Source organism: Manis pentadactyla, chromosome 1 (genome assembly GCF_030020395.1).
Source record: "Manis pentadactyla isolate mManPen7 chromosome 1, mManPen7.hap1, whole genome shotgun sequence".
NCBI lineage: Eukaryota > Metazoa > Chordata > Mammalia > Pholidota > Manidae > Manis > Manis pentadactyla.
Genome location: NC_080019.1, coordinates 89,635,426 through 89,779,604, shown reverse-complemented (window position 1 = coordinate 89,779,604; position 144,179 = coordinate 89,635,426). Strand labels below are relative to the sequence as shown.

General features: G+C 40.5%; 2 protein-coding genes, 1 long non-coding RNA gene and 1 pseudogene across 6 annotated transcripts; 2 read left to right on the top strand and 2 right to left on the bottom strand.

Moving 5' to 3' along the window:
- Window positions 1–14,879: 14,879 nt before the first annotated feature.
- Window positions 14,880–15,413, bottom strand: LOC118921958 (60S ribosomal protein L21-like; annotated as a pseudogene).
- A 51,459-nt stretch (window positions 15,414–66,872) lies between these two features.
- Window positions 66,873–95,300, bottom strand: TIPARP (TCDD inducible poly(ADP-ribose) polymerase). Of its 2 annotated transcripts, none has more exons than XM_036904130.2 (6): window positions 95,108–95,300; window positions 91,219–92,171; window positions 75,035–75,203; window positions 73,566–73,726; window positions 69,632–69,910; window positions 66,873–68,957 (listed from the first exon to the last, which is right to left on the bottom strand). In XM_036904130.2, the coding sequence occupies exons 2-6, from the start codon at window positions 92,130–92,132 to the stop codon at window positions 68,510–68,512; spliced, it is 1,971 nt and encodes a 656-aa protein (XP_036760025.2). In that variant the 5' UTR covers window positions 92,133–92,171; window positions 95,108–95,300; the 3' UTR covers window positions 66,873–68,509. The 2 variants fall into 2 exon arrangements, with proteins under 2 accessions (XP_036760025.2, XP_036760024.2); XM_036904129.2 differs by having other exon boundaries at window positions 95,081–95,299.
- Window positions 95,301–95,413: 113 nt separating this feature from the next.
- On the top strand, window positions 95,414–142,563 carry LOC118921962 (uncharacterized). Of its 3 annotated transcripts, XR_008996832.1 has the most exons (6): window positions 95,414–95,638; window positions 98,333–98,440; window positions 136,618–136,726; window positions 139,160–139,281; window positions 139,973–140,294; window positions 140,833–141,232. It is a non-coding gene; the product is annotated as an uncharacterized LOC118921962 (long non-coding RNA). The 3 variants fall into 3 exon arrangements; XR_008996831.1 differs by lacking the exons at window positions 136,618–136,726; window positions 140,833–141,232 and adding an exon at window positions 142,235–142,563 and having other exon boundaries at window positions 95,460–95,638; XR_005028576.2 differs by lacking the exon at window positions 136,618–136,726 and having other exon boundaries at window positions 95,460–95,638.
- LOC130683210 (uncharacterized) lies at window positions 105,419–108,684 on the top strand. The gene has a single exon (XM_057499444.1). It carries the CDS (start codon window positions 106,289–106,291, stop codon window positions 108,086–108,088), a length of 1,800 nt encoding a protein of 599 aa, XP_057355427.1. The 5' UTR covers window positions 105,419–106,288; the 3' UTR covers window positions 108,089–108,684.
- Window positions 142,564–144,179: the final 1,616 nt, after the last annotated feature.

The following is a 144,179-nucleotide window of genomic DNA, read 5'->3' as shown; positions in this document are numbered from 1 at the left end:
GGCTTGATGCTGGTGACAAACACTTGGCAACTCCACTCAGACTAATGCTCGGATTCAGCTGCTCTGCAATATTTAAATAGTGACCTGTCCCTGCTTATTGCCCACTCTTTTTCTTAGCATCTGCTATTTCTGATCTTGGGTTTTTATTGGAGTTCTGCTGAAAAATTCCCCTTTAGAAAAAGTCTTCTTTCCATCTCCCTGAGCTTTCAGTTCCCTCTGTTTTGGGGGTTATCTGCCAATTTCTCACTGTTCTGAGCCTGCTAAAGTTACCCTTTCTGGTTTCTTAGCTCTGCTGTCAATTATTCTTACTTTTTATGTTTCTGTGTCATTTCAGTGAGATTTGGAGTATTTAGTCATCTTGAAAGTTTTTCCATCCTTTCTCTATGCTCTCAAACAGATCAAATAATATAGGAATTTTCTCTATCTTGAAAGCTTGCTAGAACTTGCCAGTAAACCGCTTGGGCTGAGCCACCTCTTCATCTGTGATTTTTAACTATTTCATATGCTGCTTCCTGAACTCATAAAAGTCAATCTATCTGCTGGCCTTGGGATTCAACTTAGGGTATTGCCTTTGAAGTGAACCCACCTTGGTTTCACACATGTTACTCCTGGGTAAGTTTTATCTTATTCTCCATTTTAGCAAATCCAGCCATGGCTTCCTATGTGTCTGGAATGGGGAAATCAGTCAACTGATTTTCCAACCTTATGTTCCTTCTTGGTTCCATAGGGCACTTTTTTAAAATTATTATTATTTTGTTATCATTAATCTACAATTACATGAAGAACATTATGTTTACTCGGGTCCCCCCTTCACCAAGTCCCCCCCCACAAACCCCATTACAGTCACTGTCCATCAGCATAGTAAGATATTGTAGAATCACTACTTGTCTTCTCTGTGTTGCACAGGGCACTTTTAACCAGTACAAACAAAATACAAAGGTCCTATGTCTTCAGCGACTATATTTTCCAAACCAAAATTTGGTACTTGAAAACTGACAACTGAATGTAATTTGAAAGAAAAATATGTCAAATATTTTAAATGAATATTACCCTGGTAAATTAGATTACAGACATATAAGCTACACATTTAGTCAATGTGACTTTAAAATGAAAGTTGGTTAGCCCATCTATAACTTTTTTATATTCTCATTAGCCTGTTTAAATATCTCATCACTGAGTGTCTCATTGCCTCAGTTGGAACAGCCTGGAGATTTCCTTCAGTGACAGAGTGGATTAACTCAGCTCAAAGATGAGCAATCTTGTAAGGGCATGAAGGGTTGAAAAAAAGAAATACAGAATATTTCTTTATTTAATGTTCACACTGGACCAGTTTGCGTAATTTTTACAATGGCCACCAGGCCTTCATGCAAATCTTCTGACTTCCCTAGATGACAATTTCCATCAGTAGCTTGTCAGCCACGTGCTGCTGCATGACTTTCCTAGCCTGTGTCACATACCGTATCTAGCCAGCACTGTACTCAGAAAGGACCGTGAGCCCTTTAGCATCTCTCCTCAGGTCCAGAGTTTCAGGAATCTTTGAGGCAGACAGAGCAATGGAGCAAAGCTTTCTGTTCAAAGAGCAGCATCTTCCAAACCAAACTGATTAAGCCTCATTCCAAACATACCCTTTCCTTGTTGCTAAATTGAGATCCACTCCTTCTTTCCACCATATTTGGGAAGATGCCACTCAGGGGGATCTTCCCAAATAACAACCAATAGAGTTACATCTCCTACAGCAATTTTAATGACTGAGCATTAAGAGCCAGAGCCTGAACTGTGCCCAGCAGCTCATGAAATCTGCTCTATGTGCCTGCTTAGGGGACACAGCAGGGGATTTTCTGTCTTATGTAGTAGGCACGCCATGCATCTGGAATGAAAAGCAGGCCCGAAAATGCTCCCAGCGTGTTGCAGCTCAATGTTTTCTCTCTTCTTCAGAAGATAAACTGGAGTCGTTTTGATTTATTCTCTCTGAATTTCAAAACTCCATACAGCAGAACATGATGGTAAGGGGAGACAAGGCCAACAAGCAATTCCACAGTGTTTCTTATGCAGGAGCCATTTTCCAGCAGGCCACTGCGTTTGCCAAGTTTTACTCTGTGACATCACAAAACAAGGAGATGAGTCTGTGAATCCCCTGAAATGAATGATGAGGATGGGATATGCAGGGAATACACCTTACAGCAATTCTTAGGCCCAGAGACTGCCTGCACCAGTGCAGAAAAGCAGAGAACGCCTGCCCTCTCTCTGTTTCTCTCTCTTTTTTTTAAATCGCTGAAGTTCTGTTTTTTTAACAAACCATGAAGAACCACAACCTATCCACAATGAATCATAGGAAATCCACAGTTCTCAGCATTTATTTTTAAATAACACATGTAGTCATGTTATGAGGAGTCATAAACAGCATATGTAAATCTAAAATTGAAGACATTTAAAAAATATGTATAGCTTTCTATGCTTAATTTCAAGGAAATGTTGAGAGCTCTTTATCTTTGAAGATCAGCATTATTTGGGGGGCAACATTTGAAGGCTTTCCTCTACTGATGAAAGAGTGATTCATCTTGCTGTTACTAAGGCTAACCCAGGACAGCTCGCTGATTCTCTAAAAGGTAGAGTCAGGGACACTTGTTAGCAAGTGCTTTGCCTTGTCAGAGAGAATTAATTTTGATACAGGGTTTTTATCAAGTGCCTTGTAAAAAAACTGCAATGTCTTTCCTGAAAAGTTCCTTTGCAAGAATCTATTTCTAAGAGCACATCTGATCCTAGGTTTCATTTCTCATTTACGTAAAGGTTGCTGTCCTTCCGTATTTGCTTTGCTATTGATTTCCACGGCCATGCCTGCCCTTCTGGGAGAACAGGAGCTGGGTTCTGATGTGACCCCGTTAATGAGAGCAGGTCCACACGGAAGTGGTGCAGAGTTTCCTGGCTCTGAAGCACATGTGAGCCCACAGGACTCTCTTTACTTTTCAATCTCAGAATCAGTGGATTTATTGGGATGGTGCTGACATAAAAAATGAAATGAAACATCTGAGCCTAACAGCTGCACAAAATTTGGACTCATGTAAACTGGTCTGACATCACACATTCTGCTTGTGAGTTCCCTGAGTATTCACCATATGGTGCTAATACAATAACATGCCTGCAAAGTCCCTGTGGTTTACGGTGTGATGAGCTCCAGAGCTGAGGAAACGAAGCCAGGAAGCCCACGCCACTTGCTGAATGGAACTGGCTTTGGGTAAGGTCTCATTCCCGCTGAGCCACTCAGGTTCACTAGGGACAAGAAGCCACGCTGGGCATGGAGCCAGCTTTAAGCTTTCTGCTGGGGATTGTGGTGCCCTCTCCTCTGAAGGGGTAGGAGAGCTCTTATAATGGTTTTTGCCTCACACTGTAGAAAGATAGATGTGGGGGCGTAAAGGAGTTGCTGAAGCCAGCTTATTCCTCCTCCCTGGCAGTCAGGAAAAGCCAGGTAGAAAGAGAGAAAGAGTACATAATCGCTCAACGTAAAATCCTGGTAATATACAGCGATCCTTTGCTGGGAGGCCGGCGTCCTGCCTAAGGAACACGGTGGCGTTGATCAGATCAGGGACGTTCTACACTGACCCTCAGCTATAAACAAATGATGCACGTATTCTTTCTCCTGCGGAAGACAGGGGCTACCAGTATTTGCAAGTAGTTCTGACAGGCTAGAAAAAAATTCTGTTCTTATTTCATTTTTAAAAAAGACTCAGAGTCTCTTGTTTATCTGTTTGCTTATGAACCACAAGGAGAAAGACTTTTGGAAAATATTTATCAGCCACTTGGCTTTCCTTGTTTGCTCAGCGTAATGCTGTATTGCTTCCCTTGCCATCAATTGCAAGGATCAGAGGATACACACTACAAGTGTAGCATTATAAACAAATTCATGTGATAGAACTTCAAGGTCAGTGACTTTAATGAGCACAGTACCTATTTGTATGAGGAAATTAGTAAATGGATATAATAGCTTGGGGCCCCTCCTGTTTTAGAGTTGCACCTATTGGCTGTGTGAGAATGTGCATCCCAGCTCTGCTTGCCACTATAAACACATAGGCAGTAAGACATCTCCCAGAGCTCAGTTTCAAGAGCAGCAAATGTAGAGACAGGATATTTGGGCACAAGTGAGGGTTTCCATGGTCTGAGGAAAGGAAGGGAGAAAAATTAAGCAGGGATGGGAGAAATCTCAAATCAGGAGAGTTCAACATTAAGTACTGTAAACGTATTTCAAGATACACAAAAATCAATGCTACCTAACTATATTTTTCCACCAATGAAAATGTATCTTTAATTTTCTTCAAAAAAATCGTCAGCAGAACAGGATTCCATTCATATAAAAACACTTCATAAAAAATTTTGCTTAAATGTATTCACTTCGTAAAATTGGAAATACCTGTGACTTTGGTTGACACTTAAGCAAGATATAAGTCAAAAGGTAAGCGTAGTAATGAAATCATTGTACAGTGCTTTGTAAAGCCAGTTTCAAAATTCTCTTTCATTTTGATCATCTATGTCGTTACTCTCCTCCATCACAATGAGCAATTTAGAGATGAGTGTCAAAAAAAAAGATTCTGAGGAATTCTAGTCTAAGCTCCTGGGGTACAAGCTGGTGGCTTACATCCGCCACTGCTGCTGAGATCAGAGAGTCTTCTTTGGAGTTCTACCCAGGTTCTAGAGCCTTCTCTAATTGCCCCAATTGGAATTAAACAAACTATACAGCGTTAATGAGCTGTGTGGCTAGGACTGCCTGTGCCAGGCACACTACAGCCCTGCCACATGCTGTCAGGTTACCACACACTAATTATCTTCCAGGTTTCCTGCGCGTTCTTTTCCAAATGAGGCATGCCTGCCAACTTGTCAAAAGGGCATATTCTCTGGAAATGAAGTTACTTTCATTTTGCCTGAGAATGGCCACAGTGAATTTCTCAGAGACCTAAGAATAGAAGCAAGATTGTACCTTTTGCTGCCTCTTTAATTTAAAGGGAAAAACAAAATCTCAGTAAGCTAATATGTAGATTATTGTGATTCAACTATGCAGGCTTCTCTGATTTAAACCAGAGAACAAGAAATGTTACCATTCTCAATTGGTAGAGAAGAAAAAAACAGGTGGATGGTGTGAAATTTAAGCAGACTCAGGGAAGAACTAATCCACGTTTGGAATTCTCCACGGGAGATGTGTTTTGACCATTCTCTGGTAATTTCCTGTTTGGGTTTGCCCGCTTCAGGTTAATGCATGAGGCCTCATGTGATAGCTGAAAAAGCATGGGTATTGAGGTCAAATGTCCAGGCCCTGTCACTTTCAGATAGGCTAGTCACTTATTTCAGTTTCAGGTTCCCCATCTGATAATTGGGGTGATAATACCTAACTAACGCAATGAGCTGCCATGAGAAGTTTTAGAATGATCACGAACATGGAAGTGCTTTAGATCGCTGCCTGCCACTTGCTAGCTGTATGCTTTTGTGTCCACTTTTCATCTCTATGCCTCCTTTTCCTCATCTGTAAAATGGGGATAATAGGACTCTACCACTCTGTGGTGGTGAGGATTACATCAGTTAGTTCATGCAAAGTGCTTAGAACAGTGCCCGGCATGCAGCGTGCTCCCACATACTTAACTCTAAATGTTCTCCTATTTCTATTTATCAGGTGATATACATACATCATTTATTTCTTCAAGTATACTTCACTCTATACCAATTTAAATAAGGCAGAACCTATATTTATAATTCAACTATTCCTGAGTATTTTGTGCAAGGCACTAAGGTGCTGTATACAAATATAAATTGGAGAGACACTTACACAAAGAAAACAGCAAGGCAGTGCTTTAATTCAGGAACTCGCTTTGACGGTACCCACTATGGTTTGTAATGCAAGGGAAAATACAGGAGAAGTGTAATACATCCTTCAAGGAATGCTTTACATATATTTTTATTATTCTAATATTAATGCACGGTAATTGTAAAAAATTTTAGAAAATACTCTAAGGAGTAATAATAAAAATAACAACATAAAACTGAAATCACCTAGATTGCCACCACCAAGAGATATATATATCCCACATTTGGTTTAAATTATTTTGTTTTTGTGTGTGTGTGTATGTGTGTCTGTGTATGTAGGTACACACAAAATTGGAATCATAATGTTTTTTTAATTTAATAGAACATAAACATCTTTACATGTTACTAAATATTCTTTTCTCCTTTATCATTATTTTTTTTTCAATGTTTATTTTATAATAGTTTTGGACTTAAAGGAGAGTTGCAAAAAATAGTACAGAGATATTTGGAAACTATGCAAATACCCTGTTTCCTCTTAAACATCTGCCCACTCTTTTTAGCATACATTGGTGAATCTTGCCTGCAGCAATAATAATTACTGCGGTGTTTCAGTGGTGATTTTCTATTTCCCTCATGCCTTCTACATTTATTAATTGGTATTCTACTCTAAGGAAGAGCCTCCCTTCTCTAGCATCTATTTATTTAATAATTTATTTATATCCAAGTGAACTCACGGCCATCTATTTTATTCTTTTCCTTGCAATCAATTTTGTATTATTGCTTTTTATTTTGTGGCTTAAATTGCCACAGCTTTGATTATTGGGAGCTCTTTCAGATTCTTGTGCATTTTTTTTTATTGCTTTTCTTAAAAAGCTTTTTTAAAAAGTGTTTCCTTACATCAAACACCACACAATGCTTTAGGCTCATGTTTATTTCCACTGCTTTGCCCCTGGAATAAAACAGTCTTTCAAGGATCCCTGATTCCTTTTATTGGAAGATGGTATTTAGAAACCAATATGACTGGGAGTTAGGGCTTCTTGTCACTGTTTCTAACTCCTCTCTATGGATAGAGTTGGGATGTGTGTATTTGTGGGTGTGTAGTAGGTTGCATAACTAACTCATGCATATGCACATGTCTATATTTCTCAACCAATTTATCTGTACGCATTAAAATTTTTTATTTTAACATTTAAAACATGGGCCCATAATCCTATGTCTAAATCCAGTTGAGCACCATAGGAGTCATTCTAGCCTTCCCTGTTTTCTTAGGAGGAACTTCTTTTTCCAACAGTGAGAAACCTGGCTCTCATTATCTCCATATATTTAGTTTTTTGTGTAATCCAAGTATGCAAAATAAATAACATCAGAATTCCTAACCCACCCTCCTATGTGAAACAACTGAAATACAGTCTTTGCATTCAGTACTTTAGTCTCATATCAAATCAAAACATTGTTTCCAAAGTTACTTGGGTCAGCTCCTTTCTTCCCCAGCCCCTTCATTTTGCTTATGCAATTAACTTGTAATAAGTTAAATGCATTTGTCACAATCTGCATTCCATCTTTTCTCCCACATCCTGGTAGGCTGCTTGCTTGCTTGCTTTACATGTAGTAAAATTCACTTTTCATGGTGTACAGCTCTATCAGTTTTGGAAAATGCATGAAGTCATGCTATAAACCATAGTTCTATACACAATTCCATTACCAAATTTCCCCCTACTGCTCCTTTATAGACAACCCACCCCAAACCCAGATCCATCAAACTACTCATCTGTTTTTCCTCCCTATGATTTTTGTCCTTTCCAGAGTGTCATGTGAAGAGAATCAAATGAGTCTGGCTTCTTTCAGTAAGCAAAATATAGGTAATATTCATGCATGTTGTTTTGTGCATCAATAGTTCATTCTATTTTATAGCTGGCAGCATTCTATTATATGGATGTACTACAGTTTGTGGTACTTTTAGGTGGTTTCCAATTTTTAAAGCAAGTATGAATATTTAGTTATAGGTTTTTGTGCAAACAAGCTTTCTTTTCTTGAATTTGTACCTCAGAGTGGAATTGCTGGGTCATATGGTAGTTGTATGATTAATTTTATAAGAAACAGTTTCCCAAAGTAGCTGTACCATATTGTATTTTCACCATTTGTCATTCCCATCAGCAATGTGTGAGAGTTCTAGGAGCTCCACATCCTCACCAGCACTTGGTGTTGTCAGGTTTTTACATTTTAAACATTCAAATAGGCATATTGTGGTATCTTATTTCATTTTTAATTTATATTTCCTTAATGAATGATGATGTTGAACATTTTTCCTTATGCTTATTCTGCATCTGAATATGTTCTTTGGTTAAGTATCTCTTCAGATCTTTTGCTTATTTTTAAATATTGGGTTGTCTTCTATTGAGTTTTGTGAGTTCTTTATATATTCTGTATACAAGTCACATGACAGATGTGATTTTAAAATATTTCCATATTGTGGCTTGTCTTTTCATTCTCTAGTCAAAAACTTATTTTACTGAGCCTGAAAGGAAGGGAGTGACACACAGCAGCAATTCACCGGAGAATTCTGCTCTATTAGGGAAAGGTGCTGGGTTATATAGGAAGGGGCATGAGCTGATTGAGGTGTCACTTCTATGGGGCTGGTGGCTACTGGCTAGGTGCTGGGATTAGGGGGGTGAGGGGTGATTGGGCTTCAGGTGGCGCCGGCGGGAACCAAGGACCCGGAAGAGAAGCAGGAAGTTCGCCATCTTATGGGTGGGGGTCCTTCATTCCCCCCTTTCTCCTCTATGGGGTTGTGGACGTTGCTTTCTCTCTGACTGCTTCCTGCTGAACGGGGGCAGAGAAGGGAGTGAGGGCTTGAGGACTGGGAGGAAAGGGTTGATAGGACTCCCCACAGTAAGGACGAGTAGATGTGGACTTCTTCAGGTTGGAAATCAATGAAGGTTCCCTGTAACTATAGGTCGAGGACTTGTTGATTCTAATGGTGCCAAGAGGATATGGGTGCCAGAAGCCAGGCGTCTGCGGCCATTGTTTCCAGGAACAGTTTCCAGCGGAGAGAGGGGTCCATCTCAGCGTGTGGTGAGGAGGTTACGTGAGGGTGAGGGATCTTCTGTGGCTAAAAGCTGGTAGTTCCTGAGTAAAAGCTGGTTGAAAGTTTGATTAGAGATTTTACTGACTTGGGATTTGATAAACTTTACTATACAAGGTAAGAAGAGACAGGCGAGGAGAATGATTATTATAGGGCCTGCAATTGGCCAAAGCCAGGTAAGGAAGGGGTTTGTTAGTATTGAAGAGAATGGGTTGGAGGAGTAATACTGTGGGTACCGGGAGTTACCCAGGTAGTGAATGGCGCAAGACCAGTAGGGACATCCCCCGTAGGTGTCTGGCCATTCCCCTGAAACAGGCTTGTTTTTGGTCATAGAGGAAGCAGAGGTAGGGAGAATAAAGGTAGCTGCTAGGGAACACTTCGGTGGAGGGAGGAAAGTGGAGGTATAAAGGCTCGGAGCAGCCTTTCAGGGGGCAGTCTGATGTGGCAATGAGGGCAGTAATTTTTGTTTGATGCTGTGTGTAAGTCTGTCTGACTTTGAATCGCCATACAAAGGAGGCTGGGGTGGCAGGGAAGACAACAGGAATGAGGAAAAAAAGCAAGAGAGAGCAAGGGAGCAGTAAAGGAGGAAAAAGTCATGATTCAGGTATGGATGGCAAAGGGGGTGAACGGGATTTTGGAGGAAAGAGGACAGTAAGGTCAGGAGTCTGGAGGGAGGGAGAGTCTGTAAACTTTTTTAGGTTAAGAGATCCTTTAGGTGATGTGGGGACAGAATGGTAAGGGGCGCCCTGAATGTCAGTTTATGAGCTTCCTTCTGCAAGAGCTGTCCAACGGCTAATGCCCGTAGGCAGGGGGCCCATCCCCAAACTGTGGGGTCTAATTGCTTGGAAAGATAAGCTACTGGGGCAAAGGATGGGCCATAACTTTGGCCTAGGACTCCTAGAGCTTGACTGGACTTCTCATGAATGTACAATGAGAAGGGCTTCGACAAATCAGGAAGATGGAGAGCTGGGGCTTCCACAAGGGCTTGACGGAGCTTAATGAAGGAGTGTTGGGGTGAGGAGGATAATGGTTCTTCAGGGGGGCCCTTGCTGAGGTCGTATAGGGGTCTTGCCAACAGGGAGAAGTTAGGGATCCACGCTCTAAAATACCCAGCCAGGCTTAGAAAGGAAAGGATTTCTGTCTTGGTTTTGGGAACGGGCAGGTCAGAGAGGAGCCATTTTCTGTAAAAAATCTTGGGAGGAGGGGTCCAGAGGGATAGAAAAAAAAAAATGCGTCCTTGAGATCTAGGACTGAGAAGTGGGAGGCCGAGGCAGGGATCTGCAATAAAAGGGTGTATGGATTTGGAACTAAGGGATGGATAGAGACGACGGCCATGTTGACGAGGCGAAGGTCTTGGACAAGGCGGAAAGATCTGTTGGTTTTTTTAACAGCTAATATGGGGGTATTAAAAGGGGAGTGAGTGGGTCTGAGGTAATTTTTGTTTAAAAGATCTTGAATGATGGGTTGGAGGCCTATGAGGTCTGAAGTGGTTAGGGGGTATTGGGCCTGACAGATATACTGAGAGGGGTCACGTAATTTCATAGAGGCAGGAGGACATAGAGCCATGGAGGGGCTTGTAATGTCCCAAACTTTGGTATTTACAGGGAGTATGAGGGCAGAACTGGAGCTTTCATTGGGTAGAGGGGGTTCGTCGGCTATGAGGGCCATTAGAAAGGGAGTACTGGGGGCTGTGGGAGTGGATATAGTTATGGAAACATGGAGGAGAGAAAGGATGTCCCGTCCTAGTAAAGGGATAGGACACTGGGGCATAACCAGGAAGGAGTGGGAGAAAGGTATGGGATTGTCTTGGATTGTGCATAAAAGGAGGGGGGGTTTAATGGGAAAATCTGTTTACCTCCTACCCCGACTATAGGAGTAATGGCAGGTGTGGTAGGGCCCCGGTATTCTCACGAGACTGAGAAGGTGACTCCTGTATCTAGGAGGAAGGAGATGGGGCGACCATCTACTATTGAAGTAACCCTGGGCTCCTGTTTGGTGATGGAAATGGTCGGGTGAGAAGCCCCCGGGCCCCGTCAATCTTCTTCTGCCAGCCCCGCTACGGCGGGCTTAGGATGGGGGTTGTTCGTCCAGCCTCCCCTTTGGGTGGCTGGGCAATCAGACCTCCAGTGGCCCTTTTTGTGGCATCTGGGGCATGGGGTGGTAGGAGATCTGGGGGAGGGGCACACCCTTGACCAATGTCCTTCTTTTCCGCACTTGAAACAAGCTCCTGGGGGGGCTTGTTTGTAGAGGAGCGCCCAGGTTGTGGTTTTATCAGCTGGGCCAACATTTGGAAATTGGCCTGATCAGCCTTTTGTTTACCGCGTTCTTTCTCCTCCTCCCGGTTATGGAAGACTTTAAAGGCCACTGTTAGGATCTCAGTCTGTGGGGTAGCGGGGCCCTGTTCTAACTTTTTGAGTTTAGCTTTAATGTCGGGGTAGCTTTGAGCTAGGAAGTATGTCATAAGGACATGTCTCCCGTCAGGCGTTTCTGGGTCCAGGCTGGTATACTGTAATAGGGCTTGGGTGAGTCTGTCTGAGAACTCAGAGGGAGTCTCCTCCCTCCTTTGAATTATGTCTTGGAGCTTTTGAAAATTGCCTACTTTACGAGCTGCCTTTTTCAGACCTGCTATTAAGCAGCAGGCGAAGATATCTCGAGAGCGGAGACCCACGGCGGTGGGGGACTGAAGGTTTCTGGCTCAGTCTGTGGGGGAGAAACAGGTGATGGGGGAAAGATGGAGGAGGCTCCTGGGACTTAGAGGGGGGCTGAAAGGCTCAGGCTTGATCTGCAGGGGGGTGAGGTGGGGGAGGAGATGGTGGTGGAGGAAGGGGGAGGGGCTGTTATAGGAGAGGAGGGGGAAGGGAGTGAACAGGAGGCTTCTGTGGGGGAGAGACGGCTTGCAGGCTAGGAGAACTTGGGGGGATGTGGGGGGAGGAGGAGGTGGCGGTGGCGAGGGAGGCGGGGGGAGGAGGCGGAAAGCTTCGGTATAGGGAATCTCCTTCCATTTTTTCAGGTGCTGACAGTAGTTAAAGGATCGCGAGTGATGTTAGGATCAAGAGTTCCCCCTGCGGGCCATTGGTTGTTATTGTCTAGGGGGCATGTCGGCCAATCTTGGGAGCAGTATTTGCGGAGAAGTTTTGGTTTTATATCAGGCGTCAGGGAGAGGGTGGCTAGATGCTTGAGCAGGCATTCAAGAGGTGAACTTTCAGGGAGGGATGAGGAGGCTCCCATGGCTAAAGGACAGAGAAGGAGACAAACAGGGGAAGACGAACGGAGACCCTCGGACTGGGAGCAAACGGCAAGGAGACAACGGGCGTCCCCGATGATCCTTGGTGGTCTGCGGAAACTCGTATACGAGTCGGAATTTCTTAGGAAGTGTGGGTCGTCACCCAGACTCCTCTAAGAAGGCAGAGTGCCGGAGTCCGAGGTACCTAGTACTAGGAGTTTTCGGCCGAAGGAACGGAAGGAGGAGGGGGGGAAAGGGAGCGTTCTCACCCGCAAAGGAGTCACCTCGTTCATGGCTGTTGGAGGAGGGGCCTGAGGGTCCGCCGCAGCCATGAAGGCCTGAGGCGGGGAGAGTTCCCTCCTTGTCCCTGAGCGTCAGGGCCTTGCCGGACGATCATGGTCAATGGCGCTGCGATAGCTCGGGGAAGAGCGGCCCGCTCCGGGGGAAAACTTACCCAAAGGCCAAAGAGGAGTGGTGAGTGTGAAGAGCCAGGGCCGGAAAAAGAGGACGAGGGCAAGCTGCTGCTGGTGTCGGGGGAAGACGGGGCCCAGTTGGGGTGTCCCGTCTCCCGGGTTTTGGCACCAATGAAAGGAAGGGAGCGACACACAGCAGCAATTCACCGGATAATTCCACTTTATTAGGGAAAGGTGCTGGGTTATATAAGAAGGGGCAATAGCTGATTGAGGTGTCACTTCTACGGGGCTGGTGGCTATTGGCTAGGTGCTGGGATTAGGGGGGCGAGGGGTGATTGGGCTTCAGGTGGCGCCGGCGGGAACCGAGGACCCGGAAGAGAAGCAGGAAGTTTGCCATCTTATGGGTTGGGGCCCTTCAGAGCAAATTTTTTTATTTGAATACAGTCCAATTTATCAAGTTTTCTTCCATGATTCATTATTTTGTTGTCATATCTAAAAACTCTTTGCCTGACTTAGGGTTTCTCAATGGTGGGACTATTGATATCTTGGACTGAAGAATTCTTTGTTGTGGGGGCCTGTCCTGAGTATTTTAGAATGTCAGCAGCATCCCAGGCTTATACTAGCTGCCTATATAGCATTCTCTCCTGCCCCCACCCTCATCCCCTTCCATTCATGACAATCAGAAACATCCCAGACATTTCCAAAAGTTCCCTGGAGTATAAAAAAATCACTGGCCTAATAAAACCCACAGGGCATAAATCTGCAAAGAAGTAAAAAGCTAACCTTTTCAAACAATATGGCTTCTCTCTCACTTACCAACTTTACATTTCCCTGTATGGCCCCAGAAGATGACTGGTTAGCCAGAGACGGGTAAGATTCCTCAAGGGAGGAACAACCTAAGACAGGCACAGTCGCAGGGGGGTCATCAGGTGAGAAATTGGGGATCAACAGAGGTGAGGCTTAGAACCTCACCCCCCCTGTTTTGAGAGAAATCTTCTGCATCCGTGGATGTTTTGTTGCCCTTGTCTAGCTTGGATTAATACTTAGCCTATAGGCACACACCTGATCATCTACATTTGCTTTCTTACAGCACTAAACTATGTTTTCTACCTTTATCTTGCATCTACCTACCACTTCAGCATTTTATTAAAAATAATAATAATAATAATAATAATAAGGGAGAAATGTGGGATTCACATATAAATCAAGTATAAAAATCAAACGAATATTCATATCTGACCTGATTGTTTGTAGTTCATAATGTGTGATTAAAACTGAAAGTTTCTGTGATGACTGCCCTTGTACTGTTCACTATGTAAGAACTTATTCACTATGTAAGAATTTGTTCACCATGTAAGAACTTGTCCGTTGTGCTTCAGAAGATCAGAGACTGATGAGAATTAGGCTTGGGGTGGATTAATGATTGTGCATTGAGTCCCCTGTACAGAATTTTATTGTTAACTGTTAACAACCATTTGATCAATAAATATGAGAGATGCCCTCTCAAAAAAAAATAAAAATAAAAATAAAAATAAAAATAAACAAAAATTAAAATAAAAAATTAAAATAAAAATAAAAAAATCACTGGCCTAACCTAAGGTTATGCACATAATTTTCTCTGGTGTTTTCTTTGAGAAGTTTTATGGTTTTATGTTTTACATTTTAGGTCTGTGATCCATTTTGTGTTACTTTTTGTGTGAGGTATGAGATACAGGTCAAGGTTTTATTTTTTTTTAACAGATGGACACTCAGGTGTTCCAGCAGCATTTGTTTGATGAGACTTATCTTCTCTCTATTGAATTGTATTTCTATTTGTATCACTGTGAAAAAATACTTGACTGTATTTATTTGGGTTTATTTCTGGTCTCTCTCTTCTGTTCCACTGATGTATATGTGTGTCTTTTCTCCATTACCACACTATCTTGAGTTGGGAAGTGTTTCCTCCTTTTCTATTTTCTGAAAAAAAGTTGTGTTGGATTGATATTAATCTTTCTTAAATGATTGGTAGAATTCAACAGTGAAAACTTGGACATGGAGATTACTTTATGGAAACTTTTTAAAGTACAAACTAAATTTCTTTGATATAGCACTATCGGCTTTTTTTCCTCTTGAGTAAGTTTTAATATTTTGTCTGTCAAGGAGTCCATTTCACATAAATTGTCAGATTTATGGGCATACAGTCATTCATGATGTGCACTTATGATCTTACTGATGTTCGTGGGTTCTGTAATGATATTCCCTCTTTTGTCCCTAATGTTGGCAATTTATATCTTTTATCTTTTTTTCTTCATCAGTCTGGCTAGAGGTTTATTAATTTTATCAATCTTCTCAAAGAGTCAGCTTTTAATTTTATTTAACTTTTCTATTGTTTTCTGGGTTTTTTTTCTTTTCTTTATTTATTTATTACACCCATCAAGCCATGAATTCATAGGGAATGGGTTCCAGCAGCTCAGGCTCCTTTCCATTTGTTCTCACAAAGTGTGCTTCTCTGAGTGGAGCAGGCTGGTGCTTCAGTTGAACCCAAGTTCATTTCTCTTTGGCTTCCTTCTTTTTCTGATCATTTTCCTTCACAAGCTTCAGAAAGCTATCTCGGCTCTTAGAGTGCTTAATGTGCTCGATACATACATTAATTCTCTTTGCAAGGATCTTGCCCTTTACTTGTTTGTTCACAACAATGCCAACAGCATGCTGGGTAACATTAAAGACTCGTCCAGTTTTGCCATGGTAACATTTGTGGGGCATTCCTTTTTGAACAGTGCCCATTCCCTTGATGTCTACTATATCACCTTTTTTGTAGATTCGCATGTATGTGGCCAAAGGAACAACTCCATGTTTTCTAAAAGGTCTAGAAAACATAGCGGGTGCCTCTCCTCTTTCCCTTTGTGTTGGTCATTTTGGTGATTTATTGGAAGATGGCGGTTCCGGCCGAAGAGCTGTTTTCTGTTTTTAATGTCATTTGATTTGTGTTTTAATTTTTATTATTTTTTCTCCTTAGCTTATGTGTAACTTGAGTGTGATTTGCTCTTCTTTTTCTGGTTTCTGAAGGTGGAGGCTTAGATTATTAATTTGAGACCTTTTTTCTTTTCTACTCATTAAATGCCTAAATTTCTAAGTACTACTTTAGCTTCATGACACTAATTTTGATATGCTGCATTTTTACTTTATTTTAGTCAAAAATCTTTTAATGTTTCCCTTGAGATTTTCTTTCTGATTCATAGATTATTAGAAAGGAGTTGATTAATTTCCAGTATTTAGGAATTTTCCAGGTATCTTTCTGTTATTGATTTCTAGTTTAATTTCATTATGGTCTAAGAATATATGTTGAATTCTCTTAAGTTTGTTTTACTTCACAGAATATGGTATATATTGGTGAATATTCCATGTGCATTTGAAAAGAAAGTATTTTCTGCCATTGTTGGGTAGAGTGTTTTTTGAAGGTCAATTCCTTCTAGCTATTGATATGAAAGTGTTGTTCACGGCTTCTATTTCCATAATGGTGATCTGTCTGCTTCTTCTGTTAATTACTGAGCCATAATTGTGTATTTTTCCTTTAAGTTTCATCTCCTTTTGCCTGGTGTCTACTGAAGCTCTACATTCACAGTTTGGTTCATTATGTTTTCTTGGAAACGAAACCCATTATCATTATGTATTATACATAATCCCTGATAATACCCCTTGTTCTGAAGTTTCTTTATGTCTGCATGTCATATTTTCTCCATCCTTTTGCTTTTAACCAATCTGTCTTTATAATTAAGGTGAGTTCACTTATTCCATTTGTCCTTTATTTCTTTTTTTTCCCTACCTTTTCTTGTGTTAAGAGAATTTTCTATTATCTTATTTATATTCCAATAATACTCCCATATCAACTTATTATTTACTCCTCTTTTAAAAATATTTTTAGTGGTTTCTCTAGGGTTTACAATATACATCTTTAATTAATTTGAGTCTGCCTTCAAATATACTTCTTCAGGTGTTCTATAAGGACCCAGCAGCAGTATAGTCCCAATTCCTTCCTCTTATCCTTTGTGCTATTGTTTTCATACCTTTCATTTTAATGTGTGCTATAAACACAAAGTACATCACCACTATCACTGTTTCCAACAGTGAAAAGCTATCTTTTAGAGCAATCAAAACAAAGAAAAGAGATGAATTTTATTTTACCTTCATTTACTTATTTATTCCATTTCTAAGGTCTTTATTTCTCCATATAAATCCAAGTTTCAGTCTGATATCACATTCTTTCTGCCTTAAGAACTACCTTTAACATTTCTTTAGAGTAGGTCTTCTGGTAACAAATTCCCTCTGTTTTTAATAGTCTGAAAAAGTCTATTTCTTTTTCTTTTTGAAAAATACTTTTGCTGATTAGAGAATTTGGGGTTGGCAGGGTTTTTCCTTTTTTTTTTCTTTTAGCGCTTTATTTAAAGCTGTCACTTCACTGTCTTCTGGCTTGCATTATTTCAGAAAGTTCTGTTGCAACCCTTCTCTTTGCTCCTCAGTATGTAATGTTTCTTCCTTCTCTGGCTGCCTTTAAAGTTTTTCTTTGTCATTGGTCTTTAGCAATTTGAATATTATGATATGCCTAGAAGCATGTTTGTGTGTGTGTGCATATGTGTGTGTGGTATCATCTTACTTTGTACACCTTGACCTTCTTGGATCCAAAAATTAAATAATTGTTGGTCATTATTTCTTCAGATATTTCTTGTGTCCCTCTCTCTTCTACTTGTAGGATTCCAATTATGCATCTGTTAGAATGTTTAATAATATCCTGCAAATCTTAGGTGTTATGTTCTGTTTATCCTCCCACTCTTTTAACTCTTTGTATTCCAGTTTTGGTAATTTATGTTGATCTGCCTTCAAGTTTACTGATTCTTGCCTCATCTGTCTGAGTCTTTTGATGAAATAGTCTAAGGCATTCTTTATCTCCATTATTATATTTTTCATTTCCAGCATTTCAGTTTGATTTTTTTCTTATAGTTTTTGTCTCTCTGCTGAAATAAACCATCTGATCTTGTATGCTATCTACCTTTTTCATTAAGACCATTAATATATTAATTATATTTATTTTAATTCCCTGTCACATAGTTCCAACATCTGTATCATATCTGTAGGTGGTTCTGATGCTTTGTCTCTTTGTAGCATATTTTTTCTTGCCTTTTCACATGCCTTCTAAGTCTCTGTTGAAAGCCGGTAATTGGAGTAAATAGTTTTTAGCCTTAAAATGGAGGCATCTTTCCTCTGGTAGGACTTTAATGCAGTGCCTTGAATCAATCAAGGTTTGGTTGCTATGCTTATCCTCAATGTGTCATAGGCTTCACATTTCTACAAAAAGACCTTATGTTCAGGGTGGAACTGAATTCACCAGAGGAACGTCTTTGATTCTGAACTTTACATCTTCTGTTTGCACTGTGCCGCTGCAAAAGTTTCTTGGTCTCTCCCAACCCTGTCTCAGTAGTACTCTACTCTGATTTGTTATTCATCGCTGTTAGCTTGACAGGGTGGGAAGTGTTGTGGGGGTTCATTCTCTGCATTCTGAATAAGCCTCAGTCTGAGACCTGTACTGCATCTCAGGGTTAGGGAAGGGCTGTGGCCTTCCATCCTCTTGTCCCTACCTCTGCTAAATCTGTGGGCCTAGTGTGCAATCCAGTCCCTGCCTGATTTTTTCCTTTTGATTCCTTTCACCCTGTTGGAATGAATTTTCACCAGTGCCCCAAGAGCAGCAGTGTTTGGTGTGCTTTCCCTCTACAGCGGCGGCGTTTTCCCCCTATCAGGATGGGATGGATGATCCAGCTGGAGTTCCTGGCCCCTTCTGCAAAACTGCTCTCCAAGGTCTGCAACATGATGGGCCCTACTTAGACACCTTTCCAGTCTTTTCTTATGAGTACTGTTGGGATTGTGGAAAAAATGCCTGAAAGAAGTGCAGACTCTCCAAATTTTGTGGTCCCCCTAGGGGTTCCCACTTGCCTGTCAGCCCCATAGTTGGTCTTCAACAATTTAGCAACTATTTTTGTTGAACTCTTACTGATGTCCAGTGGCATCTTCCCGAAGTGAGTACTTTGAATCCCCTTCCTCTCCAGACATTATTGCTTCTTAGGTTTTAGGCCTGTTCTCTGCTTTGAAAGGTTAAAACAAACAAACATGGGTTTGAAGTTAATCCAGTTACTTTCATTGTAAAGGGGAGCCTGATGCTTCTTCTAGCTGCTCTCTACATCACAGAGCAAAAGCCCTTCCCTTTCATTTTAATGACCAAAGTGCATTCTGTCAAATGAATGTTTAATACACTTTGTTTAAGCAACCCCAATCCCTCCTTTTTTTGCTATTGTAAACAAATATTATAAACAATACTGAATGATTCTCTTTGATTATTTACCTTCTCGGAGTTTGAAACAGGCAGGCGTATCAGGAACAGTTAAGTAATGATGTTCGAATATAATGAATGCCCGAATGGTTTGCTAGGATGCAGTCATGACAAGGAGTCATAATGGAATTATAATGGTACCTCACATCTGTGTAGAGGTTAATATATTCTTCACACTTATAAACCCTTTTGATCTTAAGAATAATTCCCCATTTTCTGTATTAGGGAAATGAAAATTAGAAGACTTCAGCAGGTTAACCCAGTGCTGCATTAGCTATTCAGTGGGGGAGCTAGGACTTGAGTCATATCTGAGAAAGTCTTCATAGAGGAGGAGATGGGTCTGAGCTGAACCTTGGAGGATTGGCAGCTTTACCATAGGCAAAGACAGAAGACATTTCCCAGCAGGGAGGCGACGTAAATTGAGACACACACACATAGAATGTGTAAACATCCATGCAATCTGCAGAAGCACATGTTGAGACTGAAAAAGGCTTGGACTAATGAATTGTGTCACAGATGTGTTTTTTATTCTCGTTTTAGAACAAAAGATTCACGTATCAGATTTTCTAGGTGATTGGCACAATAGGCTTGATTTACAAGTAGGAAGCCTACAGCTCTGCTGCTGCCTGAAGCCAATGGCTTCAGCCCCTGAGCTCCTCCCAGCCCAGCATGGGAGCCAGCCTCTTCTTCACCCAGCCCAGCAGTGTTCAGTGTTTGGGTAGAAAGGAAGATGCATTCCAGCTGGCCCAAAAAACAAAGAAAAACTGAAGATGGGTTTTTTTTTTCCCTTCCTTAGTGAAATAAACCTGACCGTCTGGTAGGAGAGTCTGTCTTGAATCAGAAATGGTTTCACCAAATCGCAACAGGAAACAGCTCCAGTTACTGCCCGGCTTGCTCCAGGTCCAGACAAGCGAAGAGAGCACCCCATCCCTGCTTCCTGCCACTCTGGCCCTAACAGGCAGTTGTCCTACGGGGCCTTCGGCTGAGGGTGCTGGACTTTTATCTTTGGGATTTCTGCTGTCACAGCAGCCTAAGGAAGAATGGATATTGGCCAAAGGAAGAAGCAATAATCCAATTATCGAGGACCTTGTCTCCAAATGTAGTTAATTTCTATTTAATTGGCCAGTAACTACATTTCAAATAAACACCAGTTGGTAATCAAAAACAGAAGGATAAAGGACGAGCAATTGTGTAAGCAGGATAGAATTACTAGGCCAAAACAAAATTGGGGGAAAGTGAGAGACATGCTGCTTCAGAGAAAACATGGTTAGGAGAGGAGGGATCCCTGACAAGCAGCTGTGGGCCTTGAGGAGCTCAAAAAAGATTTTTTATCAGCTTTTACTTGTGTTTGTTAGCCATCAGTAAACTGATTTTAACCACCAACTGGCTTTTAATCATAGAGCATTTATCCTTTATTAAATAAAAATTAAAAGCGCATGTAAAGAATTTTAAAACTGTCAGACAGAATGGTAGTTTGGCACATCCTGGTACATCCTCGGCGACAGAGGCACAGCTTCGACAGGTTTCCAGAAAACCCTTCAGCTCCCAGGGCACTTGCTGACCTCTGGCTGCCGGCGGCATGGGATTGCAGGCACCCGGGGCTGCTCCCCTGGGAGGAGAATGAGGAATCCACGGAGGCGGGGCGAGGCATGTCCTGCTGCCAACCCGTCCCCTGCGTTTGTAATCCCTGCTCTTCTGCACCACCCAAGATGTACTAACGTGTCTTGTAAAGACTCATTCCTTGGCCTGTGCCTAGTCCTCACGGAGAGAGAGAAACGGGGGCGGGGTAGGGGAGCCGGGGGGGTGCGGGGGGAAGAGAATGAGGAAGACGAAGGAGAGAGAAGAGAGGGGAACGGCCTGAAAATTAAGTGCTCCAGGCTGCGAGCAAATTTGAAATTGGGTTCTCATTTTAGACATTTTCTAATTAAACTTTAAACCCAAACCCTTGTCCGTCTCTCTCTAAAACACAGGCTATGTGTCTCCCTCCTAGTTAGGATGGAATTATTTCTTATTTCTCCTTCACTAGAAACTGGAATTAATCTTTAAAGATAAAATTCACATCCTGCCTTATTTTTATCTGACTCATTTGGAGCCAGTGCATTTTCATCAGCAGGACTGAAAAGCCCTGAGAAGCAGTGAAGAGGGACCGTGCATGAGCGTCATGATAAGTGGCACTTCTCATCAGACCTGCTGCCCCAGGATGTTAAACTGCTTTTTAAAATGGGGTCTAACAAGGCCACTTGGCGTTTACTGTTTTTTTAAGAGCTTCAGTTAAATTAATCATGGGACACCATAACCCTGTAAGGTAAAAAAATAATAATGATTCCTAGTATTTTGAAACCAATTGCTGATCCACAAAGAGGGAGGTAACGTCCCCCAGAACAAAGATTTAAACTCCACTCCCTTCCTGTCATCAAAGGCCAGCTTGTTTGTATCCAAGGGGGGACGGGGGCGAGCCAGTAGCCCGGTGGGAGCAGCCTCAGCCACAAGGCTGGGGAGGCCACGGCTCAACCGAGGCTGTGGGAAGGCAGGCTGGTAGTGGGGGTCTACTGGGGTTTTGTTTACTAATTACATATTCTCCCGGTAAGTGGTCAGGCATCAGCGGGCCTCCTGCTCAGGGATTCAAACGCAGCCAAGGCCTACCCAGGAGGGGCTGGCTTCGCCCAGGGCCACCCACACACTGGCACGTCTGTGCACAGAGGCCAGTTCCCTCTCTGCATTAGCTGTGGCAGGGATTCCTAGTCACATCTGCACAGCCAGAATGAAAGCCTATAATTTCCATAGAAGCCAGTTCTTTGAGTCAGAGCTACAGATAAGTGTTTGTTTTAATTTTCTTTTCAAGGTGATTACACATCCTTCGGTTGTGGGGAAAGCCTGGGCTATCACAGGGAGAAGAGGCTGGGTGAATTATATGAAAAATACGCAGCGAGGCGTGTGGTTGGCTATGGAGGGGCAATGGAATGCCACCCTCATCCGGGGGCCTCTCCAAGGTAAAGCAAAGGGGACCCCTGACAGGTTCATGGAAGACAGTTTAGTTCTGAAAATAAAGCAACACTTCACCTCCTGTGTGTTGGGTGGGGAATTGTAAAAGAGGACGCAGTCAAAATAGTCATTAAGGCCAAACTGAAGTCAGCCCACAGCAAGGCCTGCTTTCCCAGGAACCTTGTCTACCTGTCTCCAGTCCCCATTGTCTCCCACAGGACAAGCCTGTTCCCTTCCATTAAAGACAGCTGACTATTTTATTGACTAAAAACTAGGGGATTGAGCCCGATGGTAAACAAGTTGGGAGTGCTGTTTTTCACTTGTGTTTATGTTTTGCACATGGAAGAGTTTTAAATATTTTAAAATATTTTTTTAAAACTCAACACATGCCAGAAATTCCACAACTTGAGGAGACAACTATGAAAGTTTTGTAGCAATACTTGGACCCTTTAAAGATTATTTCAGGGACTTTAATGGTGATAAATGAGAGAAGGGGCAACTTTTATTAACTGTAACATTTTAGCCAGCTGAGCACAGAGATCCAAACCAAGGATAGGCATTCCCAGCTCATATTGTGAAGTGTCTACAAAAAACGTTCTTCTCTCAGCATTCGCAATGTGGAGAGTTCATCTGTTCACTCTATCATGTAAAAATGTGCCCCAGTCCTGTGTAGCTATTCAGTTAGTAAAAAGGGTGGCGGGGTGGTGGTAGGGGGAATGTGCTCTTGCAGCATACACTCTGCACACTTATCTAGTCAAAGATCCTCGTGGTCTAGGCTAGTGAGAGAAAAGGGTGTCCTCTGCCTGGCTGCGGCTTCTCAGGGATCAGCTTTCACAGATGCAGGCCAGAGAACAAAGGGCAGGCTTCATCTGCCCGCACCCCACTGGCCCCCATGCAGGGGAGCTCTATTCCAATGCCCATCACACGGTCTTTGCAGCATAAAAGCCTTTTAATGATTCTAATTTTGAATATCAAATTGAAATGAAAAGTACATTTAGGAAAGATGGGCTCTGTCCACACCGAGGAGCAATAGCTATGCAAACAGGTTGGGCCGGCACTGGCTCTGCAGAGCTGTGCTTCTCAGCTTGGCTCCACATTGCATCACTAGCTTTAAAAAGTACTGATACCTGCTTTCCTGCCCCACCCCCACCAAAAGTATATGATTGAATTGACCCAGGGTGTGCCCTGGGCATCAGGACTTCTTAAACCTCTCCAAGTTATTCTAATGTGCAGACTTGAGACTAGCTAGAGAATGATTTAATACAACGTGCAAAACCTCTCATAATCTAGCTCCAGCCGAACTTTTTGACCTTTTCTTCCTCCACCCCCATCTCAGCCTGTACAGAAGACACAGAGGCTTTCTCACTGTGACCGGAATGTACTTTGCTCATTGTATTTCCACGCTTTCATGTGCACATGTTGTCTCACTCTGGGAACCAAAGAAAGCCCAGCTCAAAGGTCCTCCTTTATGCAACCTTACCTAGCTGTCACCCCATCTTCACCAGTGAGTCACTCCTTGCCCCTCGATCCCAGAACACTTTGTGCTTAGCTTTGTGAGAGCATTTCTCACATTACCTTAGAGGCATCTGCTCATAGGTCTGACTGCTTTCCCTCCCCAAGAGTGTAGACTGCAGTTTCAGCAGTAAGTACAGGGCTTGGCAGGGAATAGGTTTCTATGAATGCTTATGGAATGAATGAGTGACTGAATGAATGTCAATCTTGTACACTGTTGATGTTCTACCACATTGAACCCAGTTCTCAAACCAGGGTCACCTGGGAGGCTCTGAGTCAGTAATTTAGGGGTGGAAGATCTATGTCTTTGCTAATCAAAGCGGGGTTCATAAACCAGTAGTGGCTATGTTATCTGAGAGCTTGTTACAAATATAGAATTTGCATATTAACAAGACCCCAGGGTAATTCATATCCACAGTACAGTTTGAGCTATTTTTTTAACCAGCTTCCAGGTCATTCCTATGTAGCCCGTCTGCTGATCAGCATTTGGGTTCCACTGTTCTAGATTTCCATTTACTGATTGTAGTGGAACCCTTGTGATTGCCTACTGGTTCCTTCTATTCTCCCTTTTCCCTTCCGTACAAAACCACCATTATGTTACGGGAACAACCCTTCATCCCCTAAGTCTGTGCCTCAGGGAAGCTGGACCCCCACCTCCAGCCCCAGAAGTTGGTCTGATTGATTAAAGTGATATCTCACCCCAGGGGTTGGGTCAAGAATGGACGTAAGACCAAATTCAGGTCAATGTAATAGGAGGGTAAGTATGCTGGGGGCAATCTAGAAAAATGCTTCCCCTTTCCTCAGAGAAAGCCCTGGGGAGAAAAACCCTCCGTCCTCTTCAGGATGTTGTCCTGGCTGGATGGGACGCCTTGGAACTACTGCTGCTGATGCTGGGGTTCTTGTTTGCGGAGCCGTAGAATAGAATAAGCTTCACAAACAGTCAAGGTAGGAGAGCAAGGTACAGGCTTTTATTTAGAGAAAGTGAAAGGACAGAGCAAGAGAGTCCGTAGTGGTGCGTTGTCTAGGGGGTTTTATAGGAAGTTGGAGGATTTTTCGAGAACATGAAAAAACTTAGGGGTGGGGACTTGTTAAGTGGTCCTTGAATATAAAAAATTAACGTAACTGCAAGGAATTTCTTGCCTTGATTTCTCTCTGGGACACCGGCACCTGGGTCCAGGAGCATATCAAAAGGCTGCTTGTCCAGCTTCCAAGGTGGGCGGAGGTATTGTCTTTTTGCTAGAGAATCTTGCCTCTTGAACTTCCTGGGTGTTAAAATGCAATTTTATCTTCAAGATGGAATTCTTCCTGCCCTTTACTATGCCATCTACAGCTGGGTCGGCTTGCTAAGTTAATTGCTCAGTTTGTAGAATTACCTTGTCAGATCTGAAGAAGGAAAGACAGCACATAGGCCTGGGCCTTTTAGTACGCTAAAGTGAATCTTACACATGTTTACAAATGATTAGCATAATAAAACATGTGCTACTCTTCTTTATCTGGGGAACATTAACTGATTTCACTGAAGAATGATTCTAGAGCTCAATGTTTAACATAGAGTTTTAGTAGGGGGGGTTTCCTTGCATGTAGTTATATTGCTCTGACCGCAAATATCTCGCCCTGCCCCCTCCGGAGGCCCTCACCCTACTCTGACTACATCTATGGTCCCTGTCTCACTGCCAGCTTGCTGCCTGCCTCCAGATGAAAGCCAGCACTGAGGGATCAGAGCAGAGACATGGAAGGACCTGGATATGAGGACACTGTCCAGCTCTTCTGTCTTGTTAGCAACGGAACGTTTTTTTTACCGTTTAAGCCATTTCTGTTCCTTGCAACCAAAAGTACTCATTGAAATACTGAACATCTTACCATATTCATTTAATCAATAAATATTTGAGTGCCCACTGTGGGGCACTATGCTAAATACATTATAAGTATTATCCTAAACCACAAGCAATCTGTAAATCAAGTGTTGTTATTCCCATGTTACAGATGAGAAAACTGAAACTTGGAGCAATTGAATCATTAAGCCAAATAGCAAGTAAGTGGTAAAGTCAGAATTTGAACCCAAGTCTGTCGGATTCCAAAGTACATATTCTTTCCACTGGGCCATGCTTTCTAGTTTGAATAGTTTTATTATGTGAGGTTTCAGTAGATCAACAGTTCTCAACTTTTTAGAGCCCTTTCATTCTAAAAAAATTATTGAGGATCATAAGGAAAGCACTTTTATTTATTTAGTTTGTATCAATATTTAACATCTTAAAATTTTAAACAGAGATTTAAGATGTTTAATTCACTTAAAAAAAGCATTGATTAACCCATTTAATGCTAACATAAGTAATATATTTTCATGAATAATAACTATAGTTCCCAAAACAAAATCGTGAGAAGACTGACCTTATTTTATATTTTTGCAAATCTCTTTACTATCTGGCTTAATGGAAGACAGCTGGATTCTGTTTGCTTCTGCATTCAATCTGTTGTGCTGTGTTGTTTTAGTTGAAGTCTACAAAAAAAATCTGACTTCACACAGATATGCCACTGGAAATGAGAGGCGTACAGCTGACCCTTGAACAATGCAGGGGTTAGGGGCACTGACACCCCACACAGTCAAAAATCCATGTATAAGTTTTTAACTCTCCCAAAACTTAACTCCTAGTAGTCTACTGTTGGCCAGAAGCCTTACTGATAACATCAACAGTCAATGAGCACATATTTTTTATGTTACATGTACTAAGTATTGCATTCTTACAATAAAGTAAGCTAGAGAAAAGAAAATGTCAGGAAAATCATAAGAGAAAATACACTTACAATACTGTACTGTATTTATTGATACCATAAGTTTATGTCATCTGTTGACAAGATGAACTGTCTCAGGACAAGCTTGCTGCACAGCAGCAAGAGGCAGCTATGCGATCATTGCAGTACAGTCTGTACCACAGTTAGTTGTAAGCAGCTGTGATTTCACACTCTATGTTTGTTCACATTTCTCCAGACTGCAAATGGTACCATGTACCCTCTTTGGGTAAGTTTTGATAAATTTTAACTTTTTAGAATAGATTTGTGTACATTTAATAGTAGTGATAAAATTGTTTAGTGTCAACATATATCTTATGCATTCATGACACACCTAACTTTTTCTTAATCGTTTCCCAATATTTCTAGGCTACACAGGTCATCTGCAAGTTTTCTTAAATTGTTGCAAATCTCCCCAAAATTCCCAATACATTTATTGAAAAAAATCCATGGATAAAGTGGACCTGCACAGTTCGATCTCATGTTATTCAAGGGTCAACTGTATTTCACGAGTGTTTTCAGATAACTGTGTATGTTCTTTGACATCACACCAGAACTGCACAATTGGCAATTTCTTCCAGATCAGTTGCAATGGGGAACATCATCAGTGCAAAGGTCAACACAGGTAAAGAGCATTTTCATATTATCATGATAACAGTTTTGACCTCATGGGCCACCTGTCATGGTTTTGGGCTCCCAAGGGCCCATAGACCTCACATGGAGAATTGCTACAATAGGCGACCATTCAGGAAATGAAACCTCTCTTGGATACAAAATGATTTTGCACAGGCCTGGAAGGGACTGAGTGCTGTGTCACAGCATGGTCTGGGCCTTGCATTTGGATCAGTGCCACTGCTGCCTGCGTGGCTGCCATCATGGGGGACCTTTACAGAGGAGTCTTCAGGGTGTCCCAGTGTTGAGGAGCTGGTAGAACTTGGGCCAGAGGGTTCAGGAAATTGGCTCACCCTGTCCACATGCCACCCGTCAGACACCCTCCCAGCACTGCAAATCCACAAGTAACTTCTTTGTTTCCCTCTTCAGCCTGTTAGGCAATCTAGCCTGTACTCAGCTTAGAAATGCAGTGTTTAATGTGATCTGATTTCTGTTTATCATTCTGAAAATACTATTAGTGAAGTCAAGCTAAGCCTTGTCTTAGGATAAAATTTCTGTGATGCTGAATAGCTATTAAATAATGAAGATTTTGTGTCATTCCGAAGGACATCAGACTCTCTCCAGCAACCTCTTTTCCCAAAGCTTGCCAAAAAGTAGGCATCTTGGCAACAAAAAGCACAACTCTGGGGGCGTCTCACTGAGCCAGCCCCTGTTTCCAGGAAGGAAAACCTGTATCCTTGAGCCAGAACTAGTGTTCTGAGGGCTGGGATTTTCCTTTCTCCTGCTAGAGAGGGGAAAACGACAATGGTTTTCTTGAATCTCTACAATAGCACAAGCCAGCCAGTAATTCCAGCCTCCAGAAATCTCCACGCCAGAGACACTGTCCCTTGGCTCATGAATACACTGAGGAATTTGCTCTGGCAACATCTGAAGGGTTAAAAAGGGATCCATTTCCTTATTTCTGTGAAGCCTGGGGCAGACTCAAAGTGGGGAAAAGGCCAGTCAAGTTGCTGGTCTGCTATATTTACAGAACAAATGTCTTAAAGTGCAGAAGCAAGACAGACAACCCCAAAAGAGTGACCTGAGTTTGTTCTGCATGGTATTTTCTGCTTGGCTGCTGCACCACTGTGGGAAAAAAAAAAAAATCACAGTTAGAATATGGCAGGGAAGGAAGCTCCCAGGTCATCAGAGGAATGCTATAAGTTTTAGCAAGTTTTTCCTAATATTTGAACTAAAATGTTCTTTCCCTCAGGGCTTCCCAGGCCTTTTAAAAAATCTTAAATACAAAAATCAACTGCATCATACATTCCCCCCCTCACTTCTGTGTTGGGAACATAATCACTGTAATGTTCTCCTTGGCTCTGGGTCTCTAAAGCTTTGCAGGGAATCCACCTAGCCTCTTTGCATCAAGACCAGCCCAAGCCTTGGAAGAGAGGGAGGAGGAAGCAAGGGTATAACTGCCCTTGACCAATTCCTGTGTCCAAGAATGCCAAGCTCCCACCTAATCTGCCAGCCAGAATGTTCGAGAACTTGCAGGGGTGGGGAGCACAGGCATTTACTCTCTGGAGGTGTTACATGGGTGCCACTGTGACCAAGGACAAAAATGTGATTTCCCCAATCCCCTGAACCTAGTATAGTGCACACACACTACAGATTAAAGGAAAAGAAAAGATGTTAAAATATATATATATATAAATATGTAAAAAGAGGGCACCAGTTGGCTGTGCATCTGTAGAAAAAAGAGGAAAAATCTGGGTGGCTTTAGGGGAAACAAAAGCAAATAGGAAAAGAATTCAAGAACACACAGATGAAGTGTTGATAATACACAAGAAAACAGAATAGAAAAGATGATCCATTCATACAGAAGGTAAATGCTGAGAAGGGAATTCTCTGTGGCGAGGAACTCACAGTCATTGCCCTTTCGGATGTTTGCTCCAGGGGGCTAGGAAGGTCTCTCATCAAAACAAAAGCATTAGAAATAGGATTTGCTGGTAAGATAAATGCTGAATCAATATATTAAAATTGAAGTCAAAGTTCTGACCATATTTGACTTACATATTTCCTTGAGCCACTATCAAAAATATCAAGACAGTTAATGTACTTTCTGATCTAAACCTACCACAAGGAAACTTAAAATAAAATAACATTGGTGAAGGAGTTGGCATCAAGAACTAAAGAAAATAGTTCTCAGCCAGTGTCAACAGGGGCAGAACTGCTTAAATATTTGGGACAGCATGTTGACGTAAAATCTTAGGTCAGTCAGTCATATAACCTTGGAGCAATTTCCTTAAATATCCATGCCTCAGTGTTCTCATAAATAAAATGGAACAATACTGTTCCATGGTTCTGTTGTGAGAAAATGAACTATCTAAAATGCCACCATAATTCTAATTAAAATGTACCCTGGAGTGCATGAGTAAAACTTTCTCATCTTTAAGAACCAAAAGAATACTTTTTCAGGAAAAAGAAAGTCTTCCAGAAGTTAGCCAAACAGCAAGGAAAGAACAATTCAGCTGAGAGAGGTGGAAAAAGATGGCTGACCTAGCTTTTAGCTCAATATCCTCTTTTAAATAAAGAGACAAGGCAATCATGTTTTTTATCTTCTTCTAAGAATTCATTTGGGATACTTTCCCTCTATATTATAAACTAAGTTTCAGCATCCAGTCAGCATCCCTTTGTGGGGTGTGTTGCTTATAGAAATCATTCCTATTACCTACGGCCGCAGGAACGTTTGGCCTGTTTGAAGATCACAGTTGTGTGAGAACAGATGGTACTGAGAACGGGGACTCACTCAGTCCACGACACAACTGCCAGTAGTCAACCTGAGGATACTGCTTTACATGCAACGGTGTTTTTTCCCTTTCTCTTACTCAAGTGTGCATGGGGAGCAGGTACTCTGTTAGAGCCATGTCCTGGAGGTGTAATCTGGTCCTTTTTCCGTTTTCTGTTCTTTAGTGTGAGAATTACCAGATACTTGCTGATACAGACTAACTCAGATAACCACCCTGGCGTCGGTGAAGTGAGTCTCCCTGAGAATGGTAGGTAGCGAGTGAGATGGCCCTATTACCCTGGGTTTAGAAAAAGAAAGGAATGAGAGAGAGGTAAAGAGAGAAATAGAAAGAGGCGGAAGAGCTGTTTCTTCCTGGGTAGGGTAGGGGCAGGTTTTGCTGTCTGGGACAGGATGATGGTTTGGGTGGAGGGCAGGCAGATCAAAGCTGGCATGGGTCACGACCTATCACTCCCAGCCTTGTGGCTGCTGCAGGTGTCTGTGTACATGAACCTAGCGTGCAAGTCACTGAGAATGGCCAAAGCTCGGAGTTCAGCTGATACCCTGTGCAGGATGCAGGAGACTGAGTGTTACACTGGAGGATTGCCCACCCCCAAAAGCACCATGAACTGACCTACTCATGAAGTCCCCGCAGAGCACCTAGCCTTTAGCTCTGCTTTGGACCCACCCTGCAGGGCTTGCACCAGGAAGATTCGACCACCACTGGTCCCTGAGCCACCCTGTACCTTGGAAGTAGCACTTCCGTTCCAAAGAATTCAGGGACGTAGGCTGGGATTTTCCTCACTATTCAACTATGAGTCAACAGAGACTAGGAAAGATTTACCCCTCCGGCCTAGGCCAGTGTGCTGGAAGCCTTCTTCATTGCCTTGCAGGGGCCAGGGTAGCCCCCGCCTGCCTGGAGAACACTGGAACAAGGGTGATGTTGTCTGAAAAGCTAGGGAGCTACTGCCCGGTGCTGGGGTCCCTGTTCAGCTTCCGAGTGTCAGACATGACCCAGCAAGGCCAGCTTCTGTCCACAGCCCTTCTGCCAGCAGCTCACCTGAGACAGTCAGGCAGCTCACCGAGATCCATGCAGATCCACACTTCCTACTCAAGACAACCTGAACCAAACAAAAGAGGGAAGGGGGAGGGCAGAACGGGCATTTCCCTGTTACTCTGTAAGTGGCATTTAGAGTTCCAGTGGAAATAAAGAGGTGCTGAATGCCTCACCTTCAAAAGAGAGTTACTATTTGGATTTTTGACAAATTATACTATTGCTCTGCTTATAAACTTAAAAAAAGAGAATTACTAGAAAGTAGAAACTAGCTTTGCCTGCACCTCCTACTCCCACACCTCCTCGTACTTTCTAAGAGACAACAGATAGGCTTCCACAGTCACCACCCACCACCACCACCACCTCCCTGTGTGGGGAGGGGCAAGAGGGAGTCACCTAGGCCAGCAATCTAGGGCAGGCTTCACAGCTGAGAAGTGCTTCCCTCCCTATGCCACTGTCCATCCCTTCCCTGAGGCAAAAGACATGAGGGGCAACAAGAGGAGAGGGTGATCTCCAGACAGGGACCAGGCCCTCTGGAAAAAAACAAAGCAAGATAATCCATCGTGAGATTTGCTTTGGCCTACTGAGGGGGGCCCAGCTTATTTTTCTGACTTTACCCAGGTGCTGCTTTTTTTCCTCCAGCTCTTAACAAATGATTTGTTGCAACCTAGACAATGTAGCAAGCAAGCCCAAAACAACATAGTAAGAAACAGGAAGGATTCCATCTTGAAACCCAATTAGTTAAAAAGTAAAACAATAACTCAGCCCACCTTGGGAACAAAGCAGGCTGCCTTGAGTGATATGCTCCCAGACCAGGAAGCTGCTATCCTAGGAGGAAATCAGAACAATAAAATTCTTGTAAATAACCAGGAAGACTAATAAGAAACTTAGTGTTTCTTCAAAAGTATTTGAGACCACTTTGCAGGTGTATATCCCTAGCCCTTTGTCTCTCAACTGCCTACAAAACCCCTAGACAATGCACCATCCCTGGGCTCTCTTGTCCCCTCCTGACCTGAGCCAGGAGCTCTGTCCTCTTGCTTTATCTCTAAATAAAAATCTCTGCCTTGCTCTCCTACCTTGAGTGTTTGCGAATTTCATTCTTCGGTTCCCTGAACAAGAACCCAGCATCAATCTCACTCCCTGGGTGGACATCTGCCTAGGCTGTGGGCTTGCTGATCTCTCTTTGCCTATCTGGGCAGGAGATGGTGGCAGGGGGTCTGTCCCTGCAGAAATAGCTGGTCTGGACCTGTCTCACCAGGATCCATTCCAGAGGGCTACCCACTGGCAAAGGAACCCAGCAGCAAGAGGCTGTGTGGTGTGCCACCAGGGCAGATCTGAGAAGCAGCAGCTAGAAAGCCCCATCTCCCACGTGATGGAAATGTGTGGTCCCTTCTTCCCTACCCCTTCCCACCACAATAGCAGATCTTAAAACCAAGTGAGATAAGCAGGCCATCATGGAATTCTGAATTAGACATGAGAATATGATTTTTAACTGGATTGAAAGTGACAAAAGAGTAATGGAATCTGCCCAAGGTATGCTAAGGGAAGAGCTTTTCTTTCCATTTTTTGTTTGTTTTGGTTAGGAGTAAATCATATTGAAAGTAGTGATTGGAAAAATTAAAACCCATTCGTGTTTTATACTCCAAGTTGGGACTGCTCTGTGACTGGCCATGTAACCACGAGCTGTGAGGGGCCTGTGGTAGTCTGGACTAGACAGGCTTCCAGACGCTTCCCCACCCTGAGAGGCCAGAGTCTATTGTAGCAGGGTATCCATTTGAAAGAGGGCCACACTCATCACTGGGATTCAGCTGTGTGTGGGCATGTCTGGAGGATGGTGGGATTAGTCAATCTTGGGCTCCTGTCTGAGTCCTGAGGGGAAGGTGGGAGGAGGCGCTGAAAGTAAAACCTGAAAGAGTCACTTCCATTAAAACTGGGTAAGAATCTCCAAAAGACAAACAACTACAAATGTTGGCAAGGTTGTGGAGAAAGGTGAACCCTCCTACACTGCTGGTGAGAATGTGAATTAGTTCAACCATTGTGGGAAGCAGTATGGAGGTTCCTCAAAATGCTGAAAATAGAAATACCATTTGACCCAGGAATTCCACTCCTAGGAATTTACCCTAAGAATGCAGCAGCCCAGTTTGAAAAAGACATATGCACCCCTATGTTTATCGCAGCACTATTTACAATAGCCAAGAAATGGAAGCAACCTAAGTGTCCATCAGTAGATGAATGGATAAGATGTGGTACATATACACAATGGCATAATATTCAGCCAGAAGAAGAAAACAAATCCTACCATTTGCAACAACATGGATGGAGCTAGAGGGTATTATGCTCAGTGAAATAAGCCAGGAGGAGAAAGACAAGTACCAAATGATTTCACTCATCTGTGGAATATTAAGAACAAAGAAAAAACTGAAGGAACAAAACAGCAGCAGAATCACAGAACCCAATAATGGACTAACAGTTACCAAAGGGAAAGGGACTGGGGAGGAAGGGTGGGAAGGGAGGGATAAGGGGGGGGAAGAAAGGGGCAATTAAGATTAGCATGTATAATGTGGGGGGAGGCACGGGGAGGGCTGTGCAATACAGAGAAGACAAGTAGTGACTCTACAGCATCTTACTACGCTGACGGACAGTGACTGTAATGGGGTTTGTGGGGGGGCCTTGGTGAAGGGAGGAGTCTAGTAAACAATGTTTCTCACGTAATTGTAGATGAATGATACCAAAATTTAAAAAAAAATTTTTTTTAAAGCAAACAATAAAATAACTACCCTCAAAAAAAAAAAACTGGGTAAGAATCAGAATTAAAGCATTGCTCTAAAGTCACATTTATCTTAGTGCAAACTCTGTGCTAAAGTTGAAAAGTTTTTTGGTTGGCAACTACTGCATCTAAAGCTGTGCTGTCCAATACAGAAGCCACTAGTCATATGTGACTACTTAAATATAATTAAATATTCAGTTCTCCTATCAGACCAGTCACATTCAAGTGCTCAGTAATCACATGCTGCTAGTGGTTTCTGTGCTGAATAGTGAAGATACAGAATATTTCCATCTTTGCAAAACAAGTCTATGGCCAAGCTGGACTTCTGAGATACTGTAAGATATGTACAGAATTATACATTCCAAACTTCATAGGCAAGTCAAAGGTTAAAGTGACATTACAAGGACAGAATAAGAAGTAGCCCCATCACTGTAGAGGATATGATGATCCCTGAGCTCACAGAAGTCCCTGAGGCCTGAGATCTGCTTTGAGAACCCAGGACAGCTATGGAGGAGGCCTCAGGCTCAGGGGACAGCCCCATCACTTGGCAGGGGCACTGCCCCCACGGCGGTACCTCGTAGAAGTGATGGTGGTCCTCAGGGAAGGTGAGGGCTCTTGGCAGGGAGGGAATGCACTAGAACAATCATTTCCCTTCTCTGGACTATCAGAAACAGAGTCAGACTTTGAGCGACAAAAGCCTGGGATGTGTGCATTCAAGTATCCTGTTTTTGTCACCAGAGGGAGGAGATGAGAAGTAGCAGAAAAGATCAGTAAGTTATCTAATGCTGTGTTACCAGTTACTCCAAAACATGGTGGCATAACACAAGAATGATTATTATCTCCCCACAGTTCCCTACAGTGGCTCAGGAATCTTGGATCAGGTTGATAGGGTGTGCCTAGCTCAGGTCTCTCATGAGGTTGCAGTTAAAGTATTAGATGGGCTGCAGTCATCTGAAGGCCTGACTGGGGCTGGAGGACCCATTTCCAGGGCAGCTCCCTCACACGCCTGGCAAACTGGTGCTGGCTATTAGTAGGAGGCCTTAGTACTCCTTGTGTGGACTTCTTCACTTGGGCTACCTGGCTGTTCTAACAACACTGTAGAGGCTGCCCTCATCATGATTCAAGTGGCCAAGGCAGAAGTTGCTATGTGTTTTTTGACTTACCTTTGAAGTCACACACCATTACGTCTGCTGTATTCTAGTTGAAGGGCCCCCACCCATAAGATGGCAAACCTCCTGCTTCTCTTCTGAGTCCTCGGTTCCCGCCAGTGCCACCTGAAGCCCAATCACCTCTCTCCCCCACCCCAATCCCAGCACCTAGCCAATAGCCACCAGACCCGTAGAAGTAATACCACAATCACCCCATGCCCCTTCCTATATAACCCAGCACCTTTCCCCAATAAAGCGGAATTCTCCGGTGAATTGCTGCTGTGTGTCGCTCCTTTCCTTTCACTAGTCACACAGACCAGCCCTAATTCAGTTTGGAAGGGAGTTCTAGTCATGGTTGTGAATGCCAGGAGGCAAAGTTCATTGGGGGCAACTGGAAGGTTAACTATCACGGTCGCACAGAGCTGAGAACTGCATATTATCAAAATATGTTATCAGAAACCTGTCAATCACAAGAGATTGTTGCAAGAAAAAAAATTCAAAGAGAATGTGTCTACTAGCACATAGAACTGAAAAGGCTTGGTATGGCTGTGCTGGATTGATGTGCTTAATGATGTCCCCAGGGTTCTTTCTCACTCTCCATCAGCTTCCCTCTTGTAGCAGCAATTTGGCCCATGGCGCCAGGCTTGCCTCTCCAGTTTAAAAGAAAGAGACTGCTTATTTACTGTCAGCACCAACAAAAATCCCAGTGGGGCTTCCATTGGTTAGAATACTTATCGCTGAACAAATCACTGGAATCCTTTTCAGGTATGTTGCTCTGATTGGCCAGGCTTACATCACCTGCCCCTGCCTGGCCTGAGGGCTGTTAAGGGAAGAATGAATGAATGGTGCCAGGCTGGCAAGATCAACCGGGTTCACTGCAAAACCACATCTGCAACTGTCTGGTTTTATATGAGAAAATTACTTCACATTATACTCACCACCTGATGATGATGACTGACAAGGCTGAACTTCCAACCCAGAAACAACATTGTTTTCTACAGGCTTCTTACAGAGGCAGAGGTAGACATTTCTCTGTGAGCTTTGTTTTGCACAGCCAAGATTATAGAGATGTCTCCTGGGCTTTCAATCTTCTGGTATCTCTAAAACTAGATGGTCCTCCAAAGATCCATGGCTTTGTTTTACACTGATCACAATATATCACTTCCAGTATCTTCTAGTCTGTCTCTCTGCCAGGAGGTGGAAAGAGTAACTTCCTAGCAGGACCTTAAAGATGTGTATTCAAAACTACTTGATTAAAGAGAAATATGCCTTATATATGTAGGGAATAATAAATATAGTAACAGCTCACTCATCTAGACCCTGGAGGGCTGATTTGTGATATAGTCAACCCTTTGAAACACAGACTATTCCTGGGCAGGGGAAAATTTGTGCAGATCAGATAAAGCACTCACACAGCTATACATTTAACTGCTCATTTGGAGATTTACTGATTCTAATTTGAGCCTGTAAGCACATAGTTTTGGACATGTTTGATTTCCTAGTTCCCTAGCCCACAATAGATAAGTAACAATACACTGAATAGGGGTGTGGCTGGGAGCTGTGTTATCAGCAAAGAAGATATCTGATGGTTTGAGTTGCTAAGGCTGCAGTGGTGTCCTGGTTCCTGCTGCTTTTTATTTAACATCAATGGTAGATAAGGCACTGTGCTAAGCACTTTACATTCTCACCTCATTCCATCCTGACAACCCTGTGAGGTCAGGGCTATGGTTTTCCCCATTTTATAGATAGGAAAATAGAAACTTAAGGGTGATGGCACTTTATTAGGGTTGTATATTAACAGCTGTTTAATAAAGCAGGTTGGTAGATAACATTTAGAAGTGCTTCCTTCAAAAGTGACTTACCAGAGACCTCTTAGGGCTTAAAGAGTAAGTGGAAGTTCACTCACAAGAGCTCTCCTATCCTATGACCAGGCACAAACAGGTGGCTCTTGGGTGCCTTCTAAGGCCTGAGATTCTGTGTTCTTGGAAGCCTGGGCCTCGAAGGCCATAGAACCTTATAAGTGGTTCTGAGGAGCTTCTCTGTTGGAATTGCCAATGTTCCTATGGATGCCTTCAGAGTTCCCCTTCAGGGCCCAGGAGGGGACACCTGGGACAGCCGCTGGCCCTGTAATCTCTCCTCTGAGGGATTGTTAATAATGGAGCCCAGCATCTCTGTGGGGTGTCTGATTCTTCTGACTGCAGTTCCCGGGCCCACCTGGCATCGAGGCTGGAAGGACACAAGATCTACTCCCACCCTCAGACACCCTCCTCTTTGTCTCAAGATTACACAGAACACATGCAAAGAATTATTTGAAGAAGGCCGAGGTGCAAGAGTCACTGAGGCTCCCACCCTCGTTGGCTCCCCTGCCCTTGGTTCAGCTGGTAGAAAGAAGAAGCCATTGGTTTCAGTGTTTTCTTAATCTTGACAAGCAAACAAATGGGCTAGAAAAGTTCAGTGTGTGTTTTCTTCTCTCACCAAGCATATTAAAAGGCCCTTCTAGAACCTTCTCAGTGGGGATGGATGTGGTATTGTGAAGGATAAATGTTTGTCAAGACTGTCATGAGTTACTGAGATGATTTGGCTCACATGGGTAGGGGTGTGTGTGTGTGTGTGTGTGTGTGTGTGTGTATGTGTGTGTTCATTCTTGCAGATTTTCACAACTCAATGCAGTCCTGCAAGGCCTAAAATGCAGCTGAAATCGTCCCTGCCTCTTTGAATGCCAGTGCCTCCAAAAAGCTCAGGAATTTCAGTTTCCTGGAACTCAGACCTACAATATGAAATGCTTCAGTTTTTGCCCTTGGCAAGTCTAATATGCCCATTGTTCTTTCTAGCTTGGAACTGACTCTTGCATCCATTCAGCAAATACTTATTGCATGGGGCAAGGAAGAGGCATTGAGGAAAATATCCAGAAATCTAAATTGGCCTTTGAAAAATAGACTAAATTACTGGAGTCAAATCCTTTGCAGGAACCAAGGATACAATGTTTTCTTTCAAAGATATTTCTTTTACTTTCAGACTTTACCATGCATAAAGACCAAATATATACCCATAAGGATGTGGTGTTGGCTGGTGCTAAATGAAATTGCAAAGGAAAGGACATTGGATTTCCCCACTTTCCTTGCTTGCAAGCTTTCATGTCCTCTTAGCCACTCCCCTGCCCTGATGTCCCGGTTCTTCAGATGTCCTGTCCCAACAGCGCAAAAACAAGGCTCTGTAATAAATTGATTCAAAGGGAAAGAATTAGGAATGTGTTGTAATGTTTTTGCCACCCAGAAGCAATGCATTTTAAAAAACAACCTCTAAAGACGGGAACACCTTGTAACAACAAATTTCTTTTGAGAGGTTTAGGAGTCTAAGAGACATCACATCAAGGCGAATTGGAGCATTTCCTAAATTCTTCTTCCTGTGAAAACCGTCAGGGGGTAAAGCACGGGCCTTCCCTGTTCTTCTTCCTGGCCTGGATACTCTAGGAGAATGACCTAGAAGTCGGCATTCTGGGTCCTTCTTGTAACCAGCTGAGCTTGGGAATCACTGGTCTAGGGACTCTCATGCCCTCAGCACCCACACAAGCTGAAGGCTGCATGGAGCTGTGGAAAGTTGTGCTTCTTAAGACAAATCTGCGTTCAGTTCTGACTCCGTCACTGGCCAAGTGCCTTGAGCTAATCCTTAGCCCCAGCGAATCTCACCTATAGATTGGACAAGTTATATTGTTTCGGCAGAGTTGTTGTGAGGCTTGGAAATCACACACAGAAAGGCCTGGCACACAGAAGATCCTTAGATCCAAGTTAATGATAGTTCTTAATAGTAGCTGAGTAAGAATTTGCACTTCAGACATCTTTGTATCATTTCAAATGGATATTCAGTTCTTTTTAAAAATTTTATTTAAATGTGTTCAAACATGCATAAAAACACAGAAAATAGTATAACTCCTTGTGTCTATCACCTAGCTTTTACAAGGATCAATATATTGCTCTGCCTTCTTATAGATCTGTTCTATTTAACTGCTAAGAAGCGTGGAAATCCCCGTGGTCACCTCTGCTTGGTATTTTTCAGACCTTCCGAGAGCTGGCGCGATCTGTTTTGGGAAAGGGAAAAAAGCCTACCAGAAGAAAACTCAGTGTAAGTCAGCATCCTGATGACAGATAAATGCCAACAACTCTCCTCAGACAACATCCTAACCATAGAAAATTCATCATCGCAACACACATAAATCTGGGGCCTGGACCACAGCTACTGCTGTGTGTGGCATTGCAGAATCAACTCCAAATAAGGCAGGTGAGCCTCCCCAAAGTGCAGAGGGACTTGCCGGTCTGAGTGCAGGACAGGTTGGAAAACCATAATGTGAGTTCAAGTCTAGCCTATTCCTCCAGCCAGACTGCATGTTTTGTGTGGAAAACCATGTCAAAGCAGCATCTCCTCAGGGTGAAGAAGTGCTGGTAAGGCTGACATCCTGGGCCTGGTGTGCTGGGTTAAAGTTCTGCTGTTTGAGGGCAAAGGATGATCATGACCTCTTCTTTCCTGATGACCTGTGGATGTTAGCACGTTGACAGGCGATATGTGATCCTATCCTTCGTTGCTAAGGCTCATCATTCTTGAATCGTAAGTCTGATGTGAGAACTCAGTCCTAAAGTTTGTGTATTCCTAAGTTAACCACTGGATGGAAAGCAGATCAGCCTAATAAAGAATGACCTTAGTCCAAACAAACAAAATATAAATAGGAAGGAAGAAAATCAGCGCAGCTCAGAACTCAGCTCTCCTGGATGTTTGGAGTAGACATCCGAATTCAGCATTGTCTGGTGCTTATTCTGTGAATCCAGGACAGACCTCTTGCAGCTGGCTCCGAGGTGCCCACTGATGTTCGGGAAGCCTGGGACCTATGGAGAGAGGGAGCTTGGACACGAGGTATGCAAGCGGTGTTTGGTTTGGCTGCCTGGGTCCTACCCTGCTCGCCTCAGGAGTGTGCCGGGGAACTTTGGAGGAAACTTCACACGTGCAGTCGAACACCTGGTCCTCTGAGGCTGCAAAGCACCTGACCCCATTGCTGGTTACACATGCCTCCCGGGCCTTCTAGAAAGGATGGCTTTCCTACTGCGGAAGCTCAGTTTATTGTGAATTTAACCCAGAGCCCTGCCTGTCACAGACTCACATTCCTACTGTGGCACTTGCCTGCCTGCGGGCTCCCTCCCTGGCTGTTGATAATCCCCAGAACAATGCGCTGTGACTACAAAGGGACGAGACTTATCTCCCAGAGCCAGACCTGGGACTCTCTCATTAACTTTTCGGTCACACTGGGCATGTGACGCAATTGGAACACCTCTGGGGACAAAGAGGTCAAAAAGGTGTCATGTTTTACTTAAAGGACTAAAACTTGTCAATCATGGCTAAGAGCAGGAGTGGGGAGGGGAGAGGAAAGCAGGAGAGGTGGAGGGGAGGAGGGCAGGGTGGGCCGCTGGCCACTGGTCACAAGTTAGGGGGAGGCCCGGCTCTCATTTTATATTAGTTTAAACCAAAAACATTTCCTCCTTTGCTGGGACAGTTTACTTTCCTTGGGATAAGCTTTTCATTCATTCTGAGGTGAGGAGGAGTAACAAGCTCACTAAAAAGTTTTTCCCTTGAACCGTGGAAGAGTCTTGGAGGATGCCTTAGCAGTACCACGTCTTTGCCTGACAACCTTTGACCTTCTTTATGTTTTAACTACATACTGAGTTCACCTTTGCATTTTTTGTTACTATTATGACAACGTGGCTTTTTCTCATTACCTTCCATTTTAACGTTGCTTTATTTATTATAAATCTCATTATGATATCTGTTATTTCCCCAAGCAAACAAAAACATTGCACAAATGGGGAATAGAAATTTAACCCTTAATTTCCACCCCTCCCCCAACCCTGTCGGCTGCCACAGGACCAAACACGCGCTGTTGGACATCACCCTAAGAATTTGCTGGGGGTAATTCGGGTGATAGCAGCTTCCACCCAAGTATCTGGGCAAGTGCCTGCAGCCACTGGCTGCCCATGGCTTCTTGGAAAATAAATGCCTCCCAGAGGACAACTTCTTGTTCTTTTCTGTGTGAATGAAATGCACCAGTCCTCAAACTGCTTGCCTCCATTTGGTAGGTCATTCCTCCCCCGGAGGGGCTTGGGGAAGGAGCCAGAGACAAGGCTCCTTCTCCCTCACGCCTGCCCTAAGGCCTCTCTCCTGGGCCACCTGGCCCCCCCTGAGCCTCGTGCCTTTGTACAGCTGGTGTTGACATCAGGTCAATTACACAGTCCTGTGTTTACAGGCGGAGCTCCAGAAAGGCAGGCAGCAGGTTAGCTGCGTGGAGGCAAGTCGCAAAGCTCCTTTCATTTATTTGTCCTTAACGTCTGAAGCGGTCTTTCCAAACACTGGCTGGTGGGTGATTCACACACCCTCCTAGCAGACAGGCAAATAGCATTATCCCCTCTTTGTCAATGAAGAAATGGGCACAAGGTGGAAGCAACGGGTCCAGGGCCACACAGCAAGCGTGTCAGCCACAGAGCCCAACAGTACTGGTGGGGTGAAGCTCACATTCCTCAGCTCCCACCAGGGCAGCTCCACCTCCTCTGACTGGCCTGTACTCTTGGGATATCTTGAAACTCGACAAAGGGAAAAGAACATTAAACAACACATAGTTTAAAAATGCAGCCCTGGTTGAATGCTCACACCTTAGCTTTCCAAAGCCTCTTGCTCTGCATCAGAACTACTGAGGGCCAGCCTTTTGGTATGACACGTAAGTGAAGCTTCATGCGAGCAGGGATTGCTGCTGTTCGCCTGGCTTCTGTGTCCCGGTGCCTAGACTGGTACCAAGCTCACAGTAGGGGCTCCAAAAATACTAGATGATGAACGGTGTCTTGCCAATGGGTCTCAGCCCCTGGCAAGTTCACTATAGATTCAGTGTGACCAAAGAAATGACAGTAGAATATTCTTGGGGTGAAAGGGTTATACCCAACTTTATTCCACAGTGGCAGGTCAATCATTAAAATCCCATCCACTCAGAACAAGTCTTCACACAGCAAGCGGGTCTCTCCCTCTGGGCCTCTGTCCTCGGCGCTGCCACCACTCCAGCCTCTATTCTGCTCTGCGGCTTTGTAGCCCTGCCACCGTGTAATGCCCAGAGCACTGGGTGGAGCTCTTTATGTAGAGTCAGTAGCAATGTACTGCCCACATGTGTGTAGTGAGCTAGCCAACCAGGGCCAGGTGAGAATCCTGGCCATAGGAACTTTCACTTTATCTACAAATGGCAAATGAATCTCCACTGCATTCCATTAGCCTTCCATGCTAAGAGGGAGGCCTTGCCTGGCTGGTGCCTGTGTGAGCCCTGCACTCCTGTCCCACCACAGGGATAAAGACCATTTAAACAGGCTTTCGGCTGAGCTCCTCTGAGGGAATCACAAAGGATTGCTTCTAGAATGGCCTCTATGCAATGGATGAAGAAACACAAATACACAGAAGTAAAATGATTTGTTCAAGCTCCCTCAGTTGGGTCAAAGCCTCAGATATCCTGGCTAATAGCTGCTAGGGGCTGAGGGTATCCTCCCAAAATCTCTGTGTTGAAGCCCTAACTCCCAGGGTGACGGTGTTTAGTGGGACCTTTGAGCGGGGCTCTCCTGTTCCCTCCCTCTCTCAGTCTTTCTCAGGATGAGGAGACAGCCATCTGCAAACCAGCGAGAGGGCTCTCACCAGGATCCGGCCATGCTATACCCTGGTCTCAGACTTCCAGCCTCTAGAACTGTGAGAAAACAAATTTGTGTTATTTAAGCCACCAGTCTTTTGTATTTTGTTATGACAGCCTAAGCTAAAACAATTACTGCACACTAGGTTTCTAATAAAACTTTCTCCGGGTTAGGCTATCGGCATACCACGCCAGTCACCCTGTCCACAGGTCCTGCTGTCTCCAGTGTTGTCAGATCTGGTAGATGGTGTCCACAGACCCTGTGAGAATTGCTAGGTGAGGGTGCTCAGGGACAGTCATCCTGGACAGAACAGTTACAGAGAATTTAGAATCTACAGAGAAAGCCATGCCCTCTCTATTGTGCTGTCAGCTCTGCAACCAAGTTGACACAGAGGTTCTTGTTAGGTAGGTATTCACTGGAAGCGCAGACATTGCCAAGACTCTGAGCTGGGCTTGGCAAAATGAGCCTTTCTAAGGGGCAGCTTTCCTAATTAGAGGGCATTTTGTTTCAGAAACAATCTTAGTGGATCCTATGAACAGGAATCCTCACTCCACATGCTAGGAAGTGTGTGTGTCTCTCTCTGCCTTTTCCTCTCAGCAACTTAAGTTACTTGTGAGAAAATACTGATTTTCTTGTCAGAAAATCTAAGACAAGATGTTGATGGCCTATCAGGAAATATACTGGAGAATATTAAATGGAACAAAATTTTAGCATTATCTTTTTTTTCAAAGTCTTTTACATTTCTTAAACACAAATATGTAATTCATTTTTCTCTGAAGGGTGTCTTACAAAAGGTCTGCGGAATATGTGCTAGAAGGAGTAGCATCTTGAATCCTTCAGATCAGTACTGGTCCTTATGTCTTAGAAATCACATGTATCAAACAAACTTTGAATGCCTCTAGCCACTCCAATTTGTCATTTTGCTTTCTTCCCAGCTTTGGAGAAGGTACCTGCTCGAATGTCACAGTCCAGAGGGGTCAGGGCTTTGCATATCCTTTAAAGTGAGGGTCCTGAGTGACTGCCAGCCCCTTTTGCTAAGTGTTACAGTATTTAGGGTTTTCACTTGTGGAGCCTGGGCCTGAAAAGAAACCATTTAGCACATGTGAAAATGTTCTCCTGAACCTGGTGCCACTGGTTCTGTCCCACACAGGATAACCCAGTCCCGTCACATTCTTCCACAGAGTCAGAAGTTCACTTAGGTCCTTGGACTTGCTGAGACCCGAGCAGTGAACTCTCTGAAAGCCTACCAAGAATTAATTCCTTGGAGGTGATGTGTCTGACAGGGAAGTGGAGAGCTGGCCAATGAGGCCGTCTTTGGACAGACAGCCCTGCACTGGTTGCTTTCTCTGGTGTCTTCAGGTCTGGAAGACGGTGCCCAGGGGTGACTTGAGAATGCTCCCTAGGGGAGCTCAGGGACAGTGATCAGCTGGAAGTAGGGGCTAGCTAGAAGACTTGCCTTTGAAATTAGACTTTCATAGCACTTTAACCTTGAGGAAACATTCATTGTCCATTTAAAGAATTGGAGAAGATGACTCTCATAGGGATTAAAGTAGTCTAAACCCCAAAAGTCACCTCCTTGGCATGGCACTAATGCATGAAAGACCAGAAGCAATGTCTGTATAAGAACTAAGTAGCAGCCTTCTCTAAGGATTCTGAGAAAAGCCCATTCTTTGGCAATTAAGAAACCAACTTTATGTATTTAATCAAGACAAATATTTTCCAATGGGAAAATTCACATGGGATTCCCCTATATCTCCAAGAATATATAATATCTAGAAAGCTCAGATGACATTTTCATTTCTTCCTGGTGCCAAGCCAGTGGATGGCTGGCAAGATATGATACCAACAGTCATTAGTAAAGTTTTCCACATGGCTAAATCTAATTAGGCCTAGCCAAACCCACCAGCCACACCCAGAACTCAGCCGAATAGCCCTTAAGGGTTAAGAAACACCCCTTTGACAAACACCCATTTATTACTACCTGTATTCAGTGAAATCACCTCTACAGTAGACACCACCTGACAGAACTTCCTCAAAACAGGGTGTTTTATAAACTAAAAGTCAAAGACCTCTGCTTTAATTTTCACTAAAGCATCTCTCTCTATTCTCTTGATCATAGCAATGGTGCTTCACACTCTTCAAACCGCTTTACAAATATTAATTTCTATTCCACTTTGACCCATAGTTTGCCCATAACCAAAGATGAATCCAAATCAAAGGACTGGATAGTTTCTATCAGCCCCATTTGTTTTCCTTGAAATTGGTGTGAACCTTGTTTTTTCTCCAAAGTTGATAAAATATTCCCAGAATGGGTTAGAAACTCCTCTAAGTCACCCCCTTGCCCCACCTTTCTTGCAGGGTTCTGGAAAGTTATTCCAGAGCAAACTCACCTCCGTGGGTACCAAGGGTACCTTTGGACCCAGAGTTGCATTGAACACACATGCAGTGAGTGCTGACTCCATGCCAGGTACCGGTCAAAGTACTGGGTCATGCTTCCTGCTCTCCCAAGGCTCGCTGCCTAGTGGTGGGGGAGGGGGAGGGGACAACAGCAAACGAGTAAATAAAGAAGTAATTTATGATAGTGATAAGTGATAGTAAGACAACACAAAGGATAATGAGCTAGAGTGTGACTGGGAATTGTGGGTCGTGTGGTCAGGGAAGTTTGCTGAGGGAATAACATTTGAGTTGAGACTTGAATGATAATATTACTAATTATGTCATGTTCTTTTAAATATACTTCCCTATTTTTAAAGCAATTCCACAAAGATGTAAACTCAAATAGAGCAAAGAGGTTGATTAGAAGAGCATTGTCCTCTCATACATTTTTTTTTCTCTTTTGATCGGGCAGTAGTGTGTGAGGAAGGCTGGTAGGTTGGCTCAGTCTCTAAAGTGGTCAACATTGCAATAGCTACCAAAATTTAAAATGCACTATCCTTTAACCCGACAGCTTTACTTCTAGAAATTTAATCTATACAAATAATGGCACATATGCATGAACATATATCGATATAGATACATTCACCACAGCATAGCTCATAATAACAAAAGACTGCAAACAATCCGAAAGCTCCTCATCACTAGGCGAATGGTGGAGTAAATTCTGGAACATCCATATGAGAGAACATTTCATAGTCATTAAAAATAATGAGTTTGAGCTCCAAGATAATTGAGGAAAGGCAAGGTGCAAGAACCATGGGTTCAATATGTTATGACTTTGAGAAAATACATAGAAATACATACATATTATCTTCAGAAGGGTATATAAGAAACTGATACCAGTTTCTGCCTGGGCCGGAGTTAAGGGAGAATTAGGGAAACTATATATTCTTTTGTAACATGGTCATGTTTTACCTATTACATGTCTTAGCTATTTAATAAACATTTTCTGGAAAATAAAGCTTTGCATTATAGATAATGATATATATACTCTTCATACAAAGTTCTTTTCATGTGTACTTATATATCAGTGTTCCAGTGAGAGAGAATTTTTAATTTGAAAATGTTAAAGTGAAGAAGCTCCTACGTTCAGCCATGCAGACGCCTTCTTGACTGGCTCACGGTGTGGGTGTTTCACAGCCAGGGCCCGGGTATGCTCTCTGGAAGGCTGAGGTTAGGAAACGTTTCAGTAAGGCATTTTCTCTCAGCATAGACATCCCTTTTGGAAGACAGTGTACTCATTTCTAATCTATTCAAAGATTTGACAGCTAATTTTCCCAATGTTCAGATAGAGAATTGAAGAAAGATGATTTTTCTTGAAAAATACTTTCCAATGTAAATGTGATATTTTAATTTTCCTCTTAAGTTAGAACAGCCCTGGGTTTCTAAGAATGGACTGTTCTAGCAGGGAGGTTCTCTTTAGCTCTCACAGCTAGTTCATGTTCTGGTCCATGTATGATTAGGGACTGATAAGAGTCTTCAGCGGCCACTAACACTTTAAGAAATACAATGGAAATCAAATATTTCTCCGATGTCTGTATTCTGAGCACAGTCTCTGTGGTTTCTGACAATGCTGTGTCAGGGAGGGACTGTAAATAATACTTATAACATCTACTCTCTTGGGAATAAAATCTGCCCCATGTTAAAAAAATCATTTATGCACATAAAAGTTTTAGTTAAAAGTTGCCATCAATAATCTGAAATAGCCAGAGAAATGACATTCAGTATCTATTTTCAAAATGCATTAAATATGCATCAAGTAGAATCAAGAATTAACTTGCTTGTAGGCAAAATTTCCATCCGTTACAAAGTGGATGTGAGAATTGGTGCTGGGGTAGAACCTGGGGAATTGGCAGAGTGGCCTGCAGTTTGAGTCCCAGTGGGGCTGCAGGGAGGGGAAATGGCTCATTAGAAAAAGGCTTGGTAACAGCCTAGAGAACAGTTGCATGTGAAACTGAGTCACAGAGCACAAACTGACCAAGGAGGGACACAGAGCACAGAACTGCTCACACCACCAGCATGTGGGCTCCCAGTGCCCCAATTCAAGAAGTGAATGCCATCAATTCGTGGCAGAGTTGACCTCCTCTGTGGAGCCAGGTACAGGTAAAAAGGTGTCTCTGAACTCTTGCTCATAGGAGCCCCAGGGGAGAAAGCCTGAGTCCATATTGCTGGAGGCCTTTGCAGTCAGTTGGCCTGTTATCTGTGCCACAGAACCCAATTTCAGGGGACGCAGTTATTAAAAGGTGGGTCACTGAAGAGGGCTGGACTAACTAGGGACCAGGGTCCCTTGTTCTTGTGATCAGGTTTCAAGGAAGGCTTTTGCGGCCCTTGATGACACACACCCCTCTGGTATTCTTGGAGGAGGGAAAGGTGTGGGCATTGCCTAGTGGGGGTGGGGAGAGAAAAACCTGAGAGGGAGGCAGAGAGAGGGGAGAGAGAGAGGGGAGTGAGGGAAAGTAATTCAGACAGGACCTCAGAAATGAAGACTGAAAGTGGCTCAGTCCTAGGGAGGGGCTGCTCTATCACAGGCAGCAAATATGTCTGAATCCTGTGGAGATCAGAGTGACAAGTGTGAATAATCTTGGATTTCAACTTGTATTTTCCACTTTTATTTTTTAGATTCCTCTTTGAAGTCACTCAGCCAGGAATCAGATGACTTTCTTCATGAAACACATTATGTCTCTAAGGTCAAGGACTTTATTTAGTGTTAATGATTCAAGCTATAGATTTATTATTTCTTAGTTTGTCTTAGAATCATAGAGTTGGAAAGGGCGGTAGAGATCCCACTTGCTCATTTTACAGATAAGGAAACGGAGGCCTTAAAGGTTTAAGAAACTTGAATAAAGCTATCAGAAGACTTGGAACTAGAATAGGATTTCAGTTTTATTTCTCCAGGCGGAGTTCTTTGCTACTTAAAAAGTAACAATAATTTTCTACTTTCACATTCTACTCACACCTCTGTTCTCTTTGTTGCACACTGTGTGGTCCATCTCCCTGTCCCAAAGAGAAGTTTAAGTGAGTATGTTGATTCAGCAGAAATTTTCAGAAAGCTGGGCTGAGAGAGGGAGAGGGGGGGGGAGAGAGAAAGAGAGAGAGAGAGAGGAAAAGCAAACCCACATATAAGTGCCCATGAAGCTTAATGTGACTAGAGGAATCCTAATTGACAAACAGTACCCAGATTTAACAATACTTGAGACATATAAATTGATACCAGCTCAAACATGTAAAATAGAGAAGATTAACTTTTGTCTGTAGGGGAAGTCCTGCCTGCGTAAAGACAACACATCTTCAGCTGGCTGGTATTGTGACATGGTCTGGTTTTCTGCACTTCATCATTGCAGGTAATATGCATGTAGCACCAAGTGAAGAGGGATTTGGCATTTTCCAGTTCAATAAATCTAAACAAACTATGTGATTTGGCATTACATGGATGTGTTTTACCAGAATTTTCCAGTCCTGCCAGTCTGTATTATCAAATCGGCTAAATTATCATCACTCTGGCTATCTGTGAAAAACACAAGTAAAAAACCTGAGGCCTTACCTTGTGTCTCCTCATGTAACCCATTTCCTGGTCGTGGTGAAATAGCCCATTCTGCTGAGTCATGGTAATTTGCTCCCTCCCTCACCAGGGGTAGGTAGGTCTGTGGTGCACAAAGACTGTCTATTATTTTTATGTGTCTGTCTTAATTAATCTTAAATTAACCTATTCCTTAAGAATGGGTCCCAAGTCTGTGGTTGTTATGCACCTCTGCCTTCGCTCGTTCAACAAACATTATTAGTAAGTGTTCATGACACCTGGTTTCTAAAAAAGGTACTGAAGGCACAAAGATACCCGCAAGACGCTCAGTCTGGCGGTAGACGTATACCTTTAAATAGGTAATAACAATGTAGTTGGGAGGAGCCTGAGAGACTTTGTCAGGATGGAGATCGGTAAGGCTGTCCCAGAGCCACAAGCCTTGTTCTGTACCTTCTCCCATTAGTTCATCTCTGTACTCTTTGACCTTCACCCTTCAAGGCAGCCAACTCCTTGATGCACCCCACACACCCACCTGAAAGTTGGCTAGTGTTAGAAACAGTGAAGGTCCCATACACTTGTCTTCATCCGACCTCTCTTTCTTTTCCCAATGACCTGCTTTCCCGGGCAGATGGGCAGAAGCTTTAAGTCAATTATCTCAAAGTGAGATGTAAATAACGATCAACTGAAATGAAGGACAAAAATATTGAAACATCTATTTACATTCATTTTTGCCTAAACATTTTAAAGAACAATCGTAAGTTTCCCCAACTTTTACCTTTTATGACACAGGCGCTCTCAGTAGGCCTGTCTGTTGGATGAGCACATACCATGTACGGTAGTCATGGTACCCTCGGGAGAAAGCAAGGGGTGCCCGGAGCAGGGGGAAGCATCTGTACTCTTTTCCCTTCCCGAGTACCACAACATATAGCAGGCCATCTATGCTGGGGGTGAGTGCATTTAAGGATTAAATCATCCTAAATCTAGGGATGGCAAACAATGGCCACAGACAAATCTGGCCTGATGCCTGCTTTTGTTAAATAAAGTTTTATTTATACAGCCACAGTGATTCATTTATGTACAATCTATGGTTGCTTTCAGACAATGGCAGAGTTGAGTAGTTGCAACAGAGAACATGTCTGAAAATCCTAAAATATTTACCCTTTACAGAAAACATTTGCCAAACCTTGTCCTAATAGTTCGATTTTTTGTAATATTTTATAAGGTGAGGGAGGGAGGACTGTGGCCATGAAAACCATTATTATCACACCCATATAACCTATATATCTAATTAGTTATCTGTTGTTTATATAGGTTAAATATAACCTATACATTTGTTAGCTCATGACAAAATTTTTAAGAGAAAGGTAGACCTGAAGATGAGTTATACATTTTTATTTTATGAAAACACTTATGTTTCAAAGTTGCTGACCTTTTTTTAATGACAATTAACTGAGGCTACTGACCTAGAAGATATTTTTGACAAAAATGCAAAACAACTGCCCCCCACATTTAAACTGTATTTTCAAGTGAAACTGTCTTTTCACTTTAAAACAATGAATGAACAATGCTTATATATTTCACAAGAAATAGCATTTTGTAAAAGAATATTTAGATGTGTTTGAATTTTATGTAATTCTATTTCTAAAAAAAGTTAAGTGTATCACACAAAAATGTTCATATGTGCATTCTTAGAAACACTTGGGATTTTCCTATTTAAATCCCATCTAAATGAAAAGTTTGGTTGGAATTTAAAGCTGCATGTTAAAAAAAAATACAATGCTTTTCCATTAGTTTGCAGATGGACATCTGGTAATATGAATACTTACTAGCTGACTTTTAACAAAAACTTTTGTGTAAGAAGGTTAGGAATGAAATTATGAGTACCAGGATTTAGCAAGCTCTATCAGTGCTGGACTTCTTCAATTTGGATGTATCTTTGTTATATACTTTTCCAAATTACTATTATTTTTAGTGAGAACAAAAAATAAATATAAAAATCCTACATTTCTTGTTTTTAAACAAATTATCTATTATTTTACAATTTCACCTTTTTCTTACTCTGCATGTTTTTTATTTTTTTATTTTTATATCGTAATGTACAATTACTCAAACATTACGGTTACTAGATTCCCCCTATTATCAATTCCCCCCACATACTCCATTACAGTCACTGTCCATCAGAGTAGTAAGATGCTATAGAATCATTACTTGTCTTCTCTGTATATACTGCCTTTCCCGTGTTTCTGTGTGTTTTATAATGTATGTAATACATCAGTGGAGAAGAAGACATGTATAATTTATAAATAAATATACATACATTGGAGTGTGCCCTCAAAGTTTTTGATGATAGGCATGTATCATTACAATATTTGGAGATCACTGATTTTGAGTGTGAATTTGGAATTTAGCAGACAGATTTAAATACACCTCTGCCACTTACTGGCTATGTTCTCTTAACCAAAATAACTCATTTTAAGCCTTATTTTGTCAACTGTAAATTGATATAAGGCCCTTAATACAGAACCTAGCATATAGTAAATGCTCAATAAACACCAATTAATTTTTGATAAGCATCAGTAAATACTATTACTGTACCTAAATATCTCCAAGCTCTCCAGGGTCACCCTTTCCCTTAATATCCCAATAAAATAACTCAATTCCTCCCATCTGCCTTATTTATGGGAAGGCCTGTTCATGCTCCTAAAGTTCTACAGAGGGTGCTTGAATTCTTTTGGTAGTTAGATTTTGCTGGTCGTTACCTGCTGTCTCTCTTGGCTCAGTTGTCTGTCACCTGCAAGATTCTGTTCCATTCCTTTCACAAGACCCCAACAGTGGACATGACCTACTTTTGAGCATTCCTTAAGTCTTAAGGTTTTATATGATTTTCCTTAAGACTTGTAGATAACACAAGGTACATACAATTCAAAACAGGAAACAACTTAAAATATAGGCATCACACAATGTCCTTCCTAAGTTCATGGACTGCTGCCTAAATTCACAGCTGGGAATGTCTTACTGATTCTGTTCAGCCTGGGCCTGGCCTATTCCTGCTGTGTTGGCACTATTCTTCCTTGCAGAGAACTTTCTGCCATCTTAGCTCTTCCTGGAATTCAGTGTCCAGCCCAGTTTCTGAAACCATTACAGGTTACTTTGTTAAGTATGTCAAGGCCTTAAGCATAGCAGCCATCTATGCATTAAACTCCTCTATGGTGCCATTCACACTGATAAGTGAATAATGCCCCCTGGAGCTGTACAATAAGAAGGCCCTGATTGGCTCCATCAAGAGTGGAAATAGATGAAAGAACTTCCCTTTCAAATTAAGAAGTCCATTAACATGATATCTTCCTAAATAAAAAACCATTCACCATAGGTCTCTCACTAAATAATCAACAGAAGTTTTGGAATTTACCGCTTTTCTTCCCTGACTCCAAAGTTATCAGAACGAATTCTGAAGGAGGAACCAAAGTGGAAATTTTTGTACTTCCTTTCTCCTGAGTCTTTACAGTGGATCTGGGCAATAAAAAAAATAATTACCCCTACTTTCTCGATCAAGTCCCAGGGGCCTTGCTTTCTTCCTCTTTACACCACCACCATTACAAATAGCAACAATACTGTCAGCAGCACAACCAACATCATGACCTATGTGACCACCTTGACCTTGAATGTCACTAACCCCACAAGGATCATCACCATGACCATATCATTTTTTCCATCACCACTAATCACATTGCTGCCATCAGAGTCACCATCAACATGAAGGATCACCATCACTACCCCAGTGATCAGCAGTCATCACTACCTCCTTGATGATTTCCTGAGGCCTGGTGGCAATTCTGTGAAAGGCTGCCAAAGCTCTCTAGTCTTTTTTGGGAAGTCTATAGGCATGTCTGCCAACTGTCCACTTCCAACAATTTTTGCTCATCAATACCTCTTGCCCCATTTCTGGAGAGAAGGATGGAAAAAAATCCATCAAGTCCCTTCAAGTCCCATGCTTGATCTCGTTCCCATACAGCCCAACTTTAGGCTCTGACACTGGCCTCCTCAGACATGGGGCCGACCCTTGTCAAACATATTGTCATAGTTTTTTAATATTGTTCCTACCCTCTCCATGATGTTGTCTCCAGAGAAAATTCTCTGCTCTATTTACTGGCTCTAGCAAGCCCTACCACCATCCAGACAACTCTAGTTCTTGGAAAGGGGGGTTGGGAATTATGATGTGACCCCATGTCCACAGGGTCTTCTTTAGACCCTTGGTTATTCTATGACAGAAAATGCCAAAGTCAGCCAAGTTTTTCATCCACTTGCCACCCCCAGTAGGACACTATCTGTCACTCTTGAAGCCAGTTGGTTTCTTATCTCCTCTGTCCTCTGGTGGGAGGTTTTTGTTGAACCAGAACAGCGAGGACGGGATTGCCTTTCATTTGGTGGGTATGTAAGTGCAATAGTGGAAGCCCTCTCATAGTGACCTCATGATCCGCCACTACTCCCAGAGTGGAAAATCTAAGAGTTGTATCCTGTCCTCACAAATAATGTTGGCCACAAAGGAACAGCCTTCCTAGTCTTTTGATTTTCTTTGAATTGAATATGACCTGACATAGGACAAAGAGGAAAAGAAAACCAGATTTTAAAAAGTATTAGGAATGCTTTCCCTGTAACTAAGAGCACAGCTACAGCAGGAGCTAGAGACAGAAATTGGATATGGTATCTGGATTATCTCAAGTAACAGATCAAATAAATGAACTTTGGTCTAATTATTTAGATTGAATGAAAGTGTTGTATAGCAGAGATGGCAGCAGGTTAAAAGTAAGGTTTTGTTGGAACACAGCTATGCGTACTTACAGAGTTGAAAGATTCTGTAGGACTCTTTACAGAAAAAGTTTGTCAACCTTTGCTCCAAATAATGAATACTTTTCCTGGAGCTGGCAGGAAAGTAGGTTGGACTAGTCTTTCTCTGTATCATAGAAGTAAAGCTGATACCCCAGTGAACACATTAGAAGTAGGGAGCAGTTGAAGCAGGGCTCCTACATAGCCTGCTGGATCCAAGGGCATTTAGTTCTAACTAGTAATAGACCAATTATCTTTCCAACCTTTAATCCAGCTTACTGTATTAGTGATTGGAACCAAGACCCCAACTAATAATAAAGAATTTACATGCTTTGTTTTCTTTGGGCAATATACCTCCTCCGAGATCTCGTGGGGAAGTGAAGTAACTGATACAAGGCAGAATTGGGTAGACCCAAACTCCTGAGTTTGTTGTCAGAGTACTGTCTGGTAATGCCTTAATTCTATCAGATGTTTGTTTGCATTAATAGTGAAAGCTAGCCGAGTTTGTTTGCCAGTAATGAGATGGTTTAAACTTATCATCTCCAAATAGGTTTATTTCATCACTACAAGCTCAAGGCCTGTGGTCCCAGCAAATTCTGAGGGCGGAGAGTCCATTGCTTTTTTTTTTTTTTTTTTAAATAATTATTTTTTATTGAAGGGTAGTTGACGCACAGTATTACATTACATTAGTTTCAAGTGTACAACACAGTGATAAAACATTTATATACATAATTCTAGGTTCCAGCTATCACCCGACCAAGCTGTTACAATATCTTGACTATATTCCTTATGCTATACATTACATCCCAGTTATTTATTTTACCATTGGAAGTCTGTCCTTTTTTATTTATTTATTTTTTATTTATTTATTTATTTATTTATTTATTTTTGTGAGGGCATCTCTCATATTTATTGATCAAATGGTTGTTAACGACAATAAAATTCTGTATAGGGGAGTCAATGCTCAATGCACAATCATTAATACACCCCAAGCCTAATTTTCGTCAGTCTCCAATCTTCTGAGGCATAACAAACAAGTTCTTACATGTAGAACAAATTCTTACATAATGAATAAGTTACATAGTGAACAGTACAAGGGCAGTCATCACAGAAACTTTCGGTTTTGCTCATGCATTATGAACTCTAAACAGTCAGTTCAAATATGAATACTCATTTGGTTTTTATACTTGATTTATATGTGGATACCACATTTCTCTCTTTATTATTATTATTTTTAATAAAATGCTGAAGTGGTAGGTAGATACAAGATAAAGGTAGAAAACATAGTTTAGTGTTGTAAGAGAGCAAATGTAGATGATTAGGTGTGTGCCTGTAGACTATGTGTTAATCCAAGCTAGACAAGGGCAATAAAACATCCACGTATGCAGAAGATTTCTCTCAGAACAGGGGGGGTGAGGTTCTAAGCCTCACCTCTGTTGATCCGCAATTTCTCACCTGATGACCCCCTGCGACTGTGCCTGTCTTAGGTTGTTCCTCCCTTGAGGAATCTTACCCGTCTCTGGCTAACCAGTCATCTTCCGGGGCCATACAGGGAAATGTAAAGTTGGTGAGTGAGAGAGAAGCCTTATTGTTTGAAAAGGTTAGCTTTTTACTTCTTTGCATATTTATGCCCTGTGGCTTCTATGCCCAGCATTTGTCTTGAGGTATCTTTACCACTTGGAAGAATTATGATACTCGGTAAATTTGATATGAGGCACGAATTCTATTTAAGGGTTGTAATTAGGTAGGAAGAAGAAAAGCTATAGAAGTAGCAGGCGGAAGAAAACATGGGAAGATTGATTATTTCTTTGACATATCTTCTTGTAGAGTAACTTCAGCATGTATAGGTTTGAAACTACTAATTAAATTGCGCACACACATTAACATAATAGGAGTATAGTTACATAACCAAAGCATACCTGTAATAACCAGCCATCTCCAGTGAAACCAAGAAAACCAGTTAGGCACCTTAGGCATTTGTGAAAACTTATCTATGATATGGTGGATATTGTCCAACTGAACTTGAACAGTCTGAGAGAAATCAGACAAATTAAAACAACCCATTCCTGGGGAATGTTCACATCCCTTATGTTCTTTTAACAGTAAATAGTCTGTAGTTGTAAGATTTTGGAGCGCTACAATTTGCACTTCTCCTAATTCTTGATTGAGTTCCAACAGTATAGATCCAGTCAAATTTGTTGTTTTACTGTATGCACAGGCCAGCTTAGATATCTCCTTCCTCATTCCCATGGCAAGTCCAGGAACTGGTGGGATGAGTGCATCTGCAGCTGTAGCAGTGCGTGGATCTTTGTTGGGGTTTTTTGATGATCATCTTCTGGCATGAGTCTTCCAGAGAGTGCTGATGTTGGAAGTTCTCTTTCATATCGTATCTTAGTTCATTTTCGGGGTAGCCCAATTAGGCTTTGATCTTCTGTATAGACGCAAACAGACCCTTTGCCTACACTTTTATATGCCCTTTATACCCTTGTGTAGAACTCATTGGAGGTTACCACACAGGAACTGTCCTTTTTTTTTGTTTTTTTTCTTGGTATCACTAATCTACACTTACATGACGAATATTATGTTTACTAGGCTCTCCCCTATACCAGGTCTCCCCTATAAACCCCTTTACAGTCACTGTCCATCAGCATAGCAAAATGTTGTAGAATCACTACTTGCCTTCTCTGTGTTGTACAGCCCTCCCTTTTCTCCTACACCTCCATGCATGTTAATCTTAATACCCCCCTACTTCTCCCCCCCTTATCCCTCCCTACCCACCCATCCTCCCCAGTCCCTTTCCCTTTGGTACCTGTTAGTCCATTCTTGAGTTCTGTGATTCTGCTGCTGTTTTGTTCCTTCAGTTTTTCCTTTGTTCTTATATTCCACAGATAAGTGAAATCATTTGGTATTTCTCTTTCTCCGCTTGGCTTGTTTCACTGAGCATAATACCCTCCAGCTCCATCCATGTTGCTGCAAATGATTGGATTTGCCCTTTTCTTATGGCTGAGTAGTATTCCATTGTGTATATGTACCACATCTTCTTTATCCATTCATCTATCGATGGACATTTAGGTTGCTTCCAATTCTTGGCTATTGTAAATAGTGCTGCGATAAACATAGGGGTGCATCTGTCTTTCTCAAACTTGATTGCTGTGTTCTTAGGGTAAATTCCTAGGAGTGGAATTCCTGGGTCAAATGGTAAGTCTGTTTTGAGCATTTTGATATACCTCCATACTGCTTTCCACAATGGTTGAACTAACTTACATTCCCACCAGCAGTGTAGGAGGGTTCCCCTTTCTCCACAGCCTCGCCAACATTTGTTGTTGTTTGTCTTTTGGATGGCAGCCATCCTTACTGGTGTGAGGTGATACCTCATTGTAGTTTTAATTTGCATTTCTCTGATAATTAGCGATGTGGAGCATCTTTTCATGTGTCTGTTGGCCATCTGTATTTCTTTTTTGGAGAACTGTCTCTTCAGTTCCTCTGCCCATTTTTTAATTGGGTTATTTGTTTTTTGTTTGTTGAGGCGTGAGAGCTCCTTATATATTCTGGACGTCAAGCCTTTATCGGATGTGTCATTTTCAAATATATTCTCCCATACTGTAGGGATCCTTCTTGTTCTATTGATGGTGTCTTTTGCTGTACAGAAGCTTTTCAGCTTAATATAGTCCCACTTACTCATTTTTGCTGTTGTTTTCCTTGCCCGGGGAGATATGTTCAAGAAGAGGTCACTCATGTTTATGTCTAAGAGGTTTTTGCCTATGTTTTCTTCCAAGAGTTTAATGGTTTCATGGCTTACATTCAGGACTTTGATCCATTTTGAGTTTACTTTTGTATATGGGGTTAGACAATGGTCCAGTTTCATTCTCCTACTTGTAGCTGTCCAGTTTTGCCAGCACCACCTGTTGAAGAGACTGTCATTTTGCCATTGTATGTCCATGGCTCCTTTATCAAATATTGATTGACCATATATGTCTGGGTTAATGTCTGGATTCTCTAGTCTGTTCCATTGGTCTGTGGCTCTGCTCTTGTGCCAGTACCAAATTGTCTTGATTACTATGGCTTTATAGTAGAGCTTGAAGTTGGGGAGTGAGATCCCCCCTACTTTATTCTTCTTTCTCAGGATTGCTTTGGCTATTCGGGGTCTTTGGTGGTTCCATATGAATTTTTGAATTATTTGTTTCAGTTCATTGAAGAATGTTGCTGGTAGTTTCATAGGGATTGCATCAAATCTGTATATTGCTTTGGGCAGGATGGCCATTTTGACGATATTAATTCTTCCTAGCCACGAGCATGGGATGAGTTTCCATCTGTTAGTGTCCCCTTTAATTTCTCTTAAGAGTGACTTGTAGTTTTCAGAGTAGAAGTCTTTCACTTCTTTGGTTAGGTTTATTCCTAGGTATTTTATTTTTTTTGATGCAATTGTGAATGGAGTTGTTTTCCTGATTTCTCTTTCTGTTGGTTCACTGTTAGTATATAGGAAAGCCACAGATTTCTGTGTGTTGATTTTGTATCCTGCAACTTTGCTGTATTCCGATATCAGTTCTAGTAGTTTTGGGGTGGAGTCTTTAGGGTGTTTTATGTACAGTATCATGTCATCTGCAAATAGTGACAGTTTAAATTCTTCTTTACCAATCTGGATTCCTTGTATTTCTTTATTTTGTCTGATTGCCGTGGCTAGGACCTCCAGTACTATGTTGAATAACAGTGGGGAGAGTGGGCATCCCTGTCTAGTTCCCGATCTCAGCGGAAATGCTTTCAGCTTCTCGCTGTTCAATATAATGTTGGCTGTGGGTTTATCATAGATGGCCTTTATTATGTTGAGGTACTTGCCCTCTATTCCCATTTTGCTGAGAGTTTTTAACATGAATGGATGTTGAACTTTGTCAAATGCTTTTTCAGCATCTATGGAGATGATCATGTGGTTTTTGTCTTTCTTTTTGTTGATGTGGTGGATGTTGTTGATGGACTTTCGAATGTTGTACCATCCTTGCATCCCTGGGATGAATCCCACTTGGTCATGGTGTATGATCCTTTTGATGTATTTTTGAATTCGGTTTGCTAATATTTTGTTGAGTATTTTTGCATCTACGTTCATCAGGGATATTGGTCTGTAGTTTTCTTTTTTGGTGGGGTCTTTGCCTGGTTTTGGTATTAGGGTGATGTTAGCTTCATAGAATGAGTTTGGGAGTATCCCCTCCTCCTCTATTTTTTGGAAAACTTTAAGGAGAATGGGTATTATGTCTTCCCTGTATGTCTGATAAAATTCCGAGGTAAATCCATCTGGCCCGGGGGTTTTGTTCTTTGGTAGTTTTTTGATTACCGCTTCAATTTCGTTGCTGGTAATTGCTCTGTTTAGATTTTCTGTTTCTTCCTGGGTCAATCTTGGAAGGTTGTATTTTTCTAGGAAGTTGTCCATTTCTCCTAGGTTTCCCAGCTTGTTAGCCTATAGGTTTTCATAGTAGTCTCTAATAATTCTTTGTATTTCTGTGGGGTCCGTCGTGATTTTTCCTTTCTCGTTTCTGATACTGTTGATTTGTGTTGACTCTCTTTTCCTCTTACTAAGTCTGGCTAGAGGCTTATCTATTTTGTTTATTTTCTCGAAGAACCAGCTCTTGGTTTCATTGATTTTTGCTACTGTTTTATTCTTCTCAATTTTGTTTATTTCTTCTCTGATCTTTATTATGTCCCTCCTTCTGCTGACCTTAGGCCTCATCTGTTCTTCTTTTTCCAATTTTGATAATTGTGACATTAGACCATTCATTTGGGATTGCTCTTCCTTTTTTAAATATGCTTGGATTGCTATATACTTTCCTCTTAAGACTGCTTTTGCTGTGTCCCACAGAAGTTGGGGCTTAGTGTTGTTGTCGTCATTTGTTTCCATATATTGCTGGATCTCCATTTTGATTTGGTCATTGATCCATTGATTATTTAGGAGCGTGTTGTCAAGCCTCCATGTGTTTGTGAGCCTCTTTGCTTTCTTTGTACAGTTTATTTCTAGTTTTATGCCTTTGTGGTCTGAAAAGTTGGTTGGTAGGATTTCAATCTTTTGGAATTTTCTGAGGCTCTTTTTGTGGCCTAGTATGTGGTCTATTCTGGAGAATGTTCCATGTGCACTTGAGAAGAATGTATATCCCGCTGCTTTTGGATGTAGAGTTCTATAGATGTCTATTAGGTCCATCTGCTCTACTGTGTTGTTCAGTGCTTCCATGTCATTACTTATTTTCTGCCCAGTGGATCTATCCTTTGGGGTGAGTGGTGTGTTGAAGTCTCCTAGAATGAATGCATTGAAGTCTATATCTCCCTTTAGTTCTGTTAGTATTTGTTTCACATATGCTGGTGCTCCTGTGTTGGGTGCATATATATTTAGAATGGTTATATCCTCTTGTTGGACTGAGCCCTTTATCATTATGTAGTGTCCTTCTTTGTCTGTTGTTACTTTCTTTGTTTTGAAGTCTATTTTGTCTGATATTAGTACTGCAACCCCTGCTTTCTTTTCACTGTTGTTTGCTTGAAATATGTTTTTCCATCCCTTGACTTTTAGTCTGTACATGTCTTTGGGTTTGAGGTGAGTTTCTTGTAAGCAGCATATAGATGGGTCTTGCTTTTTTATCCATTCTGTTACTCTGTGTCTTTTGATTGGTACATTCAACCCATTAACATTTAGGGTGACTATTGAAAGATATGTACTTATTGCCATTGCAGGCTTTAAATTCGTGGTTACCAAAGGTTCAAGGTTAGCCTCTTTAGTATCTTACTGCCTAACTTAGCTCGCTTATTGAGGTGTTATATACACTGTCTGGAGATTCTTTTCTTCTCTCCCTTCTTGTTCCTCCTCCTCGATTCTTCATATGTTGGGTGTTTTGTGCTGTGCTCTTTCTAGGAGTGCTCCCATCTAGAGCAGTCCCTGTAAGATGTTCTGTAGAGGTGGTTTGTGGAAAGCAAATTCCCTCAGCTTTTGTTTGTCTGGGAATTGTTAAATCCCACCATCATATTTGAATGATAGTCATGCTGGATACAGTATCCTTGGTTCAAGGCCCTTCTGTTTCATTGTATTAAATATATCATGCCATTCTCTTCTGGCCTGTAGGGTTTCTGTTGAGAAATCTGAAGTTAGCCTGATGGATTTCCCTTTATAGGTGACCTTTTTCTCTCTAGCTGCCTTTAACTCTTTCCTTGTCCTTGATCTTTGCCATTTTAATTATTATGTGTCTTGGTGTTGCCCTTCTTGGATCCTTTCTGTTGGGGGTTCTGTGTATTTCCGTGGTGTGTTCGATTACTTCCTCTCCCAGTGTGGGGAAGTTTTCAGCAATTATTTCTTCTAAGATACTTTCCATCTCTTTTCCTCTCTCTTCTTCTTCTGGGACCCCTATAATACGGATATTGTTCCTTTTTGATTGGTCACACAGTTCTCTTAATATTGTTTCATTCCTGGAGATCCTTTTGTCTCTCTCTATGTCAGCTTCTATGCGTTCCTGTTCTCTGATTTCAATTCCATCAATGGCCTCTTGCATTCTATCCATTCTGCTTATAAACTCTTCCAGAGTTTGTTTCATTTCTGCGATCTCCTTTCTGGCATCTGTGATCTCCTTCCGGACTTCATCCCATTTCTCTTGCGTATTTCTCTGCATCTCTGTCAGCATGTTTATGATTCTTATTTTGAATTCTTTTTCAGGAAGACTGGTTAGGTCTGTCTCCTTCTCTGGTGTTGTCTCTGTGATCTTTGTCTGCCTGTAGCTTTGCCTTTTCATGGTGATAGGAATAGTCTGCAGAACTGGGACGAGTAACGGCTGGAAGGACTTCCTTTCTTGTTGGTTTGTGGCCCTCCTCTCCTGGGAGAACAGCGACCTCTAGTGGCTTGTGCTGCGCAGCTGCGTGCAGACAGGGTTTCTGCTTCCTGCCCGGTTGCTATGGAGTTAATCTCCGCTGTTGCTGTGGGTGTGGCCTGGCTTGGGCAACTACTCCAAAATGGTGGAGTTGCGTTGGAGCAGGAGCTGCTGGGAGGCTATTTATCTCCGTAAGGGGCCTCCCTGCTCCCTGCAGCCCAGGGGTTAGGGTGCCCAGAGATCCCCGGATTCCCTACCTCTGGATTAAGTGACCCGCCCTGCCCCTTTAAGACTTCCAAAAAGCACCCGCCAAAACAAAACAACGACCACCAAAAAAAAAAAAGAAAAAAATTTTTAAATTAAAAAAAAAAAAAAAAAAGTTTTTAATTAAAAAAAAAAAAAAAATGTGGTCGTTCGTTTTTCTTTATTCTCCGGTGCCAGCCTCAGGCCTCTGCTCACCGGTCTTTCTGCCCTGTTTCCCTAGTATTGGGGTCCCTATCCCTTTAAGACTTCCAAAAAGCGCTCGCCCAAACAAAACAGCAAAAAAGCAAAAAAAAAAAAAAATGGTCACACACTTTTCTTATGTCCTCCGACATCCGGCCTCCAGTGCCCACTCACTGTTCTTGCTGCCCTGTTTTTCCAGTATTGAGGGCCCTGCACTCTGGCCTGGATGGCTGGGGCTGGGTGTTCGGCAGCCCTGGGCTCCGTCTCCCTCCCGCTCTGCCTGCTCTTCTCTGGCCGGGAGCTGGGGGGAGGGGCGCTCGGCTCCCGCCCGTCCGGGGCTTGTATCTTACCCCCTTCGCGATGCGCTGGGTTCTCTCAGGTGCGGATGTGGTCTGGATATTGTCCTGTGTCCTCTGGTCTTTATTCTAGGAAGGGTTGTCTTTGTTATATTTTCATAGATATATGTTGTTTTAGGAGGAGAATTCCGCTGCTCTACTCACGCCGCCATCTTCCGCCCCTCCTGAGAGTCCATTTCTGATGCTGCCCATTGCCAATCCCCACTCCCCTCTCAAAATCTGAGAACCCCAGCCTTTCCTAACAGTTGCATAAAGTTGGGGAGTTGGTTTTGATGCTAAGAAATGGGGGGGACAGGATTAACTTTTTGTTTTCATTATATCCTGCTTACCTGTATTTTATCTTTATAGTTTTAATTTTTAAAAATTGTGATTAGGAAGTAGACTTTATGTCTAAAAGCAAGACAACTGGATTTAACTTTGCAGGGATTTATCCTTAGTTCCAAGTATAGATCTTCAATTTGACCTCATTTGATTGAGTCCTTGGACTGAGGTAATAAGAAGTCAGCATTATTATTGTGCTAAATGTTTTACATGAATTCTCCTTTAATCCTTATACAGCCTTATAGTTATTATATATATATATATATATCTGTATATGCAAATCTTGTATTTTATATATAACAGCTGTTATTATATATAATTAATAAGTTATTAATTATAAGGAAACTGAGTCTTAAGAGATCTAACCTACTAAAGTTACTCCACAGGGATATAATGATGGCAGACTTCCAACCTAAATAAGCTAACCAGTCTTTGATCCTGCTCCTCACATGGCATAGTCCTTCGTGATGTCAGTCCATTCGGAAGGCCAACGTTTCACATTATAAATAGCTCCACTTATAATCTGGAAGTTAGGCAGACCAGACATTAATAAATCCAGCTTTAATTCAGCTTATAGGCTTTCTGAAACAGTGTTTTTGCTTCCGTAACCATTTGGTCTTTTAAGTAAACGGATACCTAGCGTCTTTGTGAAATAGATCGGAAAACTTGCTTAAGGAGTGCCCTTTACTGCAATCCCTTGATTTACAGTTGAAAAACAATGTGTATGACAGATAATTGGTTTTTCTTCCCAAAAGCCACTTTCCTTTTTCCTAAGAAAACCTAATCTTGTTCAGGTATGGGTGAGCACTTGTTTAATGGATCACTCCCCGCTCTAGGGAGTGAATGTTGGTTAGTCCAAATCATTCATAGTGATTCTGTCTTCCTTGCCAGTTTTAGGCATGGATAAAGAATTCATTACATTATGATTTCAGACACCTTTATGTGTTTTTACCAAAACAATCTGATTACCCTGACTACAAGACTCTTTGAAGGAAGGTACAATAGAGAAAAATCAAAGCTAATTGGATGTCCTTTCCCTCAAAGCTCCAAGTGGGGTCTCTGGTAGTAAGACCCTGATTAAGGAAAAACAAGCTGGTTAAGAGTGGAGCCATTCTTAATCAGGTCTGAGACTACCAAGGTCTCTACAAGAGGAAAGGGTTTCTGATATTCTTCAATAAGGGACTGGAGAAAACCCTGAACCTTGCTGAGGTAAGGAAGCTACTTTACATCCTGGAGCACAGTGCCCTTTCAAGGAGGGATTCTGGGGGTTCTGGGAGCTATACAACAAATGTTTTCTAAATAGCTGTGTACTTTATCCTATGTGAGAACAAAAAGATTCCCCAAAGGGCTTGAATCTGCAAAGCAAACTCATTCAATCTCAATGCTAAAATTTTCCATCCCTACATGTTTTTCACTAACCAATTCTCTTAAGCAACTTGTTTGCTTCCCATGGTTCATGAGAACTGGGCTAACTACAATGTTTGTTTTTACTCACTATTTAAATACCCCTTAAAAGAAATCTTATTTTAAAACTGAGATTTGTCTTTAGCATACATATACATATATACACACACATACACATACACCAGCTACTCTTGGAAAAGCACCAGTCAGTAGTCTTCTCTCTTGGAATTTCATATAATCTTTTAGTTTCCAATAAGCAGTAGAATTTTTCATATTTTAATTTTATTTTTTTTAATTACTAATTTACATTAGAACAGCTTCCTGATGATTCAATAATTTCAATTATATTTACTACTTGTATTAGCTTCCTATTGCTATTACAAATTAAAACAAGCTTAATGGCTTAAAACAACACAAATTTACTCTCTTACAGTTCTGGGAGTCAGAGGTCCTAAAATCAAGGTATCAGCAGGGCTGTGTTCCTTTTGGAAGCACCAGGGAGAGTACTTCCTTGTTTTTTCTAGCTGCTAGAGGCATTTTTGGCTTATGGCCTCATCCTCCATCTTCAAAGTCAGCAACATAGCATTTTATAATCTCTCTGACCTTCTGCCTCCCTCCAAATAAGGATCCTTGTGATTACACTGGGCCTCCTATGATAATCCAGAATAATCTCCCCACTCTCAAGACCCTTAATTAAATCACATATGCAAAACCTCCTTTGTCATAGAAGGCAACATATTCACAGGTTCCTAGGATTAGGACCATCTTTGGGGCCATTATTCTACTTGCACTATTGCTACTACTAGATAAAATGTGACTGTGTCCCATGCGCCAGGTATTGTGACACTGGCTGCATTATCTAAAGTAGTAGTCCACAAGTCACATCTAAGATTGTGTGACTTATGACAGGTTTGTGACTAAGCCGTTGCTTTCTGATGACAGTAATTCATCCCAAATTAACAGATTCACAAAATCTGCATTCCCACTCCTATCTAGCACTGACTTGTATATCTACAAGTTAATTAAGATTACAAACCTGTATTTTTAGAACAACATAGTCATATAGGTAGAAATTTACATTCAGAAGAAATTTGGCCTCATTTATGAGTTGTTAGAACAAAAAATGTAGTTACGGGGTTCAGTTAGCTTACATCCTTGAGACGAATGCCAGATTTACAGTTGCTACTCTGAAGTAGAACAGATCTTTGCACTAAGTTTAGAAATTCTTAAACCATTGACCAAGATACTATGAAATGTAAACCTCTGAATAGGGACTTTGTCAGACAAATGTTGGGTTAATGACCCCAATCCATCACTACTGCTGAAAAAGCAATTTATAAACTGATGACTGCACAATAATTTCTTATTAGCATGGAAGAGTACCACATGTTTACGTAGTCGAGTAGGATCTGTTTAGTGTACTCTTGCCACTCAACTGTTAGTGCAGTGCTTAATGTATGGTGAAACACTTTGAAGTCCAGCTGATATATCTGAACAGAAGGCCGACCATATAATTTGACACCTAAAACTTGCCCAGTATTAGGGGGGTAGAGGTTCTTGAACACTGGTTTAGCCTCTTAGCTGTCCCATGTAAGGTTGTTTTAAGATTGGATATAATTAAAGGGATACACAGTTAAAAAGTTGAATATAGAACTAGTTGAGCCCATTGGCTTCCAGCCTGTTGGCTATAAACTCTAGCAGCATATGGTACTGTAATGGGGCCATTAATCCACCTGAGCACCAAATGTTGTCTACAGACTATTTCCTAACCTATCAAGTGTAGATATGGTTGTGAGGTATAATACAAATTTGCTTAAAAAGATCACTGAATTCATAAAAGTTTTGGTCATTTTTCAGTTTACTAATCATTAGGTACGTAAGGACAGTTAAGTCCGTGGAATTTGGACATCCTCGAAGAGGTGGTCTCTGCTCTAGCTTAGAGAATTTAGCAAAGTGCGTGTGGAACACTTCTGACAGAAAGACTTCCATTCACGTAAGACTGAATCCTTAAAGAACAGCTATGTGACAGCTCTATTCACGAAATTGTTTCCCAAAAGACATGATAAGGAGTGTGTTAGACAAAGTAAGAGCAACTAAAAATACTGATGAAACCTTTCAATAGCATGTTTTTCTTCCTATGCTGATAGCTTCTGAGTAAGATTAGCAAGCTACAAGTAAAACAATTCTGTTTTATTTCATTTCTTTAACTTGCTTGCAATAGAAGTACCTATCAATACACTAAATGGGTCTGTTTTTAAAACTCATCACTATCTTTCCTAAGGAAAATGTATCTGGCTTTTAATTTGTAAATAAACACTCTCAGTTTATATAGCATTTTACAAAAAATTTTTGCACTGCAGGGTCTCAAAGCTGGATTATTCTTACCATTTGTAGTCTTTCAAAAAAAAATACCTATTTCAAAGATGAGAAAACTATCAAATGAAACATTGATTTGCCCAAGATTATAGTATAGTTATAATAGATGAGCTTAAGTTATTTTTAATTACACAATAGCTACAACATAAATGATGTGGATCCAATTTTAGAAAAGTGCCATATAGAATTTGTTTGATCCCAGTTAAGGAAAACCAGAAATATTTTGTGGTCATCTTATTTCCCTTAAATAGAGGAAGAAACCCCTCTGATTTAAACTGATGGTACAGTACTACAGTACTGTTCGGGTGAATGTTCCTTTTTTAGTTATTTTCAGATCTAGTATAATAAAAACTCCTCAAGACCAGTATTTCAGGTCCTGATAATTATTTTTTTATCTAAATCATTTACTCAAACAGGTTTGTAGCAAAAGGCAGAGTTGGGTGCCTTAAAGGATCTAGTATTTATAAACTTTGCATACACAATAAAAACCTTCCTGTCTATAGGGTTGTATGATACTGGAATCATTTCAGGGAGTTTGTAGACTCTCCCTGGAAATCTTAACCATAGTTTAAATTAAAAATAAGTTCCTGCTTTCCGAAATGGTGAAAATTACAGCTGTGTGGGTAGCAACAAAGATTCATGGAATGCCATTCACTATGTTTTAAATCCATGGAACCATTACAAAAATTTAGACTGACTCCCTAATTCTTGCTTAGCTAAAATAACATACAATACTTTACAGGAACTAAGAAATTATTACACTGGAGGAAAGTACTGTCAGAGATGCTCACATTTACCAAGCATATCACTTCAAGTCAGCTGAAAGCTAAAATGCTTGAGAGCTGACAAGATTTCTACAATTACTTTTTATATTTCCTTTAGCACTTGTTGAAGGGGACAACCTGGTTGTATTTTTCACTGCAGCTGTTGGTTGATATAAAATTTGTCCCTTTCCCTCAAATACTGCAAAATAAAATATTTACTCTTCTCCTGTTACTTACAGTCAACTGCTAGATAATGTACTTTCTGCTGATTCCCAGAGCACAAAAGTAAAAACAGCAAGTTCTGGTTAGGTCTGTTCATCCTGTTCATTCACACATATATTCAAACAAACAACCAGCATTAACAGATGATCCACTAGGTACTGAATTCGGTTATCTTACATTGACCCAAACCAACAACAGAAAGTTTTAAAGAATTACCAGAACTTTTATTTTTGCTTAGTTTTATTAAAAAAATAAATACGTCATAAAGCTTTATTTTCCTTTACAGAGGAAAAAAAGGAACACGTTTCATGAAATCAAATAAGCAATGGTAAGGTCCTAACTTTAAAAAGATTGGGAATCACTGGCCTAGAAGTTCTAATTGAATGAAAGAATTGTTAACAGCTACAGTTGGCTGCTCATGCCAATGGCAGCAAACGAGACCAAGTAGGGCGAAATAAATAACTGTGTGGAAGCCCTGACAAGTGCTTAAACAGATTGATTCATTGAGACATCAGTGTAGATATATCTTGCTTTAAACAATACAGAAGTTCCTGAAAAGTTTTGTGTAAATGAAACAACCACAAACACAGTAAGAGAGCTTGGTATCTGATAAAATTTCGTGGTGAATTCTTTTGTGAACAACCACTTCCACTTTTGCAAATCCAGTATTTGCTTTCCTTAAGGCAAAGTATACCTGGCCTGGCTGCTGCCTCTCTGAACTGCGGCATCAGCATATTCACCTAACACTGCTCCACCTGGGCCAGTGACACTATTTCCAAGTTTGTGTTTCTATTAAGTAGTGTAAAATACGAGTCAGCCAGGGAACCCTACCCAGCTACATCTGACAAAGCAGGCATAGGAGTGGGATCACCACCTTTAACAATATTTCCAAGTCAACAACAATTTTTGAGAGTCTACTTTGTGCAAAGCACAGTAATAAACCTTATCAATTTGGTTACAGATGTACTTCCTTTCTCTAAAACCTTCAGTTAGGGCCTAGATCTGGAACCATATAATAAAGTAATACTTCTAATCCTCAAGACTGGCTTTAACCAAGTTAGCTGCTCAAATCCTTCAATTTGGAGTGGATAATGGAAGATACTGAGTTTTCCAAGGCTGAAGCTTAACGACATGAGAATCACATTTCATATAACTAGTTAGTGAAAAATTATGCTGGTGACAAAAATTTTTCAAACAGTTCTTTTTTTTTTTTGTACTTCCTCTAAAGAGAACTCTGAATTTCCAGGCAAACTGGAGAACAGTTAAAGTCACTGATGCTCTCTGGTTGGGTGGCACATTCTAGTCCTGCTGATGGGAATAAAAATTTCTTTCCACCCAAAAGAATTTCAGGAACTTATCCTCCATCACAGTAGTGATGCTCTGGACAGGGAATAATAAGTATGGTAGTACTAGTTCTAGTCAGTTTGATCATTTATGCAAATAAAAAGAATCCTCACTTCGTGCACAGACTTCACTTCACTTGGCCAAACTTCTACCAGGCTTAAGTCGCATTTAATTAGTTAGGCTGCTCAGTTTCCTTTTTAAAAAATGCTTCTAATGACACTGCTGCCTGTATGTACAAGTGTGAATGGAAAGAGTATGCAACTTGTAGTTTTTTCCACACCGAGTACACTAACAATTAGTAAATAATTAATCAGTGGTCATTTTAAAACTTGTGTTTTTCTTAAAAAATTGTCACTTTCAAGCACTTAAAAAAATGGGTCTTAAAAGTGCCCTATTAATGTCCAAAGCTGTTCCCCATTCTGTCCCACCCATCCAAAACCTGCTACAAATGCTGGATTGAGTACATATCAAATAATTTAGCAGTATCAATATTTTTCAAATGGAAACAGTGTTACTGACTTCTTCATATTGGATAACAAAATAAGGATAACTCTGGTCATCATTAAAAATGACAAAAATCTGAGGCTCAAAGATATTATCCACACAGGAGTCATACAGGTCACTGGTGACACTGCTGGGGTTGACAGGAGGGGGCCTTCTCATGCCATGACTGCCCATCGTGTATCTGCCAGTTAGCACTTTGGCCAGAAACATGAAATGGACTCCTTTGGACGACTTCTTAGAAAAGTTATGAGAGTAGCTTGCCTTCTTTGCGAAATAACTGCCTTGCCCAAACATCGTAGCATGCTTTCCACAGACTCGAGGGTCAAAGTTGTGCTTGCAGATTCCATCTACCACATCTTGGGATGTTCCATGAAATAAATGTCTCTCATTTATTATTCTGTCACGGCCACACATTTTCCTGTTCATATATTCCTTTTTCCTAGTACAAAGAGCAGACAGGGAATTCAGAAGAAGGAAGGTATAGAACAACTTAATAAGCACGATGTGGTCATAAACTTAATAGTTTCAATAGGGAGGTAGTATTAAAGTAGCTATCAAGGGCAAAATGCCATCAAAGATCATATTAAAAATTTAAACTTATCTTTTCTACTGCAGACAAGGAAAGCTCTTTTCATTTCTTCTCCAACAAATGTTCACCTGCTCATTCTTCCATTTCAAGTCTAGTTCTTACTTCTTACCTTCAATGCCTTTCCTGTCTAATTCTGCCAACCTGTCTTTTAATTATGTGAGTCTTCAAACCTACACGTATTCCCTTTGTACTGCATTCATTTGTTTGATGAGTTGAGAGGCAGCACAATAAAGTGATTAAGAGCAAGGCTTCTGGTGCTAGACTGCTTGGGTTCAAATTCCAGCACAATATCTTCATATAGTATGACCTGTGGCAAGTTACCAAACTTTCTGTGACTCAGTTTTCTCTCTATAAAAAATCCTACTAATAAGTCTGTTATGAGGATTATATATGAATTAATTTATGTGAATTAATATATGAAAAATTTGAACATACTAAGTTCTATGCAGGTCTATTATGTTCTGTCATCTGTCAATAACTACATTATGAAAAGCTCTCTTGAACTTTTCATACTGCTGACTCACCTTTTATATTTCTCCCAAAGAAACTGATTTTGGACTCTCAATATTTGTAAAATCCTATATTTAAACTCAGGCACAGTCTTATGAAAAAGATTGTAAATTATTCGATAACTTTTGTCCTCTGCAGAAACAGGCACTTGGATGAAGTCCTGAGATGGATGCATATAAACCCAAGTTTCAGGGTAAAAATTTGCTGAGGTGACCCCATCTGGGCAGATGATTTGTGATGATGAGGTCGCTTCAAGAGGTGGAGGAGCCTGTGTGGGAACACCACCAAGGGTCCTAAAAGGGAGAGGAAACAATGTCAATGCAAAACACTGAGAAATAAGTCCATCTCATATTACAGTGCTTTATGGCAGTATCTACTAGTATGATTTGTATAGCTTCAAAGCTTGTTTAAAAAATATAGAAAATGCTATCTAAGTAAAAAAGTCTTAGAGCAAAGACTGCCTGTGCATGGATAACCTACTATTAACCTCTTGGCCTCCTCTTTGTGAAGAAGACTCGAGTGTAATGCTGAAAAGCAAGAAACTGAGAGCCAATTTTTAAATATCTTTACTTTTAACACACTGGACTCCTCTTTTGCTTGTATGGTTAAACAAACTCTTTCAAGGAAGCAATGGTAATTAATATGAGTTCTTCAAACTTTGCTGTACTAAGAAGAAAACATACCATGACTACAGGCTATATGAGTGGGGGGAGCAAAGTGATGGGGAGACAGGGAGGCAGGTGGGAAAGAGGGTGCTTACATGGACATGATATAAAATATTAAAATAAAAAAGCTTATATACTTTTTTGTATATATACATACATATATATATATATTTTTAAAAAACAAACAAAAATCATGGAGTAGGCACTGAAAGTCGACAATTGGTATTTGCTTCATTTTTCAGTACTGCATATAACCATCAACACTATTCAAATATGATAGCTTTAGGTGTGCTGAAGGTAGAGCTGATTACCTAAACTCTAGACACCAGAATGCCTATGTTTGAACCTTTAATTCAGGTCTGTTACTTTAAAAGATGAGTTTAGATAAACAGGAGCTTTGATAGTTACTTATTTCTGCCTGATTAAATGCTTAAATTAAATCATATTTCTTGGCCATTTTCAAAACAGAACATAAGGCAAGAAGCAGACAAAAAGGCAATCCTGACCGAGACTCAGATTAAGGTTAGGGTACTGTGCTACTCATCAGCATAGTGTGGTTACAAGGAAGCAATCAAGTCTGCCAAATGGATTAGGAAACTGAAATTTTCAAGAGTTTTGTGACACAGAGGTTAGAACTCTGGGTGAACATGCATCTAATCTCCAAGAGCATATCTTACCATCATGCTTCTCATAATCAAAGCCACCTTATACTAAGCACAAACTGGAGATCAGGTGTTGTGCACACAATCACTAACTACATAACCCTGCAAGATGGCTTGATTATTGTCACTTTTCAAATAAAGAAACTGCTATCATAGCTAGCAAACACAGAGACAGTATCTGAATCTAGGCCTACCTAAGTAGGCAAAGTCAAAAGGTATGGAACTTGTTCTCAAGCATCTCTGAATAATCGGTTTTCAAAACCCAAGGTCACCTTTCATCATCACTCTTCTTCCCTCTCCGTGCCATTTTAAAAGACATTTCCTAACCCAACTTCAGTGATGAAGTAAGAATTCATTTTACCCTTTTTGGGGAGGAGTCAAAGAAACTCTGTCCTCATGACCATGAGGCGATTGCACAGGACAGATGTCCTTTCAGCTGAAATGAACTCCCAAACCCTAAATCTTGAGATTTGTTTACTTATGCAGCCTCAGCTCAAGTACTCTAAAAATATTAAAAAAACAAGAACTTTTAATCAGCCCCATTAAAAAGCAGCAAGAACAAGGAAAAAAAATGTGTAACTATGAGGTGAGGAATATTAACTAATTTTCACTGGTAATCATTTTGTAATATATATGAATGTCAAGTCATTATGCTGTATACCTTAAATTTATACAATGGTTTATATCAATTATATCTCAATAAAACTGGAAGGGAAAAATAAAGAAGGGAAACCCTTATTTATGAGCCAAATTTGCAGAAAATTCATAACATAGTCAGCTCCCAACCCCACCTTAACACCTCCCCCCATTCTAGTATTCCCAATTCTTAAGCATCTCTGATGCCTGATAATTTGTGACCTTTATGACATCTATGTTTTTCTTTGACCCTCTGCATTTACTAACACTTAAAAACACAACAAAACCAAACCTTTCTTCCTGGCTAAGATCATAGTCTCTCTGGAACCTACTTCAGAAATCTGCTTTTGGAACGAATTCCCTTACTCCTTCTCCCATGAGGCCATTGTGAGTGCCCCCAGCCCCAGATTCCAGGGCAGCTAGCAACTGAAGGGCTACAACCGCCCCTCCCGCCCTGGTGAACTTGCTGCTGCCCTGCTCTTTTTTTGCTAAGAGTCTACATAATCATTTTGATTTGCTAAGTTCTTCCTTTACTTCATCATTGCAGACAAGAAGATTAAAGAGGAAATTTAAAAAAGAGAATAGAGTGACTTTCTTTGTTCTCTTGTAAACTTATGTTACAGTAAATAGTAAGCGGTAAATCATTTGTGACATTAATTCTACTACTGCTTGTATTATTTTTATAGTTCACACTTTTTTTTTTTTTTGAGCATTTTTACTATCACACAGAAGTTACATCTCACTTGATTGGCTCAGCATGTCAAGCTGTCAGTCTCACTAATGAGTTCTACAACTCATGAGAAGGACAGTATGTTCCTAACTACTGGACGCTTACACTATCTCCAGCTATGCTAGTGAAATCACAGAATTGTCATTTTTATTGGTTTATAATTTAAAAAAATACAAGAGAAAAATTTTCACACTTGCATTAGAAAGAAAGCACACATTTACCCTAAGCCGACATACATTTCTAAAATAGGTCTTTTACAAATTACTTTTGGATACTAAGCATTGCAGGGATTTTTTATTTGTTTGTATTTTGTTTTTAACATTCCCTTTGCAATCTCAGAATTAGAGTCATTAAGATTCTGTCATAATAATCAGAGAAAAAAAATAGTTTGGGCTTGAAATAAAAAGCTACTAATAAGAATATAAAAAGAGCATCTTCACTGCAAAGATCAGCACAAGAGACCAACCAATATTACCTTTTACTTCCTAAATTCATAAAACCAAGAAAACCTAGCATCATTTTAAAATCAGGATTTAATTATGGTATACCTAACTAGAGTAGATAATGATTTCTCTAGAGATACTAACTTTCAAAGATGGCTATGCTAATGGTAATGTGTCACACCTTTTGGCATCCATCTATGGACATGTGCCAATGGGCTAGGGAGGGAAAAAAGAAATGGCACTTGGGAAAATGGAAGAAGAGTTCAGCTACAATTGAGAAGGATGAGTTCTGTCTTAACCTAAAAGTATGTCAGGTAATTTTAGTATTACAGGAAGATAGGAATGCAAATTATTTGAAAAGGTGGATTTTTCCCATGCAAATTCACTCAAGTAAGAAAAATGGAGACCACCACCTTGCCCTACTTGCCCTGGCAGTTGACCTGGACTGAGAAGGAGTCCCAAAACATGGAAGGATGTCATCAGAAAACTCAATTTTCCACAAAGGAGGCAAATGCAAACTCTGCCTCACTCCAGATATAATTACTTTTGGTTGTGGAAAAATGTGAACTATACTTTGATTTAGAGTTCAAAAAATCCAATAGGATACTCAATCTAATTTTAGTGTTAGGTTAACTGTAGCTTGTATGACTCTTTTCTGAAGAATTAAAACTCAAAGGATAACTCAGAATTTCATATTCTAGAGTTAAGAACCAAGTCAGTCTCTTAATTTAAAATCTTTTTGTCTCTTTGGCATTCAGTTGTACATTTACACAAAATCAGAGTAAAGATGGGACTTTCCACTGGACACTTACTGTAAATATGGCAGCAGTATAAAACAGGAGTGGAAGTGGGGTCTCCTTTTTATTTCTCTCCTGAAGAATGAGTTGTGGAGAATGTAGTGGTTGTTCCACATCATAAACCGGACCTCTTTCAGACCCCGAGAGTTGGCTTCTTCAATCAATCGAATAATAGACTATGTAGTAGGAAATAAAAGGCAAATGGCAAAAAAGAGCAAATTAATAAACAATCATTATTAAATATAAAAAATGTTAATGTTAACTAAAAACAAAAACAGTTAACCTTGCTATTATCATCAGAAAAGTTTAAATAAACTATAGTGAATCAAATTAATTCTTTTGTCTAGAATTTTTCTTTTTTTTATTTTAGAGCAATGATGCAGAAGAGAACTGTGCTGCCTATTCAGAAAAACATAGATTTCCACATTATGAAACATATGAGGCCCAGGAAACTATTCTACTCTACCTTGAGGGCCTAACAATGCCCTAGAGACTTGTTTTGTTTATATTTCTTAAGGGAATCTTCAGAAGGCGGTTAAAGATGGTAGTATTTACGGTAAAAGGTAAACAAGTTCCAAACCTAGAAATCTCTCAGAGGAAAACATAGTAATAGTCCAAGTATTCTGAGATTACACTTCAAACAGCCTCTTATTCTCTTTGGAAGGTATTAGCTACTAGGGATTACTTAAAAGAGAGTCAGAAATTTTAGTTCAATATTGTATTTTATAGTAATAACATACTAGGTAATTTTCTAGGTACCTTAGGTAGGTAAGTCAGTTTTCCCTTTTTGTAATGTTGGAAATGAAGTTAATCAAATTAAAGAAGTCAGATCTTTGGAAAGTGAATTTCTTAAGTCCCTTTCGGGGTGTTTAAACTTCACTCAGAATTCTCCTTCAGAGGCAAAGTAAACCACCATCATTATAAAACCTTACTTTGTGATTGAATAGCTATTCCCACCATCTCAGACTAAGGATGCATGTGCACATATGACATAACTTTAATGACTGATTTGTCTGACCACAGCTCAATAAATATTTTAAGTACTTCTTTCAGGGGCTTAAGAATGATTGTTTCCTACTAGACTTCTAAAATGCTAAGAGTAACAACATGATCAAATCATTATGAGCCCAGGAGCCACATATAGCCAGAAGTTAGATCATCTCATTAAAATTACTCCAAAGGAAGCATGGAGTTTGAGTACTCAGCACTGTAAATACTTGGTCTCTTCTGCAGAAGATGATGGGGGAAAGCATACTCTCTCTCTTTAATAGTAGTATTCTATTTATGGATTCCAGGAGGTTAGTGGAAAAAAAACATTTTCAGAAAAATCAAGAGAGAAAAGTATTACTTCCATCAGTAAGATTCAATTTTACATTCATAAGCTCTTTGATTTGTAGTTCTGTCTATAGCCATTTTTGGAAAGAAAGAAACTACAGTGAAAAAAAAATTTTAATATGTTTTTTGGAAAAAGAACTTGTAAATACCTCAGGATACTCTCTCCATCCAAAGTGGTCCCTACAGAAGACTTTCCAGACTGTGTGATAAATAGAGTTGACATATCTAGTAGATGGTGTGGACAGCCTTCGCAGTTGGTCAAATTCAGCTGTTTCATACACATTCATGGTATTCAAATCTGCCCAAAATTCTTGTCCTCTAAAAAGACCCCCAAAGAAATAACTTTTAATATTAACACATTTGCAAAATAGAAATACCTAAACATCTCATCAGACATTAAAAATATAGCATATAGCAAGCATGTTGCAGAATTTTCAAAACTTGCCTTATTTGGAGTAAAAAGACATTAATAGTTGTTTCCTCATTTCCTCCATGCCTTTTCTTAAGAAGACCGAACTTTCAGGCCATGGAGTTATGGTAGGATTGATTCTATCCCACAGCATCACTGGCCTAAACCAGTCAACACAGTCCCAACCCTATCCAACACAGTGGGATAAAGCAAACCCTGGTCTCAGCCAATAAGGGAGTCAGTTTTACGATGAAGCTGACATAGAAAGGAGAGAAACAAAAGAAACTTCTCTTGAAGCTTGTCCTTTTTTCAGAGGCATCAATTTACCTAAGCCAATAAAGGAATATACAATACTGCCTAGTTCCTGAGACAGAAAAAAGAAAAGAGAAAAAGAATGATCCCAGATAAGACTAGTACTGCTAATCTATCTAAGATCAATATTATCTTTTATGCTGTGCATGGGAAAAAAGTTGGCAGAACATGAAGAGGAAAACGTTTGGATTATTACAAAGTTTAGCTATGAGAATATTTTTGTCATTTTGTTATCTGGTCTGCTGCTACTGAATCAGTACTTTACAAAATCTCTATATTGTTGAGTGGAAATCCAACTATACGGATCAGAGTCATTTCAGAAAATAATTTGTAAAGGGTGGTCCAATTAAAACATTTATGTTTCCTTTTTAATGGAACTTCATCTATTGTTTGAAACAGCCAAACCATTATTTCAAGTAACTGGAAAAACATTCATTGTACTCTTTTTGGGTATGTTTCAAAATTTTCCTAAGAAAACATTAAGAAATAAATCATAAAATAACATCATAGATATCAGCAGAGTGACTTAAATTTCCAAATACATTCCCTTATAGTTGCTACCTTTCCACCACAGATCTGTAAAAGGATGTCCAGTACACAGGATACTCTAGATTCAGTGACACTTAGAACTGATTCATGTGAAATCCAAAAGTCTGAACAGATATTCCCAAGAATTAACTTACTTCCTTGCTGTAAGTTAGGATTCTGAAAAGGGTATTAATTTTGGCCTATGGGTTTTGATGGTTAGCACAACACTTTCCAAACTCTGCTCTTGGAACACTTGTTTCATGGTATTCTGGGCAAAAAGCATTCTGTGGTCCTATGTTTGAAACACTTGGTTACACAAAGCTAAACAATTTCCTTCTGCAACCAGTCCTTCAGTCCCTTTAATATGCTAAGACAGATATAGAAGTACCATGATGAAGGCTTTCAAGTATTCTTCCAAACCTGTAACTGTGGTTTTCCCCTTCATACCTATTTCCCATGAATACCTATTCACATCTCTCCCATTTTCCCATTACTACCTATTAAACATTTCTCAATGAACACTGCTGGCAAATGTCAGGGAAAGAAAATCTATTTCTCACCCTCCACCCTAATGTTCATAATTTGTGAATCAGCTTCTGTTAGGAAAAAAAGCTCAAGTTACGTATCTCATTGATGGCTCCAGGGAACACATAAAAAAATATGTTCCTTTAAAAATTCTTAAAGAGCTAAGCAAAACCCTCATTTCTTGCTTAGATTATTAAGAAAGATGTGGTCTTAAAAGGAACATGTAATTTTAATAAAGTGTGAAATGGGAAGACAATAAAGTGTAGTTTAAAATCACATTCGGACACTTTTGTTTAGATGATTTACAGTAAACAGGAATATTTAATTCAAAAGGAAAGAAAACGTTTCTGGGAAATGCTTAAAAAGAAAAAAAACACTGAAAACTGGGCTCCTATACCTAAATTAAACTTCACACCAAATTGCTTTAAACAAAATTTTCACTTCATTTTAGGAGAATCTGATGTTGCCATTGAGCAGAGAGATGCTAACCTCTTTCTCCTTAAGATCATTTTGTTTCTAAACAGATTTTCCTGCTTGAAGTTTATTTCCCAGTAACTGTTCCCAATTACAAGTTAACAGATCTTCAGTATTTTCTTTAAGGAGTTCTTAAAACAGCAGTCATAATGTTAACATGCATTATACTATAAACAACCAATGCTTTTTGCTGTTGCAGAATCAGATTTTATTCTGGACATCACTCCAGCTATTTCTGTTTTAAGCCTGTATTATTAAGACTTCATAGATAATGATTTGCATGAGAAAAACATCTAAAACTGCAGCTTTCGCCACATTCTCTGTGTTTCAGTTCTCTGGGCATTATGAAGTTCCTATGACAAATCCTAATTTACTACAATCAACTGTTCTTTGGATTGATGAGTCAAAGTACTGTTTTAGCTTATTTGATTTTCAATATGCTTTTCTAGACTTGACAGAGACAAAACAACAAATATGAAAAACATTAAATTATCTTTTTATAAGATTAATTTGCCACCTGCTGTCCCTTAACCAGGGAATGCTTAAAAAATCCAAAGCCAAGAATTTTTTTCTCTTCAATCGCATCAGTATAAAATGCATGCAATATGGATGCCAAATGTTCAACATCCATCACTCTTATTTACCAAACCATTGCTTCCTATTAATCAGAAAGTAGTTATGAGTCACGTATGTGTGATAATGGTGATAGTGGGCTGTATTAGGCAAATACACAAAGAATTAAAACAGATGCAGTCCCTGGCTTCTAGAATTAAAATATAAAACCAAAGAAGCAGTACAACTGCACATGTAAACTCATCAGTGGCTAAATAACATTCTAGGAATGAGAGGACAGCGTAGGCATTCAGCACTAAGGAGAGGAGGTGGTTACTGGCGTCCAGGAATGGATAAAGGTCAGGAAAAGTATGAAGCTTTATTTTATCAATCCAAGATAGATCTCTGTAAGAGAAAGACTTGTAGGAACAGTTTAAATAATAGGAAATATTACTGGTATGTAAAGGGTTGTATGGAAGAACAAGAAAAAAAGTTCTTTAAGCACTTAGTTTCTTGGAAGAAGGATGAGGACAGGCAGGGACAGCAGCAGCACAGACAGTTGGAAAAGGAAAACCTTGACGGGTATGTATAAGATGAGGAAACCAGGGTGTAACAGGCAGAGGCAATGTGAGAGATGTCAGGCCATGAAATGAGGGGCAAGTCTAGGGTTTCAGAGCCTTAAATAAGGGTAGGAAGTTAGAGTACTGAGCAGATGGTGATAAAGAGTTGAAGTAGTAAATACAGGATGGGTGAAAACTGACCAATAGAGGACAGTGCTAGATTGGGGTGGGATAGTTGTAAAAGCAGTGCAATAATCCTGTAGATAAGAACCCTATCTGGCCTAAGGGCATCCCTACTGAGGGATAGCCATGAACAAGTGAGTTTGGGAGATAGTGAGCCACTGTGCAGCAGATTTAGATTTGACTCAATATACCACATTGCTAAACTGATCAGAATTGACTTAGCTAAGATATAACCCTACCATGATGAATCAGAAAAAAATGAGACTGCTAATTTTTTAAGGGAAGATGAACTTGAACTGCTGAAATATTAACAACTGTTTCCACATGGTTTACCAACAAACACACCACACACATACCAATGTAAGAATGCAGATACAAAACTAATTTAAAATTCTGAAAGGACACCCGTTCTCATAATTTAGATGCTTTAAAACAATGGCTTCCTCCTACTTAACAAATCTCTTGGCATACCAATTAAGCCAACATTTTCCGACATATATTATCCATACACAGAGCAATAACACCCACACTAAGTCAGAAATTATGCTCTATACACCATCATTTCTTCTATGTGTATTTCAGATACTAAAAAGAAAGTAAAAAGAACCTACAATATAAATGATAGAGCTGTAATGAAAATGAAAACTATTACTGAATGAAACAGAAATTAGTAAGAACATGATCTCTTTGTTAAATAAACAGTTCTTAGGATTATGCATTTGGGAGCTCAGTAAAGAGTGCAACCATTTTAGGCAACTTCTCTATTTATAAATTGTTTGAAACCAAAAAGAAATGTGATGATTAAAAAAAAACTTAAGTAGACACACTGATTAGGCCACTGGGCTATGCATTGGGAATAAGAAGATGAAAAAGGCAAAATGCCAGAGACAGTGGGGAGAGGAGAGAGACAAGCAAACCCTGTGGCACAGGGCGAAATGTGGCACAAAGGTGGTCTGTGAACAATTCAGGGGCAGAGGCACTATCTCTGCTGGAAAAGAGGTCAGGAAAGGTGGTCAAGGGAGGTGGTCCAGAGTGGAGGAAAAGAGAGCCAAGTCTGGCCAGGCTCTGGGCAGACAATGCACCAAGTGCACAGTGACTGACATTTGAAGAAGCTAACCAAGCAAGGCATGAGAGACCCAAGGGCATGTAGCACATGCAGTTCATGTGGGAGGTCAGGGTGTTGTGTGTGGGAGGAGGATGATAAGAGGTAAGACTGTACTGGATAGGCTGGCTGGGGCCAGATAATGAAGAGCTTTGTATACTGGGTTAAGAGGTTAGGACTTGATTCTGTTGGCAGTAGGAATTACTGATGGATTTTCAACAAGGTTTCTACTTAGTAGTAATATGGAGGGCTGATTTGCTTATTTTGGATAGGAGTGGGGAAAGTGGGGAAGGCTGAAGAGGGACACTTATTTGCTAAATATTTATTAGCATGCTAATCTATTATTAATATTATTCTATGCTTAGCCATCTATAGCTATTAGAATGGCACATGAAGCAAACAATAAGAGAGAACTAAGGAGGCAACGGTAGGGATGATCTGAGAGGTATTTAAGAGTTAACTGCATGGAGGATGATTATATGTGGGGCTAAAGGAGTAGAAAGTGTTCAGGATATGTTCCATGTTTTTGATCTAGGTGACCAGATAATGGTGGCATTAAATGAGACAGGACATGCAGGAGGTGGAACACAGTTAAGTGGGAAAATGATGCAAATTAAACATTGACCTTACACTTCAACAAAGGTCAATTACATATAAAGTTTTCTGAACCCTACTCTGTACAGTTTTAATCATATAGATTAGATTTTAGGACACTGGCTTCCTGCCTATAAGAGCTAACTGGATTCTACAAGGATAAACCCATGACCTCAAACTAATTAACACCCACTCTATAATCAGCTGGACTAACTAGACACTTACTAGGTCTTATTTTATTACTATGATGTAAAGTGAAAATTTCTCCCAAAACTGAGGGTCATAATGACAGAAGGATAAAGATCAAATGTAGTGGAGACGATTTAGGCTCTTCTGCTACAGATTCGAGACAGGCCTGACAGATAGGCTATGTTTGCTGCTGCCGAAGAAATTTCACAGGCGCACAAAATATAGCTGGCTTTTGATACCTAGCTTTGATGTTTCCAGACTCATTTAGCAATGCTGGAATATCTGGCAGCTTATATAGCCCTTAAAATATGTTACAAGGTGGTGAGAATCAAAGCCATGGTATATACAATACCAACGTATTTTGTGAAAGCAGAGTAGGTATTAAACTTCAGAGGACTATGTACTCATTCTGCTTTAGAAGCATAATAACTCTCATTTATTGTTACTTACTAAGATTTTCGCTAAAATTGGCTCAAATAAATAGCACAGAGCTATTGGGGCAATAAAGGTTATCAATAAATGCTTACATAAGAAGCAACAAGATGTAACTATACTCCTATTATGTTAATGTGTGTGCGCAATTTAAGTAGTAGCTTAAAATATATACATGCTGAAGTTACTCTACAAGAAGATATGTCAAAGAAATAATCAATCTTCCCATGTTTTCTCCCGCCTGCTACTTCTATAGCTTTTCTTCTTCCTTCCTAATTACAACGAATTCTTAAATAGAATTCGTGCCTCATATCAAATTTACCGAGTATCATAACTCCTCCAAGTGGTAAAGATACCTCAAGACAAATGCTGGGCATAGAAGCCACAGGGCATAAATATGCAAAGAAATAAAAAGCTAACCATTTCAAACAATAAGGCTTCTCTCTCACTTACCAACTTAACATTTCCCTGTGTGGCCCCGGAAGATGACTGGTTAGCCAGAGACGGGTAAGATTCCTCAAGGGAGGAACAACCTAAGACAGGCACAGTCGCTGGGGGGTCATCAGGTGAGAAATTGGGGATCAACAGAGGTGAGGCTTAGAACCTCACCCCCCCTGTTCTGAGAGAAATCTTCTGCATATGTGGATGTTTTATTGCCCTTGTCTAGCTTGGATTAACACATAGTCTACAGGCACACACCTGATCATCTACATTTGCTCTCTTACAACACTAAACTATGTTTTCTACCTTTATGTTGTATCTACCTACCACCTCAGCATCTTATTAAAAATAATAAAGAGAGAAATGTGGTATCCACATATAAATCAAGTATAAAAATCAAATGTGTATTCATATTTGAACTGACTGTTTATAGTTCATAATGCATGAGCAAAACCAAAAGTTTCTGTGATGACTGCCCTTGTGCTGTTCACCATGTAACTTATTCACTATGTAAGAATTTGTTCTCCATGTAAGAACTTGTTCGTTATGCTTCAGAAGATTGGAGACTGACGAAAATTAGGCTTGGGGTGGATTAATGATTGTGCATTGAGCATTGACTCCCCTATACAGAATTTTATTGTTGTTAACAACCATTTGATCAATAAAAATGAGAGATGCCCTAACAACAACAACCAAGAAAAAGTACACACTTCCAATTGTAAAATAAATAAGCAACCGGGATGTAATGTATAGCATAAGGAATATAGTCAAAATATTGTAACAACTTGGTATGGTGATAGCTGGTACTTAGAATTATCATGTATATAAATGTTGAATCACTGTGTTGTACACCTGAAACTAATGTAATGTAATACTGTGTGTCAACTACCCTTCAATAAAAAATAATTATCTAAAAAAAAAAAAAAAAAAAAAAAAAGAAGCAACAAGCAACAACTTCCAGTATTTACCAGAGATTAAAATTCAATACCTAACTTCTACACTATGATGACATTGGCAGTTGGTGGCAAGGGTTTCCCCCTTTGTATCCAGAAGTAGCTGTAGACACAGACGTGACGTACCTGTACATCAAAATTAGGAACATTACTATGCATATGCTCCTCAGTAGTTATGGGCAAGTTAAGAATAAGATGTTGACTCTCACTTAAATCTGCCCACCTCTAAGGAGATCCTGACCTAGCAAGGCAGGATTGGTGAGGCTTATTAGGTCACTCTATAAAACAATCAACTTCAAACTTGGATCATGGACTTGTTCTAAAACCCTCAAAAGATTTTTAGGTAGGTAAAATATTCCCCACTTTAAGATACAGTGAGTCTCTGGGGATCATTCTTTAAAAAGCAATCATAAGGCAAAATTCTGACTGCATGTGCTGCTCCCTTAGTGCCTCCTGAGACATCTTGGAAACAGATGAACAAGAAGGCAGCAAGTGAGTGAGTGAATGCTATCAAGAATCACATTTACCTGTGTGCTAAACCCCATGTCTGATTTACAAATTGTTAGACATCAAATCTGTGGCCTTAAAGTCATTCTATAATGAACACAGTGAAATAAAAATGGGTCAGTGATAGGAAAGACAAGGCAGCTAGGTTTCCTAAATGAAAGGATACCCTATTTTTAAGCTTTTATAATTTTATATTCTCCAATGTGGGGAACTAAACAAACATAGAATACAGTTTACTCTCAACTTTGTATGAAGACACAGCCATCCTAATCTAAATGTTTCCTAAACTTCTTGGCAATAGTATCATATGTTAAAATCCCCTCTGCACCATGTAACCACTAAAAGCAAACTACAATATCCACTTGAAGAACCTACTAAAATACTGTTAATGTTGGGCTTTTTTTGTTTTTACTACAGAACTACCAGATCAAAGCAAATACAAATGAACTTTCCAATAAGATTTGGGTAAGTCTAAGATCTTTCATAAATAAAAGGTTACATTTATGAGATCAAAAGATTTCACTTTTACAGAAGCATGGGATTAAATTTTGCATTCTGAAGATGTCAGAAATGTCACACAACCTTAAGTTTTATCCAAGTTCAGTCATATGTCCTGAGACTCCTAGAAGGTAACTTAGTGAGACATAGTTCATCTATGGCCTGAAGAGGAACTGAATTTCCATAAGAATAGCTGGTATTGAAAGTACACAATAGCTTATGAAGATGAGTATCCCCTTTGCCAAGTGCAGTATTTTCAAAACTGAAAGGTTTCTATCTTACCTCAAAGACAATAAAAATGTCTGCCATGTACTGAAGGCACGAATACCGATTACTTCAATTTTGTGAATACAGAATTTGCATTTAAAGGGGCTGAAATATATGTGTTTATAAAACTTTTCTAATTATAAAATCAATGTATTGTATATGCTAAAATTGCTTAAAAATAATTGCTTTTCAATTAACCTAAAAAAATTCATAACTCATTTACACCTAAATGAAATACAAATTATAAATAACTATTATAATAAAATATATCCTCTAATAACTGCCAGTAAGATACCATCTATTAGCTTAATTTATGGATCAATTTTAAAATTACTTTTTAAAAAGATTTTTATTCAGAATTTTCTGCTTAGCCTTGTTTTTCCCAATTAGTAGAGATAAATGATTTGATAAATTAATGAATTAAAAATATACTCATGAATGGCTTTTTATGAGAATCCAGAAATGTGTAAAAAGCTCTCAGTACTAGAGACTTAAATATATAAAGCTATGGAGATTCATCATTCCCTGAGTTTTTAAAAAAAATTTCTGAAAGAAAAACAGAGGGAGGGGGCACTTCCTGCAGAAAACGTATTAAGAGATACTTTTTTTTTTTTTTTTTTTTGGTCTAGGTTTTGTAAACTATGACTATAAAACCTTTCACCAGGGTCTTAAAAATCAGTTAACTCTTCCTTCCTAGGGGAGAGGGGGTCTAAAAAGTCAAGTTTCTCTGAGAGGTTCAATTTTACCAGTTAAGACAGTCTAAATAATTTTTTAATAACAAATTAACTGCAGAACACTTTACACAATGCATCTGATGTGTGGCAGCATTTGGACAGTCCAAATGTCAGAAAGCAAGCAAAGTTCCTTCTGTTTTACATATTCTACCCCCATTAAGGGAGATCTTTCTTTTATTACCATGGAAGGCAAACCTAGTATTTCTCCTGTGCTTATTTTTATTCTCTCAATGCCTGGAAATGAAAGAGCAAAACCAGGTGACAGTCAGAAACCAAAGACAAACCACAGCAGGAAATTATTTAGAGGATTTTGCGCCTTTTGCCCTCTATGCCCTGATCAGCTGCAGGAGCTGTGAAGATCACAGGGTGTAGGCAAGATTCTGAAAGTAGGTGTACTACTGCAAGTAAAAAAATCACCTTTGGGTCCCTACCCCTGCCATTTTTCAGTGACTATTCAATGCTGGTAAAAATATACAGCAAAGAAGGTCATCCAAACTCTATGACTATATGTCAAATAAGAATGGACAGTTTAAGAATCTCTTAATCCAAAAAGAAAAAAAAATGTAATAAAGAGAATTTCCTGTAAGAGTAGCCTAAAATAAACATTTTTCCAACTATTATAAGAAGTGCTGTTTCAACATAAAACTATTCACAAATCCTTCCTTATGCTCAGAAGCAAAAGCACCAAAATAAAAGACATTCATTTGCATACAGAATACAAATTTTCCGAACTCTTTCTCAGAAAACTTAGTCATGGCAGATTCTAATATACTCTTTACACAACCTTTGCAGCACAGGTACTTGCAAATTACTGGTTTCTGTAGAATGTGAAAGGGAACAGTCACTGCAGCATTCCCACTCTCATATAAGGTTACCCTTTCATTGTGATGACCATGCAAAGGTTCTTTACTGGTAAGTGGGTGTTACCAGTAAGTAAACGGCACACAGCAGAGAAAGATCAAGGAGACAGACACATTTTGTTGTGTGGACATAGCAAATAGGAATGCTCAGTTAACTCCCTTCTATGCTTGTCTTAACAACAGCAACTGGCTAGGTCACCAAGAAAATTTGGAAGTTTCACAATTAGAAGTTTATTAATATAATCAAGTTCTAAAACTTGAGTTACTGATCATAGAATTGGTTATATTTGGCTCAAAACTGCCATTCTGCTTTTGTACAGATCAAATATAAATCCTTATGAACTACCAAGTTGAATACGTGAATTTATTTTACATAAAAATGCTTTATTTTCAAAGATCTCAGAATGTATTTTGGAACCTACCCCCTTGTAATTTAAAGTTCCCCTATTAAGAATGAATTCATCTGTATTTGAAATCTGAGCCTTTCAGTTAATGTGGCAGGGACTGAGCTAAATTAGGTTTAACACTCACAGAGATTTTAATTTCTGCTCCCTGGAAAGCTTTGCCATAAATAATCTACAAATACAAAAATGTTTGGTTTTGTTCAATAAGTTTCTTCATATCTAAAATGTGACTTCTTGCTCCTAGAAATGGTGAACTTTAGAAGTATTTTACTCCTTATGTAGTTTGTTTATAATGTTCCAAAGTAGAGTTCAACCCAAGACCTTCAGCTACTACCTGACAATGTCAAACTCCAAGTGAAATAGAAAATAGCTAAACTCTCAGCATTTGGTGTCTTCCAAAGATACAAAATCACTTACATTCCCTTCACTTGAGCTAAGACTCCCAGATTTATTTTAAAGAGAAACTCAACTACTTTTACTACAAAGGGATTTCCTCCAAGATGTACCAGTGTCCAATGTGACCCAGCCTTATAAAAAGCTGTCAGAATAACCAAGAAATCATCATGTAACTTAAAATGTATTTTCTTCCTTTGCACAAATGATAATGTACCTAAGTTTTCCTTCCACAAAAAGGCAACTGCAACTTACAAGCAGGATACTGGTAATTACTAAAGGTCGCTGACCTAGGTTAAGAGTACCTCAGAGGTCCTAGTTTAAATGTGATTAAAATTATTACCATTAGACTAAGGATGCAGAATCTGGAGATCTCAAAACGGGATAAGAAATAAGAGAGGCCATAGAAATCACCTCCTCAAATGGCTGTATTTTAGTAGCATTCCTTGAGTAGTCAAGGTTTGTATGGGCTACATACTGCTTCCCCCTTTAGAAAGAGCCCCCAAACCCAATATAAAACTAAGTATCACTAATTGAGACACTTAGATGGGATTTACTAATACACAGATAGGATTTACTAATTTACCTCTGCTTTCTGGTAGAACGCAAATCTAGAATCTAGAAATTCTAGTTTAACAGTAGGAAATAGATTTATAGGGACATAATATAGTTAACCAGTCAAGAGAAAGGTTGTATTTTTTGCATATATACATATGAAGAATGAAGTTTTAAATGCTGAATGGAGCATTACTTTTCCCCTGCTCATGTACAATAAAAAGTAAAAATTTTACAGTCAACTCAATGAGAAAATGCATAGTGTATCATGCAATTACTTTTAGGAACTGCCAGATAACCTTATAAACTATTTCCTCCAACTATCTGATTTAAAAGTTATACATCGTGCTTTTTGCAAGGTTCACTTTCATTGTCACAATTTATCAGCAACAGAATGACCCCAACCTGAAACCAGGTGACAGCTGCTTCAAAAAAAGTCTAATTTGCTTATTGACAAAAAAAACAGAAAGGGAATAAATGAATGATTGCTATTGATTCCCATGATAGCTCTATACAGACCCAGAAACTTCTCCGGATTAGTAGACAGAAGCCAATTAGTTTTATTTCATATGTAAATAGCAGCATAAAGAGGTACAAAAAATAATTCATTGAATTGCTTTATCCTAAAGCATAAGGCACACATTTTGAAAGTCACTTCAAACAAGCTCTTGCTTATGGAGCTCTCTTTCTCTTAGGCAGGAATTTTTAAAATAAATTCAAACTCATCCAGCTGTGTATATTCAAGAAATACCAAAAAGTCATAAGGCATAGTAAGTTTCAGCTGTTCTCTTCTCTCCAGTGTTATCAATAACACATAATGAGTTAGTTCCTACATCATCACAGCTGTGCAAGCCAGAGCTAACGATTAATTTAACTATACCAGTTGAGTTGAGTCAGAAGCTTGCTCTACTTTGCATAATCCACTCTGAAAGTCATATATAGAACACAACAGTGTATGGTCTTTATTATCATTAATATGCAATTCTCCTTGTATTCTTTCAGAGTCCCTGTTAGGTCATCCAATGGTATTATCCCTTGGATTAAAAAAAAAATTCTGAGAGTGATTAGCAATCAAAATCACTCAAAACTAAAACTATGACAATACTCTAGGATTAGGCCATAAGCAAGTAAAAATCCATTTTTTATCAGTAAGTTTTAATTCTAAAAGAGAAGAAAAGAACATTGTCCTGAGAAAAATTACAGGGTACACAACTTTCTTCTTTATCCTCCCCCTTTCAGGAAATTTAGAATTAGAAATAACCATTGGTCATATTTTTACCAAGGATTACCTAAAAAATAAGGTCTGCACAATACCTCTTCTTTGTGGGTGATAATAACACGAATATTCTGGCATACTTTAAAATGAACGTAATGTGAAAACTAATGGTGATCTCAGCTGCTAAAAGGAGATTTGCACATTCTTCAGAATTTCAAATATCCACAACAGTATTCCACACAGTGAGGCTCTTTAAAACTGCTTAGTCCTGCCATTTAGTACCATATTCTACTAAGGATGACTGCTGTTTTCTTAATAAGCGGACACTGTTTTCTCAATAAAAAAATAAAACAATAGATGTTGTTTTCTTAACTGTGTATTTGGAAAGTCTCCAAAGCCCATCCTGTGTGCAAAAGAGGCCTTGGCATCTAAATGTGGAGAGAGCAGATACAACTAGTTTCCAGTAGATGTTGGCAAGAAACAGCTGCAAGTGTACAAAAGCAGTGAGAAAGAGAAGTGGGATTATATCATAATCCGGGGTGAATGAAAAATTGGAAAATATTAATTTCATCACAGAGAATCAAATTAGTATTTACTACTATTGAAATCATTTTTAAAATGTGTTTTTAGTATCTAAGATCTTGACTAAATAAAGAGTTGGAAAGGACCTGTGAATTATCTAGTTCAACTTCCTGTCCAATTTCTTTCTTGAGAATAGATGAACACTTGCACATATAATTTGGATTTAGATGTTTAATCCAATAGATCTGGGAAACAATTTTATTTGCACAGTCTGAAACTGCACTTTTGTATCTGCTAGATACCCAGAAGTATGAACTTTCCTCATGCTCACACAATGAAACGTTATGGATATAGTATATAATGATGATTTACTAAATCATATACACAGATGAAAGCAAGTGGGATAAACTACTGCCATTCATTATTCCTAAATCCAAAGACTGCTGGGTCTGACTTGGACATATACACAGCTGAACACACACTTCCTGGTTATATGCAATCTGCACAGATATACCAGCTTTACAGGCCTGACCACAGAGATTAATAGCTTTAGCCAAATAATGTGGTAACCATGTGAACCTGGGCTGCTCAAGCCTGTTTGTGAATCTCTCAGCAAGGCTCAACATGCCGTTATCTGTATCTTGTTGCCAGGAAACACAACATCGCTTTGGAATACAAGGAAAATCAGGTTGCAATGACCATACAGGTCAATGTCCCTAAAAGCCTAATTTTTGACACTCAGCTAGCTACAATCTTACAGCATTTCTTACTAGAGTTCATGGATAACTTAACTTTACTAATAGTTAACTGTTAATTCCTTCTGCTATTTTTATCAGGGCAGGACCACTTACTACCATTAACAGAGGCAGCAGTAATTATAATAATTCACTCATACTTTTCCTCTCAAGTGTCACATAAATATTAGTTTACTTCGTTAAAACTGACTTGGAAATCACTCCCTGCAACTTCTTTATAACCGATCCAACAATGCCTGCTTATGGGCCTATATTCTTCAGCAGAATAATTTTACGAAAGAATAAAATATCCAGTATGCTGTGGCCTTAAAGAGTTCCTGGATTTTCTGGGATTAAAGTACCTGTTTTGCCTTGCTCTTGGTTAACAAAATGCAATGTGTTGGCCAATAACCCTACTAGTTTCTTCCTGACCAATTCAAACAGATAGAAACTTAATGTACCAAGATGCTTAAGTACTCAGCAGATGGAAAATTTGCTCATAAGAGTAAAGTGGGAGGCCACTGTTCTCAATAGTTTTGCAATCTGGAGATAGAAGAATTAGAGTGGCTTTGAGAGTATATAAAATCAATTACCCATGACATACCAATTAGAAATGCTAGCTCATGGGCAACAGAGATTTTGGACAATACCTCATTAAACAATATTTTAAGATAAAATGAAAAACATTTTTCTCTCTGCCAATGCTGACTTAAAGGTACTTAGTTTTATTAAGGATCTAAGAATTTAGCTACACAAGATAGAATGTTGAATGCATTATATTGTCAAGATAAAACATTTATGACCAGGAAAACTACATTCTTGATATAATCTTAAGTTTTTTATCCTAAGGGGTCTTCTATATATATATAATGCCTTTAAACTTAGGCTTTATATTGTTTCTCATCTTGTTCCACACACCCTTTTTGAAATGCAAAGTTCTAGTCGGATGATAATTAAGTTGCTAAAAAAGACACAGATCTGTGTACTATATAACTGGACTATTAAAATATTAAAAGAAAACTTACTTAACACTAAATGGGAGCACGAAAAATTAAAGGAAAAAAAAGACCAGGTTTCTACAGTAACAACAGTGCTCTGGCACTATGTTAAGACATAGGTTAACATCAAGACTAAGAATTAGACAACCTGGAAATGGTTTACCGCCATCATTTGCTTGTTGATTCTCCAGATACTTGGTAGTGCAACCCAAATTATCTGTGTACAAAGAATACTCTCAAGGCCATTTTTCTCCTGGACTTCTAGGTTAGGATAATCAACATATTTTTCTTCCATATCCCTCTCAGTACTACATCAGGCCATTAATTACCTGTGGTGTTGTCAGGTTCCCTGTGGTCTCCCAGGTAAGAGAGCATGGACAGAGATGCTCTTCTCCCCTCTTATAATTTTAATCCTTACTCTTGGTCATACAGTAATAACTCTTAGTATCACACACTTTAAATCATGTTATAGAAGAAACAACTTAGAAATATACACATTAGTGCTTTTATACAGCCACTTTTGCACTAGAAATTTGCATGTGGCAACTATCATTTTCTTCTTTACTCTTAACTTCAATTAAAGAAGAGTTCAAACGTGGAAACCAGTTCCCGATCACTGAATATTGCTTGGACATCCATATTAAAATAACCAAATTACTTACATACCTGTTTTTTATATAAATGATATATAAACATACCCACTAACATAAATCTTTACTTTGTACACTGTTAAAAGACTTTCCAGGTTTAAAAAAATAACCTGAATTGTGAAACAATTCACTTTATCTGTAAGATAAGAATAAACTTAATGGTAAAAAGCTTTAAAAAAGCTAAAAAAAAAGATTTAACAAGTTTGGGCATGATTCAGAAATTGAATCATTCATAGAAAAATTACACCTTTCAAAATGAAAAAAGAGCCACAAAAATCTCTACTATTTTCTTTTAAATTAATAGCAGCTATTCAATATGCAAAACTTTAAACTGCTTTGCGGTTCTCTTTAAAATCATATAAAACAGATATTATGTTGTAATAAGATTCATTATGGATTTTCTTTCAAAAGCAAGCTCCAAGCTCTCCTACGTGATTAAAATAGTATTTGATTCATAACATTCAACGGCTGTGCAACTTCTTGGTCACACACATATTGCACAGAGTGACACCTGAATTGCTCAAATCATAAAACTTTCATTGTCTTATCATCAGGTTAGGTAAATAAACAGCCTACATTCAATCAACATGAAAAATCGGTAACATACATCCGAAAGAATCACAGTGGAAAAAATAAAACCTGTTAGATTACTACTGAAAGAAACTACCCTACCTATTATCTTTTATTAACTTAATCTTCTCTAAAGGACTTAACAGCTTTAAAATAGTTATAAATACATACCCATACTTCATTCTCATTCTATCATTCTCTGGGTTACAGTAAAATCTTTCCAAGTGCTCCTGGGAATCGTTGGACACACTCTGCCACTTACGCGTAGTTGTTCTCTTGATCTGCCAATGATATGGCAAGATCGTGTGGTGCTTCAAACAATCCCTGCCATAGATACAAGTGCCTTGCAAGAAGTCCATGCAAATTTCAATTCCATTCTCTTGGTGAGTATGGTACTGTAGCTGGTTCACCAGTTCAAACACAAGGTCAAGGGAAGCCTCCTCACTTTTATCCTGAAAGAGCTCAGTACTCAATTTATCACTGGTGTCCAAAATGTACTGGATTGTAAAACCGCTGTCTTGGAAACCCCCTGGAATGTAATCCATGACTTTGTCTATGCAGTCAGGACTAGTAGGAACATCACCTGAAACTGGGTGTAAAAGGTCAGTCTGGAAGTGCCCTGCTGTAGAATCTTCCACTGTCCCATTGATGGTTTCTGATGGAAAGCTGTGATCCTGGATTGGAACCACTTGTTCTGGAGCATCAGTGGAAGGATGGGCTTCTGATATTTGGCCCCCGACATTGGTCCCATCAGAAATTAGGACAGACATACTGTTTTCTGGTGGACATGATGGATTGATTTCCAGGGGTTTTTTCACCATAGGTTTATGTAAGCTGTTTGCATCCGCACTCTGGTTTCTAGATCTAAAAACCCCATCAAGCGAGCCAGATTCTAACAAAGTATTTAATATTGGCCTCAAAGACCTCAGGGTTTCGGTTCCCAATCTCTTCTGATCTTTTTTCTTAAAACAAGTCTTCAATGGAGTTATTTTCTCAGAGAGTCTCATCTGGCATGAAAAGTCATGAGTAGGAGAAGGCGGCTGCACTACACAGTCTGGCTCAGGTTCGGTGGTTTCCATTTCCATGATGTGGTTTAGTTCCAATTGCTCCTCAGTCTAAAAATCCTACCAGGAAAGGAAAGAAGATCATTTACAAGCTGACAACAACTGAATCCAATTCATTGATCAAAACGTTTTGTTTTAGTCTGCGACTAAGTCCCTGTAGTCACTCTCTTTATATTTCATCTTTATGGATCAACTTAAATTTTATTGAGAAATCAAGACTCTAAAGCAGCTAAGACTATTCAAAAGTCCACAGCAGGTAAAGCTAAAAGAGAGAGAGTATTTTCTGAAAGGCTCTTGACATTTATTTGTGGACAACAAACGACGACTTCTAATTCTGCTGGGTATGAATTTTCACTTGAAGTCTAGGGTAGTGTGGGAGGATGCAGGGTAGAAATATGTGCATCTATCTGATGACAGCAGGGAAACCACATCTCTGCTGCTTTGTGGTTGTCTTTACAGTTGTTTATGTGTCACCTATCTCATGAGGTGGCAAAAACTGTTTCTGTGTAAAAAAAAAGTTCAAATGAAGGATAAACCTCAAAGTTAAATAGTGAGTGAATTTGGGGTATGGAGATATACTCAGTAAATAGGAGTTCTCAACTGAAATGTTATATAGGAGAAAGCCAGGCGACTGTTGAAGCACTTCTATATTCCAGAAAGTTCAACTATATTCTTCAAGAATGTTAGGGGTGTATTTTTGCAATCCTCCAAGCATTACCACCACCAGATAGATGCTCCATAATATTTTTGGCTTAATTACTGAAGAAAAACCTCCTATTAAATGACTAGAGGAGGAGTACTAGGGCTTGTTTAGCAACAGAAGCTACATCAGCAAAACCACTACACAGTTTTAGAAACCAGACAGCTTCGTAACTCAGAAGGAGCCTCCTTGTTCTTGTCTTCAGAAGTTATATATATGCATTTTTTTAAAAAGGCAAATGAAGGCATATTACAGAAAAATTACACAAGAATGTAAAACACACACCAAATTTCAGATTCTTAACGAACTACTACTACTGATGCTAGAGAAGTGCTTTCTTCAAAAATAAGACCTCTCGGGGAAAAAACAAACTAGAACATAAAGTAAAAACCAAAGAAAACTTTTAAAATGACACATGGTGTCTCCTCCACAATCTACCATCCACTAATTCTTAAAATATTCACTACGCATTGGGTTGGTGATGAGCAATTAATCCTCTTCTCTCTTGTCCAGCAGATTGAAAGAGATCTTTGATTCAAGGGCCCATGACTTCAAGTATGCTTCCCAAGAGTGCCTAACACAAATGTACAAGGTAGATGCTCCATAATATTTTTGGCTTAATTACTGAAGAAAAACCTCCTATTAAATGACTAGTTCTGTTAGTCTTTATGGGTCAATAGTAACAAAATGATAAAACTGAGTACTCAGAAATATGAATACTAAAGATCTAATTAGATTCCTGAATCGATGTGTAAAAAGTGCACAGTGATTGAGCTCAAAAGAAATTGCACAGTATATAACGAAGTGTTAGGGTGCACAGTAAGTACAAAATGAAAAGGTACAGAAAGGAGAGCTCAGTGTGCGCTGGCATTGTTAGGGAAAGCTTCACCAAAGCGGGACTTGACATAAGACATAAATCAACTGGAAAGCAGCCAAGCCAGGAGTTATTATTCATTTGGTGATCTTGCCTCAAGGCACAATTGGCATAGACAGTGGTATTCCCTCTCCACCACACCAAATCGGGCTGTGCCTTCCCCCACGAACGCACACACACATAACCACTCCAATCACACCCAATCAGGGCAGAACAGACAGTAAGCCAATTTTATTTATATGTCTGTATAGACATACTACAACTTTTCCTGCTTTCGCCCTCCGTCAAACTCGGAAATAAAACTGAGAAACAGGCAGAGAACAGGAGCGGCTGGAGTGGGGAAATCACTAGAAGCTAGTTCCTCAATTAGTTTGCATAACAGAAAAATAAGATTGGAAGGACACTTCCTCCGGTCCCCGCTGCAGGCGACCTACCGCTCCACCCTTCACCTCGTGATGCCCCCGGGTCTCCTGCACCGCCAACCCCGAGCGCTGTCCCCGGAAAACGGCTGCTCCAAACTCAGTAATCTGGCCGGCCAGCCGCCGCCAGACTCCCGGACGTCGAGCGCGGGTCCGAGCGACGCCTCCTACCGGCAGCGGCGGTTTGCGCAGCTCCGCGCCGCCCGACTGAGGAAACGCCCGGCGCGGCCGATTCCGGGTGTCCTCAAGCCTCGCCCCCGCCCTCCCCGCGGTAGGCGACCCCAGAATCCTCGGCCCAGCCTCCTCCCAACGGGCGACCCGCGCCCAGGCTTCCCTCCATCCCAGAGGCCCCTCCGGCACCTTCCACGGTTAGTTTCGTCTTCACCTTGTTAACCGACCTTCCCGAGAGGGTCGTCCTGCGAGTCCCGGAGGCTCGCAGAACTGACTCGCGAAGCGCCGCGAAAACGCGGTGGGAGCTTCTCAGCGCGGCGGGGCGGACGACGACTTCTGAGCCTTCAAAGTTAATGTGAAAACAGCCCGCAAACTTCTGGGTTGCAACCGGGACGCAGGTCCGCCGGAAGGCGCCCCCAGCTGCCGGGGCCTCCCCTCGGTCTGCCGAGGGCACCCCCCCACGCTACGCCCGCCTCCGAGCGCCCGGGGTCTGCCCCGCGGGGGAGGCCGCCCAGTCGCGACTCCGCGCCCGCTCGAGTGCGAATGCGGAGACGCCGGCGATCTGACGAAGCCCTTCAGTGTCTTCCTCTGATTTATACACCTGCCAGCTGCCCTAAGTGACTAAGTGGTAAACCAATTCCATCCCGATATAGACGGGATCCCAGTGAATTCGGTTTAAAAAGGCACGGACTAAATATCAAGACACTCTAGATCCGCGAGAGGCTGCGAGGCTGCCCCCTCCAGCGCCCACCACCCCCGCTAGGGTCCCTTGTCGGCCCCTCAGAGCGCACCGGGAGCCCTTTACCTGAACAGGCAGCCTGAGAGAACCAACCTCTGAAGACGCGTCGCGGCTCCAGCGGCTTTCTGGCAGCGTCCGCGCCGGGGGGCTGGCGCCGAGGGCCGGCTCGGGCGTCTAGGGGTCGAAGACCGGAGACGGGACGAGCAGCGCCCGGGCCATTCCGCCAGCCGAGCGCAGAAAACCGCCACAGTACTCCCAACACAGCTCGCTCGCCTGTCACCTCGAGCTCTGCCTTAAAGTGGCTTCCGGTCGCCTCCTCTCGGCAGCCCAGTCGCGGAGGCGGAGCTGGGGAGGCGGGGTCGGAGGCGGTGAGGGGAAAGGGCTGGGCGCTGAGTGGGTGCCGGGAAGGAGGCCCGCCCTGCGTGTGCGTACGCGCTCGCTAGAGGGGAGGTCCGCGGGGTGTGCGTGCGGCGGACGCGTGCTCCCGCGAGGGGGCGTGTCCTTTTGCGGGCCGGCCGGACGTCTACGCGCGTCGCGGAACGCGCAGCTGTGAGGAAGAAAGGTGCGCGCCGCGTCGGGCGGGCTCCACCTGCCTGCGGACAGGGAGGGTCGCTGTGTTCCGAGGTAACCTAGGCACCCGAGAGAGAATGTGAAACGGAACCACCCATTTCTGTTCTGTTCGCCTCGCTACAGGCCTCCCGTCCTGACGCCGCCGGACCCCGAGAGGAGGCGAACGGCCGCTTCCAGTTCTGCGGCCAGACGGGGTCGCCCGTCCCATATCGGACGAGCGGACCGTGCACCGGGACCGGCTGCTACCCGGCTGGGTTGCAATCAATCCCGTCTCAGTAGGAACGGGCGCAGCATTCACAAGGGAAACGTGGCTTTGGGGTTTTGATGGTAAAGGCGCGAATACGTGTGTTTTAAAGCCCACAAACAGTAATTTATTTATTCAACAAATATTTGTCGAGCGCGCGTTGTGTGCCAGGCATGAACTAGACTTGGCTACAGCCCTGATCAACCCGGACGCCATGCCTGTCTTCGTGGAGCTTGCAGAGCTCCATGTGCTCACCTTTAAAATACACACACTGCTTGTGAATTTGCCATATTTTCTGGATTGTAGAATACCTTAGAAGGTTAGTCCATATATTGAATAGCTTTTCAGTGGTGGAGGAAAAAAACATTACATTAAATTCATATAATCACTATATATGGGGAAAAACGCCCTGGTCAAAATCACTATTTTTGATCACTATAGACAGTGATCAAAAATCACTATTAGCCTCATGACAATCACTATTAGATCATTATTTTTTATTTTGACTAGGGTGTTTTTCTGTATCCCCAAAAACTGGCAGAGAAAGGAACACAGTTTGCTAAGGGATGCAGTCAGCCTGTAGCATGGCATCCAAACTGATTTAATTCCATAATTTGGAGATTTTTCTGGGTTGAAAAGCCAACTATTACCTTACTGGACATGGTAGCTTAGGAGCTAAGAGGTGGAAATACATATTATGGTTCCAAGACTTTTAAACTCTTCCAAACCAGACTGGGTGACAAACTAGCAAAGAATAGATTGAGGGTATTGTCTCCCCAGCAGGCTCATTTCAAATTGCATCAAGGCAGGGCAGTTAAACTAAGGTGGGAATAATATGGAGAGAATTCAGAGGTTAATAGGTAAAAGACAAGAATTTTCAAGCTTAAAAACTGTATTAAGATCTTGGTCTGTGCCTAGTCATATATGGAATTGCCTAGAAGCAAGTATCTGGGTTTAAATCTACCATTTTACTATTTGTTTTCTATTTGTTTCATCAGTTCTATATTCTTTCATGCCTTATTTTGGATTTAATATTTTTAATTGTGTTCTCTCCCAACAACTAGGTTGTTTGTTATACATTCTTTATTCTTTTAGAAGTGTTTCAGTTGTTTGTTGCTATGTACAAACCACCCAAAAACTTAATGACCTAAAACCACTCTTATTTGCTCATAATTCTGGATTCTCTGGCTCAGGAATTCAGTCAGGGCATGGTGCAGGTGGCTCATCTCTGCTCCATGATGTCTGGAGCCTCAACTGGGGTGGCCAGAGGCCTGGGGCCTGGCTCAGCTAGGGCCATATGTCTTGAGCCTCTGTTCTGGCTATTGGCTGGGTTCCCTGGTTTTTCTCTACAGAGCTGCCCCTCACAGCATGGTAATTTCAGGGTTCTAAGAGGTAACATTCCAAGAGGACAAGCCTTACATCAACACTTAGTTATGTGGCAATAGCCAAAGCAAGTCACATGACCAAGCTCAGTGTCAATGTGGGAAGGGTATGTATAAGGCCATGAATATTGGGAAGTGTGATTCATTGAGATCCAATTAGCTTAAGGGAAAATCACCTTAATTCAATCAGGGATTAATGATTAAAAGTTATATCCAGGGAGTAGCCCTTTGGAATTCCAATTTAAATCTTTCCTCCTCAGGCCCTGAACTCAAATTTTTCACTCTCTACTCCCTGCCCACTCCCCTTTAGGCAGCAGAGAACTCTAGTTAGTTCTCAGCCTCTCCACCACTGCTTTCAGAATGTTAAAGGGAAAGGTGGCATCAGATTCTAGACTTACCACTTTTGGGTCTAGGCTTCCCAGACTGATAAAAATTGTACTGCTTCAGAAAAGGTATCCTCCACAATGTCCACTTCAGATGTGACCCCTGGAAGATAAAAGAATAGGAAGCTCTCCTACAGAATAGAACCAGAAACTGACAGATTAACTCACCAAGGGCATCGTTTCCTTGCTGTAATTATCCAACAGGACTTTGAGATGTTCTATGAACCAGTGATCACTGTGTATTTTCCATTTTCCTCTTTTCTGAATGGGAGTTTTAGCAACATCCTGTACTTTGTCTATCCACCATTACTTATTAGAAGTATTGAGGCAGATAACTTTTCTTTAAAAATTGGTTGCCAGAGTGTGGAGATCCACACTTTTGATGGTGAGTACCCAACATCATTGGGACTTATGGAGCCTGGACTCTGAGCTCATTGCAGTACCTGGATAACACTTTGGGATTGTTTCTCCTAGGGAGAGGATGAGTGTATTGCTTATATGAGAAGAAGGAGTAGACACTGCTTGTTGCCCCCTTTCTTATTAGGAAGATGCTATTACTTCTTTTTTTGGAGGAGGAGGAGGACTGGGAGGGCTACCAATGTGCCTAGTCAAAAAAAATTCGTTTCCCTAGATCCCATAACGGGTTATAGTTTTAGGTGATGGTGAAGATTTCTAGAAAAAAAATTCCCTTTCCTAAAAGAGAGACACCCCTTCCATTTCTTCCTTTTCTTCCTCCTAGAATACTAACATGGGAATGAAGATGGAACCTCCTGACAAAAATGAAGGTGAACATGATTTGGAAAATATGAAGATGGACTCCACAAGCTAAAGAGGCTGTGGCAGAAAGGTAAGAGGAGAGTAGATCATTCATGACATCTTCAAGTTGCTGCAGCAGTCCTAGACTGGCTACCCCTGGATTTATTGTTATGTCTGAAAAATAAACTCCAATTTGGTTGAACTGTTTTGTGTTACATATCGCTTAACATGTTCTTGGCTAATACATAAGCTATCATAAGTTCTTATCTAATTTGTCTTCCTGCTTGCAGGCTTTACCAGTTAGAGAGCTGCGTAACCTAGTATGTCAAAAATATAAGAACTGTCACAAAGCAATATATCAACTCCTATAGCATTTCCTGCCAATTCCACAGATATATCAAATTATATGATTTGCAACATGTTTATTAAAACATAAAAAGTAGAGAGGAGGCATAAGACTACCCATGTAGTTGTACCTTCTAAAATCCCATTTAACATTTTGCTATGGTTATGTTTTGTCTTATTTTATTCAGAGGATTTTCTCTGTAACATTACTGTATCTTTTATTTTGTCTAAAGTTATAATATAAGCAGCTTGCCATGCAAACACAGTTTTAAACAAATAGCTATTTAGCATTCCAAATACTTACGGCAAGTTTTACTTATCTAGTAAACTTGTTATTGAACTTGTCAATTTTTTATTTAAAAAATCATTTATTCATTGAGTAGCTACTACATTCAAGTAACTGGATTAATTTTAAGTATACACACATGAATAAGTGGCTTCTCTCTGAACACTCTGAAAAACAATAAAAGACACATACATGCAACACATATGGTATATGCATGTGTACACTTTCTATATGTGCCCCTAAGTCACCTTAATTCTTTTTAAATATGCTTATAGGATTGAAATATTCTAATTTCCTTTCCTTGTGTTTCTTCTATCAATAATTTCTGTTATCCTTGTCTGCTGGATTTGCTTTAGCATTACTGATCAGTTCAGTAGAGTATTTCCAACAAACAACTTATTCATGGAAAAGCCAAGACTACTTGAAATTTCAAGTGACGCAAAACCTCCTGTTTTCATTTTCATTAATGGAGTACATGCTATGAAGTATCAGTATCTGTTGTTTACTGCAATCACTAGTAATAGTTAATTCCCCAACATCCTTCTGGCGGACAAATATTCATTTATGGTTACCACACCAAGAAGGAAACAGTGACTAATGTGACTCAGCACAATGAAAGACCAGAGATTTGAAACAGAGGCCTTGGTACATAGCAATGTTGTACTGAGATGACATGGAGAACACAGCCAACTTCCATAAATGGCAGACTGACAATTCCTTATCTATGGATGTTAAGTCCATGCTATAGTGTTTTTTGACTGTGTATATAAGGACAACTTACTCTTACTCAAAGGAAGTTCATAGGTGCAAGTATCTAATATATTCAAAGTGAAAAAAAAGTCAAACATTATCTAGGCAACCAAATTACTGTTGTTTTTAAACATTTAAAGTGTATTGTTGAAAATTCTGTCTTGATGTTACTAAAAGGGCAAACTCCTGAAATTTATCTAAAGGAAAATTTTTATTTTCCTGAGAGGGATTTCTGCATTCTTTGGGATTCTAGAGCAAGAAAAGATGTTGGCTGAAATTTATTTACCTCAAGTGGGTTTTAAATATGGTGTTGATGGGAGAATATTGGAAAATGCTACTAGGGAATATGTCAGAGCAACTAAAGGTAAGGAATTTAATCAGCATGAATTAATGCAAAGCTCAGAGGTATATTGGTTTAGAGCCTAAAATGAACATGCTTTGATAATGTAAACTTAAGATTCATATTTTCATAATGTGATAGACATTTATGTAATAAATTTATTACTAGTTAATAAAGATACACTTTGCAGACCATTTCCGAGTTTTAAAAATATTTCTCATTTATAATCTCCTCTTTCTTGAAACTCGCTTTTCTCTGCCTCTGTTGAGGCAACAAGTTGCCTCTGCCTGGGAAAGGTGAGGGTACAAAGCCTAACAGAAAATGACATATAAAATATAAATAACATCAGTTCTGAGATGCTGACGCCAGATCGTGGACTCTTCTTTTTTCTTTATGCAGTGTTTCCAGGGAACTGCCGGTATTTGTGGAATTAATTCTCTAAGGTGTTAATTATGTGTCAATGATCCTATAGTTCTTTCTCATGAAGTGTTTTGTAATTTTGCTAAGTCATAAATGTGAGTGACATGGACTAGATGGGTCTTACATGCAATTGTCAAGCTAGGGCATAAATATTACTGAACATCAACCATCCACTGCCCAAAGTGGTTTTGTTTCTGTCTACTTAACTGTTGGTAGCCATACCTGCCGCACCCAAAAATGGCGCCCAGCTTGAGAAAAAGTTGTAGGCAAAACAAAGACTACTTCTGGATAATCCCGCCACTTCCTGGCCGCATATCACATGCTAATTAGACCTTCACCTGCTAACCAATTGGCGTATCGTAACAGCTATGCTAATGAAGCATCACAGGCAGCGTGCAATCAGCTTGGAGCATGAGAACTATATAGCTGGCCCAGTCTTTCCCTTTGGGTCCTTCCCCTGATGATTGTATCACAAAAGAGCTGAAGATTAAAGCTTTCTGCAGAAGAATCCTGCTGTTGTTGTGTGCTGTTCTTGCCGGCGAGGACGGGGCGCGCGACAAGTGGTGCCGAAACCCGGGAACCAGAACATCACCGGCACAGGGAGGACCCTTCAGACATCTGGAGAGGATTCAGAACTGCAGGACAGAACAAAGCCCAGAGAGGTAAGTTCCGAGAGACGCGCTTTTAAGGGTGGTGGCTGATGGTTCTCTGTAGATAAAGAGACACCATGGGGAATGCACCATCATTAGTTTCAGCCTTACAGGCAGTTCTCAAGGAAAGGAATTTGAAAGTTTCCACCAAAGTTTTAGGCTCCTTTGTAAAAGAAGTAGACCGAGTTGCCCCTTGGTTTATCTGTTCAGGGTCCCTCTCCATCCCGAGCTGGGACAAGTTAGGGAAAGATCTCGATCGAGAAGAAGAAGAGGGACAATTGAGAGGAGGCACTAGACTGCTATGGAAACTGATTAGAGCTTGCCTACAAGATGAGAAATGTGAAAAGGTGATAAAAGCAGGTCAGAGAGCCTTGTCAGATATCCAAGAAAGTATGTCAGAAACGGAACGGGAGACAGAGCTAGCTCGCGGCCGAAAGAGGACCGCTAAAACAAAAGTTAAAAAACCCCAGAGTGAGGGAGAGAGCCCGTCTAGGGCAAAAGTGACAGAGCCCCGAGAAGCAGGTGACGACCGTCTCGGAGAAAATAGCAAATATCCATGGAGAGAATTGAGGGAGCTCGAAATTTCCAATAAGGACTCAGGAGATGAATTAATCTACTCAGAAGAGGAGGAAGAGACAGGAGCCGCAAAGTGCGGAAGTAAGGGAACCAGCAAGGCTGACGGGCAAACCAAAGAGAAAGTAAAACCAAGGCGCTCCTCATCGCCCTCAGCCCCGCCGCCTTATGCGAGCGGCGCACATTCCTTCTGTGCTCCGGAAGATTTAAGGGCAATTAGGCAGATGTTCCCCGTCATCGAGGATAACGCTGGGGTACGTGCCCATCAACCCCTTACTCATAAAGAGGTCAAAGACCTTGCAGAGGCCGTTCGAGCCTATGGAGTCAGTGCCAATTATACCCTGGCACAAATTGAGAGGCTGGCAGAATCAGCAATGACGCCCTCAGACTGGCAGTATGTAGCAAAAGCTTGTCTTTCTAGCATGGGACAATATATAGAGTGGAAGGCATTGTGGCATGATATCAGCATGACCCAAGCACGTACGAACGCTGCCTCGGGAGAACCCGCGTGTCATTGGTCATATGATATGCTGACAGGTCAAGGACAGTGGGTAGCCAACCAGACTGCTTTCCCTGTGCAACTGTATACACAAATAAACGCATGTGCCTCTAAGGCATGGAAAGCCCTCACTAATAAAGGAGAGGTTTCAGGCAGTTTGACAAAAATTATTCAAGGGCTAAGCGAGCCATTTTCAGACTTTGTTGCTCGCATGATGGAAGCTGCAGGCCGAGTATTTGGGGATCAAGAACAAGCCATGCCCCTTATACAACAATTGGTGTTTGAGCAATGCACCCGAGAGTGCAGACAGGCTATTACCCCCTGGAAACACAAGGGATTGACTGCTTGGCTAAAAGCTTGTCGAGAAATAGGAGGGCCCCTCACAAACGCAGGCCTAGCCGCCGCTATTCTGCAGAGTCCTAGACAAGCTAAAAATCTTAATAGGAATGTTAAGTGTTTTCAATGTGGGCAACTAGGTCACATGAAGAGAGACTGTAGAGGCCCAGCCCCCGAGCCGGTGACCCAGAGAACCCCTGGAGTATGCCCGAAATGTAAGAAAGGCAGGCATTGGGCTAAAGAATGCCGATCAGTGAAAGATATAGAAGGCAAACCTTTAGAGTCGCCAAAAAACTCCCAGAGGGGCCCCCGCCGCCAGGGCCCGCAAATATATGGGGCAGCCAGCACACCAGTGTCCTTCAGGAGCAGCACGACCCCCCAAGGAGAGCTACTCCAGGTTCAGCAGGATTGGACATCCGTGCCACCACCAGAATAGTGCTGACCCCGCAGATGGGAGTTCAACCCATTCCATCAGACTTTAAAGGCCCCTTACCACCAGATACAGTTGGGTTGCTCTTGGGGCGCTCTTCTGCTGCCTTAAAAGGCCTTGTAGTCCACCCCAGAGTCATTGATCAGGATTATGAAGGACAAGTGAAGATCATGTGCTCAGCCCCCAGAGGAATTTATCCTATATCCCCAGGAGATCGTATTGCCCAACTTTTAGTTTTGCCTAGTCTCCATGCCAATTATCCAGCTACCACCACGGAGAGAGGAGAAAAGGGCTTTGGTTCCTCTAATTATAACTCAGCCTTTATAGTATTAGATTTAGCAGACAGACCAAAATTGACCCTTAAAATAGAGGGAAAAAGTTTTGAAGGAATCCTAGACACTGGAGCAGATAAAAGTATTATCTCTGCAACCTGGTGGCCCTCCAAATGGCCTATAACACAGTCCTCACACTCTTTACAAGGTTTAGGATATGAGTCTAGTCCTACCATTAGTGCCAAACCATTGAGATGGCAGGCGCCTGAAGGGCAAAAAGGTACAGTTACCCCTTATGTGCTCCCACTGCCAGTCAATTTGTGGGGGAGAGATGTTATGCAGGGCCTAGGCCTTAAACTTATTAATGAATACTCCACCCCTGCCCAAGGCATGATGATGGATATGGGATATATTCCTGGTAAAGGACTAGGGAAACACCAACAGGGACGCACAGAGCCTATCTTTCCCAAAGTAAAAAATGACCGTCATGGCCTGGGTTTTTCGTAGGGGCCATTGAAGACGCCATGCCCATACCTTGGCTTACAGAGGAGGCCATATGGGTTCCTCAGTGGCCCCTATCCTCTGAGAAATTAGAAGCAGCTCACCATTTAGTACAAGAACAGCTCCAATTAGGACATTTAGAACCCTCTGTATCTCCATGGAATACGCCCATATTTATAATCAGAAAAAGGTCAGGATCATGGAGATTGCTTCATGACTTGAGAGCAGTAAATGCTCAAATGAGGCTATTTGGACCTGTCCAGCGAGGACTGCCACTTCTCTCTGCTCTACCCAAAGAATGGAAAGTAATCATAATAGACATCAAAGATTGTTTCTTCTCCATACACCTAAACACCAAAGATAAAGGTTTGCTTTTACCCTACCAGCTATCAATCATGAGCAACCAGATGCCAGATTTCAGTGGAAAGTCCTCCCTCAAGGGATGGCAAATAGCCCCACCATATGTCAACTGTATGTTCAGCAAGCGCTAGCACCAATTCGCGAAAACTACCCCAAATTGAAAATCATTCACTATATGGATGATATCCTTCTCTGCTCCCCACAATCAGCAGAGGTAGAAGAGGCCTATGTAAAGCTCACTAAATCCCTAGAGACTTGGGGACTGAATATAGCCAGTGAGAAAGTCCAAAAATCTAGTGTTAGCAAATTCCTAGGAGCCACCATTTATACAGATGTAATTTGCCCCCAAAAGCTTGAGATAAGACATGATCAGCTGCGAACTTTGAATGATTTCCAGAAACTCCTAGGAGACATTAATTGGTTGCGGCCATTTTTAAAGATACCTACCACTGACTTGAAACCACTGTTTAAAATCCTAGAAGGAGACTCACAACTGACATCTCCGCGCTCCCTTACACCTGAGGCAGTGCAGGCTATCCATAAGGTAGAACAGGCCTTAATGACAGCACAATTGAATAGGATACAATTAAATGAACCCTTTGAATTATGCATCCTTCCTACTCCGGGACTGCCAACTGCAGTCTTGTGGCAACGAGGGCCACTGCTCTGGATCCATCCCCAAGCCTCTCAGGCTAGAACGATAGAATACTACCCAGCTGCCATAGCCAATCTCGCTCTGAGGGGAGTAAAAAACTCATTTACATATTTTGGGAAAGCTCCAGCAACAATCATAACCCCTTACAATATGGAACAGATACAAACATTATGTGCTATGAATGATGATTGGGCCATACTGGCTTATAGCTTCTCAGGAACCTTTGATAATCATTTCCCAAAACATCCCCTCATCAATTTTGCTAGAAATCATCCCCTGGTGTTCCCTCGAGTCACTAGCTTAACCCCGTTGCCACATGGAAAGACAGTCTACACAGATGGGTCCAAGACAGGTACAGGTGCCTATGTCCATGATGGCGAAGTTGTAACAAAGAACTATACACCCAATACTCCACAGATAGTAGAATGCCATATAGTTTTGGAAGTACTACAAACCTTTCATGGGCCTTTAAATATTGTGTCAGACTCTAGTTATGTTGTTAATTCAGTTAATTCCCTAGAAGTAGCAGGACTGATCAAAGCATCTAGTTCAGTAGCTACCCTGTTCAAACAAATACAATCACAATTACTCCTTAGGCGCTCTCCTTTATATATGACCCACATTAGAGCACATTCAGGCCTTCCCGGGCCTATGACCCAAGGCAACCACTTAGCAGATCTTGCAACTAGAAGCATAGCTTTCCCTCTGCTAGACCCTGTCGCCACAGCTTCAAAATTCCACTCACAATTCCATGTCACTGCTGAAACATTGCGCAAGCGGTTTAGCATAACCAGAGCCGAAGCTAGGAACATTGTTCTTAGCTGCCAACACTGCTGCAGTTTTCTTCCCACACCTCATGTTGGGATCAATCCTAGAGGTATTAAGCCTTTACAGGTTTGGCAAATGGACGTAACACATATTTCTTCCTTTGGGAAGCTGAAATATGTACATGTATCTGTAGATACTTGCTCGGGAGTCATATTTGCCTCCCCATTGTCTGGAGAGAAAGTTTCCCATGTCATTCACCACTGTCTTGAGGCTTGGAGCGCATGGGGGTTACCCCAAATCCTCAAAACGGACAATGGTCCCGCCTATACTTCTGCCAAATTTGCTCAATTTTGTCATCACATGGGAATTAAACATATCACTGGTCTTCCTTACAACCCACAGGGTCAAGGGATTGTGGAGCGCGCGAACCGCACTCTCAAATCCTATCTAATTAAACAAAAAGGGGGAATTGAGGATATACCCCCCACACCTAAAAATGCTATAGCCCTAGCACTTTTCACTTTAAATTTTTTAAATTTGGATGCTAGAGGTCATACAGCGGCAGACCGCCATAATCAGTGGCCAAAAGACCCACAAGAACTAGTGAAATGGAAGGATGTGTTATCTAACCAATGGAAAGGCCTGGATCCAGTTATACTGAGATCCAGGGGAGCTGTATGTGTTTTCCCCCAAGGTGAAGAAAACCCCTTCTGGATCCCAGAGCGCCTGACAAGGAAGGTCCTGGACAAAGGAGATGACCTCTCTGTGCCTACTGATCCTGCTCCTGTCATTGGAGACCCCGACTCAGGGAGTATTGAGATGGGGAATATTGTCTGCTTTCCCTAAGCCCATCCCTGTCCGCCACAATGCAGCAGTTTTTCCACGTTTTTTCACTACCAACTCTAGCATTAACCTGCCCTATTTAGCCCTAGACACGGTGACAGTGCCTTTGGGAGAAAACCGGACCTTTGTTACCAAAGGGACGTTATGTTTCACCACTAATACGAATTGTACAAACTGCATCTCCTTAAAGCAGAGAGTATACGGCTGGTATGATCCTAAAATATCCCCCTATTCTACTTTTGAAGTCATTTGGCTCAATGGTACCTTTGCCCGGCCTCACCCTCTTAATACAACCCACTGCTATGGAACCTCTAGCTCTAACAGACCTAAGCCTCTGCATTGCCGTAGACCATATCAGCCTAGGTATGCACCCCAGTGCCGGGGAGACTATGAGGGAGACACATGGCCTTGGACTGATTGTCAATCCCATATAGCTACATGGGTAGATGAAGATCAGCATTTCTCCCTCTCACCAGATATGTCTAGAGAGACCCTATGGAAAACCCAAGAAGAATCTGATATTTCCCAAGACGTGTCACTTAATCCATTCCATAAATGGATGTTATGTGGGACTAATGGATCATGTTCTGACATTTCCTCCCTTAGCCTTATTCTAGGAGGAAATAGAAGTTCAGGATATGTTTCACTCCAATTCAAAATTCTCAACCAGACTAGGACATCTAGTACCCCAGGATGCAGATGTACAAGCTGCACCGGCGCTCAAAATCTCAGCGCTAGCCTAGTGCAGTGTTTCGATAGTAGCCTTCCATATCGCATGTATTGCTTGTATCAAATCATCAATAACACCGCCCCTAAGACAGTCCCGCCTACCCCTGTCTGTCTCTATCCCCCGTTCCTGTTTATTCTGTCCAATTATAGCTTTGATCTGTGTTCCAATTCCACCTGCTTTTTATCACAATGTTGGGATGCACGAAAGTATACCAGTGCCTTAGTAGCTCGCATTCCTCGCTGGGTCCCCGTCCCAGTTGATGCTCCTAACTCCATGACCCTGTTCCGTGAAAAACGCGACTTTGGCATCACTGCCGCCATAGTAACCATCATGTCTGTGGCTGCGGTGGCCGCCACTGCAGCCGCAATAGCTTTGGACACCTCTATTAAAACAGCTACTGAACTCAATAACCTCGCAGAATCAGTGTCTTCTGCCCTTGACCGTCAGTCTACACTTGATGGCAAACTGAAGGGAGGAATAATGGTCCTCAATCAGCAAGTAGATCTAGTAGAAGAACAGATCGATGTGCTGTGGCAATTAGCCCAACTAGGTTGTGAGCAAAAATTTCGTGCTCTCTGCATTACCAGTGTTCAATATGAAAACTTTACGCGAGCAGCTAATCTGTCAAGAGACCTGTCCCGTTATCTTTCAGGAAACTGGTTCCAAGACTTTGATGGGACTTTGGAGGAGCTGCGGCGAGAGATAATCCACATCAACTCCACCAGGATAGACATCTCCGTGGCAACAGGACTATCCTCCTGGTTCCACAGAGCTCTCTCCCACGTTAAAGAGTGGGCGGGCATGGCTGGGATGGGTGTGGTCATGCTTGGAGGTCTCATGCTCCTGCTCTGGTTGTTGTGCAGACTCAGAACCCAACAACGTCGAGACAAAGTGGTAATTGCTCAAGCCTTGCTGGCAGTAGAAATGGGCGCCTCTCCCCAAGTATGGCTCAACATACTCAAGAAAGAAGCGCAACTTTAGGTTAAGGTAGCCCTTGCACCCTGAGCCCTTGTGGCATTGCACCAGGTTAGGGTACCTGTTCGCTTACCCGAAGCTTCTCATACGAAATTCGGTGCAAGAGGGTCATTGCACAGGCCCAGACCCTTTGTACCGGGCGGTCCCAACGTCAGCTAGAGGGTGCGAGGCACTGCACTGCAAGAGGTCATGGGCCCCTCTGTGAGACATGCCTGATTGCATAAGGGTCAGTGTCCGCATACCCTTCTCCACTAATAGGACATCAAATGTTTCTGGAGATCAGGCCTCTATCTCCACCTCAGCTGACAAGTTCCGCCCTGAGTTTCAACAAAACAAAAAAGGGGGAGATGTTGGTAGCCATACCTGCCGCACCCAAAAATGGCGCCCAGCTTGAGAAAAAGTTGTAGGCAAAACAAAGACTACTTCTGGATAATCCCGCCACTTCCTGGCCGCATATCACATGCTAATTAGACCTTCACCTGCTAACCAATTGGCGTATCGTAACAGCTATGCTAATGAAGCATCACAGGCAGCGCGCAATCAGCTTGGAGCATGAGAACTATATAGCTGGCCCAGTCTTTCCCTTTGGGTCCTTCCCCTGATGATTGTATCACAAAAGAGCTGAAGATTAAAGCTTTCTGCAGAAGAATCCTGCTGTTGTTGTGTGCTGTTCTTGCCGGCGAGGACGGGGCGCGCGACACTTAACCATCAAGCAAAATGGTGAGTGCATGGACTCTTCTTTCTATCTAAGAATTGCATTTGTAAACTGCCTGATCATCTGCTGGACTGTTCTTATTCTCACAGGATCCATGTGTGCTCCACAGCCAAGTGTGCTCTTTAATTCCCTTCAGTTTTGGACCTGTTGAGTAATTCCCACAGCACACAATCTAAGTGTTGTCTGATCTAACTGGCTTTGGGTCTATATGAAACATTCCCTCAGAAAAGTTCCCAGATCATTCAGTTGATTCACTACATATTTACTGGGTATATATGTGCCAGGCACTAGTTATTCATAATGACTAAAATGGTCCCTATTCACTGTCAGTTTTTAATAATGAAGTCTGAACTGTCTACACAGATCACAGGGGCAAATCTGGGGCAGATTCCCTAGCCCCACCCTAGACATTCTGAATCAGAATCTCAGAGGACAGGGGATTCTGCACTTGAAGATGTTCCTTAAAATGTGCTTTAAGAGTTCATAGTCTTTTTAAACACTTGGCAGTAGTGGGGAAGCTGGAAGGGAAAGGAGACTTGAAGGGTGTGGCCAAATAGGAAAACAAGCACACTATAGTGCAGTAAGTGCTCTAATAGAGGTAAAACCTGCAAAGTGCTAAGCATAGATAGGAGAAATTAAGCCCAACAATATATTGCCAGAAGAGAGCATTACCAGCAGCATATTTCTTGAGGTATCTGGAATTATTACTCCTTAGAATGTTAAGAAACTCAAGTTACTTCTACTTGGAGTATACCTAAATTTAATAGAAAAAAATGTTTACTTTTTTAAAAAGTGAATTCCCAAGTAATTAAAGATGATCTTGAAAATCATGTGCAGAGATCATCTGAGTTAATAGCATTAATATTTGTGTGAATTTATTCTAAGGTATAATTAGCATATATGCACAGGCTTGGTTGTAAAGCTGTCCCTTGCAGCAAATGAATTGTGTCCAAGGGCTCATTTTCATTAAGTACAAGAAGCAGTTATCTGTGGGACAACTTACCTGTTCCCACTGTCAAGACATTCTGGTCATAGTTCCCATTTTTGCTCTCCAGGCTCTGCAAAGCCAATACTCTATAGAAAATACTTTTTTCAGTGACACGAAGAGAAGTAAGGAATTTAATTCATCAGTACCTGTAGCCTGCCACATTTGGCAGGATGATGTGCATAGCATAAGCTTTCATCTCGATGTCCAAACTCAGTATGGTGATTGTGGCAGATAGGATATTGTAAGCATACACTAAAGAGAGATGTTTCTGACAACCATCTGCCTTTCATCTCTGATTCCTTAACTAGGCAGATAGCTCCTAGTCATTGGTTTTTTTTTCCCATGCGGTATAAAACATACATTCTTTTTTTTTGTATCATTAATGTATAATTGCTTGAACAACATTATGGTTACTAGACTCCCCCTATTATCAAGTCCCCCCAACATATCCCATTACAGTCACGGTCCATCAGTGCAGTAAGATGCTATAGAATCATTACTTGTCTTCTCTGTATATACTGCCTTTCCCTTGTCCCCCACCACTACATTATGTGTGCTAATCGTAATGCCTCTTTTTCCCCCTTATCCCTCCCTTCCCACCCACCCTCCCCAGTCCCTTACCCCTTGGTAACTGTTAGTCCATTCTTGGGTTCTGTGAGTCTGCTGCTGTTTTGTTCCTTCAGTTTTTGCTTTGTTGTTATACTCCACAGATAAGTGAAATCATTTGATACTTGTCTTTCTCTGCCTGGCTTATTTCACTGAGCATAATACCCTCTAGCTCTATCCATGTTATTGCAAATGGTAGGATTTGTTTTCTTCTTGTGGCTGAATAATATTCCATTGTGTATATGTACCACATCTTCTTTATCCATTCATCTACTGATGGACACTTAGGTTGCTTCCATTTCTTGGCTATTGTAAATAGTGCTGTGATAAACATAGGGGTGCATCTGTCTTTTTCAAACTGGGCTGCTGCATTCTTAGGGTAAATTCCTAGAAGTGGAATTCTTGGGTCAAATGGTATTTCTACTTTGAGTTTTTTGAGGAACCTCCATACTGCTTTCCACAATGGTTGAACTAATTCACATTCCCACCAGCAGTGTAGGAGGCTTCACCTTTCTCCCCATCCTCGCCAACTTTTGTTGTTTGTCTTTTGGATGTTGGCCATCCTAACTGGTGTGAGGTGATATCTCACTGTGGTTTTAATTTGTATTTCTCTGATGATTAGTGATGTGGAGCATCTTCATGTGCCTGTTGGTCATCTGAATGGAGAAGTGTCTGTTCAGCTCCTGTGCCCATTTTTTAATTGGCTCATTTGCTTTTTGTTTGTTGAGGTGTGTGAGCAATCTATATAATTTGGATGTCAACCCCTTTTCGGATATGTCATTTATGAATATATTCTCCTGTACTGTAGGATGACTTTTTGTTCTACTAACAGTGTTCTTTGCTGTACAGAAGCTGTTCACCTTGATATAGTCCCACTTGTTCATTTTTTCTTTTGTTTCTCTTGCCGGGGGGTGATATGTTCATGAAGAAGTTGCTCATGTTTATCTCCAAGAGATTTTTGCCTATATTTTTTTCTAAGAGTTTCATGGTTTCATGACTTACATTCAGGTCTTTGATCCATTTTGAGTTTACTTTTGTGTATGGGGTTAGACAGTGATCCAGTTTCATCCTATTACATGTAGCTGTACAGTTTTGCAAACACCAGCTGTTGAAGTGGCTGTCATTTCCCCATTGTATATCCATGGCTCCTTTATCATATATTAATTGACCGTACATGATTGGGTTTATATCTGGGCTCTCTAGTCTGTTCCATTGTTTTATGGGTCTGTTCTTGTGGCAGTACCAAATTGTCTTGATTACTGTGGCTTTGTAGTAGAGCTTGAAGTCAGGTAGCATAATTCCTCCTGCTTTATTCTTCCTTCTCAGGATTGCTTTGGCTATTTGGGGTCTTTTGTGGTTCCATATGAATTTTAGAACTGTTTGTTCTAGTTCATTGAAGAATGCTGTAGGTATTTTGATAGGCATTACATTGAATCTGTAGATTACTTTAGGCAGGATGGCCATTTTGACAATATTAATTCTTCCTAGCCAAGAGGATGGGATGAATTTCCATTTATTAGTGTCCTCTTTAATTTCTCTTAAGAGTGTCTTGAAGTTTTCAGGGTATAGGTCTTTCACTTCCTTGGTTAGGTTTATTCCTAGGTATTTTATTCTTTATGATGTAATTGTGAATGGAATTGTTTTCCTGATTTCTCTTTCTGCTAGTTCATCATTAGTGTATAGGAATGCAACAGATTTCTGTGTATTAATTTTGTACCCTGCAACTTTGCTGAATTCAGATATTAGATCTAGTAGTTTTGGAGTGGATTCTTTAGGGTTTTTTATGTACAATATCATGTCATCTACAAAAGGGACAGTTTGACTTTTTCCTTGCCAATTTGGATGCCCTGTATTTCTTTGTGTTGTCTGATTGCCATGGCTAGCACCTCCAGAACTATGTTGAATAAAAGTAGGGAGAGTGGGCATCCTTGTCTTGTTCCCAATCTTAAAGGAAAAGCTTTTAGCTTCTCACTGTTAAGTGTTATGTTGGCTGTGGGTTTGTCATATATGGCCTTTATTATATTGAGGTACTTGCCCTCTATACCCATTTTGTTGAGAGTTTTTATCATGAATGGATATTGAATTTTGTCAAATGCTTTTTCAGCAGCTATGGAGATGATCATGTAGTTTTTGTCCTTTTTTTTGATGTAGTGGGTGATGTTGATGGATTTTCATATGTTGTACCATCCTTGCATCCCTGGGATGAATCCCACTTGATCATGATGGATGATCTTTTTGATGTATTTTTGAATTTGGTTTGCTAATATTTTGTTGAGTATTTTTGCATCTATGTTCATCAGGGATATTGGTCTGTAATTTTCTTTTTTTGTGGTGTCTTTGCCTGGTTTTGGTATTAGAGTGATATTGGCCTCATAGAATGAGTTTGGGAGTATTCCCTCCTCTTCTACTTTTTGGAAAAGTTTAAGGAGGATGGGTATTAGGTCTTCAGTAAATGTTTGATAAAGTGCAGCAGGGAAACCATCTGGTCCAGGAGTTTGGTTCTTAGTTTTTTGATTACCAATTCAATTTCTTTACTGGTAATTGGTCTATTTAGATTTTCTGTTTCTTCCTGGGTCAGCTTTGGAAGGTTGTATTTTTCTTGAAAGTTGTCCATTTCTTCTAAATTATACAGTTTGTTACCATATAATTTTTCATAGTATTATCTCATAATTCTTTGTAATTCTGTAGTGTCTGTAGTGATTTTCCCTTTCTCATTCCTGATTCTTTTTATGTGTGTAAACTCTCTTTTTTTCTTGGTAAGTCTGGCTAGAGGTTTATCTATTTTGTTTATTTTCTCGAAGAACCAGCTCCTGTTTTCATTGATTCTTTCTATTGTTTTATCCTTCTCAATTTTATTTATTTCTGCTTTAATCTTTATTTTGCCCCTCCTTCTACTGATTCTGGGCCTCATTTGTTCTTCCTTTCCTAGTTTCATTAATTATGAGTTAAGACTGTTCATTTGGGATTGTTTTTCTTTCCTGACATCAGCCTGTATTGCAATATATTTCCCTCTTAGCAGTCCTTCACTGCATCCCACAGATTTTGTGCTGTTGAATTATTGTTGTCGTTTGTCTCCATATCTTGCTTGATCTCTGTTTTTATTTGGTCATTGATCCATTGATTATTTAGGAGCATGTTGTTAAGCCTCCATGTGTTTGTGGGCTTTTTCATTTTCTTTGAGTAATTTTTTTCTAGTTTCATACCTTTGTGATCTGAGAAGCTGGTTGGTACAATTTCAATCTTTTTGAATTTACTGGGGTTCTTTTTGTGGTCTAGTATATGATCTATTCTTGAAAATGTTCCATGTGCACTTGAGAAGAATGTGTATCCTGTTGCTTTTGGATGGAGTGTTCTGTAGATCTCCGTTAGGTCCATCTGTTTTAATAAGTTGTTCAGTGCCTCTGTGTCCTTACTTATTTTCTGTGTGGTTGATCTGTCCTTTGGCGTGAGTGGTGTGTTGAAGTCTCCTAAAACGAATGCATTGCATTCTATTTCCCCCTTTAATTCTGTTAGTATTTGTTTCACACATGTAGGTGATCCTGTGTTGGGTGCATAGATATTTATAATAGTTATATCCTCTTGTTGGACTGACACTTTTATCATTATGTAATGTCCTTCTTTGTCTGTTGTTACTTTCTTTGTTTTGAAGTCTATTTTGTCTGATACAAGTACTGCAACACCTGCTTTTTTCTCCCTATTCATTGCATGAAATATCTTTTTCTATCCCTTTACTTTCAGTCTGTGTATGTCTTTGGGTTTGAAGTGAGTTTCCTGTAGGCAGCATATAGATGGGTCTTGTTTTTTTATTCATTCTATTACTCTGTGTCTTTTGATTGGTGCATTCAGATCATTTACATTTAGGGTGATTATCGATATGTGTGTACTTATTGCCATTGCAGGCTTTAGATTTGTGGTTACCAAAGGTTCAAGGGTAATTCCCTTACTCTCTTACAGTCCAATTTAACTCACTTCATATGCTATTACAAACACAACCTAAAGGTTCTTTTTTAATTTTCCTCCTTTTTCTTCCTCCTCCATTCTTTGTATGTTATGAATCATATTCTATATTCTTTGTCTATCCCTTGGGTGACATCTATTTAGCTTTAGGAATCCCTCCAAAATGCACTGTAGTGGTGGTTTGTAGAAGGTAAATTCTCTCAGCTTTTGCTTATCTGAAAATTGTTTAATCCCTCCTTCAAATTTAAATGATAACCTTGACAGGTAGAGTATTCTTGGTTTAAGGCCCTTCTGCTTCATTGCATTAAATGTATCATGCCACTTCCTTCTGGCCTGTAAGGATTCTGTTGAGAATCTGATGATAGCCTGATGGGTTTTGCTTTGTTTGTGATCTTTCTTCTCTCTCTGGCTGCTTTTTAAAGTCTGTCTTTATACTTGACCTTTGCCATTTTAATGATTATGTCTTGATGTTGTCTTCCTTGGGTCCCTTGTGTTGGGAGATCTGTGCACCTCCATGGCCTGAGAGACTATCTCCTTCCCCTGACTGGGGAAGTTTTTCATCAGTTACCTCCTCAATGACACTTTCTATCCCTTTTACTTTCTCTCGTTTTCTTCTGCTACCCCTATAAAGCGAATGTTGTTCCATTTGGATTGGTCACACAGCTCTCTCAATATTCTTTCATTCTTAGAGATTCTTTTTTCTCTCTGTGCCTCAGCTTCTTTATATTCCTCTTCTCTAATTTCTGTTCCATTTACTATCTCTTCTATTACATCTAATCTGCTTTTAAATCCCTCCATTGTATGTTTCATTTCAGGTATGGAATATCTCAATGATTGAATTTCTGACTTAAATTCATTCCTGAGTTCTTGAATATTTTTCTGTACCTCCATAAGCATGTTTATAATTTTTATTTTGAACTCTCTTTCAGGAAGATTGGTGAGTTCAGTTTCATTTGGCCCTTTTCTGGAGTTTGTGAGATTTTGGTCTGAACCATGTTCTTTTGATGGTTCATATTTCTGTGTGGTGCCCACTAGTGCCCAGAAGCTCCAGTCTCTGGAGCTGCTAGCCCCTAGAGTGATGTTGGTGGTTGTAGGGGAGCGGAGCTTGTGCCTGGGGGAGAAAAGATCTGTTTCCTGATTCCCGTCTGCAGTGCCTGTCTCCAGTGTCAGAGCCAGTAGGCCAAGCACACAGGTGTAAGCCTCTTTGCTTTGTGTCTCTAGCTATTGTAGGTGGGGCCTCCCTGTGGCTGGCCTGATGCCAGCACAGTGACTGTCAGTTTGCAAACCAGTGCTGGCAGGCTAGGAGGAAGGTGCAGCTGGCTGCATGTCACAGTGGGGGGCTTCAGAGTTGAGTAGGGAGCCAGGGGGACAGAGCGCCTGAAGCTCCTCAAAGTTTCCGACCAGCTGGGCCATGCGCGCCCAGTCAATCTGTTCCGCCCTCCCTCCCCTGCACAAGAAGCTCCGTGCAGACCCCGCCCCTTCAGCAGCCCCCTAGCTGCTAGAAAGCCTCTCAGACTGCCTGCCTTTCCTCTGCTACAGAGTGACCAGATGTGGATCCTGTCCTCCATAAACGGCAGGAATCTCAGTTTCTCAAGCACTCCACCTGTCTGAGCTCCCCAGCATCCAGAGCAACACACAATATAGGTTTCTGCTCCCAAAGCAGATCTCCAGTGCTAGGTGTTCAACAGTCCCAAGCTTCCACCCCCTCCCCACTCCTCCTGCCAGTGAGCTGGGATCGGGGAAGGGCCTGGGTCCCGCCAGATTAAGGCTTTGGTAGTTACCCTGTTTCATGAGGTCTGCTCTGTTCGTGAGGTCTGTATGCAGTCTGATTCATACTTCTTTCTTGTTGCTGTTTTAAGGTTAGTTGTATTAATTAACTATATTTTTGTACTACTTTTGGTTTTGGGGGGAGTTCTCTGTCTCACCTCTCATGCTTCCATCTTGAATCCTCATCAGTCCATTGGTTTTTAACTGGCCTGTACATGAGAATCTTTTAAGCCACTATAAAAGTAAATCAGTTTACACAAGACCAGTCAGAATCTTTCAAGATAGGCTTGTGCATTGAACAGGAGGAAGTTCCACCTCCGAGACCTAATAGACAACTGAACTAATGACATCACAACTCATTCCTGATTGGCTGAAAGTACAACAATTCATTGCATAGGGTGTAACCAATCAGATCTGAGGTCTATCTAAGTAAGTGTACTTTTGAATGGCAGAAACTTACAAGGGTCTTGAAACTTACAGGGGCCCTAAACTCTGTCTGCCTGTGTCCCACCATCACCTACCTCAATTCCAGGCTGATGGAACAATATATCCAAAGGCTCTGAGGTAGGGGCAAGCTTGGCATGTTAGAAGAAAATCACAGAAGCCAGTTTAATTGCAGTGGTATAAACAAAAGGGAGTTCTGCCAAAGAGGTCAAAGGGGTGGCCAGAGGCCAGATTTCAAATCTTTTAGGCTCATAGTAAGGATTTTGGATTCCATCTTGATACAGAAATCTATATAATTTACATTTTAAAAGGATAACTCTGGCTGCTGTGCGTAGAAGAGCCTTGCAGGGATGGCAAGACAGAAGGCAGGAAGATCAGTTGATAGTTTAGGCAAGAGATTATGGTGGTGTGGACCAATCTGGTCACCATGGCAGTGGTGAAATATAGTTAGATTCTGGATGCATGCTGAGGGTAGAACTGAGAGAATTTGCTGTAGAATTAGATATGGGATATGAGGGAAACTGAAGAGTCCAGAATGATGCCTCGATCTTTAGCTTGAGCAATTAGAAGAATATCGTCATTCTTTGAGATGAAGATTGTGGGAAACCAGTTTTTGGTAACAGGGAGAAACAAGAGTCTAGTTTTGGATATATTAAGATTAAGATAGGTTAGACATCCAAGTGGAGGTGGTTTGTAGACAGCTGAATATGAAGACTAGAGTTTATAGGAGAAGTTGGAGCTGCTTGTTACCGTATCTTAAAATATCCCCATTTCTAAACCTACATTGTGAACACATTGGTTCCTCCATTTAACATGAAGGTTAATTGGGAGGGCTTAGATGTGTGTCTTTTAAAAAGATTGGTAGGCTGTATTCCACATATGCAGAGGAAGGAGATTGATTTTCACAAAGCCTGGAAGTGAGGTGTTGCCCATTGGTGTGTCTACTCATTTTATATTTCTCCAGCAGAGGCAAACTGTAATCCCTGTAAGCCTAAACTAATTTACAGCTCCCATTACCAAACCTTGTCAATGAAGGCCTCACTTGAAATGACTGAATAAGAAGTTATTTTGAGGCTATAGTGAAACAATTGACATTTGTATGTTCTGTAGATTAGAGAAAGGAAAATAGCCAACTCCAATTCAAGCATAGTAAAACATGAAAACAAAATATTGGTACAGGCCCATACAAGTATCCCATGTAAGCCTTAATTTGGTTTTAAAACAAAAATCTATAGTATCAATTAGTCCCCCTTATTGACTTCTTGCCTACAAACTTTAAAGCAGCAGCTGTCTTTTATTTTCAAATGCAAAACAGATGGAATTTATCAGGGAAACATATATTAAGCAAAGGAAAATATTTGCAACATTATTTGCTGTATGATTTTGACTTCATCACCTGCTTGACACTCTGGCTTTTATTGTTCACTTTCTGAAGAGTCAGCTAAATTGGAAATCCAGACTCTGAATGGTTTTTTCTCAATTATCAGTGTGTTTACATTGAAACCAAGGTAAGTTCTTGGTTTCAGAGTTTTGCAAAGTTGCCAAATGTTCCCCTGGTTAAAAATAATGCCCTGCTGACATGATGTGACCATAAGAAAAATGGAAGCTGAATTTTTTTTCTTTTTTAATCGGACTTCAAAGTTAAAAGCCAGGAAATTTAGCTGCATCCACAAAACCCTAGGGCCAGTTTTGTTGGTGGACACAACCGGGCTAATTGCATAGATAAGTGACCCAGAAAAGGACTTGTTGATTGACAATCATTTTTATTCATTCCTCTATTTTATTGAATGCCTGCTAAAAGTAGTTACTGGGCATGCAATGATGAGCAAAAGAAACATGAACCTGCCTTCATTTGGAAGAAGACAGATTTTACTCAATTACTCAAATCAACATAAACGTTAATAAGTGCTTTGAAGAAGAGGTTGCCATGACTGAGACCTACCTAGGGTGGAGGAGACAAGAGAAGTCTTTCCCTGAAGAAACATTTAGCTGAGCTCTAACAATTAAATAAGCACTAACTAGTTTAGAGGGAGATGGGTGGAAGCTGTTAACAGTAGTCTGAAGATGGGAAGTACAAGTGCAAAGCCATAACTGTGCAGGTGTGGCATGCCAAAGAGAGCCAGTGAGTCTGGCAAATAGAAAGTGAGAAAAATGGCTGGAAATGATTTAGAGATGTAGGCCTTCAAGCCTATTTAAGGATTCTTAAGAAAAATAGGCAGTCATTGAGGTACTTTAATTAGGAAAATGACATGACCAGACTTTTATTAAGTCAACTTTGGGGTAGGGGAACTTTCACTTCCAGTAATAGATTAGGCAATTTGGACTAAATACTCTTACCAAGAAAACTCAAAAAATTTGAGCAAACTATTTTAAAAAATCACTCTGAGAGCTAATTGAAAAATTAAGGTAAGAATGAAACCCAGAGAAGTGAACAGCACATTTAAAGCTGCTTTCTCAAATTGGTGGCTGAGAAGCTGAACAGAACTTTTGACAGACTAACAGGGATAGGAGTATAAAAACTGAAAGTTCAAGGAAGGTCAAGGGGAGTGATGCCAGTCTTTGGGTTGGGACCCAAAAACCTACATTGGAAGTAAGAGTAAACCAGAAATAGACCAGCCCTCCCAGCTTCAAATCCTCACAGGTCCTCTAATTAAGGACTAAATTGATCTAGGATTGCTAGTGGTCTTAACTTCTATAACAAGTTCTAGATCAAATGGAGAAAGATATTCTAGGCTTCAAACTGTTTTTGTAATTATCCAAATGCAATATGTGGCACTCAAAAATAAGCAGGTAAGCATTCACAAACTGATAGAACATGTCAAAGGACACAGAAGCCAGATTAAAGGTTCTGCTATTGATCAAAATAGAGCAATTTTAAAGACAAAAATCATGATAGCAATTCATTATAACATATTGAATGAAAAGGAATCCATGTGTTAATAAAAATACTAAAAAGGGGAGGATACAAGAGAGGAGGAAAAGCTCTTACTTACAGAAATATGTCAGCTATTAAATATAAACAGATTGATAGAATTAGAAAATCTTTTTGTAATCACCAAAACAACTGAAAGGAAAATATTGTAATTGGATATTAACTGGGTGAAAGGTTGGAAAATAGATATTCATATAGTCTCCAAGTATCTCCTTATATATTACTCATTAATAAAAGTAATCTGACAATAGAGAGTTCTGACATATACCACCTTAACAAAATGATCAAACTTAAAATGACCAATGACAAACATTATATACCTTCTGATATGATGAACAGAGGAGGACAAACCATCATTTATGTAGTATTATTGTCCATATGTATATATATTTTTAATTCAGCTGCATCTGCCAAACTCCAATTACAGGTAAGGCATGTATAGAATAAGACCTTAAGATATCATAACTGTGTCTTTCCTGAACTCAAGTTTATAAACTAATTGATGAGACAAGCCATCCACAAAAATTACAAGAGTTATTTTGTTTGCCAAGAACAAAGCAACAAACTATTTCAAAAAAAGACTTATTCAAATGCCTAATTGGTTATCCAAGACTCTAGCACTCGCCTGTACAAACTATTATCAATAGAAACAGTTATCACTGAAAGCAATGCTTTGATGAAGACAGTTTGATTTGGAAACCTTTTAATTTTGTTGAGCTATATGTTGATTTATTTCAACAAAAAGTCAGAGACTCTGTTATGCCCTGAGAACTTGATGGGCACTGGGCACATGTCTTCACAAAACTTTGCTAAAAGACAAATCCTCCCCCGAGAGATGTTTCTTATTAAACTGTTTGTAGTCATTTCAATTTTAGTGTGTTTCCAATCTTTTCTTGAGAATGGATTTTGATCAAAATAGACAATGTGAGGGCATTTGAGCATGCAAAAGGTAAAAAAAGGAACTATTCTTGAAACAATGGAATGAAGAAAATGGATGATGGAATTTCAGTCATTCTTAAGAATGCATGAGAGGCTTGATGGGGTCATTTGTGGAGTTTGGTTTTATTTTAAGGATTGGTTGGTGACTTGATGGTTAAGGAGAAAGAGAAAGGAATAAAAAAAACAAAAGGACATTACAGAAATTTCACCACACCTTATCATAGCCCTGGTTGGGAAATGGGAGTAGGGCCAATAGAGGAAACAAGTTCTAGAATATAAATATTTAATCTAAATCTAAGGATGAGGAAGTAGACAAATCCTAATAATGGGACATTCTACAGAACTCTTTAAAAAATATCATTGTCATGAAAGAAAAAGCAAACAGAACTAGACTACAGGAAACTGAAGATTACGCCTTAACCTTTATTTAGATACTGAATATTATTTATTTATTTGTTTGTTTATTTAATTTTTTTATTTTGATGTCATTAATGTACAATTACTTGAACAACATTATGGTTACTAGACTCCCCCCATTATCAAGTTCCCCCCTCATACCCCATTACAGTCACTGTCCATCAGCATAGTAAGATGCTATAGAATCATTGCTTGTCTTCTCTGTATATACTGTCTTTCCCATGTCCCCCACCACTACATTATGTGTGCTAATCATAATGCCCCATTTTCCCCCTTATCCCTCCCTTCCCACCCACCCTCCCCAGTCCCTTTCCCCTTGGTAACTGTTAGTCCATTCTTGGGTTCTGTGAGTCTGCTGCTGTTTTGTTCCTTCAGTTTTTGCTTTGTTGTTATTCTCCACAGATAAGTGAAATCATTTGCTACTTGTTTTTCTCTGCCTGGTTTATTTCACTGAGCATAATACCCTCTAGCTCCATCCATGTTGTTGCAAATGGTAGGATTTGTTTTCTTCTTATCACTGAATAATATTCCATTGTGTATATGTACCACATCTTCTTTACCCATTCATCTACTGATGGACACTTAGGTTGCTTCCATTTCTTGGCTATTGTAAATAGTGCTGCGATAAACATAGGGGTGCATATGTGTTTTTCAAACTGGGCTGCTGCATTCTTATAAATACTGAATATTGAAAAATGCTTTAAAGGATATTATTCAGACAGTTGGGGAAATTTGAATATATACTGAGTATTAGATATGGTATCAATGTTAAATTTCTTGAGAGTGACTAGAGAGGTATTGTAATTATGTAGAAGAATGTCCATGTTCTTAAAAGATACATGATGAAATACTCAGGGGGTAAAGCATCATGATGTCTGTAGAGCACTTTCAAATGGCCCAGGGGGGAAAAATGTAGACATATATACATCCTCACCTTGTGTGGTAGTGCAGGACTCAAAATGACCATGTAAACTGAATTTGTACCAAATGGTTTTAATAATCATTGGAAACAATTACTCATTGTTCCATGACCTTTAAGCATTCTTGTCAAAACATTAACTCTCTTATGGTCATTTATAAATGTAGGAAAATGAAAAACTAGCAAAACTAATTTTTATTTAGTGTATTATAACTTAATACAATAGAAACATTGGGGATTAAAGTGTTTTATTTCCTTGTAAAGTTTAAATAGTTCTTCTGATTACGTAACTATATGGCTCAAGCATTTTCTCTATGCATTTGCAAACTGTCATACTTCTAAGTTAGGATCAGCTTGCATCATTTTATCATTTACACTTACAATGTCACTAAGTATCTCCAAAAGTTCCTTTAATGTGAAGTTTTTGCCAATGCCACTTCCTCTTGGACAGCTTCAACCTTTTCATTACAATCACTTTCCTCATTAATCTCAATAAGTTCACCTTCACTAAGTTCCTCTGGTTGCAAAGTTAGTGTTTCTAATGGTGACAGTCTCAGTATTCCTATTTACCTCTTCTATAACTCAATTTATGTTTAATTAAAATTTCACTCTCATCATTTCTAATTTCTTTTATATACTTTTTGGGGGAACTAATTTCCTCTTTCAAATATCCATTTTTATAAAATGTCTTGTGAGTTTATCACTGGGAGATGAGGCAACACAATTGCATGTGAACTGAATAACAGATGTACAGTGACCAATTACTGACAAATTTTGAAAGAAATGTCATGATTGGCCACTGTCATTGATCTTCAAGGGCATCAGACTCAAGCTCTGACAGTGAAATTTGTACTTTATGCAATTACAGTTAGTATACCATAGTAACTGAAATCTGGATCATGTCATTGTGCAACAGCCTGTGTGTATATCTAGATATGTGTGTGAATCTAGATAAAGGGTATACAGATGGCCATTATACTATTCTTGCAGCTTTTCTGTAAACTTCAAATTTATCATAATAAAGTTGGAGGTAAGGGAGGAAGCAGGTCATGAGGAGACAAGACAATTGAATGGAAAACCTAGAGAAATAATAGACAATAAAACACAGAGAATAGGAAAGGCTGTGTATTGAACCAGGCTGGCCTGAATTCCGCTTTACTCATGTACTGTGTGATCTGGGGCAAGTAATCTCTCTGAATGTGTTTCCCCTTAAAAAATGGAGATAAAAATACTACCTGCTTCATAGGGTAATATGTAATTAAATAAGTTGCATATATGAAGCTCTTAGAACAATAGTGATACATAGTAATTACTTTAGAAATACAAGCTGTTACAGGCTTGTTAAGACAGGGGAGAATTTAGTATGCTTAGAAATTGATAAGGATCTAGAAGAAAGAGGTTGAAGAGATAGTTAATGTATGGGTCCTAAAAAAGTGGGAGGGGATGAGATCCAAAGAAGAAACAGAGTCATTAGCCTTGGACTAAAGGAGAAAAATCTCTATTAACATCTCATTTGGCAGTGCTGACGGCCCCGTGACCTTAGAATTACATCACATGCCCTTCTGTGTTTCTCAGTTGTGGTGCACAGGTACCTGGGTACAGGCATGGAGGATGCAAGCTGTTGAGTTCCTCCAGGATTGCAGTTTTTCCAGATAGATATGAAGAAAAAATAGGGAGACAGGAGATTTATAGTAGTAGCAAGAGATTTACTAAAAGTGTGGACCATGAAATCTAAGCTGGGAGGGAGGGAGGCAGGAGGAGGCTAGTGATGAGAGAAAGAAAAGGTGACCATGAATGGGGAAACTGCCCACAATTCTGTGAGACTCACATGGCCACCTGGCTTTCTTGCTCTCTGTAACGACCATTTCAAATCTCCACTCTCCTCAACTCCTAATCGTCCACCTTGCTGATTACTTTCAGAAAATACTTCAACTTCTTGGAGAAGACAGAGGTCATTACATTATAATACCTTCTCCCTAGAAAATTTACAACCAACCTTGAGGTCAAGTAATGGTCCTAGTAAGAGCTGTTTAACAAGCAAACTAGGGATTTCCTGAATTAGGGGCAAACAGGATGTAAATAGGGTGTTGAATTGGGGCTCCTTACATTTTCATTTTTGCTGAAGTCCTAAAGACTGAGAAACAACAATAGGTGCTATACTGAGGGGCTATATCACCTATGCAGGACTTGCAAAAAGATGATCAAACTGCTTTTGTGACCCTTAATCCATCACTCAACTGGAGTGTGTACAAGCACTGGAGTTGAAATATAGATAAGTTCTCTTTGGAGAATTGTGGGAATAGTTTGGCTTTTTTCTCCCCCTCTCTCCAAGGTGAAGGGAGTGGTGCTCCTTTCTCCGTAAACTACTTTATGGAAACTACTTGAAGAGCTCCAAATGTGCCTTGCTTCTTGAGTTTGAAGAGCATAAGAACTGTTAAGAGAAGCTCTGACCAAATCAGGCAGGGGGGTTGGGGGTAAGGCTGCTTTGGGAGTGAGCTGCACACCCACCAACAGTGGGGAAAGGGCAGGTGAGTATATCTCTTGGGCCAGATGTGGGCCAGAGGAAGGGGTCAGTCTGGAGCTCTCTCAAATACCATGACTTGTTGGAGAGAGTGGCCACCAGATGGCCAGGGGCTGAGGAAGGAATTGTAGGAGGCTATTAGGAGGCAAGAGACATTGCCTCCATTATGGGACCTTACTGGAGTGTTCCAAGTGGAAGTATCTCTTCAAAACTCACAAGAACACCCACTGAAGGAAAGAGTGAACAATGGATTCTCCCATCCCAGAGGCTATCATGATGGATTGTGTCTGCCAATCAAGTGAAACCTTAACAACCTCTTCTCTCTTTTACTCATCCAACTCTGGAAGATACAGAGGTAGCTGGACTAAGAGTGGAATGGGGGAGGACAGAGAGCAAAGAGAGGAAAGAGAAGCCACCATCTATACTCCTCTCCCCCCTATATAGGCTTTCCAGTCACTGACAATAATAAGTTGGGGGAGGAGAGGAGCTTTAGCTTTGAATGTGGTTCAAATTCTATTTGAACAGTTTAATTATTGAACTGACACTATTCTTGTGACTGAAAGTTCCAGAAGAATTTTTATGACCTGGGAGTAGCCAGAAAAGTTATTGGTCTACCCTAGGGAAAGAAAAACAAAACAAAAACTAGCTTCAAGAGAAAGATAAAAGGGGCAATTGGAAGGAAAAAATAACACCTTATAATTCTGACCTGTAGACTATAGCTCCTTCACTGTAATACTGGTTACCACAGATTAGTGAAATAATGCTGACAAGGTCCAGAGTGTGGCTAAGGGAGTGGCTGACTCTGACACTGTGGAGTAGAAGGTTATTAAGGGTGAAGAGGTCAAGATATAAATGGTCTGGTGTTGGCTGAGTAATCTTTGTAGTTGATGAAGTCTTCCACAATACTGGCAAAGGTTGGGGTAGAAAAACTGCAAAAAGTGTCCAGGACCAGTGGTTCTCAAACTGGGGGGTATATTTGAATCACCTAGATAGCCATTAGAAGACACAGAGACAGACTTAGTGAAGTAGGATAGGACTCGGGCCTCTGTGTATTTTTACCAAGTTCCCAGGTGATTTGGAATATATTAACAAAATTTGAGAACCGTTGCTCAGTACTTAGTGGTGGAAGTAACTGACTGTTTGGTACCTAATCATATCTACCAGAAAAATGGAAGAAATACCCAGTTTTGCCAAGTAGCAGAGGACCCTAGGAAGCAATTTTTTGTTATAAGAAGGTAGGGAAGTAGTGGTCTGGAAGCAGTAGTGGGGACAACTAGCTTCCCAACCCATGATCCATAACCACTTTTCCTTCCCTCCTTCCCTCCTTCCCTCCTTCCCTCCTTCTTCCCTCTTTCTTCCCTCCCTCCCTCCCTCCTTCCCTCCTTCCTTCCTTCCTTCCTTTTTTGTGAAAATGAAGTGTTGTAGGTCAAATTGTGTCTCCTCAAAAAAAGAAGATATGTTGAAGTCCTAATCTCTAGCACTTTTGGATGTAAACTTACTTGGAAATAGGGTCACAAAAATTTGGAAATAGATGTAATTAGTTAAGATGAGGTCATACTGGAGTGGGGTAGGCCCGTAATCCAATATAATTGGTGTCCTTAAAAAACAATGGTCATGTGCAGACACAGAGAATGCCATGTGATGATGTAAGCAGAGATTAGAGTTATGCAGCTATAATCCAAGGAACGCCAAAGTTTGCTGGCCAACCACCAGGCAGAGAGGGATTCCTCTACAGGTTTCAGAAAAAGTAAGGCCCTGCTGACATCTTCATTTGGGGCTTCTAGCCCCCAGAATTGCGAGAAATACATTTCTGTTGTTTTAAGCCACCTAGTTTGTGGTATTTCATTATGGCAGCCCTAGGAAACTAATACAATGAGATGAGTAATACAATGAGATATCCCTTTCTTGGTGTACTATAAATCACCTCTTACATTCTGTCCGTGTTTTGTCCCTGTCTCCTTTGCACTGAACTTACGGTCTCTAACAGGACACAGAAACCATGTATAAGTTAACAGTTGCCACTAAAATACAAGAAAAAGTTCACTGCTACTCAACATACTTAAGCTGAAACAATGTGCTTTGTGTTTTTAATGAGGTAGTCAGCCCCCACACTGGCTTCTGCACTTATTATTGACAAACGAGTCCATTCATACAAGAGGCTGGTAGCTTATTTGAGTAGATGTATGTTAAAGTTATTTTGAAAAAAGGAAAAGCAACCTGCAAAATACACCTGTAATGCTGCTCTTACAAGAAAGCATTCCTATGAGGAACCTTAAAACAGTCTTCATCAAAGTGCTAAGGAAACTTCTTGGCAGTCATACATGATGGGTTCCACTTCCAAAAGTCCTCCCACCTCTTGATTTTCATAGGTATTCTCTACCCAATATTGAAACAAAGACTTGGGCCATGGAATTCCCAAGAGACCACAGTAACTGACCCCAGGAAAGACTAAGTTCCTGATTTATTTAGCAAAGGCTATAGAAACGAAGCAGAAGTAAGATGATGCTCAGAGCAAAAAGAGAGAAACAACATATCTCATACATTTTCTCCAAACTCCCACAGTCCCTAAGAGGGTACAGAGCTGCCTCTGACATATCAGATCAAGACATAACTAACTTGTGACCCTTCTAGAAATTTAGCTTACAGGAAAAAGACCAAGCCAGGTAAAGGACTAAGGTGGCTTGTAGATTTTAGAGAGAGGATGGACCTAGTAATTAATAGTAGCTGAGTAGTCTAAAACTTACGTCTGGAAAAGGGGTTATGTGCTAAATCTCCTCTTCAGGACCTTGAGCATCAACTGTAGAAGATACGATATATCAAAAGGACATCTGGGTCAGAACTTCTTGTTTCAGCTTTGGCTGCACATATATATGGTTCCAGAGCTCTCTTTGTCATAATCCAGGTCATAATCCAGCCTCCTGTAAAGTATTTTCATTGGATGCTCTGCAGCTACCTGAAGCTCACTAAAAACTTAGTTCATCTCAATGTCATCTCTCTCCCTTAAATCTGTCACCTTCTCTTGAATTTCCTTTTGATATGCTCTCCTAAACTCCCAAAAAGTTATCTGCTAATACTGTCTCAAACTTCTCACCTCTCCCAGTGGTCTACAATCTGTCTTCAGTATCCTTCCCATTCCTGAAACTGCCTGTTTAAGACCTCCATTGACCTTGGTGATGTCCAATTTAATAGCCACTTTATTCTCCACATGCTCAGTTCTCAGTAGCATCAAGCTGCGTACTTCTTAGCTGACCATTCTCCTCTCTTGACCTCTGGTTCATTACACATCCTGGTTTCCCTCCTACTTCCTTTCCCTGTTCCTCCTCTATCTTCTCACATTCTCCTCTTCAATCTCTAAAATATGGAGTTCATCTAACAAATCTTTAAATACCATTCAAGATATGCTGACAAATTATGTCTAGTAGTTTCTAGACTTGTAAACATAGTTACTAACTTGACATCTCTCAGGCATCTCAAACATCACATGGCCTTAACTAAACACTTCATTCCTATCAAGGGCTCCCAGCAAACCTCTCCTTCCCTAGTCACTCATTGAAAGGTATTCCATTTCATGCAATTATTCAAGCCAGAAACCTTTCCCTTTCCTTCATCTCCCACATCTAATCCACCTGTAAGCATATGATTTATACCTTCACAATAAATATCCAATGTATTTCTCTTTATTTTCCTTCTACTATTTTAGACTAAGTAACACTTGGCTTCCAAACTGATTTCCCTGATAAACATCTTGCCACCCTTACCCAAACCCCAATCTTCACTCCTAAAAGTCACAGTACACTTTTAAGAATTTCTTACTCTGGCATACAGGCCATGCATGATTTGGCTTTTGCTAGCCTCTGCAAGCTCATCTCATTCTGTTCTCTCCTTCACCCACAGAGCTTAAATCTGCTGTTCTTTCAGTTCCTGGGACCAGCCCAGCTTTTCCCTGCCTTAGGGCTTTTGCATAAACTGTTCCCTTTTCCTTGCACACTATCTGCCTACTCCTTTTATGTGTATTCCCTTTCCCAAATTACACTCAACATTAGGTACAGTGATTGAACATAGCAGAATCTCAGTACATATTTGCTGAAATGAAGGAAACAAATGGATCTGACCAGAAAATTCTACCAGTAACCCACTGGTCAGTGAGTAGGACAAGGGGAAACCACTTAGTCTGTGCCAGAAAATTCCTGTTAGAAAAACAGAATGAAGTTTGTAGGAACATCTAGACTGGTGCTCCTTTTCCTTAAGGGTTGTACAGTTTCACTGGGTAAATAAGAAAGTAGCCAAAACATTGAAAGAATGGTATTTAGCTAGCATGAGACAATTTAAATGCTCTCAGAAAAAGGTAGGGTATTAATTATGAATAAATAATAATCACATAGGCAGCAGCAATATAGAAAGATGAATAATCACCAAATGATAAGTATAAACTTGTGGTTCCCAACATTTTCATCACCAAAGATTTGTTTCATTATGTTTTTCCCTCAAGGACTTCATATAAAAAAAAAATTTTGTCCAGTAAATAAACTACATTTATCATGTAATAACTTACTTTTCCATCTTAAATTACATATAATCCCTAGTTAGATATATATAACCCCTAATTAGAGCATTTAATCAGTATGCTATGAAAAATGCAAGCCAAAAGTGGGGCCAGGTAGCTTTGTTTTTGTGTTGACAGAATTTTCACTGTGCATTTTCAAATATTTAAGTTATCTTGCAAACTCCCACCCAGGTATTTTGTAAATAATACACATGGTTCATTTATCTTTTCTCTCCCTAAAAGTCTTCTTTTGGCTCTTTGCTGATTAGTAACTGTAAAGTGAATTGAATTCCTTGGGGGAGAGAAAGTCCTATTGTGGTATTTTGATAATGAGGTAATCAAACTTTAGATAGTCTATCAGAGCCAAAACACATAACCAAGCATTGCTTCACATCATGAGAGATGCCCTCATGGAATCTAACACACCTCCTCTTTTCTCCAGTGGTTGCCATGCAGCAGTAGAGAGAGAAATGAGGACGAAAGAAATGAATGAAACTTTCCTTTTTAAGGGAACTATTGGGTATTTTTTACTTCTTTCTTTATGATAGGATGTAACATTTCATACAAGTCAAAACTAATTTAGCCACTAGTTTTCTTCTGTACTTGTAATGTGAATTTTATCATTTTAGACACCGTGAGTTCTTAAGTAATCTCCATCAAGGGAAGGAAGAACATGTACGTATTTTCTGTCCATAAAATGAACATTCATTCATGTGTTTTAAAAGTGTCAGAAATAAAGTAATGATACTTTTCAAGTTGTCACTTTGAGAACATTTACTAAAAACTGATCACATCAACAAGATCAGTTATCTTTATAGAGGTGTTCAAGATACACAAGCAACTCATGTATATAAGTTCTACAGAAGAGGAATGTTAATCATATAGTTATTGAGCAACTTAACACTGGAACTCAAGATTTTTCAATTCATAGTTTTGCTAACAGGTACTGAATCTTCTATATTTTTATAGCTTTTGTGTGGGAAGCAAGCTGTAGTTTAATTGGTGGAAATTTCATATTACTAGACAAGTGCTTGACAGATCAATCTTTTTTGGTTCATTAATGCACCCTACCATGGATCCAGATTTTCACCTTTTTTCCTGTCAAGTTCACAAACATCCCTATCTTAAAAAACCTATAAAGAATTTTATAAATGAACACTTCCCTACACATTTTAGCCATAAACAAAACAATTGTGGTAATTCTTCTGAGGTTTTATATGACCTCTGCAAAGCTTGAATCCAAAGATGTAGGTTCTTTTTTATTAGGTATATATATATATTTTTTCTTTTATTGTGGTAAAATATGCAAACATAAAATATGCCATTTTAACCATATAATCCAGTGGCATTAACTACATTCACAATGTTGTGCAACCATCACCATGATCTATTTCCAAAATTCTTCCATGACCCCAAACAGAAATGCTGTATCACTACATATTTTGTGCAACATGTTGAATAAATATTTATTCATTAAATAGTTCATCCACTAAAAATATATTTATCAAGTACCCACCATGTGTTCATCCCATGCTCGACAATCGAGATGAGCAATGAACAATGCATGATGGACAAAAGTGAACAATGGAGAGAGTGGCTCATTTTCAGATATTTGTCCCTGTCTGTGAATGGCTAAGTGGCCAATGAAAATATCAGTAATAATATTTATACCTCCTATCTGATCTAAGAGTTTTATGTGTTAATTCATTTAAACTCTACCACAATCCTATGAGGTAAATACTATTTTATAGTCCTGATGCTAAAGGTGATGAAACTGAGGCAAAGGGAGATTATGTTATTTGTCCAAGGTCATGTAGCTAGTAAGAGTTGGAGCTGGGTTTCCAATCTAGGCTGACAGGTTCAGAGTGTGTGCCCTTAAAGCACTATCTGTAACTTTAAAAAATGTTTTTGAGGTATAATTTCTATAAAATAAAAAGGCACCCAGTTTAAGTTATGGTTTAACGAGTTTTAATAAGTGAATGCAGGCATGTGCAACCAGTCAAGAAGTAGTACATTTTCATCACCTGAAATGTTCTTTTGTACAATCCATTCTCCCTCACCCACAGCCCTTTGTCTTAGAAAACCATTAATGTGCTTTCTATAACTATAGACTTTTTTCCATTCTAGAATTTCATATTAATAGAATCCTACAATATGTACTCTTTTACATCTAGTTTGTTTTGCTTGGCATAATATTTGAAATCATTGCTATTCATGCATGGATTAGTTCCTTTAGTAGCTGAGTAGTATTCTATTGTATTTATTTTCCGTGATTTGTTTATCACTTCATCTGTTGATGGACAGCTGTGTTGTTTTCACCCTTGACTACTATGAATAAGCTGCTGAAACATTCGGATACAGAAATATATCAATACATGTTCTTATTTGTCCTGGGTAAACACCTATGAATGGAATGAGTGGTTTGTATAGAAATTGTATGTTTAACTTCAATAAACTGCTCAATTATTTTTCAAAGCAGTTGAAGCATTTTGCATTTCCACCAGTAATGTATAAACAGCTCTAGTTGCTCCAACATCATTGCTAACATTTGCATTTGTCTTTTCAATTTTAGCCTTTCTAATGGCTATGTAGTGGTGACTCTTAGTTTTACTTTGCACTTCCCTGAAGACTAATGATATGGAGCATCTTTTCATGTGTTTACTGGCCATTCATGTATCTTTTGTAAAGTGTATATTAAATCTTTTGGCCTTGTTTTATTGGTTTTTTTAATCTTCTTCCAATGAAGTTGTAGGAATTTTTAATATATTTTTGCATACCAGATTTTTGTCAAATTCATATTTTCCAAATATCTTCCAACTTGTAGCTTGTCTATTTCTTTGTCTTTCTAAGAGAAGAGGTTTTACATTCTTGACAGTTTAATTAATTTTTTAATAATTTGCCCTTTTATTTGTTTTAAGAAATTTTTGCCTATCCCAAGTTGCTGATTGTATCATAAATGAAACATTTATCAAATGCTTTTTCTGTATCTAGATGATCACATTGTACTTTCCTTTATTCTGTGAATATGGTGAATTATACTGATCAACAGGTTGAATTTTAAATCAACTTTATTTACCTGAGATAAATCTCACTGGATCATGATACAGTAACTTCTCTTTAAATACTGCTGGATTCAGTTTGCTAATATTTTGCTAAGGATCTTTGCATCTACATTCATGAGGGGGATTGGTCAGTGTTTTTCTTAGTCTTTAACAAGTTTTGATATAATGCTTGCCTCATAAAATGAGTTGTGAAATGTGCCCCACTCTATTTTGTGAAGGAGTTTATGTAGAATTGATATTTTCCCTTAAATGCTTGATGAGGTTCACCTGTAAAGCTATCTGGTTCTAAAGTTAGGTTCAGATTAGGACTTCAATTTTAAAAAATAAATATTAGGAATTCAATTTCTTTAATAGATATGAGGCAGGTTTTCTATTTCTTCTTGAATCAGTGTTGATAATTTATATCTTTTAAGGAATTTGTTCACTTAAGTTGTCAAACTTGTTGACAAAATGTTCATTATTACTTTACTATACATTTAATACTTATAAAATCTGTGGGGATGTCCCCTCTTTGGTTTCTAATACTGGTGTCTTCTTTCTTCTTGACTATTGATTTGATTGATCTTTTCAAATGAATCAGCTTTTGGTTTCATTGATTTTTTTTCCTCTTGTCTTGTGTTCTATTTTATTGATTTCTGCTCTTATCCTTATTGTTTATTTCCTTCTGTTTGTTTTGGTTTAAATTCTCTTTTTATAGTTTTTTAAGTTAAAAAACATGTGTGTTGATTTTAGACTTTTCTTCTTTTCTAATGTAAGCCTCTGAAGGTATAAATCTTCCTTCAAAACACTGCTTTTGCTATATTCCACAAATTTTTATATGTTGTGCTTTCATTTTTATTCTGTTCATGTTTTCTAATTTCCCTATGTTTCTTCATTGATGTTTAACAGTATTTAGTGTAATCTCCAAATATTTAAGAATTTTTCAGAAATCTTCTGTTACTGATTTCTAATTAAATTACCTTATAGTCAGAGAATACACTCAATGATTTCAGTTGAGACTTGTTTAATGGCCCAGAATATAATCTATCTTGATGACTATTCTGTGTGCACTTGAAATGAATATGTGTTCCTTTATTGTAAGGTGGAATAGTCTATAAATACCATGTAGATCAAGTTCATTGTTATTTGAGTATTCTATGTCCATATTGGTTTTCTGTCTACCTGGTCAATCAATTGTTGAAATAGAAGTACACAGTGAAATCTGACTATAATTGTGGATTTGTTCATTTTTCCTTGAATTTGTTAGTTTTCACTTCATATATTTTGAAGCTCTGTTATCAGCTGCCATCAAGGACACTCTACTTTGGCTGATAAGAATTCAAATGTCTTCTAGGCCTGTCTGAGCACTGGAAATTGGTTTACAGCTCCCCAGTCATTATATAAACTCTTATAATATGCCAGATACTGCATTTATCAATCAATATAGACTCAGTTATGTTGTGGTAACAAAGCAACCCCCAAATCCCAGGTTTTTATAAGTTATAACAAAAAAATATTTTCTGTTGCTTATGTTACATGTCCACTGCATGTTGGCTGTGATTATCTCTATTCTACGTCTTCTTTTGAGTCTCAGAGTGATGAAGCAGCTGCTGTCTGGAACATTGCTGCTCATTATGGCAAAGGGAAAAGAACAAAATGTGTACTGGCTCTTAAATCTTCTGCCTCAAAGTGTCGTATGTCACCTCCATTCATATTTCACTGGCTAATTGAAGTCTTATAGCCAAGGCTGACATCAATAGGATTGGAAAGTCTAATTCTTCCCCAGGAAGGAACATCAAATACTTGTCAACAATAAAATAATATACCACACTGTGCTAAGTATTCAAATACTTTCTTCTTTAATCTTCATAACAGCTTTCTAGAAATAGGCACTATTGTTATCTCCATTTTACAGAGGAGGAAAAAGGCTCAAAGAGTAACCTGGAAAAAGTTGAATAATCAGACGGCAGGGCTGGACCCAACTTATCTGATCCCAGTGTAAACGTGCTATGTTGCCATAAGAAGAGAAAAGGAAAAGGAAGAGGTCGCAGAGTTTGGGAAGAAGGATTCAGAGAAGTAATAAAGGGAGGCATTAAAAATTATCATAAACTACTTCCCCTGGAAATTCAATCCAGTGATTAGAAAGGGATAAGAAGAGAATGCAGATGACCTTAAAAAAGGAGAAACTCCTCTTACCTCAGTTCTGCTTAGTCTATGCCTCCTTCACCTGTCCAGCCCAGAACACATGCTCTTATTTCCATTATCCCAAGAAAGCCCACTTCCTGCCATTCCACATTCTAAAGGCCCTAGCCACATTACCTTCATTGAGGTTCCCTAAACCCCAGCCTATTTTAATTGATTATTTTGTTTATACACTACCAAAAAAAATGACTTGCTACATAAATTTGGCATTAACCAATGTTATTTCCATCATTTATGCCTGGCATATTGTAAAAATACCAATACTTGATAATTTTACATCTCTCGAAACATGTATGTTAGTGATTTGTGTCTGTCCTTTGAGCTAAAACCAATATCCAAATCTTTCTGAAGAAATTCTGTGAGAACTGGAGGGAGGTAAAGCTCATTAATATCACCTTAGAATTGCATTAAAAAGAAAAAATAACTGGAAAATATTAGCCTGTATTAAAAAGGCTTAAAATCTACATGAAATTATCACAAAAATATTAGATTCTTAAAAGTAAATAATCTGGGAAAAGAAATAGACACTTCATTCAATAACTGGTAATAACTAATAAACTATTAATAACTAGTAAACAAATACATGAAAACAAGTTCAATCTCATTAATGTAAAAGAAATGCAAATTAAAACAATGAAGACAATTTTACACTTATTAAAGCATATAGCTCTTTAAATGTCACTGCATAGTCATGGGTTATTTTCCTTTTTTTTCTTCAGTGAAATTGTTATAATCTGAAAGTTCTACTGGTACTCCTTGTTGAGAACAACATAACAAACTCACATGGGTTAAGGGTCATAATATTTAAGCCTCTATTTCCCTCAAATGGACTCTGAGCTTATCCCAGCATTCTAGTGGGGAGACTGCAGCCACTTCATAAACCTCTAACGGAGAATTTTCTGTCTCTGATGGAAAAGCGGGAGGCCATGGCCATGCCTCCAAAACCTCTTGGTCACTGGGTGAAATAAAAACCTTCACATCCAGGTTTTTGACCCTTTATCCTACCTCTTAGAATGTATTCTGAAGAAATAATCCATAAGGAAAAGAAACTAACAAAGATTAGCTGCAGTTTTAATTGTTATAAAAAGATTACAAAGAAAATGCCCAACAGCAGAGGAATAATTAGAAATATGGTGTAGTTATTAAAATTTAAATTACAAAGACTATGCAGCAACATGGAACATGCTTCTGAGATGGTAATAATTTAAAATTGGAAAATGAATTCAATTGCAATTATCCACCAGAACTAGAAGAGAGCCCGGTCCAGTGAAAGTTAGCTCTGCTGAGGTGACATGATTCTGAGAACAGTTCTCACTTATTTAGACTTATTGTGAAACACAGATAGAATATTTATGTAATAAGAATTCTATTTTTAGAGAAAAGGAGAAATAGGACACTATGACCCTTTTCTACTCAGTTCTCATTGGAGGCCCCAGGATTTCATTAAAATGCAAAACTCAAAATCATCCTCGTGATAAATATGAGGTTACTCTGAATTTGAATTGGTCATCCTTATGGGAAGATTTATATATAAATAGCTTTTATATTAATCCAATTAGTTTGGAAGATTGTACAGAGAATGTATACCAATCATATTGTCCACTTAGGTTTTTTAAATTACAAATACCCTGCATAATGTCCTGTAAAGTCAGAAAGCATAGGAGAAACTTACATTTTGAAAGCATGGTTAAAACATTTTTTTAAATGCTCAATGTGTTTGTTTTCAACTACATTTCAGGTAAGGAATCTCTCCATTTAAAATGGTGGGTTTAATTGTTAATCTGAAGAAAGTACGATAAATAACACAATTTCATGTTTCCAGACTTTTTGATACTCTTGTAGTGTTTCTACTGTACTTTTCAGCTGCTTTACATTTAGAGATGTTTCACCTGGAAAGGAGTTTGGAGGATAAAGAAAAACATTCAGCATATTATTTGGAAATGTAACTAAAATGCTGTTTGCAAACAAATTTACCTGACTTCTTTAACACCCTGTCTGTGGTGTCTTACCCTTAGCACTCCATCTCATCATTTGCAAAAATGGCCAGACAAGGAGAGTGAAGCAAGGAGAGAGGAGGGAGGGAAGAGGAAGAGCTGTTTTTGTGGTTGTTTTGACTGAGGAGGGTTAGATTTGAACAGAAGTCTTGAAATGAGTTATGGGCTCACTGACTGATGGGGATGAGGCTGGTGGGAGTGAACAAGGGAGGGGGAAAAGGAGCCATGTACCCTTCAATACTCCTGGGAACAGATTTTTAGTATTTTCAGTGAGGTTGAGGCAAAGTTGTTTGGTAGATGAAGCTCTAGAAATGCTCCTCTTTTCAGTAGCTCTTCTGTCCCTCAGAGATAACAGTGTGGAGAGAGAGAGTGTGTGTGTGTGTATGTGTGGTGGGGGAGTGGGGGTGGTGACAGTGCTATAAGGAAGGAAAGGAAATCTCAGAGAAGGTAATGAAGTGTTGAGTGTGGGAGCCTAGAGCAGAAAATATTCTGGTGCTTGAAAAAACTGGAAGACGTGTAGATAAATGTGCGTGTGTGTATCTCTTTTTAGATTCTTTCATTTAAGAGGCATCTCCCTGGAGACTGAGGGGATGGTAGGAGTCCCCTGCGGTGCTGTCAGCTCCACTTGCTGAACTTCTGGAGACAAAGTGAAATACTAGGTAAAGTGAATGCCTATGGCAAGTTCCCAGGGAGATGCAGGACTGGGAGAAGGAGCAGAATGGTGAGAGGGAGCCGTGACCTGAATAAATTGGAGACATTTGCAGATGTGGTTCCCTCCCCATTCTCTGCACTAGTACCCTTGTCAGGAAGGAAAACTGCATTGTCCTGTGGCCCCCTCAAGCACCAAGACAGCTGGAGAGATGCTCCCCACATTGGTGTTTTCTGCTTCTTTACTTCTAGCCAAACCCTAAGATCTTCAGCTTCAAAGAAGAGGCCATTCCTGAGATACTGCTAAAGACAGGTCCAGGGAGTGTGGTTGGAGGGCCAACCTCTTCCCCTCCAGGGACTTCAGAAAGTCTATGCTCTGTCAAACACTCTCCTCAACCACCCTACCCACCCTCTGTCCATACTCCTCCACAAAGGCTTGTCTACCCGAGGGTTATTTCTGACAAGAGCTACTAGGATAGAGGAAGTTTGTGGGGTTGCGATGCCACACCATACGTTTGCAGTAGCTTTTTTTGCCACTCTTTTTCATGTGTAGTGTTGCTTTTGTGGTCCTATTTATATCATTTTTCTTCTGGGGAAAGCATGTTGAAAAAAACAAGACCCTGATAGATAAACATTTGGAACATAGATTCATTAAAGAATATTATCTTATAGCCTCTGGAAATGCCACCTGTTTACTACAGCATTTCTTGTGTATGTTATGCCAGCTTGGAAAACACTGTGCCATTGTGGCTGTCACTGTGGGATGGCTTGAGGTACGCTGACAGGGCAGCAAATACCATTGACTCACACAGCCTGAGAGTTATTACTGCTCTAATTCTCTTTCCTCCTGATTTCACTAGAGAGGAGGCTTAGTCTGGAGCTAATAGATCTTTAACGCTGTTCGAAAATGTACTTATTGCTCTTACTGTTATTAGTATTTTAACAGATACAGGCTCAGAGCTCTTGGCTGGTTAGGGTGAGACAGAGAGCAAAATTCCAAAGTGGTAGCTCTGTGGATAGATCCAACCTGTGGATACAATGTGCACTGTTCCATATGTTTTTGTTTCGAGCCAACATTTTAAAAAACTCAGGAAATTTGCCTTAAAAAATCGAGATTTCTAGCTTCTGTTGAATAATCAGAACATCTGGCAGCCCTGGGCCCAAACGTCTTCATGGCGATAGCTGCCTCTCTCCTTTACACAGGATGCCTGCTCTCCGATTTGCCAGTCTCCACCACACCTTATGATATTACTCAGGACACATGTTATTCACTCCCATTGCCTTCCCAGCCCCCCTGTGCATTTGAGTCTTAGGTCTATTTTAGGAAATCTGTGGCAAAAGGTAGATGACAGTCAAACTTGAGTTCTAAGCTAAGGAACTTGGCCTTTATTCCATAAGAAATTTCATTAACAATTTTCTAGTAGAGTAGCCAAGACTTAAAACTCTCTCAAAAATGATTCTGACTTTTATTTGAAGCTGGGAATTAGGGTAGGAGGCAGAGGGCTGGTAGAGATGCGACTTCAAATCTCATTGCCTGGGGAAATGGGAGCTTGGAGCCTCTGGACTGGAGAACTAGGAGCTGGGTCTAGGCTGCAGAAGACGTGGCTTCTAGACATTCAGTTAAGAGCAGGGTTGGAGCCTTAGGCAGTCTAGGGACAAGCATGAAGCCAAACTCTGACCAGAAATGCATGGTCATCAATGAGGTGGAGCTAACTGGCTCAGAGCCTAGAGGGACTCCTTGAAACAGAGATCCAAGGACAGGGGACCTTAAATAAGGGCCTATGATCAGGAAAGGAACCATCAAAGAGATCAGGCTGGCTCTGGCCAGGCAGGCAAAGGCCCTATCAGGGTGATGGCTTTGGGAATGAAAATAACTGAAGAGAGGTAAGAGCCATTTACAAGCAAAATTCAATAGGATTGGCCAATAGGAAAGAAGGTCTTGAAGGAGGATGGATAAAATGACTCTAAGACTTCTAACTCAGCAGTCAAGAAAATATTTGTGGTATTAACACACAAAGAAAAGTAAGGAGGAGGAAGAATTTTTAAGTACATGAAATATGAGGTGCCATTAAGATACCTGGTAGGCATTGGAAGTGCTGGTGTTTAAGAGATCTAGGCTGAAATTAAATATTAGAGTATCATCTGCACAGAGATAAGAGATATAGATGGAGAAAAGGCAGAGAGAGGGGCAGAAGTAGAGTAAGGGGTGAATCTTGGGGCATATTTCATATCATTAGTGCACGAAAATATCAGGAATGGTCTGAGATGGAGGAGGAGAAACATTTATTTCCATACTGGCAAGGAGCAAGGCGTTAAGTCAAAACCTTCAAAGACCAATGTGAATGAGGACCAAGAAACAGAGGCAGAACCAAAGGAAAGTCTTTTCTAGAGAAAAGATCTCCACATTTATTCGTTCAACTAATGAGAACCTAGCCCTTACCCAGGCCCCGAACAAACTGAGGGCAGGCAAAACAGAGAGTGTTTCCTGATGGAGCTTACATTCTACTGGAGCAGACTCGACACAAATACTGATTATGATCAGTGCTATGAAGAATAATTGAGCAAGGTAAGTGGATAGAGTGACAGGGTGGTCCAAAATGCTTCTTTGAGGAGGTGGCATTTAAACAGAACCCTGAAGTGAGGAAGTGGGCCGTACAAATATCTGAAGGAGGATATTTCATATAGAGGGGGAAGCAAGGGCCAGGCCTGAGTCTGGCACATGCTTGATGGGTATGAAAACAGCAAGGAGGCCAGAGTGGCTGGTGAGTAAGGGAAAGAGAGGGAACCAGGGGTCAGGTCATAAAGGACCACATGGGCCTTGCTAAGTACTTAAGATATTAGCCTGTGTATTGGTGTAGGGGAGGAGAAGGGGGCTGGAGGTTTGAAACAAGGCAGTAATATGGTATTTTTTCACTCTGAAAAGGACCACTGTGGATGTCTGTGGCTTGAAGGGAGGGGGCAAAAGTACAAACCAGTGGTTAGGAGGCTCTTGCATTGGTTGAAGTGAGAGACAGTGGTTTGGAGCAGGAGTTGGGGGAAGTAGCAGGATGGCTGCTAGAAGATGGAGTCATCAGAGAGGGAGATCTTGCAGATGCTGTGAAAGGGGGAAGGAACATAACAGAGCACACAGGGAGGAGGAGGAGGGAAAGTTACATGAAAGAACAAAGTCATCTATGCTCAGGGGCCTAGCACAAAGTTCTGTGGAACAAAGAGGGCAGGGTACTCCAGCCTTCCTTTCAATGACTTTTTTCTTACAGAATCCTGTCGTTATAGAGGAAGATGAATCTGTCAGTGTCGACTGAAGGTACACTTGGGGGAAACTTGATTTTATGTTTCCAGTGTATAACAGGAAAATGTTGACCCCTCTAGACCTCAAGTATAGGTCTAGAATGGAGAGCTTCTCACCTCAGACTAACTAGAGTCTTAAGAATAACACCTCATGACGTCTCCTCCTCAGCCTGACTCCTGAATTCTGTGTGTACTCACGTGTAGTGAACCCCTGCGACCCCCCCCCAAGGCCTCCGCTCTTGTCTTCACCACACTAGGTGGCTTGGTTCAGCTGGCTCTCCAGGCTGCCAGGTCAGTGTTCTCACAGTACTGCTTGGATCACATCAGGCCTTTTCTCAAAAAGCCTTCAGGGGCCCTTCTAACTTAGCAAGTTAAGTGCTTCTTCTGAATGGCCTCAGCCTACAACTCTCCTGCTCATTCCAGGATCCAGCCAAAATGGCAATGCTTTCTTCTCTTCAATCACACGCCGCCTTTTCCCACCTGCATGCCTTTCCTCCTGCTCTTCCCCAGATAATCTCCCCATCCTTCTCTGCTTCCAGGAAACCTAATTTCTGATCAAGACCTTTCTCCAATACCACTTTGTCTTTTGAATGCAACCACTCTCCCTAAAATACTTTCACAATTCATTATTCTTAATGGCACTTGCCAGATTCTTTGTGTACTGGAGTTATCTGTGTGCTTGGCTTAATCTCTCCTCCCTCCCCACATTAGACTGATACTTGAAGGGCAAAAGCTCCCTTTTCCTCTCATTTATGTCATCTGAGGTTGGTTGCATAAGGCCTTGGACATAGCAGGCTGTCAACAAATACTGAATTGGATTGCTTTTCAGGTGAGAAACAAGAGTTCTGAAAGAAACAAGAATGTGGGAAGAGTGACTTGTAAGCAAATGTGCACAGTTGGAATGCCCTGCAAGGAAAAGCAGGGGGTGTGGGGGCCAGCAGATCACAAGGCCTGGCAGTGAGGGAGGCACAAGCCGAGAGCTGGGACTATGGGATCACCCCGGCATGTGGTCCTGGTGTCTAGACCAGCCATCTAAGGTTGTCCTAGATGGTGAAAGTTATGGGTGCTGCTCTCACCTGAGACAGTTTGCTCTCCTGCTCTAAGCTCCTCCTGGTGACTTGCGGAGCTGTCTCACAGGTCACTTTTGGAAACAGCCTCATGAGAGAACTGACCCCTCCACTCCTGATTTGCATGCCTACCCCCATCTATAAAGTCCTTGGTTCACCAGACCAGATCCCCTCCTCATTTCTTCTGGTTCTGTTTATCACCATGAAATTACTCCAAAACTATGACCATACCTAACCATCAAAATAATTTGGCACAATGGACTCCCAATCCATCAAATGGACCTTTCTGCTGTTAGAGCAATGAAAGAAACTCTACCATTACTTAATCCAGTTGCCCCCTAACTAGGCTGCAATGCAGAATCAGCTGCATAGCTTTGCAGGGCCCCTGCCCTTGGAAATCCTGCCTCAGTAGGTTGTGGTGGGGTGCTTCAGTACCCTGGGATGGCTAATGCAGTCTCTCCCCTCATCTTATAAATGCGGACTCTGAGGCCAGAACCTTGACCACCTGGCCCAAGGTCATGCAGCTGGTGTTAATAACAATGCTTCCTAACTCTTCACTGGATACGTATTTCAAGTGAGCCTCCAATAACCCATTAGCACTGGTGTTATTACAGGATCATCCCCCAGTTTACAGAGGAAGGGAAGAAGCTGCAGAGCAAGCAACTTCTAAGGTCTCACTGTTAGGGAACAGACCAAATTACACTCAGATTTCTTGAGCCCCAGTCCTACCATCTTTTCACTGAAAAGTAAGGCACCTGAGCCCAAGCAGGAGATGGATGGGGCTGAGTAGGAAGGACATTCCAAATCAAATTCCACACAGTTCTGGCTTCTTATTGCTTGCTGTCACCTTAAAAAAATTGGCTAGTGTGCAAAGGCACATATAGTCTTATCACAAGCTTTATGAGCTTTATGATGATCTAATTAACTACCTAGACATATTATGAAAATGTTCAAATACACAAAATTAGAGTAAATCCCTGTTTACTCAACATCTAGATTCAACAATCCCAATTTTGCCACATTTGCTCTAGTGTCCTTTATTGGTTTTCTTTTTTCTTTAAAGTTCATAAATTTAAATATTTTAGAAATAGATCCCAGCCATCATGCCATTTCTTCCGTTCATAAGATGCATTTCATAAAAACACCCAGTCTTTGTGTTTGCAGGAGTGTAACTTCACAGGTAGAACCACTGAGACCTCCCCTATACCAAGAGAACAAATTCCAGCGAGCACCAGGTACCAAGGTTTGTGTTGCACTGTCACCAGGTGTGGATTCTCAATCATCTTGGCTGGAAAACAAATTTTATTTGCACTTCAAACCTTCTGACACATTCAGGTATTGATTTAATGCAGTCTCTGTTTGCCAGTTGCTGCTGAGTGCCACCTTGGCTGCTTAAAGACTCAGAAAAGGAAGTAGAGAAGCAGCCGCAAGATGACAGTTGCTCAATTCCCAGTTCACAGGTAGGCCCACTTCTAATCCCCTCCCTGCAGTAAGATACAAGACAGAGTAAACCTGGGACAAACACAGAGTGACAAGGAGTCAGCCTAGGTGTCTAGCACACTCCAGGCCAGAAAGAGTGGTCATTATTTTTAGGAACTACTTGTTAAGTGTTTTCCTGATCAGCACGGGGCAAATGCTTAGCTGCACTAAGATGAGAGGTGCTCCAATGTTACCTCTGCAGCAGGAGGGATGGTCTGACAAGAGGGCCCTTTTATCATTCACTTGGTTAAGGCTGGCCTGCTACAAGCACCAGCTGTTCCCATCAGTACTGCACCTATAAAAGCAAAAGCCAAAGACATGAAACATGTAATGAAATAGGCCCACCTAAAGCTGTTGTCGTGCCCTCTGGCATTTCCTCAACCAAAGCCACGTGTGGGCTTCCCTTAGTCTGCCTGGCCAGCACCCCTACTTCCTTGCCAACCCCCAAAATGCATTTTTAGAAAGCTGCAGAATGTCAGTTCACTGAAATTCGCCACCATTCATTCTGCTGACGCACTACCCAACGCAAGCTGGACACAAGAACCACAACTTTGGGTTAAGTTACCCACACTTCTATTTCTGGGAGACTGCAGCATATGTGTGTTCTAAAATGCTTTTGGGAAACACCTACTGATTTCCGCTTTTAATTCAAGTAACAAATACTTGATTACTTAGTAGCTACATGAAGTTTTCCGTTCTGGATTCTGCCACAATGATGATCTGACACCCATTGACTCACCTAATTAAATTCTTCTCTCACAGGATCTCATTCCTGTTTTCATGTGGGTGAACAGGGATTCAGACAATCAGTACTGTAGTTATTTTTCAACTCAGAAGGGTATTGATGTCATCATCTAACACCAAGAAACATACCCCAAATTGAAATTAAACTGTATGTGGATTCATTTATAGATAAATGTGTCTGTTTTTATGATGCTGGAAGCACCACTGAAAAATTAAATAATTCAGTTGATTTAACTGACTGTTTTGTAAAAAGGAATGACTAGGAGTTTTCCCATAATGGCAGGCACCATCCGTTAAGTTTACCTTATCTGAATCAGGGTGGAAACTAGGGTGAGGCTAAACGAGGTGCCTAGGGAACAAAATTAAAGGAGGCACTCCCTCTCAGGGTCATGCAACCTATTAACCCTACATTTGCACACTCTGAAGGCTAGCACCTCAAATTTTGCACTTTGGACTCTCTCCTTACCCTAGTTCCCAGCCATGCTGTAGACTGGGGCCATCTGGGGGCAAGTTACCTTGTTAAGTTACAGAGTCCCTGAGTCCGAATCTTGGAGATTCCAATTCAGTACATCTGGGGAGAAGTTCAAGTATTGTTTTGAATAAGCTCCCTCATGTAATTCTGCTATGTAGTCAGGTTTGGGATCGTGCAATGTAGTATTTAGAATAGTATACAAGGTGACATTCCTTTACCTTTAGCATGATTAGCTCCAATTATAAGTATTGGATTCAATTCTGAGTGTTCTCTTTGTAAGGGTACTTGGAGATTTGATTCTTTGTCAGGATTGTGTTCTGCTGCAGCCAACATAAAATTCTACTAACAATGGCTTAAACAAGGAGTTTGCTTTTCCCATAACTAGAAATCTGGAGTACTGCTGGTATTGGTCAG

Coding starts and splice junctions, on each gene's coding strand:
- LOC130683210 (XM_057499444.1), top strand. CDS start 106,289: ATGACCTCTCTGTGCCTACTGATCCTGCTCCTGTCATTGGAGACCCCG.
- TIPARP (XM_036904130.2), bottom strand. CDS start 92,132: ATGGAAATGGAAACCACCGAACCTGAGCCAGACTGTGTAGTGCAGCCG. Junction 69,911..73,565: donor ATACTGCTGCCATATTTACA/GTAAGTGTCCAG, acceptor TCTCCCTTTTAG/GACCCTTGGTGGTGTTCCCA. Junction 68,958..69,631: donor CTTTGGGAGAAATATAAAAG/GTGAGTCAGCAG, acceptor TCTTTGTACTAG/GAAAAAGGAATATATGAACA.